Here is a 108,183-nt window from a genome sequence, read left to right on the forward strand (position 1 = left end):
AAGAAACTTCACTCGCTCCTGGATGTGCTTCATGACGTGGAAGAAGCACATTAGGAAGCGGTACTGGGGATTGCCGCCGAAAACCGCAGCGAGAGCGTTGCATTGAGCCCTGTCGCCGTCCGCCATAGCGTAGTTGACAGTTAGGTGCTTCCCAGACACCCAGACGTACAGCGCTTTCTTACTACTACGACAAGCGACAAGTACTGTCGGATGGTATTTCTACCGTTCCTTTAAATATCTAAGGGGGAACATTTGCAATTTTTTTTAATCGTATACTATAAAGCTATGGATGATCTACTTGAGGGGTTATACTATGATCCAGCCACTGGTTTCATATCGGCAAAAACCTTATTTAGGAAAGCTAAGGAAAGAGATTCATCTATCCGCTTAAAAGATGTTGAGGAGTGGTATAAGGACAAGCTCGACATCGAAAGACATGTATCGCGGAAGGATACCTACGACAAATTTAGAATCACCTCTCACGACCCGAATTCATGGCTAATGGATCTTGCGTTTTGGCACAAGAATCCAATATTAGCAGCTATCAGTATCAACTCTCGACTGTGTTTTGCGAAGATCCTCAAAAACAAAGGAGCTATCGCAGTATTAGGTGGAATCAAGCAATTTGTTAAGGAAGAGAGGGTTCATGTATTAACGTCGGAAAATGGTATGGAGTTCCTCAATCGTAAGCTTCAGGCATTCCTCAAAGAGCGAAAGATCACACACTACAATAACGATGCTGGCGATCACGCTAAAATGGGTAAGATTGAACGTTTCAATCGAACGTTGAAGATGAGATTACTTAAAATTAATCAGCCTATCACTGCGAAACTACTTAGCGACGTTGTAAGTGGATATAATATTATGCTTTGCAATGCGTTTGTCGTTTTCACCTAGTGATTTGCCCGAGTTATAATATCTGGCGCCCGATATAAAAACAGATGGTCATTAAATCCTCCAAGTTATAATCGCCACCCTCGATCTCGATCTCGATCTCGATTTACGCTATCTGTGGTCGAATTGCCGATCCAAAAACGCAATTCGGGCCGATTTATTTTAAAGCGCGATGGCTGTGTACGGATTATAATGCCGAGCTTTATATATATAAAAAATGCAATTGGACACTTACATCTGGACACTTGACGAGTGGTCGGCAGATCGCGCTGCTGATTTGTCGAAGCACCGCAGTTTTCCACTAATCTGTTGAACGTGTTTGATAGCTCGTTAGCTTCGTCTGTGAGTGCACTAGAGGCTCCTGCAACACTGGGCTTTCCGCTTCTCTGTGCCGCGAGCAGCTCCCCGCCATGTAAGACCACATGTTGATACTACGCTACCATTTTACTTTAGGAAAAGCGTTTCGTATGAACTGCTGTAGCTCCTCTAAATAAAATGTAGGGTGGGCTTTCACGTATTTTCGAACACGGGTTACCACGTCGTTCGGCCAACGCGACGAGCGGTTAGTTCGATCTCCTTCATCAACCACACCATCGGTCAAAAACAACTTGTACCAACGTTGCCGTGTTCGCACGTTAGGCCCAAATATATCGCTAACATACTGCATACAGATTCCATACACATGCATAAGAAAAACGGCTCGCCAACGGTAGTCGAGAGAGTACATGCTGCACTTTTGCAAGGAAAACCTTCACATTGAAGGTTTTCCTAGAGAGTACATGCTGCACTTTTGCAAGGAAAACCTTCACATTGAACAAGTGCAGCATGTACTCTCTCGACTACCGTTGGCGAGCCGTTTTTCTTATGCATGTGTATGGAATATGTATGCAGTATGTTAGCGGTATATTTGGGCCTAACGTGCGAACACGGCAACGTTGGTACAAGTTGTTTTTGACCGATGGTGTGGTTGATGAAGGAGATCGAACTAACCGCTCGTCGCGTTGGCCGAACGACGTGGTAACCCGTGTTCGAAAATACGTGAAAGCCCACCCTACATTTTATTTAGAGGAGCTACAGCAGTTCATACGAAACGCTTTTCCTAAAGTAAAATGGTAGCGTAGTATCAACATGTGGTCTTACATGGCGGGGAGCTGCTCGCGGCACAGAGAAGCGGAAAGCCCAGTGTTGCAGGAGCCTCTAGCGCACTCACAGACGAAGCTAACGAGCTATCAAACACGTTCAACAGATTAGGATTAGACCGGCGAAACACTAGGTGCCAGGATGGTAGCGTAGTATCGACATGCGGTCTTACATGGCGGAGTGCAGCTCGCGCGACAGACAAGCGGAAAGCCCAGCGATACAGGAGCCGCTAGTGCACTCACAGACGAAGCTAACGAGCCGTTAAACACGTCCAACAGAGCCGTACCGGAGCAGCAGTAGCCGGCGACGTTACCTCGGTGTCCTGAGAACCAACGATGCACCCGTTATGTTAAGTAGGAAGAGGTGGTGCGACTTACCTACGCCTGGAGGTCGATTTACTACCGTCTCGCATTTTTATGTCTTCGAATTATTCTATCTCAGAGATCGATCTAAGCCCTAAATCCGAGCGAAAAAATATCTGCAAACCACAATAACACTTGGCATAGTTCTATCAAAACGACCCCAAATCAAGCCAAAGGCTCAACCATAGAAAAAGATCTTGATCATAATCGTGAGTTAATTGAAAAGGTAGAAGGAAATCTACCAATCAAATCTACAGTACTCTATCGTCTATCTAAAGGTGTATTTGATAAGGAAAACGCGCGATGGAGCAATACTATCTATGAGATCGTTGGTATCGATGGATATCGTGTTCAGATTCGATCCAAAAATGGACATACCCTCTATAAGAGTCCCAACGATATCAAACTATTCAATTCAAAACCTACTGACGCACCATTCGAAAATGGACAGATCTATGAAGCTGAGCGACTATTGAAGCATAAAAAATGCGATCTGGCAAGCTCAAGTACTTAGGCAAGTGGACGGGATATGATGAACCTACCTGGGAGAGCCAAGACAACCTTAGATTGATCAATAAGAATCGGAGGAGTAAACTGGAACAAACTTACTTCTCAGAGAGTAATCGAAGCTAAATCAGGCATCATCGCCTGTCTTAGTTTAGGTATTTCAATACTATGATATGGCCCCCAGCCTCTGCCCATGCTCGCGCCTTGATTAATAGGCTTATGCTCATTTTTTCTTATTTATAAGCTTCTCAGTCTCTTCAGAAACCTCGCTATTGTCATATACATGAGAGGCTGACGGATCGTAGTCAATATACACTATGTCCATTTTTCTTGACTATACTATATACATACATAATATCACGATTATATCAAGCTATCTAAGCTCTCCTCTATACCTTGCAACGCTAGCACCCTTTGCAATAAACCACGCTCTAGAGAGTCTCTCCCTTGCGGATATTGCTGACAGCATAGTAAGGATCATAAAATAACCATGTATCGCAAGGAACTACAGAAAATGCATCAACGGATGCGGTTCTACAGCGATAAGCTAAATCAGATGAATTTGATGCTAAACGATGTCTATCGACTTGACTATATCAAATATCACCTACAGCAACTCGACCCTAATTGACCTTGTCGATTCATTTGCTGTGATCCGAAGTTCAAAAAGGAAGTCGAAGACTTGTTCGGACTACCTATCGTTGAGTGTCAAGCCGCTTACATATCATTGCTACAGAGGCGCAATGCGACCGTTCATAAATTCACAATGCGACTATGGGACTCACCGGACGATGAGCCTTATGGTTCCGCAGTTGGCGGAGTCGCGAGGCGACCCCACCTTCCTGATATACCGGATTCCCTCCAATCTACGTTATAAGTCAAAATGCCGGAAATAAATATCAATTATCACATATAGCAATCGACAATGTTCCCCAATTTCACATCTCTTGCACAGCGTGAGCAAAAGCGTATCGATCTACTCGAACGAACCAAGCTTCGCGTCAGACAGAAAGATGAAGCTCGCCGCATGTATGTGGAAGCATCATGGGCATCGGACGCAAGCAAAACCATCTCACTTGGCAAGCGGGCCACTCAGGACTCGAATGATCAAGCTGGAGATGGTGATTTAAAAAGCCTTCAGTAGCAACTGAAAATCAAGATGATTCACTAAAATCCTCCCAGAAAATACCTGAGTTATCATCGGTTGGAATCAATACTGATCTACTGAAAGTGCCTATTATGGTTGATGCTGAAACTACTGCCAGACCAGACATGGCTGAAGCTGAAGTAGTTGGTAAGCCATCTGTAGCACACATGGGTTCTACAGCTAAGCCAATGTGATGGATAGATCGGCCGGTGTTCAACCTGATACCGCTGATGCATGGATCGAGACCTCAGAAACCGCGGTCATTCGAGATCATGAAGATCACGTTGCATCAAGAAATTGGATTAAAGTATTCTACAAAGCTAATCCAAACTGGGGGACCATTGCAATCAACCCAGTTAAGAAGGATGGTAAAGACGATAGAAAACGTGTCATTCGGGAAAATGGATCTCTTCGATCGGTAAAGAGTGGCAAAACATTTAAAAGTTATGGCTCAGTCGATTGGGTACCTACCGAGGCTAAAATACGAGATATTCTCTACGATGTGAAAGCAATTCGATTGATGACATTGGTGCCATGCGCGCTGAAGATAAGAGAACGCTCGAAGAGCGTTCGATCGGCCAACAACGTCGGCTTCTCCAACCGCGATCAGATAGAAAGAGAAGGGGCGAAGAGGATATTGAAGATCTCGATAAAGCGCTAAAAGATCCACGGCTTACATTGAAATATTTAAATAAATCGACTTCGACAAAACTCGATGATGATGAGGCTAAATACAAGCTGACATGGTTTATCATTGAGAATAAAGCTATGTTAGAGGCTAACAACCTACAAAAACGCATAACTCCTATTCTTAGAAATGGTAAGGTGTATTTGGGTGGATATCTATGGATTGACAGCCAATTTAGGATCTACGTGTTTGGTATAGATTCTAACAAGCATCACGCCGCAGTGCAAAAAAATGTAAATTGGTCTGCTACGCTCGAACGGTTCTTGACCATTGTCAAGAAGAAAGGACTTAGCTTAGTATCAAATACTGAGATAGCTAACTAGAAATTTGTTAAACCTTATGAATTATCAGATGATCTCATCGATGAACGACCAGGTGTTAAAACCGGTAAAGATGAATACATGGACAAAGAGCTTGCTATCCCAGAACTTGAAGCTAAAACCATGCTCACGGATTATTACAGAAAGCTTGCTGATAATCAAGTGAAGATAATAGTAAGATTACGCCCGATTGTTAATTCGGGTAAAAGTTTGAAGATCCACCCGACTTACTACCTAGGTGAGCCAACTCATAACAAAACCCCTATATTTTAGAAACGCTCAGCACAAGCCTGTGAAAGGCGACGCAATGTCGCATTTGATGAAAAATATTCGATGGATGGACACATTCCAATCCTTACTAACTGAGCTAGAAGGCTGTGGGAAATATGTTGATGATACCGGAAATCGAAATATAGAAGAAAAAAAAACTCAATGATAATCTAAAGTTGCTACGAGAAGCCATCTTCAGCAACGCTGCTGATATCAAAACACCACTTGGATATGAAGCTTATGGCGATGAGACCCTTCGAGACCTACACGATGACGCAGAATCTGCTTTTCAAGAATACGGAGAAGCTCAAAGCCGCTTGGAGAAGAATATACACGATTTTAAGAAGTCGGAATCAAAGGCTGATAAGACGCAGTAAGAGCGTTAAGGGCAGCGGTAAGAGCTACCAAAGCAGCATATTCAATCAAATTACGTGCTTACCAATCTAAGCTTCAGCGGCAGCGAGAAAGTGATAAAATTGGCAATAATGGTACGTTAATGTCAGCTTCAGCACTTGCTAAGGTTGAACGGGCAAATGGGCTGAAAGGTCGCGGACTACAAGGGGCAGGTGTCGTGCCATTGGAAGGTGTTGAGCGTAAAGGTAGGACTTACAACCTGAATGACATTCAAGGCAAAGCGACTCCATCAGCATATGTTTATCGCAAGCTGGTTCTAAATTTATCAGATTGCCAGATCTTGACAAGAGGACGCTGACCATCGTTCAGCCAAATCGCAGAAAGGTGGGTCCGATGCGTGAGATCAGTGATTCTCTACAGACCATGATAAAGGATCTGGTATTTAGAAACGATATCAGTCAGGAGAAGTATGATCATCTATCTATTGATGATAAGAAGCTATTTAAAAAGATACTTGAGATGACCCATCTTCAATACAATTTTGATCAGCATCTTGAGGACCCGCTCGAGTCGCTTCGGATGGAATACGATAAGCTCAAGGGAGAACTGATGCTTGGCAATACAAATCCATCGATTCTAAAGCAACTCAAGGTAGTTTGTGTGGATATGTACAGCAATCGATTGATTTCTGATTCTGAATTCAAATCGATTATCACGCGACTACTATAGCTATGTTAGTACTCGACCCACGAAATATTTCCAAGAGCGGAGGGCTCTATAATCTAAATGCTGATCAAAATCTTGCTGAGCTGAAGGCTATCATGAAGGATCTGCTCGTCAAGGAGGTTCCATCAAGCGATCGACCTGCCGTGTGGGCATCTGACAAGCCATATTCGGCGAAGAAAGTTGCATCCAATCAAACTGATGCTACTGGCGACGAATGGGAGAAGTCAGAATCTAAGGTTGGATCAGGCGTTTGGGCTTACAAAAAAAAGAAGCGATCGGTCAAGACCTTTGCACTATGAAGTCATTGAAGCAACTTGTTTTTGGCGCGGGCTAACGCCCCGTCCGGAGCGACATCGTCAGCTCTTTTAACTCATCAAGACGTGCATACACATCGTCTCGATCCGCTTTGAGAATCTCCAACGCAGCCTGCTATCTCAAAACCAGCTTATGAAGGAGACAGGAGACCTAGCCATAGTCAACAGTCATCTGAAGACCTTCCAGATCAACTGTTTCATCCTCGACGTGTAAATCTGGATTTGTAAAATAGTTGATACAATGGTAGAGGCCTGCCTTCAGCATTTCCTGAGCACAGTATCCGAGGTGCATAGGAGTGTCCTCCGAGTCGTTTTTGTATTTAAACATACAAGGCTCAATTTTCAGAGACCATCGCACACAGAGTCCTCCACCGGTTCAAAACAATGTTTTAGACGTCGATCACTATATGTATAATAAGCAGTAGAACTAAGCATTGAACCAGCACAAGCGATAGCTATTGGAACAGAGCTTATAGGACCAACTGTCGAGACAATACCTCCAGATTGCTTGAAGTACGCTACATCAGTTGCCCCAGCGTCTATAGTGGTTGAAACTGTTATTCCTACGTACAATCTATATAGAGGCGTCGTAGTACCTATACCTACTCTTCCAGCGTTTGTTCCTCCCAGAATTGTCATTCTGGTACTATCCGATGTACCAAATCGGAGATCACAATTTGACATCGTTCCGATGAACATCGCATTTGTAGAAGTTGAATTAGCACCAGTCGACATCTGAATGCAGCCCCTTACAGGCGTTGCATTGGATCCATAGTAGTCTGAGCAGATCGTGTATGTTCCATCAAGCCAATTAACACCATCTCCAGTGATGGTTTGCCACGCTGTCTGAGAAGCAGCCGGAGTGTTGATGAGAACACCTGGTACCCTTGAAATAAATTTGCATAACAGTCTCCCCCAATGCCAACGCCTCCTCCAATAATTCCGGTTCCTGTCTGCTGCGATGTAGCTGCTATAGCCGAACTCATATAAAAACTTCCATTAGCAATCCAAAGCGCATGCTAGTTCGTCAAAGTCATAATAGTGCCAGCACTCGGGGAATTATCGATGTAGACGGTCGCAGCACGAGTGGTTGTTACACTAATATGCGATACAGCTAATTGTGGGCGAGCAAATGAAATAATTACAGCACTGGCAGCAGTTCCACCATTAGCAGTACTTGTATCGGTATAGGTTGTAGCCAATGAATTATGCTGAATTCTTGATGTTGTCCAGGATGGTGCTGAAACTGCAGTTCCACCGATCGTCATATTCTTTGCAATTCCAACTCCCCCAGAGATAACTAAAGCGCCAGTAGTCGCTGATGTAGATAGAGTTGTATCAGCTAAGAGAGTTGTACCAGAATTGATCCAAAGTGCGTATTTATTCGTAAACGATAGATTGGTACCTCCAGAGGGAGGAGCATCGATATAAACAGTACTTCCAGTAGTTACGGTAACCCCGGTATTACTTGCGGTCATTGCCTCCATACAATGATGATACGACAGCACTTGCAGCAGTGCCAGAAACAGCAGTACTTGTATTTGTATAAATATTTGAAGAAGAATTAAAGGCAATACCATTGGTTAGTCATGATGCTGCTGAAATAGTAGATGATCCAACTCCACCAAGTGTGATATTTTTGCTAATGCCCAGTCCGCCACTAAGTATCAGACTACCAGTAGTGCATGATGTACTGGTAGTCGTATCTCCAATCAGTGCTGGTCCAGAATTAATCCAGAGTGAATAGGAAGTACCTATTACAGCAGAAGCTCCACCTCTGGGTGAATTATCAATGTACAAGGTCGCAGTGGCAGAAATAGTAGTTGATGAGGTTCCAGCAATAGTTGGTTGGGCAAAACTATGGACTACTGAAGTCGCAAAAGTACCACTTGAATTGATGGTATATGTCGTGGCTATTGAATTTAATTGAATACCACTTAGGCCCCAGTTGGTGTATGTACCTCCAGTTCCACCAAATGTAATATCCTTACCAATTCCAATACCTCCAGAGACAACTAAAGCACCAGTACATGCTGATGTAGATAGAGTTGTATTGGTTAATGAAACTACGCCTGAAGCGCTAATACTAGTAGCACCTGATATTCCACCTGAAAGTGATAGAGATGATAGCGTACCAATGGATGTGACATTAGGTTGAGATGCCGTGCTTAAAGTACCACTGATATTGCCACTCACGGTAAGACCCGTTAAAGTACCAAGCGATGTAATATTAGGCTGAGATGATGTACTCAGAGTACCACTAATGTTTCCACTCACCGTAAGACCGGTTAGCGTACCAATGGAAGTGATATTAGGCTGAGATGATGTACTCAGAGTAGCATTAATGTTTCCACTCACCGTAAGACCCGTTATAGTACCTAGCGACGTGATATTAGGCTGGGCTGCGGTTTGGATGATTCCAGTAAGGCTTGCGGATGATAGCGAATTGATACCAGTGATATTGCCCAATGCATCAAGTACCAGTAATTTCGATAAAGCTGCAGTGCCAGGTGTAATACCGATGACGTAGCTTGGCGCCGATGACACTGCTGCACCGTTAACAGTTAGACTTGAGCAACTTAGTGCTCCTAATCCGCTGAGTGATCCATCTGGAGCAACGACAAGAGCTACACCAGGAGTAGCTGTTCCAGCTGTTATGCCCGTAATGTAGCTCAGTCGATAATCATTAATACCGAGATATAGTGTTTGGGCGTAGGCACATGTCAAGTATCCCGTCTGATCAAGCGAGAGGTAGAATGCTGGATTATAGCACGAAGAAAGGAAAGTAGGCTTAGGATAACTAAATCCACTCATTTTCTGTGGCCTCTTATATAAGTCAATTGATTTTTAGTCATGAGCTCTATTCCCGACTATGGTGGATCACTCCCAAAGAAGTACAAATCCGAGTCAGTCGGTGATATCAAGGAACTTGGTATCAAAAAGCTATTTAGGATGGTCATCCTTGGTCCGTCGTTCTCAGGTAAGAACAACCTGTGCTACCATATTCTCAAACACGCACCACATGTCTTCAGCCACCTCCACATCATCGCTAGAAATCCACATCAAGAGCTCTATGACTACCTCCGCGACAAGCTTGAAGGATTCATCACGTTTCATGAGACTCCTCCTCAAGTAGATGCTATTAGAATCACTCCTGGAAACAAACCTGAGCTTGTGATCATCGATGATTATTCGAATGATAAGTCCCTTCAGAAGAATGTGTTCAGCCATTATTTCACAAGGGGTCGCAAACATAAACTATCGACTATCTTCCTGAGCCGTAGCTGGTTTGCTACAGATAAGATGATAAGACTCAATACTGAGTATGTGGCGATCCTTCGCGCGAATTCACGTCGCGATCTAAAGCTACTAATAACTGATTTTAATACTCCTGGTCTCACGGAGGAAGGCATTCTGCATTATTATAATCGAGCTGTCGGGCGCGGAAAGGGCCTCTGAAAAGACTCTGTAAAGGGTCAAATCAGGTATAATTTTGATCCGCCAATTAAAATTGGCGAAAACTATTAGTCGTATTATATAACAAATATGAGTAGTTTCGTCAAGATTGATAATACTAACTTAGTCCAAAACGGCTTGAATAATACCTGGCGATATCAATTTCCAGGCTCAGCTTGTAATTTCCAAGATGTCGAGGCTTCGATTCAATCGATTTCACTGTACAACTCCGAGTTCAACATCGATTCAGGGCAATACGCTAACACCTGTTTCGCGATTGAAGTGCCTACTGCTGCTACCACTTCTACTATTAGTGTCAATCTCCAAGACGGATACTACTTGTATTCCGATATCAACCGCAGTATAAAAACGGCGCTGGTCGCAGCTGGGGCGTATCTGATTGATAGTGATGGAAACAATGTTTTCTACATTCAGATCGAAGAGAATTCAACCTATTATGCGTGCCAGCTTGATTGCTCAGCTACGCCCACATCGCTTCCAACTGGATACACGCGACCAGCAACGGGTCTGTATTCGACAACGGGAACTGGTCTCCCGACGACGACACGAGTTCCGCGTTTGATCATCAATAATGCCAATTTTGGTTCGATTCTTGGCTTTACAACAGGAACATATCCAAGTGCATCTCAGACGACTTCTACGAGTCTTCTGAGCAATACCATTTCAGTTATCAGCCCTTCTACGAGCTACATAGTTCGGTGCGATCTTATCAGGAATGACTTCATAATTTCGGGAGATACGATGGCCTATTTTGAAAAAGGAAATGCTGGTATAGGTCAGCAGATTCAGTACTTCCCATCGCATGAAACTTGGTGCCAGACGCATGACAGCCCTCGGGTGAGCATTACCCTCTCGATATAGAACCAGAACAATCAACAAGTGAAATTTCGTGATAACAGCGTTAATATCATGCTTCTACTGCGTAAGAAACGAAGCTAAAAAAATAAGTTTTTTTCTTCTTAGTACGATCACATAGTGAAAGATCCCCCGGTCTTGTTTTTACGCATAGAACGAAGCTTAGCCATATGAGCCTTAGCTTCAGGGGAACCCTTCGAAAACTTGGCTTTTCGCTTAGGTGCTAGACCTACTCCAAAGCGATGCTTGATACCCTTGCGGACACTGCTGATGAGCTCGTGATGTTCAGGCTTGGTTGCCTTAGAGTGTAGGAAACGCTCGCCCTCATCGATGACGTCAGTGATGATCCCCTTTGTCTTAGCATATCGGAGGGCATTGCCCGCATGTCGCTTGACATCTGCGAAACTAACGCGACCTCCTTCCTCATCACTATCATAATTGTCTACACCGATTTCGGTAAGAGACTTTAGACCTGCTCTAACAGGCACAGAAGCTTCAGGAGCACCAACTGCGGTAGCAAGAGCTGGAATGGCAGCATCAACAGCCTTACTTAGTAGTCCTGAGTCTTTGGCGAATTTGAAACCAGACTTGATTCCCGACCAAATCTTACTCCAGATAGAGCCTCCCCGAGCCTCCTTGTACCCTTTCTTAATTTCATGCTTCGTGATGTGAAGCCGGACGCCACGACCGCCCTTTTTGGCTTTTAACGCCTTCTCATGAGATTCAGGGTGCAAGTGTAATTTGGCACCTGTTCCAGCCAGCTCGGCTGTTGTAAGCGATAGCTTGCCAGATTTGACAGCTTTACGTAGCTTATGTGCGGGACACCGCTTGAGATGATAAGTTCACGGTACATGATCGTAGTATATTTAACTCAGAATTTTAAAGCACAACGATATTTAAATTATAAAATCGTTTGAAGATATCCATGTGATTGTGCTGCTTTGCATATCACCAAAGGATACACCATATGCCGCAATAAGAACCATGAGCGGATTGGGTTTGAATTTCGCTATATTTGCTGATACTATAGCTTGTTGGTGGGCCTTCTCCCATTGAGTCGTAGCATTCATGATCATGGACCGCTGTCCAATGCCCTACATGCTGGTTTGGCTTGCGTAGTAAAATCAGAAATGATCCTTTCCTTGGGAGAGCCGATTTGATCTCATTCGACTCATAGATGTGATCAAGATGGATATCCAGCTGCTTCGCTAAAGATATTAAATCGTGATCAGAGGAGACTGGCTTGACTAAGTTCATTTAATTATTTTTCGTAGATCCTATGTCGAGAGCTATATAAGTGCTCTCAACAAGTATGTCGGAAACTCAACTCGCCGATCAATTTCTATATCAGTCTTCGCTGAAGAGCGACCCGGCCGTCAAGGTCAGTTCACGCAAGCGCATTCCGTATGTGATTGATCTAAATCAGGGTTCATACGCGAATGGCGTTATTACAATCGATGCTACTGCTCAGCTCAATGGGGCGGAGGGTTTCGCATGCCTCCGCGATGCGTACGTTGTAATCCCGTGCAAAGTTAGCATGAAGAACACCCGCGCAAGTACTACACTTGCATCTGTAGCCAACCGTCTATCTGTTGGTCTTAAATGTGATGTTTGGAATGTTATCGATGGTATGTCTCTCGAGCTCAATGGTAAGTTTGTCATTAGCATGAGTGAGTACAAATTATTTGCTAACAACCCTACGAGCTCAGGCGGAGACTTCGCTCGACTATGTAAATAAGCATGGTGCAGAAGATTTCCTTTTCCCTGATAGCTCGGTGTCGTTGTTATTCACATCTGGTGCCAGTGGTCTCTATGGTGATGGCTACAGCGCTACTGCTGCGGATATTACTCCAGCTCTTGGGACGGCTTCTACCGGTGCTGCTTCGTACCCTGTAAATGATGGATTCGTCAAGCCTCTGCTAAGCAACCCTCCAGTAGCTGGTGGTCCGAACACGAACGGATGGGCTACTATCGCATCGGGTGCTGCTAATACGATCGCTAACCAGTTTGGACGTGGTGCTTTTGTACCTGGTTCAACTGCTGCAGGTGCTGTTGCAGAAACATGGAACTATATGCTTAAGATCAAACTCGTCGATCTTCACCCGATTTTCAAGGAGTTGGACCTCATGGCTAACCCCCAGATCAGGCTTCGTTTCCGAGTGAATCAGGGTGCATCCGTCATCACACTTGGTGCGACTAAGTCAATGACTCTATCATCAACTACAATTGTTTCGGGTCAGAGCTGTCCTATTATGGTAGCATCTGCTGCTGGCTCTGCTCCGAACTCAGGTGTGTTTAATGCTACGACCGCAGGCCAAACCTCGGTTGCGTGGGGGGGGGGGCAATTACATACTCCCTGGTGCCTACTATTGATTCTACACACTTCCCATTCACGACTACCCGTCTCTATGTTCCGTTCCTTGATTTTGAGAACCCCAAGCTATCATCAGTAAGCCTAACAAGACTATCAGATATATGGACTACTACGCGCAGTGGTTTTACCAGCGAGCTGGCACTGGTGTATCTTCTGCTCAGCTAAATACTGCGTTTGACCTACAGCTGTCGGCAAGCCTGAAAAAAGCTAAGGTAGTTGCTCTACTTCCATTCGCAGAGACCTCTTCAGGCAACTTCAATGTCTCTATCATTCAGCAATTCCAAAGTTGCTTCGATAGCGCTCCTTGGACCGTCCAGCCTAGTTCGTCGATTCGTAGTTTCAATGTACGTATTGGTAGTCAGCAAGTGTTTGATATCAGCTATGACTATGATTTCCAAGATTTCATTAATGAGTTCTCTAAGGTCGGCTCGATCAATGGTGACCAAACAAAGGAGTTATCGAACGGCCTTATTGACTACCAAACCTGGCAGCAGACTAACCGTGTCCTCGTAGCCGATGTGTCACGTTTGACCGAGAAGGATGTTCTTCAGAGTATCCAGGTAATGGGGACGAACACCTCGACACAAGGCTGCAACATGTTGGTTCTTGTTGGATTCGAGAACGAGATGACGTTTACTAGACTCACAGGTGAGATTTTAGAATATACTGCTAACTAAGTTCACGTTTGTAGGATCGAACGATTATATAATCGCCTTTCGTTAACATAATTCTATCATCATTAGTCTTGACTAATAGGAGCGTCTTACCTATACCGCAAGTTATCTGCTTCACTATCACATCAATCTCTACCCCGGATACGCGTAGGTGTAAGGCTCCTCTCCCTGTGAAACCATTTATAGTTATGCCAACTGTCGATTTGCTCTTCCTCAGGTCGTAAATGCTCATCGTTGTAATTAATTAATATATTTTTGAAAATTCCCTGATGCTACCTATATAGATAGACCCGATAATAATTATGAGTTTCGAACTAACTTTTGGCAAACACAAGACTAAGACTATTCAGGAAGTTCATGCAAATGATCCAAGCTACTACCGCTGGCTATTGAATCAACAGATTCTGCTTGAATCCAATCCTGATATCGCCGAGTTCCTCAAGATCAACTACGGCAATGACGATGGTTCATTCTTGATGACGTTTGGAAAGTACAAAAATAAGACTATCAAACAGATTCAAGCCCTTGATTCCAACTACATCGAATGGTTGAAGAAGAATGAATTTATTCGCGAGAAGAAGCCTAAGTTGTTAGCTGCTCTAAATGAGATATAAGCTAATGATATTTTTTTTTACCTAAAACGTATTTCGATTATTTGGACTTAAAAAAAATAATTCTTAACCTTGTGAAAATCTTTGATGTTTCCTAGAGCGATTATGCAATGATCGGTTTGAATGACGATATGATACTCCACATTCACACTCAATACGCTCCGCTCTGCGTGCATTAATCTCTTCCATTGTCCTGATGGCTGCTTGCTTATTAATAACTCCTTGGGTTGAATCAATAGCAAGTTGTTCAAAAGGCAAAAGACTTTTCGATCTGGTATTTCATGCTCACTAATTAATGATATCGCGAAATTCTCAATACCATGCTCTCGAAAATGATAGCAAATAGCTGCTTTGCACATATCTACACCATCCACCCAACGTTTAAATTTACATTTGTGCTCAGAGAATCGTTGCCATAATGGTTTTACCGTACTACCAATATAACCTATTGAATCGTTGGCGTTGGAGATCTTGTATAATATACAAGATCTCCAACGCCAACGATTCAATTATCATACGATCCACCATAATCATGAAAGGATACATATTATGTATCCTTTCATGATTATGGTGGATCGTATGATATTATTATTTATACTTTATATTTTATCGATCAGGATGGATCGTTCTTTATATTTGAAAAACTGGCGGCCATTTGTTCGTGATCTAAGACAATATTTAGGAGTATTGTAGCGTCTGAAAAATTAGAGAGTGCTCCTTTGCATCAGAAGGTATCGAGAGGTCTTGCCCATTTTGTTTACTAGTTTTGGTATTCGACGGTTATATTACCTGTAGGTGGTAATGTATTCGTTGAAAAAAAACTGGCGGTCATTTGTGGTCCGGAATTACTACTGGCTCGACTCCGTAGCCCCGCGCCGCCCAGCGCAGCACTTGCGATCGCACGGCTCCGAGCCCAGCGGGATTGACAGGTCAGGCCGGTTCGGGTCAGTGAGTATCGGCCGAGGTCCATCCTGACCTGTCACCGCTTCTGTAGTCGCTCGAAGGAGTCCCGTTGCACCTTGTGAGGGTCGACCTCCATCCCCTTCCTCGGTGGAGAGGAACACTTCACTCACAGTAGGGGTGTCAGTGAAGTGCTCGTTTCTTTCATCAAGTAATACATTGTTACTTTGTTCACGTAGTCGTCACTCGAAATGTCGGTGCTTGGGTACAGTACGGACCCGATCCAGGGGACCCACTCCAAAACCCAGCGCACGGCCTTTTAGTCTCCAGTAGCAGCAGCCACCGTTCGTTGGAGCCGTCTCGTTTGGGTCTGAACTTGAACGCTTGTCACTCTGAGCGGAACGCTTCCTAGCAGACCAGTTTCTTCACGCAGTAAGTGTAGCCGTCCACGCTGATCCTCAGGTTGACTTCTCAGGCCTTGTTGCGCCGACGAAGCCGAACTGGATAGACGTCACGGGCCTTGCTTGACCACAGGAAATCGCTATTCTACAGAGACGCCTCTCGCGGCAGCCTTCAAGCCTCTCGAGCTCACTCCACTCAAGCCCTTCTCCAGCTCACGCGTACCCTGCTTCTCCACCAAATGTTGAGCACCCTCCCGCCAAGGATCGGGCACGCGTGGGCTGTTCGGGGAGTACTGTAAAGAGTGGTTGGAGCTCAGAGGGGCCTTTCTCGGTAGGTGCAGGAAGGAGGCGGCGCTAAACGAAATGTAAAACGGTACTTTGTTAGACTTCGTTCTTAGCGGGAAAATATTTGAGTGACAAGCAACTGCGGGCACACACTCCGCAAGTATGTTTCTGCAGCCATAGCGACCTAGCTCGGAGCCAAGTCTCTGTCGCGCACCCTCCCGCCAATAAGCATGACTCCTCCTCCATTCTACTCACCGGGGCACCCTGACGTGCCATCCTTCCTTGTTGCGACACCTCCTCCATCCTGGCTCCGAGAAAGCACCGTAGCACGTCCTGACATCCGTCCTCAACGCCACCATGCTAGCCCTGGAAGCTCCCGTCGTCGTCGTCGAGCCCAACTGAAATCTGGGTCTCGCGTCATCTTCCAAGCGACTCCTCACAAAGTGGTACGTTGTGCCACTCGAGTGTATCCATTCATAGTTGTAGCCATCGGTCGAGCGAGAATCACCCCAGGCGGTCTCGGCGCGGGTCTTTCAGAGTCCAGGCCCAGCGAAGACCCTCATGGAATGTCACCCAGATTCCCGGGTACGGGACATATGGTAATACCCAATCTCTAGCGGTAGGTCCGCCACGAGTGCCAGCAGCTATGGCTACCCCACGAACGCTCCCGTCGCTGCTGGTGCCTTCTTCATGGGCGTTGTCCCCTAGTCCGTACCACCGAGTCAGCGGAATTGTGCCTTCTTCCGCCCAACGCTTCCCGCAAGTGGTGGTGACGCCGGTTTCTAGTGTATCAGTCTCCCCAACCAGGTCGGCGGTCCCCGTGCTCCCACCGATAGTGTCATTTGGGCTGTGGAGGTCCCTGACGCCCATATCGTCGCCTAACAGCAGCAAAAAGTGACAGTGGGGTTGCCCGGGCGAGATGAATCGCCTGCTGGCCGTTTAATGAATCAATGGAATTTGAACGTTGTTAACTCAATACTCAATAGGCACTGCAAAGTGAATTATGGCTGTCGGCAAGTAGAATGATACTATCCGTGCGTTGTAGTCATTCAAGCCCCAACGGCGCTGATTGAGGCGCGAGATAAGCAGCTGGCCGCATCTTGGTGACCATTTTTACCGGCTACGGCTACGAGCTTCTCGAAGTCTTCTTCTCCATGTTGGTCAGAGTACCTTGTCAACTAGGAGAGTTACTACGCCTAGAGATCCATTCGCACACGCAAGTTGGAGCGCCGTGGTGCCGCTTGTTCCCCGTTGATCGATTTGAGCCCCATTCTTGAAAAGCACACCCTCGACTGCAGCACTCATTAACGGAGTCCAACCCTGGTTATTTGACAGATCTACAGATGCACTATTTCCAATCAGCAAGTGCACCACAGAAGTATGCCCATTCTAAGTCGCGCGTTTCAAGGGGGTATCTCCGAATTGGTTTCCCAAATCGATAGTTGCGTCATGAGTGAGGAGCAAATACACCACATCAATATAACCAGTTCACGTGCTATTAGGAGAGGAGTGGCTCCATTTGGTAGTTGCTGGTCAACGCTTGCACCACTGTCCAACAGTACGGATGCCACATCCGTAAATCTAGCGCCGGGGGCAACCATTACCGCTGTCCAACCGTCCTGGTTGCTCGAAAAAATGAGTGCACATCTCAGAGAAATCCATGCACTCTCTTGGCAAATCTTGGAAATTTTGTACAGTATAACTAACGGATTTCGCCGATTACAAACCCTTCACAAAATAGAAACCCGGTCACGTTTTGAAAATTGGATCAGAAAATAATATATATATAAACCCGGTGGAACAGTTGGTACCGGTATCGAACGAATGGCAGAGATGAGAGCTTTTGTTTTTCAGCCACCATTGCACCGGACCAGTGGCATGCGCGTTACTGAGTGAGGAGCTCAATGACGCACTTGACGGCGTCGAAGTAGTTGTCGAGTAAGGAGAATATGTATTTCATTTATAACGTGATGTAATACAGAACAGGCTTTGATGTACCCTTTTTCGGATGATCGCAGGAGATCGTTAAACACTGTGCTCGAAGAGATACCATACACGATATTTGGAGTATTGTAGCACACTCAATATTGCGAAATAGTACTTTCTAATCCGATACATTTGTAGCGGAGGATTTCCCCTGCAATTGTTATAGAGTGAATCTGAAAAAGTAATCTTTGTCGAGTAGGAGTTATTTCTCTACGAGTGCCTCTCACCAAGGCAATTCTGCATTTTTAGTAACCCTACACAGTTCAGAAGTCCCCTCCCAACTGTGATTGCTTTTTGATGGCAAAACTAAATAGTGGCCTGGGTACTATTCGGTGAAATCCGTTATTAGTGACAGGTTGCCTCTGTTTGAAGTCGAAATTGATTGAATTTTTGAATATTTCGCGCATCGCAGCTGTAGCTGTCGATGCCATTCCCCCGGTACATTCTCGTTCCTGACCTCGGCCGCGTAATGGTTTCAAAGTTGCGATAAGAAGGCGAGATGAGGTATAGTGGCTCAATTCCCGAGGAGCAGACAACGTATCCAAGTCGTCGTCAGTTTTTATTCAACGGGTAGCGCCACTCCCAACGAGTAGTATTGCTGCCCAAAGAGCAGTGGCTCCATTTGGTTCTTGTAGGTCAATGGTTGCCTTGTTCTTCATCCTGTAGGACCGAAACAATATCAACATAACTCTTATTTGACGCTTTCTTGAGTGCACTCTCGCCAGCATTGTTGACAACATCAATCCTTGCACCCCTCTCAAGCAACAAGCGGACCACGTCCGTAAAGCCGCTTTTGGCAGCCATCAGCAATGCATTGTCGCCATCACCATCGGTCGATTCGACAGCTGCGTCATGACCAAGTAGAAGCAGAGCCATATCAGGAGAATCGGCCTCGCTGGCTAACAGCAAAGCTGTTGCACCGTTCGGACCCTGCTGATCAATGTTTGCCCCCTGTGCTAGCAGCAGTCGTACGGTCTCCGCGTGACCGTTTTCCGACGCTGTGATGAGCGCAGTCCAGCCCTCATTATTTACCAAGTCCACAGCCGCTCCTTGCTCCAACAGAATCTTCACAACCTCTGTTTTACCATTTTGGGCACCAGCAATCAACGGCGTATCCCCATCCTCGTACGCGCCATTAAGTGCCGCTCCATGTTTCAGGAGAAACTTCACGACGTCGACGTTGTCGTTCTCAGAGGCGATGTGGAGAGCAGAGTAGCCGTTCGGAAGGCGATCATTGACGCTTGCTCCGCGTTCACAAAGCACAGAGACGACGCCGACGTGACCTTCACGCGAGGATCTCAAAAGCAGGGATAAACCGCCATTGTCCACCGCGCTAAAAGATGCTCCACATTCTAGTAGCACCTTCACTGCTCTATCGTGTCCATTGTTTGCAGCAATCATTAGTGGAGTATCGCCGTCTGCATCCACGAAATCGATCGCCGCGCTGTGATCAAGGAGTAGATGGATAATATCCACATTGCCATTCATACCTGCGAGTGAAAGGGCAGTCCAGCCTCTGTCATTAGTTGCGTCGATCGAAGCTCCATTCTCCAGCAGTAGCTTCGCGATGGCAGGATGCTCCGTATCGGCTGCATTTATCAGAGGAGTGTCACCATCTTCCCCTGCGTGATCAACTACAGCGCCATATTCAACGAGCAATCTGGCCGAGTCGAAATGCCCATTCATCGAAGTAATATTGAGCGCAGCGGAACCGTTCGAGCATCGAATATTCGTGTCTGCTCCATTTTCAAGGAGAATTAAGACCACGTCGTCGTAGTCGTCAGCGGCAGCGCTCATGAGTGCGGTCCAGCCCTCACTGTCACTTAAATTGAGTGATGCACCACGCCCGATAAGCAACCTCACGATATCGCTGTAACCATCTACTACAACTAACAGAGTATCCGGTGTGTTTGTCTGGTGTCCGTCGTATTCCGCCCTTGGGGCATCAGCCTGCCATAGAGCATCGACCTATCGCCCTGCATTAGCGCATTAGTAGCCTGCCCTATGGCATCTCACCATCATCCCGACTGGCTTATCTTTGCCCGAAATTACAACGCATAGCCATGCGTAATAATTATAACGCGCTGTGATTGGCCGATTTTGCCTCAGCTTTCACATTTCCATTTTTGAATTCCGCGCGCGGCGGAGCGAGGAAGCGCTCGGACGTCGGGCGCCGCTGCGAGCCCCACAGGACCCGAGCGCCGCACAGGGACTAAGGTACGCTTAGCTACATAGTTTCCAAACTGTAATAGAAGTGTCGGTTTCGGGAGTTCCGCCTGTTGGGATAACTGGTACCTTCAGGGCAGTCGAGGTATTATAGTGTGGGATTAAGGGCGGCCTGGTGCCTACTCCGGTGGGGCCACGGGGGAGTTGCAGTGGGTTCCACGACACGGCCATGTAGTCGAGACTCCCCCGTTGGTGCACAGATGCCAGGCAGGTCGTCCCGAATCTGCAACATTGCTCTCTTGCTTGCATCCCGGGTTTAATTACCTTGGAGAATGGCATTTGGGTACTGCAGCTCTCCACTATACTGACCATTACTTTCTCTAAAGTGGGTAGCAATACCCATTTTAAGATGATAAGAAAGACTGCAGCTGGCACCCGCCGCCGACGTAGGAATTCGCGTGCCCTTGCCGCAGCGACCGCTCTTGGGAGCCGCGACCTGAGGTGCCCACGTCCGCCCGCCAGCGGCGTGGGAAATCTCATACCAATCCGGGGTAAATGGGGCAGATCTCGGCGAAGCCGGGTGACCTGCCTCATCTCCGGGCCAGTGGTCGTGTATGGGACCGGCGCTTTAGGTGGATGCACCTTTTTGCGCTTCTGTGTCCGCGGCGGGGCGCGTGTATAGGACCCAGGAAATGGCGACGGTGTTCTTAGACTTTATGTCTAACGCGTCATGTAACTCTGTTGTGTGTACGCAGGCCAAAATGGCTCGAACGAAAAGGAAATGGACGCGCGAGGAGATCGAGCAGGCCTTGCGGGACAACGAGCGTATCAACGCAACCCCGGCTGCTCCAGAGGAGCCTGCCGCTAAAAGGCGCCGCCAAGCGCGTCGGAGGGCTAAACGATACAACTTAAACAAGGAATTTCAATCGCTTATCGTGACAGACACGGCCGCTACTGTCACGGCTGTCGAGAGTCACGTTGCGAATAAGAACCGGAAACACGTCTGTTGAGCCTCCACCAATCCACAGAGAAGAAGCTCCGGTCCAGGCAGCGGCGCCTGTTGATTCTACAGTTGTAGCGGCCGATGTCAGCACAACGGAGCAAGTTCCCGGCCCGACCCCGGCGGAGGCAGCGCGTAGGAGGCGCGCAGCAATGACGGCGTCTCAAACAGAACGACGCCGCGCGCGAGACAGAGAGAGAGCCCGGGCCAGAAGGGCGAACATGACGGGATCCCAGCGCGAGCGTCAGAGACGTAGAGATGCAGAGCGCCAACGGGCACGAAGGGCTTTACGAACAGAGCCCGAACGACAGCGCTCGCGAGCTGCAGTGTCAGCTAGACGGGCGGACCAGCCGGAGCATGAACGACGGACTGAGCTGGAGGTTGACCGACTTCGCCACGGACAACTGCGACTTCAGGAACCTCCGGAAGACCGGGAGGTACGCCTCGAGCGCGAGCGAGTTCGCCAAGAAGATCGTCGGGCTGCGCTAAGCCATGAAGTGATTGAAGCGGAGAGGTCCGCCCGCCGGGAGCATCAAGCAATGGTTCGCGATGCTCAAGAGGAGGAGGAGAGAGAGGAGCGGCGACAACAGGAGCGTATACGGCGCAGCACCCTTCGCAGAGGTCATGCACTCGCGAACCAGGAGGAGTTCAGAGTCTCTATGCTCAGCGGCGACAACATCGTCAATGGGCGCCACAGACTGCCTCCGACTATGGTTTGCCCTCATTGCAACGCGTGGAAATGGCCTGCGGAGTCCAAGAAAGGCTGCTGTTTAGAGGGAGCGGTGCAACTACCCCCACTACCTGCTGCGCCACCGCGACTGCACCAGTTGTACACAGACGCCGAGTTTCGGCGCCGCATCCGTGCCTACAACCAAGTGTTTGCCTTCACATCGATTGGGGCTTCCTGTAGCAACCGGCACAACTTCAGGGACGTGAACCAAGACGAGAGCGTTGCGGGACAACGAGGCGTATACACGTATCGCATTCAAGGAGCCATGGGGCACTACTTGGGCTCTCTACTTCCGCGTATCGACACGTTCACAAACGAGCCCATGCCTCCCAAGTTTGCCCAGATCTACATCGTCGATCCAGACATGCAACAGCGAGCGGAGCGGAGCCGAGGTATCTTCGCTGACCTCGATTCTGGAACGCTGCTGGAGATCGAACAAATGATGGAGGAGTGCAATCCGTTCGCGCAACAGTATCTCAACTTCGCGGAGAAGCTGCGCGCCGACCAGGCGGCGGGAAAGGAGGTGGTTGATATGGTGTTCCGGCTACACGAAAAGAGGTCGAACCCACGAACCCACAACCTACCCACGGTCTCGGAAGTTGGGGCGACCCTTATAGAGGATGGCAACTTGGACAGCCCGCGCGATATCCTTCTGTGTGCAAAAGATCACTCTCTGTTGCGCCTTTTCGAGACACACTCCATGTATGACCCGTTGCAGTACCCACTACTTCTTCCGCATGGAGAACTGGGTTGGACCTACACAGACGTGTATGCGAACAACGTGGTGCGCAGAAAGAAGCGCGAAATGTCCCTCCGCGAGCACGTAGCCTACCGGTTATTCCAGAAAGTCGGTGACGAGTCGGTACTGCACCAAGGTGGACGATTATTCCAGCAGTACTGCGTAGATCAACGAGCCAAGTGCGAGCAAGAACAACTGCGTTGGGTGGCATCCCATCAAGCTGAACTACGGGCCGATCAGTATGGCGGGGTTCAAGACGCGCTTCTAAGTGAAAACACGGCGGTTCTGCGCGAGGGAGAAGCTCTACTGACAGAATACAACCGCGAAACTGGGGCGTTACAGCACCCAGATGAACCGCAGCGTCGCTCGGGACACTTTCTGGACCAAATCGGCAAGCGCATCGTTTTACCAGCTACGCATTCGGGGAGTCCGCGGGCCATGTACAAGTCTTACTAAGATTCCATGGCTATCGTGCGGGAGTACGGAAAACCGGACGTCTTCGTTACTATGACGTGCAATCCTACGTGGGACGAGATCCAGGAGAAGATACCGGAGCCAAACCAAAGCGCACAAGACCGCCCGGACATCGTAGCCCGCGTTTGGCAGCAGAAACTCGCGGCGATGCTGAAAGACTTGGATGAAGGCGTACTGGGACGTGTTCTGGCGAGGATCTACGTAGTGGAGTTCCAGAAGCGGGGCCTCCCACACGCACACATTCTTATCATTCTCGCAGAGGAAGACAAACCGCGTGCAAGACAAATCATCGACAAATTGAGCTCCGCGGAGCTTCCCGACGCCGAGATCAACCCCCAGCTGTACGAGACCATCTTCACGTGTATGATGCATGGACCATGTGGCGCGGCGAACCCCTCCAGCCCCTGCATGAAGGACGGGAAGTGCACGAAGGGATACCCGAAGCCGTTGGTAGAGGTTACCCAAGGAAACGTGAACGGCTTTCCTGTCTGCAGACGTCGCCGCCGGCCTCCAGGAGTACTCAAGTTCAAGGGAAGGGAGTACGACAACGCCACCATTAACCAGTGGGTGGTTCCATACAACCCCTACCTTTCGCAGAAGTACAACTGCCATATCAACGTGGAGGTTTGTACGGCCCTCACGGCGGTCAAATACCTGTACAAGTACGTCTACAAGGGGTCCGACAAGGCTGTAATCACTGTGGAAACGGTGGGCGGGGAGTCGAACGGTGCAAGGATGGATCCCAACGAGATTCTTCGGTACCTGAACGCAAGGTATATATCTCCGATAGAGGCATGTATGCGGCTTCTCGACTTCTCCGTTCAAGGCAAGACGCACTCCATCGTACAGCTGACTATCCACCTGGAGAACGAGCAATTCGTGACCTTCCGTTCCAGCGACAACCCGGATCGTGTTCTCACGCGCGGTCGCCATACGATGTTGACCCGCTTCTTCGAACTGTGCGCGAGCGAGGCCCCGGAGAACCAAGTAGCAAAGACCATGGTGTACCAAGACATTCCGAAGCTGTTCCGATGGGATGACAAGGCAAAGAGATGGGTTCGTCGCAAACAATACCAAGCGGCGCTTGGGCGGATGGTTCATGTGACCCCTCGGGACATGGAGCGGTTCTACATGCGTGTACTGCTATGTCACCGCAAGGGACCACAGTCTTTTGCCAAGCTTCGGACAGTGGATGGTGTTACGTATGCGTCGTACCGCCAGGCCGCACTCAAACTGGGCTACCTTGAAGACGACGCAGAATGGATTGCCTGTATGGAAGAAGCCGCAGCCTTCAAGATGCCGTACCAACTCCGCCAGCTCTTCGCGACGATCATTGTTTATTCTCAAGGTTCGGAGGTTCGCGTACTGTGGACGAGGTTCTTTCAGAAGACTTCGCGTACACTTACCGGGGCTTGGAAGGACAGGAGAAGGAAGACATGGTCAGGTTCCACACACTCAAGGACCTTAACGACCTGCTCCAGATCAGTGGCTACGTAGTGGCGGACTTTGACCTCCCTCAGCTGGATGAATACCCGCGACTGGTGCTGGATTCGCTGCTGCGGAACAACCTCATTCGACGCGAACTGGAGGGGTACCAGCACTCTACCCTTCAAGCCATTGTGGACCAAGAAAGCCAGCTGAACGACGACCAACGAGCTATTTACGACGAAATCATCCAGGCGGCCGAAGCGCCAGTTCAAGGCAACAAGCTATTCTTTATTGACGGCCCGGGAGGTACAGGAAAGTCAACTCTGCTGCGGCATATCCTGGCGAAGGTGCGACTGTCCGGGAAGATCGCGATTGCTGTGGCTTCGAGTGGAATCGCTTCGCTGTTGCTCATGGGTGGGCGCACAGCGCATTCAACGTTCAAGATACCTCTCAAGCTGAACGACAAGTCGACGTGTGCGATTTATAAACAATCGCGCCTCAAGATGTTGATCGAGCGGGCCAGTTTGGTTATTTGGGACGAAGCTCCAATGACTCACAGGCACGCCTTCGAAGCGGTCGACCGGTCTTTGCGTGACATCATGGGTAACGACCAGGAACCTTTTGGAGGGAAAGTATTTGTACTTTCGGGTGACTTCCGCCAGATTTTGCCGGTGGTAGTACGCGGCACACCTGCAGAGACCATCGACGCGTGTCTGAAGTCATCTACGCTCTGGCGACACTTCAAGTAGCTGCATCTCACGGAAAACATGCGTGTACAATCGGCAAGTAACGAAAGCACCGCCGCAGAGCTCGCGGCTTTCTCGGAGTTTCTCCTACAAGTCGGAGAGGGTAGGCACGAGGTCAATAGGTCACTGGGCAGGGACTTTGTGAAGATTCCGCGCGATATGCTGATCGACAACATCTACGAAGAAGGAGACGACATTGAAGACGAAGAAATCGCACCTGGAGCTGTTCCACGGGGTTTGAAGAACATTATTGATAAGATGTACGCCGACATCAACGATCCCGAGGTGGCTACGGACGAGTACTTCGCCAACAGGACCATCTTGACGACTACCAACGCCGTGGTGCACCGCATCAACCAAGCTGTCTCTGAACGACCCTCCGGGGAGGCCCGCGAGTATCTATCGGTGGATTCAGTGGATGACGACAACGAAGGCAACTTCTTTGAGCCGGAGGTGTTGCATTCGGTGACTATCAACGGTATTCCTCCACACAAACTTACACTGAAGGAAGGCGCTCCAATAATGATGATGAGAAACCTGAACCCCGACTTGGGCCTCTGCAACGGAACGCGACTACGGGTTGTCCAGCTCAAGCCCCACGTCATTCATGCTACCATCATGACTGGCGAACGGATTGGTCAAAACGTTCTAATTCCAAGGATCGTCTTCGTCAGCGATGGGGACGCGCGCGAGTTCCCCTTCCGCTTGCGACGTAAGCAGTTTCCAGTTGTACCAGCGTTCGCCATGACCATCAACAAAGCCCAAGGCCAAACCGTCCAGAACCTGGGTTTGTATCTGGCGACTCCCTGCTTCTCCCACGGACAGCTCCATGTGGCGCTGTCGCGGGTTACATCCAGGTCCAAGTTCAAGGCTTTGATCGAGTATCCAGAGCTGGAGGAAGACGACGGTGCATACACTGACAACATTGTGTACAGGCAGATATTCGAAGATGCTTAGGCGGAGTAGGCATTCAGCAGTACACACTTCATAATTACATAAATACATGTCTTTTTTGGAAGTGCGTTTAACTTTAGCAATGCATCCCTTTGACGAAACCATCGCCCGCCGGAGCGAAGCGGAGGCGGGCATACCCATCCCCCAACGACAAAGCGTAGTCTAAGCGAACCAACCAGCCCGCCGGAGCGATGCGGAGGCGGGCGGTCCACACTACTGTGACCAAACCCACAACCACCGCCGCGAAGCGGCGGCGATCGGCTAGTCTACTACAACTAACCGAGTATCCTGTAAGTCTGTCTGTAAATCCGTCCGTTTCCCGCCCCTTCGGCATTTGCCTGTCGTAGAGCATCATCCTACCGCCCTGCATTAACGCATTAGTAGCCTGCCCTATGGCATCCCACCATCTTCCGGACTGGCTTATTTTTGCGTGGTATCTATTCGTCCTGTGATTGGCCGATTTGGGCTCTGCGCTAAAATTTCTTTTTTGAATTCGAATTCGCGCGCGGCGAAGCGACGCCGCGCTCGGACGTCGGGCGTCGCTGCGAGCCCCACAGGACGCGAGCGCCGCACAGCGACGACGGTGCGCTGCGTGTCCGACATAGCAACCTGTATATGTGCGCGATAGCGCTATAAAGTAAATAGAGGACGACCTTCTGGGCGTGAGCTAAATACATAATATATTATTACTGCTCTGTGATAGGCCGAAACCCTCTTTGTTAGAATATATTGCTATTCGGGGCGCCACACACATTTCGCGACTCAGCGCGCGAAACACAAGACGTGCGCTGGACAGGGGTGAACCCGGACCTTCAAACGCGACTCGCAGGACCTTGAAGCACGATCGACCGCCAAGTATGCTGGACATTCAAGCACCGAACGCGATCGCGTAGTAGTGGAGCGAACTGGCACAGCGAGCGTAACGGGTTGGATCGAACGGTATGTTCAGTAGTGGAGCGAGCTGGAACAGCAAGCGTAACGGGTTAGGACGAAAGGTATGGCAAGTAGTGAAGTGAGCTGGCACAGCGAGCGTAACGAGTTGGGACGAACAGTACGGCAAGTAGTGGAGTGAGCTGGAACAGCGAGCGGAACAGGTTGCAACGAACGGTATGTTCAGTAGTGGAGCGAGCTGGAACAGCAAGCGTAACGGGTTAGGACGAAAGGTATGGCAAGTAGTGAAGTGAGCTGGCACAGCGAGCGGAACGGGTTGCGACGAACGGTATGGCAAGTAGTGGAGCAAGCTGGCACAGCGAGCGTAACGGGTTGCGAGCAACGGTATGTTCAGTAGTGGAGCGAGCTGGCACAGCGAGCGGAACGGGTTACAACGAACGGTATGCCAAGTAGCGTAACGGGTCGCGCCGAACTGTAGACCCGCCGGAACGAAGCAGAGGGGGTTATGGCAAATAGTGGAGCGAGCTGGAACAGCGAGCGTAACCGGCTGCGACTAACCACACACACACCGCCGCGAAGCGGCGGCGATCGGCTAGTTATCAGCAGCTGTAATCAATGGACTATCCCCCTCCTCGTCGATACTGTCGATCGGTACACCACGGTTAAGAAGCATCTCGGCGATATGAATATGTTCATTCTCACATGCAATGTGAAGGGCAGCGAATCCATTAGGGAGCCGTTTGGCGAAATCCGAGCTGAATCCAAAGCACAAGCCACGTCGATGAACGAAAGTTGCTTTTCCGCTGGAAGTATTTCGAAGATCAGCTGCACAAATTCAGTGTAGCCGCTGAAATATGCTACATTAAGGGGCGGCCAGTTCTGGAAATCACCACGTAAGTTGATGTCTGCTCCGTTATCTAAAAGAATCCGAACTGCTTTCAAACGCTTGTGCCAAACTGCTGTCACCAAGGCTGTACTTCCGCTGGGTAGCTGTGCATCCAGCTTTGCGTCTTGATTCACGAGGAACTGAACGATATCAGAATATCCCAACTGCGCAGCAGTGATCAACTGTGTATAACCTTCTTCATCAGCGAGTTCAAGTGAAGATCTGTGGTTTACAAGTCTGACAACAATATCGAGTTGACCGTATTCGCAGGCGATGTTCAGTGCGGTTGCTCCAGTGGGTAGCTGTAAATTCACGAAGTGATTGGCTTCCTTACTTTTCAGCGACGCCTTCACCACACTCACGTGCCCTTGTTCGGCAGCTTCCATCAACGGTGACCACCCAAAAAAGTTACCAACTCGGTGGACGCGCCATTTTCCAGAAGATACTTTACGATGTCCCTGTGACCATTAGCTGCAGCCACAAACAGTGGATATTCACCGTCGTCGTCGACAGTGTCGATGCTGGCTCCTTTATCGAAAAGAAGTTTAACAATTTCGATGTGTCCGTTTTCACACGCGACTAGGAGCTCGTTGAACCCGTTTGGAAGCTGTTTGTTCACAGAAGCCCCGCTCTCGAGTAGCACTGCTGCGATTTCTGTGTATCCTTCTTCAGCAACACTCAGCAAAGCGGTCCAACCTTTGTATTCTCTCCAGTCCAGCGCTGCAACGGATTCACATAGCAACGTAACCACCTCAGTGTGGCCATTTTCGACTGCAGTGATAAGCGCAGATGTGCGAAATGTGTTTATCGCGTCAACTTCTGCAACATTTGTGATAAGAAGGCGAGCAACTTCAAGGCTTCCATGGATGGAGGCGATGATCAAAGGTGTGTTCCCGGAGGCTCCGTGCTTATTAACGTTTGCCCCTTTCTCCAGCAACACCGTCACAACCTCTGCGTGATTGTTTTCAGTCGCGCTCATAAGTGGAGTCCACCCATTATTATTGAACAAGTCCACCGTAGCACCACGTTCCACAAGCAACCTCACCACCTCCACGTGTCCGTTTTCCGCCGCAGTAATCAGTAGACTATCACCAGTTTCATCGACAAGATCGATCATAGCTCCGTAATCGAACAGCATCTCGATGATGTTAAGGTTTCCAGCCTCGCACGCAGCAATCATTGCGGTGACCCCTTTCGGACCCGGTCTATCGACTTGTGCCCCTCGTTCTAAGAGCAGTTGAGCAACGTCATCGTAGCCCTCTTCACTCGCACGCGAAAGTGCGGACCGGTTTGGGAACTCGGTACCTCCGAATGAGGTGCCGCTGTACGTATGCAGCGCCATCAAAGATGACGCTGTGGCTGCCGAGCTGCACTTTGATGCGGAAACGCATCAAAGGCGCGATTACTACATCGGACTCTTTCATGAGCTCCGATGGTTTCAAAGCAAGAAGACCTCTTCTCGCAGCAAAGTGCCCGAATGGCAGGCACTTTGTCAAAGCTGGAACGCCTTTGTTGAGAACTTCAACAAGAGGCCGAGTGCTTACCGTGATCGGATTAAGCAAGCGCGTGATCGCTTCGAGACGTACTCGAAGCGTGGAAAGCTGGAGCAACTTCATGTTGCTGCTGAGGAGGCAAATGTGCCGTGCGCTGTGCCCGAGGGCTTTCAGTGCACGAAGTGCTTTCCAGGCGCGGTCCGCTTGAGCGACCGCGACCTGAACGGGTACACGTCGTTCCGTGTGCCCGAGAGTCTCAAAGAGCTCCGTGCTAAGTTCTTAGCACGTGAGGGTTCGGGCGCTAGCGATGACCGCAGCGCTCGTGTTACTTCCGCTGCGCCAGCGCGTACTGCTCTTCGTACGCCCTCACCATTTCCGGAACGTCCTCCAGCAAGACGTTCCGCGGCTCCCATGTATCTCGATGGGGAGGAAATCCTCTCCAACGAATACGAAAACGAGCCCCTTGAGGGTTCGTTTTCGGGATACTATGGTCAACAATCCGCTCAACAATCCAGCGGGTTGAGCCGCGGGCGTCACGGATCGGCGGTGGCGGGGGTGGGAACACGCCCCCGGTATGATCAGTCCCGGGCTGATCAGTATGCGCCTCTCCACGACCGGGTGGCCGTCGTGGAGCGTCTGCAGGGCGCTGAGTTCGCCGCCCTGAAGCAGGAGCTGGCGAACCAGAAGGCCCAAGTCGCGGCGGTCTCGCAGACCCACTCGAATATCCAGGTCGAGTTGGGGGCCCAGATGAAGGAGTTGCTCCAGTGCGTCCGCGCGCTGGAGGAGAGGCTGCTCGTCGCCGAGGCCAAGGCTTCCGCTTCTGCCTCGGCTCCTGTCGAGGCTTCGGGTCAGCCGAGCTAGATGGCTCGTGCTGCAGGTATGGATTCAGCCGTCCGACGTAAAAGGTCGGATGGAGGCGCATGCTAGACGGTATGTCTAGCGTGTATGCATTGCCGTGCCGTGCCAACACAGTGAACGGCCCGATGAAGCGCGGAGCAAGCAAGCTTGCTCCGAAGTGCGAAACGGCATGTTTAGGCAGGTTTTGAGTAGCTAACAAAACCAATGAACTAACTTTGAATTCATTTGTGTTGCCTCTGCCCACATTGTCTGCGTTCAGCTTCTGTTGATCAACAGAAGCTGCTATTGCATCTTGGACAAACCGAATTACGGCTTGTCTTTTGGTGATGAAATTGATTGCATCCGAGCTGAAGTCATTCAGCTCGTTCTCCGCTAGAGGCCCGGCCTCTGCGTGATTCTTTGCGGTGTCTGCGCCCTGCGCAGACCCGTGGTCTTTGTATTTGTTGTTTGAGGAGTCTGCGCATGGCGCAGACTCATGTGGTTTGTTCGCTGTTGCAGCTGACACTGTGCAAGTGTCAGCGGTTTTATGCGGCTGCTGTATTGCAGTCGTAGATCCTCCCCCACTTAAAGTGGGAGCCATCGCTCCGAGTAAACTCGGTAGACGTGGATGCCGCATGGCATTCACGTAGAACGGTGTATGCCCTGTCGAGGCATGCACTGAGTTGTTGATGGCAAACTCTGCCATCGATAAGCACTCGCTCCAGTATTGGAACGAGTGAGCGTAGCTCTTCAAAATGTCGACGAGCACGCGATTCACGCGCTCGGTTTGACCGTCCGTCTGCGGATGATCCGCAGTCGACATTGAAAGTTGGCTCCCAAGAAGTGTAAACACTTCTTGCCACAGGTGCGCTGTGAAGCGCGGGTCTCTGTCCGACACGATGTCGGACGGCATGCCATGGTGTTTGAACACCATGTCGACGAGCAGACGGGCCGTCTGCTTCGCGGTCACCTCTGCTGGCACCGCAGCAAGATGTACCATCTTGCTGAAACGGTCTACAAAGACCACAACACCGGTGTTCCCTCCGCTGTCCGGGGGAAGACCAAAGATGAAGTCCAAAGACATGGACTTCCAACACTCCGACGGAGTCGGTAGTGATTGCAGTGGAGCCTGCGCGAATGGCGCAGGCTTTACGCGTTAGCATACCTCGCAAGCACGGATGTACTTGCGCACCCACTCTATACTGGTGGTGCCAGTAGAAGTCGCGCGTGAGAAGGACGTATGTCTTCTCACGTCCGAGATGTCCCGCAGTCGGGGCATCGTGATACTCGTACATGATCCTGAGTCGCAGGTCATGGTCATTTGGCACGACAACGCGATCCGCGTTGTCGTCGACTGCGTTGTAAAGTAGCAGTCCTTCGTGCACACGAAAGCGGTGTGCACGCGCTCGAAGGTGCTTGGGCAGCTTCTGACGGGACTTGTCAGAAGGCGCTGTGCCATAGGCCAGCAAGAGCTTCGCGTCCGCGTCGTGCGCGTACGCGGCCTTCACATCATCCAACAGAGATGATGTGGGTTTGCTCGATCGTATGGCGTCAATGGCATTGACGTCAACAGCTTCTGCATAGTCCGGCCGACGTGATAACGCGTCGGCCACCACGTTCAATCTTCCGGGTTTGTATTCGACCCGGAAGTTATACTCCGCAAAGAATGAGAGCCATCTCGCCATTCTTTGTGAAATGTGGCGACTTCACTGCGGTGCGCAGTGAAGCATGGTCGGTGTAGACCACAAATGGTCTACTCCCAAGCAAGTACACTCGGAACTTTGCGAGTGCATACTTCATGGCAAGGAGTTCCTTGTCATGCACCGGATAGTTGCGCTCAGCTGGCTTCAGCTGACGCGATTGGTAGTAGACGACACGATCACGGCCCTCGTGATCGTGCTGCGATAACGCGCATCCGATCGCGAAATCGGATGCGTCACACACTACGTGAAATGGGCGATCTTGGTCAGCCACTGCCAAGATCGGCGCCTCAGTCAAGCCCCGCTTGACTATATCGAATGCCTTTTGGCAATCGGGTGTCCAATTCCACACAGCTTCTTTCTTAAGAAGCTGTGACAGCGGGCGGATCTTGCCCGCATAGTCCTCCACGTACTTGCACAAGTACGTGGCCAAGGAACTGCCTCAGTTCCTTGACACTTGAAGGCGTTGGCCATTCGTTAATCACTCTGACCTTTTCTGGGTCAGGGCGGACACCATTCTTCCCTACGAGACACCCGAGGACGGGTATCTCGCTCGCCCCGAAGATACACTTCTTCAGGTTCGCGTAGAGCTTATGCTTTCGCATAAGCTCAAGTAGCTGCCGGAAATGCACCCTGTGCATCTCTACGTCGGTCTTCCCGTCCACAGCCCGGCTGTGGATGAATACATCATCGAAGTAGCCCGGTGCGAAGTCGCGCACCGAGCGCAACAAGTGCGTCACGCACCTGTTGAAAGTCGCAGGGGCATTCTTAAGCCCCTGTGGCATTACTAGCCATTCCCAGAGCATGCCGCTTGGCGTGCTCACTGCCGTGAGAGGGATATCGCTCTCACGCATTAGGATTTGATAAAATCCATCTCGCAAGTCGAGAGCACTGTAAACGGTGCTCCCGGCCATCGAATCGATGATAACATCTTTTCGTGGTATCGGCGTCTGTGCCGGTACCGTCGCATCGTTCAGCTTGTTGTAGGCATGAACGATGCGCCATCCGCCCTGTGGCTTCTTGACACAGAACGTCGGAGCACTGTGCGGGGACTTTGATTCCCGCACTTGTCCTGCTTTACGACGACTTTCAAAGAAGTCGTCGATCGCTTTCACTTGCTCTCGCGGCAGTGGCCACTGCCGCGTGACACAGTACTTCGTGCCCGGCACGAGATCAATCTCGTGCTGAATGCCCTTATCCTGCGGAAGCTCCGCAGGAATCTCTTCCGGGAGTACGTCTTTGTACTCCCTCAACAATTTGTAATAGGGACTCGACTTCAGCGAGTCCCAACCTTGTTCCTCGAAGCGCTCTCGCTTCGTCTTCGCACTGAGAGTGTCTTCACTCTCAGTGCTACTTCCCATGAAGAGCTGCCTCAGCTCTTCGCTCTCGCTCGCCGTTCTTTCACTGTCCGAAAGAACGCAGACTTGTTCGATGCGTCCATCGTGCAAGTCGCGCGTGAAGCGCTTCCAGCTCATGGCTGGAAGCGAAGTCAACTCCGACGCCGTCGTCGGAGGACTAGCGAGTTCCATGTCACGATACTGGAATCCAGTATCGGTGCGCGTCAAGACGCTTAGCGTCTTGACATTCGGCGTCACCGCCGCAGTCTGCCCAGCAGACTGCTCTTGTTGCGTCTCGGTCCCGGACCGAGACTTGCGCAGCGTTTTCCGCTTGCGCCGTCTTCTTGTTGTGCGGAGCCGGGCTCCGCACAGTTGTTCTTCTTGTCCAGGCCCGGCCGTGGACAGTCGTTCGCCGGCGGACCCTGTCCGCGGGCGCGCGGTATCAAGCCCGGCTTGACCGCATTTTCCTTCGTGCAGCCCGGCTGCACGGTAATGTGTCCCTTCGCCCGCAGACCCTGTCTGCGGGCGCGCGATATCAAGCCCGGCTTGATCGCATGGCGCTTCGTCGTGCAGCCCGGCTGCACGACAGCATGCAAATTGCGTCAGTGCGGTACGTTTGCAACCGTCCGCACTGTTTGCAGCGTCAACTCCCGGAGTTGACACGCCTTCGTCACCTCGACGCCATTCATTGGCGGAGCCCCTCATGACTGAGGGTGCGTCGGCTCCCGGAGCCGACGCGTCGTTGTCGACCTGACCGCTTCGGGTCAGGGACTGTCCCTTACACACTTGAACGTGGGTGTTGGTTCCCGGAACCAACATATCTTTTTCTTCTGACGTCGGCAGCATTGCCGACGTGGGTCACTTGTGCGCGCCCTCGCGCACTTCTCGGGCACTCCGGGACAGCAGCATAAAGCGCTGTCTCGACTGGTGAGCCGCGCGCACCTGCTGGTGCGCGCGCTGCGGTAACAGGGCCATCGCTCTCTGTTCCGCTGTCGCGTCCGAAGCGCACGAGCGTGCGCTTCTTCCAGTCTATCACCGGGTCATGCCGTGCAAGCCACGGCATGCCCATTACCACGTCGAACTTATCGTCCAGGTCCAGGACGATAAAGTGTTCGACAAACACTCGTTGTTTGTACGAGAAGCGCACGTTCACGACGCGCTTCTCGGTCTTCACGATGGCACCTGTTGCCAGTCGTACCTCCAGAAGACTTCGAGGTGTATCTACCTCCTCGAAGTCAAGTCTCGACAGGCTTCGTAGTCGAACAAAGTTGTTCGACGCGCCTGAGTCTACCAATGCTCGAAGAGAGTCACTCGCTCTCTTCGAGTAAACCTTCAAGATGACTAGGTTTGGCCTGTCATCTTGTTTCTTGCAGTGAGAGCTGGTCTCACTGGGGGCTGCAGTCCTCAGTGTCGCGTGCCCGATGTCGGCACGCGCGACTGCATTACCAGTAGGGCGCCCCGCGCCTACTGGATGTTCGCGTTTTTTGTTGGTCCGCGGCGATGCCTAGCATCGCCACGACGGCCACCTCCAGGGGGCATGGGAGCTGTACACTCCCGTGCAAAGTGACCGATCCTTCCGCAACGGAAGCATCGCACGTTACCTCCCTGCTGCTGGTAACCAGCAGTTGTTGCATTCGAGAGGTCCATTGGTTCTGGACCTCCCGGCCTCGCTACCGGGCGCGGTTGCGACCTCGGCACGTTCACGTGCAGTTTAGCCTGCCGCAGGCTAAACTCTTCTTGCATGGCAAGAGTGATTGCAGCTTCGAGAGTACTCGGGTATTCTCGGAAGAGATAGGTTTTCACAGGCCCATCTCTAAGCCCCTTCATGAACGTGACGACCTTGGTCGCCTCGTCAATCGGGTTAGTCACGATATTTGATACCAAATATCGTGCGCGCTGCGCGTAAGCATGGACGTCATGCTTACCCTGCTGAAGGTCGAGGAACTCCGCCCTCGACCGGAACTCGTTTTGCGGGGGCTCAAACGCTTGTTTGAGCTCCTCTTTGAACACTTCGTACGTGCTGAAGCACGTAGGATCGGAGAGTCGGCGTCCATACGCCCAACTCCTTGCGCGTCCGCCAAGGCAGGACATGGCGAACGCGACCTTCGACAGCGGGTCGACGATGCGTCGAGCCGCTATGGCTGTGTCGAGTTCGACAAGCCATCGGAGGAGAGGCTCGCCCTCTCTTCCCACGTAATTGCTTACGCTCAACTTTAATGGTTGAGCACGCGGTGTCGTCCCTGACGACGCCGTCACTGAGGAAGCAGCGTCACGCTGCTCCTTCATGATGAATCCCAGAGCAACACCATGTTGCTCCGTCGGCGATAGCGTACGCAGCATTGTAGCTATCGCCGCTTCTCCAATGACTGTTGACAGTCGTTGGAGGGCCTCCCACTCTGGGTCAGCCAGGTGGGGGCAGTCAGCGTGTGCAACATGCGTTGCAGGCGTGTTGGAGCTCTCCATGGGCACCTCCGTGCTCATGTGGTTCTCGGCTCCGCGTTCGTACACCGCGTACGAACGTCAAGCAGTCGGTCGTTGGACGGACTACAAAGTGCTACCAGGTGTAGTGGGTCTAACTTGACTCACTACTTTAGCTTACACGTTGCGCAACGTGTATGAGGAAGCGTAAGTACTTAGTAATTACTTAGGTTAATTATATTTGAATACACAAATATAAGTTAAGTAAGAAAGGATTCCAAGTGACTTAGATTAGGTAAAATGAGAACTGTATTGTTTGTAAATTGATCTTCCTCTAAAAGCTGCTAAAACTGTTTATCATCTATGAAAGGGTTGGCAGCGGCTGGCTGTCAGAGCCCCGCTAATATGCATGTCTCTGATTGGTAGAAAGATGCTGCTTTCTACCAATAGGATCTTTTGGGTATGTGTGGACCACTCACTGTGGTGGTCCACTTCAATGTATCCATCGGTGTGTCTTACACCAATGTGAGGAAGTATCCAAAACGTTTAACAGATAACCTATCTGTTAAATTCACAAGTGACTTGCAGCCACTTGTACGTGTAACCCCGTTACACTCCCTTTGATGATCACGCATGACATCTGAACTTGTCAACCTCCACTCACTCCTTCTTGGTCAACGCACCAATCAATAGGAGCAGATCTTGAGTACGGGAACGCGCTTCTTCGCGATCACGGCGTGCACGGTCTTCTCTTTCCAGTTTTTCCTCACGGCGGCGCGCCTCGGCTTCCGCCTTCGCTTCCAGAAGCCGAGCCTCGTTTGCCGCTTTTTCATCACGGCGACGCCGTTCCTCGTCCGCACGACGAGCCTCCGCCTTTCGATCACTCTCCTCGCGCAACAGCAAAATCGTCTTGAGGTTGCTTCCTCGCATGCTGTTGGCACTACCCTCTAAACCATCCAGCTTTGTCTTGAGAGAGGTGGTTGCCTTCATCGCGCGGATGCGCTTGGCTTTGGCGTAGCTGGCCTCGACCGTGTCCCTGTCGTCTTCGCGAGTGCGCTTTGCACCCACAGTGTCGCGGAAACTAGACAAATCCCCACCCCCAAGGCGATTCGAGGCCTTTTGAAGCTTTGGGTACTTGGTCGCTTCGAGGTCGTCGCGGTTGACGGTACCGACACCTTGCACCAATGGCAGCTGCGACGGTAACGAAGGTTCGCCACCAGTGGCGTTGGCATCCCCCTTGCGGGGTTGTGGTAAGCCTCCACAGCCAAAGCGTCGTGTAACAGGCATTGCTCGGGCAGGAGCAGGACGTGGCGTGTGGGAATCGTCATCCTGAGCTTCCGCACACATCGGCGAAGTGAGCAGGTCTTGGAACTCGCCACGGTTCAATGAACGGCTGGAAGCCGTCGACTCCTCCTCGACCGACCCGTCGGAGCCCGGTGACTGGGTGAGCCCAGATACGGTCACGGTGGCTTCATGAGGTACACGCAAACCTTCGCTGTCGACGTCCTCGTAGAAGGAGTCATCCGGATCAACGTCAAAGCAGAAGTCGGGCTGGTCGATATCGGCCTCGTCGTCCATCTCAACGACGTTGGCCTTGTCGTCGATGGCCTGCTTCGCTTGCTTGGCCTTCTTGATGTGAGCGGGCACCTCCTGGACGCCGGTCGGCTTCCGAGTGCTGTGCAGCACCTTGAACTTGCGTCGCAAGCTCTCGAAGTCTCTCTCAGGCGAACCTCTTGGGCGGTTGGCGTTGTACGACATTGCCAAGCGTTCCCACTCGTCCCTGCCCAGAGGTAGCAGCTTCTCAACGAGCATCAGGAGGTGGTCGATATCGGCCATCGTGTAGTTAGTGATTCCAGTGTGCTTCGGCATCTACAAACTCTCACATCAATACAATATCAACCACGTTGCATATGTGCATGTACGGCCGTCTTGAGTCAGTGTACCGGGTGTTCAGGTTGGAGGCGAATGGTGGAGAAGCGCGTGAAGGGGCGAAGTGCTTGGAGCGTAGTAAAAGGAAAAGTGAGAGCCGACGACAGCTTCGCCCCGCCAGCGCTTTGACTGGAGTGCTGTCTTCTCCACCACCCATGCACGTAGAGGCTTGAGATGTAAGCTAGCTTCACTGAGGTGCGCGCGAAATCTGCGCGCGCAAATAGCAAGTCATCATGCGTGAAATCTTCGAAGCTTCGATGGGCCCATCAACACGTTGTTGGCGCGAAGGTTGGCGCGAAAATTGCCGCGACAGTACTTTGCTCTTCCAGCTCCTTTGTAATTCTAACTACATTGCACCATTCTGGCAATGCATTGCAATAACCATCAACCAACAGACCGCTAACCGTTAATCACAAAGCAATTGTTCATTTGTGCACAATACACGCACCTACGCAAATACCAACATTGCCGCCTTGTTCGCTCTTTCACCTTGCTCTCTCCTTCATCACTCTCGCTACTCCATCTTGTTTGCTGCTCACGCTTTCGCCTTCTCATGGATCTTGCGCATCTTGAATGTCCCGTTGGCGCATCCACTCAGTCCGCACCGACATACAAACCACAAGTCACCGCCATAGTCGACAGTCACCTCCTCGCCGCAGTGAATATCTTGCATCGTTGCCACGACGACGGTGGCACGGCGGCCGTTGGCTACTTCGACGAACTTCGCCACTGTTTGGCAAGAGTGGTTCACAAATCTCATGAGCCCTCCCATGTTCTCGGCGTTGATCGCCACGCATACTGGAGACGTGGGCCGCTCTGGACGCTGCCTCATCACCAGGCGGTAGCCGCTATTACGAGGTCTGCTGGCACGTGAAACACTAACGTGCTCCATCTCGCCGAGGAATTGCCCCAGCACTTCGCCAGCTTCGATGTTTTCGGCTGCGACAACGCCCAGCATTCTAGTGCGCACGTTCCTCCCCAAATAGACCTTGTGTGATTCGGTCAGCGCATTGCCGCAGAGGCCCTCATACGGGCAACAGTTGATGTTGCAGTACAGGTGCAGAAGCGAGTTGCGGCAAGAGCCCACGCGGCAAGCTGACGGACAGTCACACCACCCATAGGGAGGCACCGTCGGGAAGACCGTCGCGAGCGGGTTGAATTGCTCACGCAGGTGGATCACGTGGTGCGGCCACTGGGCTGGTATAAACTGGTCACGTGGTCGCGGCGCTTGCAGTCGAGCCCGAGCTGCCACCTCCATATTGACCCGCATTACCCCGCGTGGGTTGATGGCCGGACGGTCATCACGATGGGGCACCGATCGTCGGTGAGAGTAAGGCGCGGCAGCGTCCCGACGTCTGCGCCGACCTTCTTGGCGGGGCTGAAGCGCTTTGCGCGTTCTCGGGCGCGCAGAAAATTTCGGCGGCCTCTCCACCAGCGCTGGCGACGACGTGGTGGGGCTGGAGCATGAGCGAGTTGTCGTCTCCGGACTTGGTGGCGGGTTGGTCGCTGCCTTGGACAGGGGGCGGCTTCTCTCAGGTGTCTGCCACGGAGGGGTTGCCGTGCCAGTAGCACTGGCGGAGTCGCTGACACCATCGTCACGGTGCTTGCTGCCGTCGTCGTACTGTTGACAGGACTGGGTGTTCGGAGGCGTGTTTTCGTCCTCGCTGGGCGTGTCGTTGATGCACCGAAGCCTCCAGTGAACTGCAGAGTGCATCAGGCGCACCATTGTTACTGCATACAAACAGCTGGTGAGTCCTCTCAAAGAGCAGCACATTCAGTTCTTCAGCTGCACACACCTTCTTGAAGTGGAGCTTGCTGTCGTCTCCGCACCGTCGGAAGTAGATTCGAAAATGAGCGTCGCTTTGCTCTGGCGGAAGATATATGCACAGCGATATACACGCAGAGTGAAGGATGCAAGCGTAGGAGTGATGATCAGCATAAAGTATACAAACACCAAGACAAAACTTTTATGATGGCTACACGCATAGAACTAGGGATAGGGCAGTTTATTGAGACGATATCTGCGTCTCACGAGATTTATGCGCGAATATGCTGCTGCATATCTGCTGCAGGTATGACAGGCGTTTAATGTATTTATGGAAGGCGTCCACTGAAGTACGCTGCATTAAGCGGCGGCCAATTCTGGAAGTCTCCACATACATCGAGATCCGCCCCATTGTCCAAAAGAATCCGCACCACGGCCACGCGCTTGTGCCACACAGCAGTGAGCAGAGCAGTACCCCCACTGGGCAACCGGCCGTTCACATTAGCGCCTCGATTCACTAAAAGCTGGACGATGTCGGAGTATCCCAGTTGCGCTGCCGTGGTGAGCGGCGTACAGCCGTCGGTGTCGGCCAATTCGAGGTCAGCTCCGGCGTTCACAAGCGCGACAACGACATCCATGTGTCCACGTTCGCACGCGATGTTAAGAGCGGTTGTGCCACTAGGCAGCTGCATATTGACGATCTCGGCAGCGGTCGCGCTCTTGAGGAACGCCTTCACCACAGCTCGATACCCCAGCTCCGCAGCCTTCGTCGCCGCTGTCCAGCCTGCCTCGTCCGCAGCGACAGCCGACGCTCCGCGCTTCATCAGCAGCTTCACCACGTCAGCATGTCCAGTCTTCGCTGCCACAAACAGCGCCGTCAGCGCAGCGTCGCCGCTGCCATCCACCAGCTTCACAGTCTGCAGGTGGCCAGAAATGGCTGCGAGCTGCAACGCGCTGCGCTTGCGGACGGCGGCCATTGCGGTGTCTGGGAGCGGCTTGAGGAGCGGGAGGGTGGAACGTGACGCTGCGGTGATGGAGGCGTGCGGGCGTCTGGCGGCGGTCAGCGGGGCGGAGGAGCGCTGCAGGGAGGAGGGAGTGCGCAATGGAGGAGAGAGTGATGATCACGAGAGGGTGGGTGGGTCGATTTTCAGAGGGATAAAAAAACAGATGGGTTTTAATGTGGGTTTTATTTGATGATGATGGGTGGATGACTTCACTGTGCGAGGTGAAACACGGTAATATGGAGTTATATTATACAGATCATCACCAAGAGCAGAAACAAACACAACCCCGTGAACCAAATTACAACTGCAAGGCCATAAAGGCGTCTTCCAGCTTGCTGGCTTGCGCGGGGTGTGCGGAGGCCAAGCTGATTCGCGGCGCCTTTCGTTGCATTGATGTTGGGTTTTCCAGAGTGGCAGTAACTTGCGTGACTTGAGGGTCCTTCGGCAGTTTCTTGAAAGAGTTGGTGCATTGCGGAACAGGTTTCTTGCTGAGGTAAAACGTTTGTGGTTGTATTGCGTCCGCGCTTTAGTTTCATTGCAGAACAACGTGTTACGAATGAAAGATTTCATCGTATGTTGGAGTTTTCTGTCATCAAACTTCGCGTTCCATTAACTCATCGCATCCGTCGCAAACGGTTACTTGTTTGGGGTCCCATTTTCAAGAACAAATCGTTTTCAAGTCTACGTTGTCATGGTCCTTGAGCGCAAGTCTGTTTTTCGGTGCATGTTAGTGATGCATACGACTGCGCATATTCGTTGTGCAACGAAAAACAATCGTACTTGTTTTTATAGGAGTATGCAATGTTATCTCAAACTACCGGTAAGGTCTGACTGATATCAGGCTATCGAGGAAATGGGTTCATTCGATCTTGGAATCATAGCCAAATGCAACTTTTTTGGACCTCTCACTCGCAAACCATAGCACTTTTACGCCATAACGACCCTCCTCGATCGAAGCCTCAGTTTTCTGTGAACTGGGACGCACGCATAAGCTTCATTTGGTGGTTCGTCTTTGTCGATGATCACTTCGCGGCTTTTAAGCAGCGTGGAGACTTTTTGTCATTTCGTTGTAATACCTCATCGCTCTATTAGATCAGCGAGACCTACTTATGATCTGTAAAGCTACAAACGGATCCATGACACTTTCTCCGCCAACAACCTCATCTACCGTCGAAACATGCCAAGAAGCCTAACTCGAACGCATGACAACCACTTCGTCTTGGGCTGCTCTCGTAGAACCGTGACAACCTCCTTGTGGCCTTTTTCGTCGGCACTCTTGAGCGCAGTTAGGCCAGCTTTGTTTACCAGCTTCGTAGATGCTCCGCGTTCTATCAGCAATTTCACCACAGCTGTGTGGCCATTCTCAGCGGCACATTTCAGCGCGCTGTTGCCTTCGACATCAACCAAATTGATCAGCGCACCATGGTTAAGAAGAAGCCGAGCCACTTCGACCTTTCCATTCATGCATGCAACATGAAGAGCAGTCAGCCCGCGACCGATCTGCTTATTGACCGATGCACCATTGCTTAGAAGCACCGATACAACATCTGTGTGGCCGTATTCCGAAGCGCTCATTAGCGGAGTCCAATCATCGTTCTTGGTCAAGTCAACCGAAGCGCCTTGATCCAACAATAATTTAACCACAGCGATGTTCCCATTCCACGCAGCCGATCGAAGCGGCGTGTAGTTATCGTTGTCAAGGAAGTCAATGGACGCGCCATGCCTCAAAAGCAGTTTGATAACATCTAGGCGTCCATCGGCACATTCGATCCGAAGAGCAGTGGCTCCATCTTCGATGCGTTGTTTGTCAATAGATGCTCCACGTGCTAGTAAGACCTCCATCACGTCCGTGTAGCCGTTATCGGCTGCAATAATTAAGGGGGTCAAGCCATCTTCATCTGACAAATCAACTAAGGCCCCATTGTCGAGAAGTAGCATTACCACGTCAAGGTGCTGAAATTCACATGCCACCTGAAGAGCGGTCGTTCCGTCTTTTGACGCCGCATTGATGCTCGCTCCCTTCGACAATAGCAACGCTACCACATCGGTATGGCCGTACTCACAGGCGCTCATAAGCGAGGTCCATCCCTCATCGTCAGCCAGGTTGATATCGTTGTTGGGTTTATCGAGCATCCTCCCCACAACTCTGAGATCTCCGCGTTCGCACGCAATTCTTAGAGCGGTATCTCCATTGCGATGTTTTTGGTCAACACTAACGGCTTTATGGGGGGCCTGTGGAGTAGCCTCCTTGGCCTTGGCAGCAAAAACAAGTTCCACAAACGAAAAAGCCTTCTCGGCGGGGACTCGCTCAAAGATCAACTGCACCAATTCGCTGTAGCCGCTGAAGTATGCCACATTCAATGGGGGCCAGTTCTGGAAGTCCCCGCACAAATTGATGTCGGCGCCATTGTCCAGCAGAATTCGCACGACCTCCAGCCGTTTGTACCAAACAGCGGTAAGTAGAGCCGTACTTCCGCTTGGCAACTGCGCGTTCATGCTAGCGCCTCTATTCACCAGTAGCTGCACAATGCTGGAGTGGCCAAGCTGGGAGGCAGTAATAAGAGGCGTGTAGCCGTCCTCGTCAGCTAGTTCTAGACTAGCGCCATGGTTCACGAGCGTGACTACAACATCCAGGCGACCGTGTTCGCATGCGATGTTCAACGCAGTGGCTCCGTTTGATCGTTGCTTGTCAATTGCAGCACCGTCCTCCAGCAATATGGCCACCACGGCAGGATGGCCCCACTCTGCTGCTCGCATGAGTGGCGACCACAGTTTTTCGTTAGTCAAGTCAATGGACGCGTCGTGGCTTATCAGCACCTTCACGACTTCTGAATATCCGTACTGTGCTGCTAGAATAAGTGGAGTATCGCCGTCTTCGTCCGCCAAGTTAATCGACGCTCCATTATCGACCAGTAACTTCACCGCTTCAAGTTGTCCTTCGATACACGCGACGTGGAGCACGGTCCTCTCGTCCGGGTTCTTCTTGTCAATTACAGCCCCCTTACCCAAAAGTGCCGCCACCACGTTGGTGTGACCATCTTCGGCTGCCATTATCAGCGGCGTATCGCCTTCTTCGTCGGAGAGTTCAACGGAAGCTCCGAATTCCACCAGCACCGTCACAACATCCAGCAGTCCTTGTTCGCACGCAAAGTGAAGAGCAGTATACCCATCCGGAGTCTGTATGTCTACGGAAGCACCGTTCTCAACTAGGACCTTGACGGTCTCTACGTGACCGTTGTCAGCCGCCATCATCAGTGCCGTCCAACCATCGTCACTCACCAAGTCGATTGACGCTCCATTGTCCAGCAACAGCTTCACCACCTCGCCATATCCATTTTCAGCTGCACTGATCAAAGGTGTGATACCGTCTTCATCTGCCGAATCAACTGGCACCCCTTGTTTCAAAATCACTTGGACGATAGTCGCGTGACCGTTTTTGCAGGCAGATAGCAAGCTCAAACTGGTACCCGCGACTGGTCTATGAACCTTCATTTCATTGTTCTCCTTTACTGGTACACCTGTCTCCACTCGATCACTGGCCTGAACCACCATTTTCTTCAGATCCACCTCACAAAATCCCCCACCAGCTTCACTCCTCCGACGCAAATTGAAGAATGGCGGCCAGTGTTGGCGAGCGCTGCAATATGCGCACATCGCTAGCACCTTGTACCCACCAATCACAGCGGCAGAGGCAAGTAGGACGAACTAGTGGCCATACTCAAGCACATACCTAATGCACTAGCTCGATATGGGCTTCAAGTACACAACTTCGACAAGTACAAGTGTCTGTGCTTGCTCCACTCGCAACACAACATGAGGATGGAGTGAGGTCCATCAGCCAAAGCAGAGGTGGCGCCATTCGGTGCGGGTAACGGCGTAAATGCCTGGTAGCCGCATAGACACCCGAGATGTCACCATCAATGTACTTCAAAGTCGCCATGCCTCTGGTTCCCACTACGTGTCAATGAACAATCATGTATGGAGTCCAAAGCGTCAAAACCAGAGGTTTTAAAACTCACACTGGCTGCGTCGCAGAGGTAAAACCTGCCTCGAGTATTCGCCCTCAAAGGGCTGCAGCACCTTTCGAATTATGCATATCCATACTCGGTCCAGAAAAACCGCTGTAGTCATAATCTTGATATAAATCGCTAATGAGAGAATTACATGCCAATAATTTCAACTTGCGCATATCGCAGCAGGTGACTCGATACACGCTCAATATCCTAAAGAGAGTAGTGGATCTGGCACTCACGCGAAATATCATCAATACCATCGAAGAATCTCATAGAAACACCTTCACAATTTTGAAGTTTACCGTTCTCTTGGGCAATTCAAAGTGTAGATCCCATTTCAAACCTCGGTTTCGTGGCATATGTCGTCGGTCACTCCAATAAAAACTCTCCAGAAATTGGTCGTGCGCGTTTACTACACACCTCGTTCAATCCATATCCACAGCAGCGTCAATATGATAACAGTATAATCTCGTTCTGTAGCTCCATTAATTTCAGTAACAACCTTAGCGACGCTCGTTGAGTATGGCAACACTGATACCGTTCCCAAATGCGCTGATGAGATTCTTTCAGTCAACTCTTACGGCGGCGCATGACCATGACGATGGGGCCTGAAACAGGTCTACTCGCCCTTGGCCACATGCAGTTTGGCAAGTCGGAGCCGTGGTCTTCGGGCATTGATGCAGATGAGTACAGTTGTGGAGAGAGGTTCAATGGTGCGTAGCTCCGTCGACGGTCCTGGATCAGAGCTCCTGGTGCCAAAGGATGGCTACACCCTGCAGGTTAGGAAATGAGGCGATCGATCCTCTTGATGATAAGAAAGGCGTTAGCGCTTAAAATCCAAACTCAGGGCCAACCCACCCGAACCCAACGACCTGGACCTTCGTCCATCACCGTCTTGCTCTTTGCTTCTCGTAGCAGTTGGCAGGCTTAGCTAGCCCGGGTTCGAGTGTTGGTACCTCGCTACCGCCAGCAGAAACTATTCACCTTGCAGTCCGAACAGGTGTCCGAACTGACCATTTCGACTCTTCTGTTGTGGTAACCGCAGGCAGCATGAGAAAAAGTATACGCATGCATGGCTAAGAAGGTCGACAAATAACCGCCGAGCCGATACATCCGCATATTACATCCTTCACTGACAAGAAGAAGCTTCAACGCAGCAGACAGAGTGACCGACAAATTTCCACCGTCATTTCTGCGAACAGTCCGGGATGAATTGGATGTGAAGCATTGTTCTTCATCCTGGCGAAGGATCTCAATGGGTTAAGAAATGAGCCTGGCGTACGTGACCACAAGCCTCAGGCAATAGATCTCACAATCGCTTTTGCCACGATAAACCGAGGACCACCAACCGATTCAGAACCATGGCGACCAACGCCATGAGCAAGACGATGACGAGGTTTTGGATGGAGTCCAAAATCTCCGAGGACAGTCGGTGGCACTCCAAGCACAAGGGCGACTTCCGCACCGAGGACCAACTGGCCGACCACTTCGTGGGCAAGTTGCGAGACCAATGCCGGCACGAGAAGAGTGAGGTGGCCATTATGGTCCGCTTCACTCGCATGCTGAAGGAGCAGCTGGAGTCGTACGAGAGTCAAACCAATCTACTTCTCAAGTTGGCCGACACGGGCAGAGTGGCGGTGCTGCTGCACAAGCACATCGACATTGCCCTGGATACGCTGGACATTATGGAGCCTGCGAAGCGAGAGAAGTGGCACGATCAACTTCTACGAGAACGTCGAAAACGACTGAAAGTGTTTAAAAAGTTTGTGAAGGAAGACGAGAAGGTGAAAGCTGCGCTTGGTGACAATAACCAGCAGCTCGAGATCGTGACGCTACTTCGCTACTGCGTTGAGAAGTACGGATTAGTGAAGGCCGCTGATGAAAACGAGCAATATCGCGACAAGTTGATGGAAGCGGAGCTAGACACCATCGCAGCGGTGTACGAATTAGTTGTCCAGAAGGCTGGTATTGTGTCGAGCAAGCTGCCGGACTGGTTCGTCACGTCAGAGCACCAGTGGGCCTGGGTGAACAAGGCCAAGCTCGAAGACAGCAAGGAAACTTGGGACAGCAGGGCACGAGAGAAGTTTATCGATGAAAACCTGGGTGAAGAAGTTCATGGAGAAGTGTGTGAGGAAGTGTGTGTTCGGCTGGCGTCCATTTGGACAGAGCTTAATCACCCGCATCTACGCAAATTCTACGGTGCGTCCTACGTCGGCAAGCCGTTTGTTATCCACGAAAGCTGCTTTACGCCTACCTACGAAAAGGATTTGTGGCGCTATGTGTCGAATTGCGCTCTGGGACTTCAATATGTTCATGACCGTGGGCTAGTGTACTACGACCTATCGCCGTCGATAGTCCTCTCCAGTTATTCGGAACGACGAGGGGTTGTGGATGGGTTTGGGCTGGTCCAAAGACACAAAGCCAACCAATTGCACCCAAGTGATTCAGAGTCCCCCATGACTCAAGAAGTCCTCAGGTTCGGTATTTCAGTGTTTTTTCTGCTAGCTAGCGCTCGCAATTCGAACTTACCATCGGACGAACGCGACAAGACTTTTGATACATGGAAATACAAGTCTACAATGCAGCTTCCTGACGCTCGACCAAGGTTTATTAATGAGGAAGAATGGGAGATATTACAGGGTCTTTGCGCCTCGAATCCCACGGAGAGGCTTGGGCTGGTTAACGCCGAGTTTAAAATGAGGTCGCTGGCACCACAAGATACGAAATCGGCGGACACAAAAGTCGACCAATCTTGCGAGAAACGCATCGATCTGAGCGAGTACATGTATCCTTCATCTTGGAAGACCCTGGCTGAAATGCTAGATGAAAGCGAGCAGGCGTGCGGAAGAATTGACGACCCGCGTGAACGTTCGATGGACCAACGCGTACTCATTCGTTTTCAGGGAATGTACAAGCAGCTTCAAATGTCTTCGGAGCTGCTCATGGAGAAAGACTTGGAAGCCTTTTGTGCCTTGCTTTGGCGTTTTCAGAAGCACGTCGAGGCCGATGACTTGGATAGCAGCGCTGCACATCCCGTATCGCAAACGATGGCCAATATGAGATCCCGTTATCACCACCAGATTGATCAACTAATACGAAGTTCTCCGCTTCTTCAGCAGAGTCGAAATGACTCGTGTCATCAGTGGCACCCTACCTGGGAGCAAGACCAAGAAAACCAGTACGCCTTGTTTCGGTCGTGCTCGGACAACCCAACACGATTTCTCGAGGAAGTCAGTAAAGATCAGTGGCCAGATGCACTGGCATTTATGCGTTTTGAGGTGCACCACCGTGCTGGAGCGTACTCACCCGAAACTGTGAACAAAATGAATTTGGTTCTCCAGGAAGCTGCAAGTCGTGCGGAAGAAATACCAGAGCTACAACACGCTGATCTTGGCCAACCTTTCCCCAAATGGTTTGTGATGAACTATCAGATTGAGCTGGGAAAACACATCAGCACAGGAGGTTTCGGCTCTGTGTATCGCGGCAAATGGTTCGGAACCGACGTCGTGGTCAAGTTATTAAACGCAGAGAAAATCACCGATAAAATTCGCGAGGGTTTTCGTCGAGAAGCAGACTTGTGGTTCACTTTGAATCACTCCAACCTAATTAAGTTGTATGGTGCGTGCTACGAGGGAAAACAACCCTTCTTCGTTTGCGAACGCGCGACGGAGACGCTCGTTGAGTACTTAGCGCCAAGAAAAGGGAGGCGTCACGAAACCTGGTTTCGTTTGCTTCAAGCAGCTCTAGGAATTCAGCATCTTCACGATAACGGCATCGTCCACGGCGATCTGAAAGGAAACAATATCCTCGTTTGCGATGGAGGGGCCACAAAACTTGCTGATTTCGGGTTGAGTATTCTCGCCACTCCCTCAGCTAAGTCGGAAGAAATCATGACGACTGGTGCTGTGCGATGGAAAGCGCCCGAGTGCTTGAAGGACGAACGTCCTTCTTTTGCCTCGGATATCTACGCTTTTGGATTGTGCATCATCGAGGCTGTGACGGGTGAATATCCTTGGGTGGGGATAGTAGAGGAAGACTCAGTGGTAGAACAAAACGTGAAGGACGGTAAAATGCATCCCCGGCCACCTGGGTTCGAAGATAACGAATGGAAGTTGGTTGAGCAAATGTGCCGCTCGAGTCCACAGGAGCGCATAGGTATTGGTGCTGTCATCAAGATTCTGGAAGACATTGGCGTGATAAAGTTGATGACAACCGCGGGAATGATTGGCCCGACAACAGTCGATCGGAAAACGCTCACATAAGCGGCAGGCAATAGACATCGAGCAGCCAGATGCCGCCAATATGGACTGAATGTTGATGTCTAATACATGTACTAACTACATTTTCTGTAAAACACTTGAAAAAAACTGTTTTGCACGGTATTATATTGCAATACGACACCCTCCAATGATAAATAGCTCTTCGTTCGAGCACTTCAACTTGCACATCGGCTGCATTCGTCTACAGGTATGGTCTCCTTTCTAAAAGTCGAGCGGGATCATATCCTGACCGTCATCCGACCGAGTGAAAATGGATTCACGCCTGGAATCCGAGAACACAACAAAATTCGGAGCACCTTGGCCAGCTTGGGACAACGGGATCATATCGTTGCGGTCCGAGGGATCCGACGTCGCAATACCCTCGGGAACCGACGCTGGAAGGCGGTGCATCTGCTGCATCGGTCTCGAGACGGCCTCTCGGCGAGCTGTAGAAGTGATATAAATTTTGGTGCTTCCCAGACTTGATGAGGTCTGGTCTTGCTTGGCTGCTGCCGTCGATATGGTTGCTACATTCGTAGCCTGTTTCGCGCCATTGTCAGCTGCAGCCCCTGCAAGCACTGTCTTAGAAGAACGAATGCAGGAGCTGGAAAAGTTGTTAGGTTTTGCGATAGCCTCCTTTGATCCCGACAGTGGAGCGGTCGCAGCGGGGTTCCAGCCTAAAGCCGCCGTGGTTTGGCTGCGGTGGCGAAGAACATCGGCCGGCCGAAGCATGTCAGGCTGGGGCGGCATGAAACTATCGTCGCGTGTGCTGGTAGTGTTGCTGCGGTAGCGGCCATCAATGCTGCTGCTGCCTGGCCAGGGCGTGCTAATGGTCCTCCCATTGAACGAGTCCTCTTCCTCGTTGTTTGACAGCTTCTTCTGGGTTCTCAGTACAGCGTCCGCTCTCTTCTGAGGCTCATCCGGGACCTGGTTCGAGAAATGATCGTAGCTCTTGGCGGGCATTGGCGGTCGCTGCACTGGTGCAGGTTCATACAGGTCATCCGATGGTCTGGGCTTCATCGACAGACCTGCTAGGGCCAAGATGTCCGGGTCGCGAGAGAGATCACAAGCCGAGGATCCATCCGACATGGCCGAGAAATTGGTGCCGCGCGAATACTGCGACACATTGTCGTTGGTGTAGCGATCGTTCGATGATCGCGAGAACGAACTGCTCGCCGTGGACATCGAGACCATGCTGTGCTTGTCCTTGAGTCGCTGCGGCAGCTCGGGGTCCGAAACATTGCGCATGCGACGCAGCTGGTCCGGATCCGACACATTGCGGAACCGTGGCGGAGCAGGTTCGTCCACGGCCGGGAACTTGTCTTGCAGCTCTTCAGACGAAGCCGGGAACTCGTCCACCGGTTCATCCAGGCCCAAGCTACTGGCCGTGACCGTGTATGGTCCATTCTCCTCCACCAACCCTTCCGACGGAATATAAGTCGCGATAGAGCCCAGACGCCGCTCATAGATGACATCGTCGGCGCTGTCATACGAGATCGGTTCCTCATCGTCGTTGCTAGCGCTCAATCGAGTTGTAGTGGTAGGGATCACGGGGCTATCGACGCTGCAATTGCTGCGGTTATCGACGCTGTTGTTACTGGAATCCGACGTTCGTCTAGTCTTAACCACAGCAGAAGCCGTAAGACCGTGGTGCAAGTCCGCGATACAGGCATTGCATCCTCTCGCCTCTCGAAACCCTCGCGCGCCGCTGCTGTTGCGATTCGGACTCGTGCCTTCGCCCGAGGACATGTGCCAGATATCTCCAGTCTGGTTGAAATCCGCGTTCATCGGTTCGCCGCGCTGCGAAGACACTAGAGCGCCAGGTGCCAACGTACCTCCGCTGCCATCCATGACCTCGTATCCGCTCATGTTGACCATGTTGGAGCAGGCTCCACAAACCGCCTCGCCGCAGAATCGGCAGTGGTGGCACCGGCGGAACGTACGGAACATCTTGAGGCACATGAAGCAGTGGTCGCTCTGCTTCCACGTGAGCTTACTCAGGCAGTGCAGCGTGACTTCGGGCCTCAGAGCCTGCGCCAAATTGCCTACACAACTCGCTAACGCCTGCAACCAACGCTGATACTTCCTAGCATACTTCAACGTCGCCTTGGTCGGCAGCAGGGACAACAGCAGCGAGAGTCTCAGAACGTTAGGCTCTGAGGTCTCCTCGATAACGAACCCGGAGTTTCGGAAGTGCAGTCGGTCTGTGCACTGCGGGATCGGCAGCTCCGGGACGTCCTGGAAGTTGACGCTGCTGAGTACGTGGACGCCCACCAATTTGCTCTGCACCTGGAAGTTGGACGTGTTGGACCTCGCGCGCACTGTCCCCCGTCCAACCCGCTCCAAGACACCGGAATCGTGTCGTGAGAAGACGTCCTGGTACGAAACTAGCGTGAAATCTCGGTGGTTCTCTACACTTCCGAGCTTGGACTGCGCCTTGAGCGTGAGCCAGTTGACCGAGTACGCGTCGTCCTCTGAGTAGCTCCTCCGCGCACCTTCGGCACCGGCGTCCGGGTCCTCCGCGAAAGGTGGCGGGGTGGTACATGTCAACTTGTCAATCGTGACACCGTTCTGGAAATACTGGTTGAAAATCTGCCGCATCACGAGGCGGTACTCGTCCGTGGTGGACGAGTGCAGTAGGTCGAGCATTGCGGCCACACCCGTGTGCACTGTGGTGACTGCACGCACGAGGTAGTAGTCGGACGAGTGACCGGCCCCGCGGCCGAATTTCTTGGCGGTGGCGACGTTCTGCGGCAGGTTGCGCCCCGCCATCTCATAGAGCATAGCACCGTTGCGCTCGCTGGCGAACCGCCAGCCTTGCGTGGTGGTGGCCAGGATGGCCAAATCGGACGCCGCCTCACGCATGCGTTCCAGCATGAGCGTGGACGGCGCATGGCCCGTGGTCTTGGTGGCGGCCGTGCGGCTCATGTTGAGCGGGTTGCGGCTCGACTTTCGGAATGCGTTCGGGCGCGCGGGCGGGCGACTTGGTGCCGGCCTGGCGCTTAACATCGTTTGGACGGGCGGACGATCGATGGTCTCGTCACCTCTTTGCACGAGTCCCGCTCGCGGCGATGGAATGGCGCGACCGGCTCGGAACACAGTCGATCCGGTCTGCTTGTCGTCTACCGAATGGTAAACACTTAAGTACACCAAGTCGCGACTCGCTTCGACTCGCAAGTCTCCGGCCGTGACCCAATCGCGGAATGACTCGCAGGTGTCCGCATTACCTGGCACCTGCACTGCAGGACATCTGCGACCGGGGACCGAGCTGGAAGAGGAGCAATTTGCGGCTGGACGACGTGGTCTGTGGGCCACAGCGCGGCGCTGCATGGAAGATGGGGCGCGCGTACGTCAGCAGCTGGCCGTGATAGAGTGCATGCAGCAGGCGCGCGCCCCTGGTGCAGGTGTAAGGCAAATGAGCAGCATCACTTTGGGCTCATGACTGCCATCCTCAATGCGTACCGGAGACTTTGGTGTTGAGACGCAGGCGTCGAGCCCACGTCGGACCTGCGGGAATGGATGCGTACCGGTGCGAAAACTATTGTTTGCCCAGGGGCGGAGCAATTTCATTGAACGTCAACCGAACGACTCGCTTCAGACAACCGCGCGATGACTCGGCAGAACCGGGCCGCAGCGGCTTTTTCCGACGCGTGCGTGGCGCCGTAAGCTGCGGCAGTCAGGCGTTTGGCTGGGAGGCGCTGGAGCTCAACTTGCCCGTTTGCCCGCTCGCGGAGGCAGCGCAACCACCTGCTGCACTGTAAATCTCCTCTCGATGCGACGCAGCACTCGCATTGCTGGCAGCTCGAAACTGAGAATTGACTCACTCACCCACTCGCTCACTGTTATAGCAGAAAGGCTCGGGTGCGGGGCAGCTCAACTCGCCGGCGGTCTGGAGGCGAGGGCGGAAGATCACTACTCCCGTCGAAGGTTTGGGGCTTTCTTTCGAGCTTTGCCTGGTCCCCGACAAAAAGAGCAGAGACGGTCGGCGTCGCAGAGCTCCGGGATTTTGGTGGGGCGCTCGCCGTTCCAGTGGATGACTTGACTCTGGGCGACTGACTCGCTGCAGGACACCCAGAGTACTGCCGCGAATGAGAGCTTGAATTCGTCCGGGATTCGCTTCCCGTCGGATTCAGCTTTTGCTGGGCTCACTGGCTAGCGCGGCGACAAGAGGGGGATCGTGCTGAAAGGCGTTGATGCATTCCCCCCCTCGTCTCCTTTTCCTACCTCGCACGAGTGTGTCTTTGTCGCACCAGGCGAGTGTCGATGCCCTCAAAGCGGTGCACGCCAACGAGCTCTGATGGGTTTGAAGTGCAGCCACTCTCCTTCATTGAGCACGAGTGGCGATCGCAACTCCATACCAGCAAACGCTCGTGGTCAGCGATGAAGCCACCCAGGAGCGGCTTCAAGGAACTCCACACAAGCCACTACGGCAGTAGTGGCGCATGTCAACTTCACAACGACATTGTGGACAATGCGTGACTCTAGATTGTGGTCGAACATGCCAGTCTGTCTTCAGTTTCGCGCCGTCAACTAGCAATACATGTAGCGCACGTTCCGTCCTGTGTATACATACTGTATTTGCCATTTAAAACGTAGACTTTTCCCTGCTCCCCGTCGACCTCGCTTACGAGCCTTGTTGCCCCGGGGCTAATACACTCAAAAATACCGCTGCTGCAGCTAATAGTAATACTCGACGGGGCTGCCGTCGCTGGCCGAGAGGCTGATCTGCAGGAACAGGTCGCTCTTGGGCGCGCCCAGACCGCCCACCTCATCGGGCAGCACGAGCGGGTAGCTGTACATCTCGCAGTGGCGGCTGCCCGCGTAGAGCGCGAGCGGGATGATGGCCGAGCCGATGAGGTCGTCCTTGCTCAGGCGGTCGTAGTCGAAGACCTGCGCCACGAGGAACTCGTTCTCCCACTCGTCCACGCGGAACTCGAACTTCTCGGGTGGTGACCACTGCGGGTTCAGGTCGTTCATGATGCACGAGCTCTTGCGGGTCTCGCCGCCCAGCGAGAAGACCACGTACGGGTCGCTCTTGCCGCCCAGCACGTCCAGGTCGGCGGCCGCCAGGTCCTGACACTTGAACAGCACGACGCTCACCACGAACTTCTTCTTCTGCTGTTGTAGCAGCTTGCGGCCCATGCTGATACTGGGGTACGCCGGCATGGGGGGTATGATACAGTGCTTTGAGCTTCCAGCTCAGCTGAGCGAGTAAAGGAGAATGGAGCTGTCCTGCGGATGACGCAGACAGCTGTGCAGGCTGTAGAAGTCGGAATGGAGTTTTCGGTGGACTTGCTCGTGAGTAACTACACTGGTATTACACCGCTAAATAGGCGTGGGTGCCCTCCCGCACGGCTATAACAGCGCTCTATATTTCGCTTCGCAGACGAGGGCGAGCATGGTTACAGTTCATGTAACCCACAGGCAACTCGATGCATGAAACTTGTGGGGCGAGCTGGACCCAAGGGTGCGAGATCAATGGCGAAGGAGGAGGTTCCAGTACTGTGCACTAGGAGTTTTGGTCACGATACGTGCTGTTTGGGGCTTGAATAGACGAGATGCAGGGAGACGCTTCTTGTCGCAACAATGCATGGCCAGGTTGAAGTGGTGAAGCAGTCTATCGGTCGCGGTGCCGCGCTCGACTGCGTGGGCAGTGACGGGTCCACTGCGCTCATGAACGCATCGTATTTCGGCTATTTGGGTGTGGTGACAGCTCTGTCGGAAGGCGGGGCGGGCGTTGACGAAAGGGATTTCCGCGGATTAACGTCGCTAGCGGTTGCGAGTTACTGTGGACAAGTACAGGCCGTGCAGTTGCTGATCGAGCCCAGGGCGGGCGTTGACACGGCCAACGACAAGGGCTGGACGCCGCTTGTGTATGCTGCGCAAGTTGGTCTTGTAGATACGCTTGCTGCTCTTCTGGAGGGAGGGGCTAGCATCGGCAAGCAGTTTCGCAACGGGGGACATGAGTTTGAAAATGGCGTGCGGACATAATTGTCTACAGATCGTGCGGTTGCTGCTGGAGAAAGGTGCTAGCATCGATGTAGCTAAAAACGATGGTCTGGACGGCTCTAATGATTGCAGCGCAAGAAGGATACTTAAGTATTGCGTGCGAGGCTCGCACTTTGAGCACGGTGTGCTGGACATGCATGTATGCAGACCAACGTGATTGGGGTTATCGATCGATTTACAAATCGGTCGAGCCAAATCGGGGTAGAAGCGAACGAAGCGGTTTTCACAATAAGGTGCACGACATGATAAACCCAACCTTTGTTAGTAAAAACCATCCAAACCCGCCCTATAATATTATTATAGGCGGGTACTAAACTATAATATTATTATATTATAGTTTTTCTTTTACCGGATTTTACTATAGCACCTCAGTGGTTCCTAAACTGACAGACAACCACGCTGAAGGCTTCGGACGAAGGTCATGTGGGTGTGGTGGCGCTGCTCCTGAAGAAGAGGCGGGCGTCAACTGGAGCTCGCTGCTGAAAATGGCTACGTCAATGCAGTGAAGCCACTGCTCGGCAGCGAAGCATGCATTGATTTGGTAGACGAAGATGGAGAAAGTGCCTTGACAGTTACCGCTGAGAACCGACGCAGCAATACTGTGAGATTTTTGCTAGGCATTCGCTAACTTGGCTATTAATGACGAATCGACTGCGCTCATGAAAGCATGCCATAAAGTTGGTGGTGGTGAGAGGTGTACGAGGTCCGAACGGTGCCACGGAGTTTGGGTACTCCGACAGCGCATTCCTCTTATTGATCGAAGTGGTCGATAAAAGATGGCGACAACCCGCTATTGATGACAGCCCTACGTGAGCTTGCCGATGTAGTCCGCTTAATGGTTGGAATGGGTGAGCTGGTTGATACTCTGAATAACGCTGGCGAGAATGTGGTCATGAAAGCCTCGAATAGGGGCCATGGAGATGGTGTTTTGGTCCTTCTACTGTAGAGAATGGTGCTAACATCGAACTACGACGATCGAATGGTGCAACTGCTCTCAGGATCCCTGTCCTGCAGGACGGACGGATATAGACGGTTAGGCTGGAGAATATTCTCCAAAACCTATCTTAGCAATGACAGAGATATTTAAAACCCACCACGAAAGCAAAGCCTCGCATTTTGTTCGCAACGCCTTGCTGCACACACCTCAGTTGTGACTCTCATTGCCGCTGTTCTATGGAGGTGCCAGGTGAAGATGATGGCAATCCACTTATTCGTGCTGCCAGTATCGGGAACGTTGCTGCCGTCAAACTTCCGGTGAAAACCAAGGCGCTCATTAACTTGACCAACGGTGTAGGCTGGACTGCGCTCATGTTTGCTTCGCAAAATGGTCACAAGGACGTCGTAGAAATACTTGTGAAGAAGGGGGCGAATGTCAACAAACTGGGACCAAGCGGGGCCTCCGCTCTCCGCGCTGCGTGTGAATTCGGACACGCCAGTATTGTTCAACTGCTCCTTGATAAGGGTGCATTCATTGACTTAACTAACCACGCGGGATGGACGCCACTCATGACCGCTGCTCATGCGGGCCACACAGAGGTGGTAGCTGCTCTTCTGCAAAGTAATGCCAACACTTATAAACGGCTTCTTGATGGTTCCAGTGCTTTTGAACTCGCATGCCGTGGTGGACAGATCAATGTTGTCAGACTATTTGTCGAAAGCGGTGGATCCGTGGAGGACTTGTTCTATAGCGCATGCTATAATGGACTTACTGCCAACGTGAAAGTTTTGTTGGAGAATGGTGTCCCCGTGGATTTACGGGATTATTGTCGCTATACTCCGCTAATTGGTGCCTCTTCAAGTGGCCACAAGGATGTTGTGGAAGCCCTACTAGAGAATGGTGCTAGCGTTGATAGCAGCGACATGTGCGGACAAACTGCACTTTGTACTGCTTGTAAAAATGGTCATATTGACGTCGTTCGGCTATTAGTCAGTCATGGCGCATCTTGCGACAAAATTGACGAGTGGTTGGTCGACACATGTAGGGACGGACGCACAGATATGATGAAGTTACTGGTCGAATTGGGCGCTTCTGTTGACTATGAAGACAGTGAAGGCCGAACCCCTTTGATGTGGGCTTCAGCTAAGGGTTATGAAGATGCCGTATCATTTCTTCTAGGAAGAGGTGCCGATTTCGACATCGAGAGTAATGACGGATCCACGGCCATCATGTTAGCGTGTCGCCATGCACATGTCAACATATTAAGATTCTTCTCGATCATAGGACGATTACAAGCTGCAATGACGGGATTTTTAACGAGTTGATTATCATCGCAACCAAAGAGGGTGCAAATGAAATAGTTACTTTAGCTCTTGAAATGGGTGCGTCGATCAATTGCGAAGATGAGCTAGGATGGACTCCTCTAATGTGGGCCTCATCCAAGAATCATGGAGACGTTTTGTCTATTATGCTGGGAAATGGTGCCAGTGTTGATAAGCAGTGTCAAGAAGGGAATAGCGCTCTTCATATTGCTTGTCAGAAAGGGCTCTCATACATCATGAGAGTACTGGTTAACCATGGTGCCTCCATTGACCTTGTAAACAATGAGGGTGAGACCCCGTTGATACATGCAGCAGCAAATGGTCACACTGCTGAGGTCATGCTGCTTTTGGAACGAGGAGCGGTAATCGATTTTCCCGATAAACGTGGCAGGACTCCGCTATGGCGTGCATCAGGCACAGGTCAGATCGATGTGGCAAGAGTACTTCTTGAAAATGGTGCTAGCGTCGATAAAAAAGACGACGACGGACAGACAGCGCTTCATATCAGTGCTTACATTAAAATTACGAGACTGCTCATATCGAAAGGCGCATCTATTGACATGGCGGATAACGAAGGAAACACGCCACTGATCTTAACATGTGACGTTGAGATAGCGGCACTCCTACTGAAATCGGGTGCTGCGATTGACCTAGCTAACCATGCTGGGTTCACTGCACTTCATTATCATTGCTTCGATGAGATGCAACAAGATGTAATGAAGGTTCTCATCAATCATGGAGCTTGCCTAGATGCGCAGACTAAGGAGGGAAGGACAGCTCTTCATATTTGCTTCTTCTTACACTCACTCGCTAAATTTCTAATCGACAACGGCGGGTGCACAAATCTCACAGACAACAATGGTGAAACTGTGTTGAATCTTGCATCAAAACGAGGGCACGTTGGTATCGTGAGTGAACTGCTGGAAAAGGGGGCATCTTGCGAATTGGCCAATAGTCGCGGAAGAACCCCGTTGATCAGCGCAATCAAGGCAAAAAACTTTGATGTTGCGTCCATACTGATAGGACGAAGAGCCTCGGTACATGCTATCGATAATAGTGGATGGAGTCCGCTTATGTATGCAGCGAAGGCCGGATCTATTGAAATAATCGCCCTACTCCTGGAACAGGGCGCCATTATCGACCAACTGCTTTCGGGTGGAATAACACCTCTTGTCATTGCATGCCGACACCGCCACTCCAATGCAATTAAACTTCTCATAGATAATGGAGCGTCTATGGACTCGCCTGACAGCGAAGGATGGTCTCAGGTAATGTCTGCTTTACGCGACGGTCACAATGATGTCGTGGCGACACTTCTGGAAAATGGAGCCAACGTCAACCACCAACACTCCGACGGAACCGCAGCACATCATATTGCTTGTCAAATGGACCAAGCTGACATTGTACGACAACTTGTAAACCGTGGTGCAATCATTGATCTAGTTAACGACCAAAACCAAAGTCCGTTGATTTGCTCAGCTATAGACGGGAAAACAGCGATGATAAAAGTTTTGCTGGAACTAGGTGCGTCTGCGGACCTGGGAGACAACGAAGGGATGACGTCGCTGATGCATGCATCGCTCATAGGCTCTAAGAATGCGGTTGAAGTCCTACTGGAAAGTGGAGCGAGCATTCACAAGCAAAGTCGTAGCGGTGCGACTGCTCTACCCTTTGCTTGTGAACACGGACGTCTTGATGTGGCTAAGGTTCTTGTAGACAACGAAGCATCTATTGAATTTCCAGACGGAAACGGTGGTACAGCGCTGTTCAGTGCAGCCGCTAATGGCAAAATAGCAGTGGTGCAGTTGCTAATGAATCAAGGGGCCACAGTTGAGTTGGTCAACGCTTTGGGTTGGACTCCACTTATGATAGCATCGCAGAACGGCCATGCTCAGGTTGTAGCAGTTTTATTGAAGGCAGGAGCAAATGTGGACAGACAAGGGTCCACTGGGGATACTGCTCTGAATATTGCGAGCAAGCATGGTCATATTGATGTCGTGCGGCTGCTGATCCAGGGTAGGGCATCCATCGACCTTGCTAACGTTGGCGGCGATAACCCGCTTATCACTGCAGCTGAGAAAGGCCATGTTGCTGTGGTAAAGTTGCTAATTGAGCATGGTGCATTAATTGACGTGGCGAATTGTGGACGATGGACTCCACTTACTATCGCTTCGCGAAGAGGTCATGCAGGTGTAGTTGGACAGCTCTTAAAGCATGGAGCTGGTGTGGATAGACCAGGGCCAAACGGGGCCAGCGCTCTTCAAATCGCCAGTAACAATGGATACGTTGACGTTGCAAGACTGCTTCTTGCAAGTGGTGCATCCATCGACTTAGCCGACGAGGATGGTGTCAGTCCAATTAAATGCGCAGCTGATAACGGCCACGCCGATGTGGTGAAGTTACTTGCTGAGAATGGTGCAGCAGTTGCCGATCTGACGCCTACCGGGATTACTCCGGAGTCGTGAAAATAATATAGCATTTTTTATTTGACATAATCGACCCAGTCGTATTAGCTAGCGACATCAACGCAAGCGTCCAATAATATTTACTAGCAAACCTTGAACGTAATGTATGGATACAATTTTTTAAATATATATCCTACGGTACGTTGAAGTTGTGCACCATTCTTGCATTTTTGTACAAAATGGATTATAATGATTCACCTTGCAAGAATGGATCCAGGCTACACAGCGTCGTAAGCCGAAGTATCATGAATGAAAATAACGAGGGTGACCAAGAGCACATTGCTATCCAACGAGTGGGGCATTTCTAGTTCTACGGTGGCAGTTTAATCCGTGAGCGGCAGGATATAATTCAGTCTGCAGAAAAAAACTATCCCCTGCACTTCACTTAAAGAGTAGCATCGTAGAAAACTAAAACTATACAAGATAAACTTCATGCTGTAGATAAGCTCCCCAAGCATTCATTCATTCATTCACCCACTCACTCTCCATTTATCATCATATCCACTTTACCAATACAGTTCCTCCACGGGACTTCCATCCGCGTCCAACAGGCTAATCTTCAGAAACATGTCGCTCTTGGGCGACCCCAAACCGCCCACTTCGTCGGGCAGCACCAGCGGGTAGCTGCACATCTCGCAATTGCGGTTCCCTGCGTAGAGCGTCAAGGGGATGACGGCCGATCCGATGAGATCGTCCTGGCCGTGCGGGTTGTAGTCGAAGACCTGCGCGATCAGGAACTCGTTCTCCCACTCGTCCACCTGGAACTCGAACTTCTCGGCCGGAGACCAGTGCGGGTCCAGGCTGCTCTTGATGCAGGAGCTCTTCTTGATGGCGCCGTCCAGCGTGAAGACCACGTAGGCGCTGCTCTTGCCGCCCACCTCGTTCGTCGCCGCCACCAGATCCTGGCACTTGAGGAGCACCACATTCACGGAGAACTTGTTGTTCCCCATCGTCGCTACGCCGCCGCGGGTCGATCAATGCTCAGTCGATCGAGTAACTACCGGAGTGGCGACTTGCGTCCGTCCAGCAGTGTAGCATCGTCGACAGTGTCGACCACCGAGACGGCGACGTAACGGCTACTTTCGGTGGCAGCAAACGTACAACCGTCACATTGACGGTGGTGGTAGCCTGCTTTTGGACGAACACTTGTGCGATCACAAAAGTCAGCACCCGTATCACCCACCAGCTGAGTCGATAGATATCGTCAGTCGACGTACGTCTCCCTCCCCCTCTGCGATCCTCGATCGACTCGTTCTCCTTCTCGATTGCAATCATCTAGCTGCCATTTGGCCATGTCGAGCTCAGTCAATGCCAAACTCCCTCTCCACATTGGCGTCATCGTCTTCGACGGAGTCGTGCAGCAGGATTTCGTGGGGGTCACGTCATACCTGGAGCAGCTCCCGAGTGTGTGCGACCAGCCGGTCAAGTTCTCGACCATCTCGCTGACGTCGGGGCCTCTGCGCAGCCGCAACTCACTGGGATTCGGTATGCCGCTGTATGCCACGCACGGGTTCGAGGACGTGACGGAGCACATTGACATTCTCGTCATCCCCGGTGGATCCCCCGGCCGGTTGGCGATGCAGCAGCACGAAGCGTTCATGAAGTTCCTTAAAAGAGTCGCCGGTGACGCGACGTACGTGCTGACGGTGTGCACCGGTTCCGCCATTTTGGCGACGACGGGGCTGCTTGACGGCAAGTGCGCGACCACCAACAAGATGGCCTACCACGGCGTCGTGGAGGCGCACCCGACCGTGAACTGGGTGCACAAGGCACGCTGGGTGCGGGACGGCTACATCTGGACGAGCTCGGGGGTGACAGCTGGAATGGATATGGCCCACGCGTTCATGACGGCGGTGTATGGGGAGGGCGTGGCTGTTACCATGGCCCGCTACATGGAGAACGTGCCAAACACTGACGCCAACGACGACCCTTTCGCTACGGTGGGCTAGTGATGGATGAGATCGGGAGGAGGAAGGGCTAACAACCATTTTCGGAAGCTGGAGCTGTGCAAAACTCAGGTGTGCGAGTTGGACTTTGGAAGCCCTGTCTTTTCGCAATCGGTGCTACCGCTTCGTTTGGGATGTTTTGGTTGGAAAAGTTTTAACTGCACTAGTACAAGATTACAAGCATCTGTTCTAGCAAGTTTATTCCACCATGTTTTACGTTAAAGCGGTTGAAAACTCCACTGAAGTGCGTGTCTGAAACTTGCGCTCCTATTTAACCACTTCCGCCGCGGAAGTTCCGCGTGATGATGGCGGCATCATTTTTTCCATTTCCACCGGCTCGATGCAACAAACGCTAACACAGGCTATCTGTCGGGGAACTGTTTAGGTTACCAGAGTGGAGAGCAGCTTCGATGTACTTAATACCAAACACTACCGAGATCACTTCAACTGCTGATAGAATTACATATGCGTCGTACATGTATAATATGTATGAGCACAAGATGGTCGAGTCCAAGCTGCTATACATTAATCCAAAGCGGCGAGAAAAAATTCCGACGTTATTTCTCATCCGAATCAAGTCCTTCTACCTCATTGAGAAGATATCGAGGTGGTGAATTAAACAGGGTAAAAACTCATAAGAGTCAAGGCGAGTGAGAGAAACCCCAAGGCCATTAAGGGCAATTTAATCCTGCAAAAGAAGCTACAATGATATTGCATTATACATGTACTACATGTTGACGATAGGCATGGCTGCGGGCAGCTTCAGATGATTTGGTATCCGACTGGATGGACTGGATGGCCAGTGTATTGGCAGTCTAAGCTTTTTTTCAATGGCTACACTAAGCTACGTGGCCAGTTCAATCTCTTCATTTACCGATTAGCCAGGAATCGACCACAGGGGCAAAGCTACGCATGAACCAACTAACGTCAATGGTCGGGACCCCACTCACGAAAGCGGCAGACACTGAATTTGTGCAGCTTATCTACGAACAACTTCCATCAGACTACTACTGTAGTACGTCAGTGCGCAGGAATCTCCATCGCGTGCCAGTATTGGATGGAGCTACCGCTCTTGAATTGGCAGGTAGTGGTGGTCATCTGGATGTTACAACGTTTCTTGTTGAGAATAGGGCGTCGGTCAATTTACGCGATAAGGATGGTGACACCCCGCTGATTGAAGCGGCTATACCTCTGTGGCGAAGCTTCTTGTGTCCAAAGGCCTCCATCGATGTTGGAAATAACGCTGGCCAGACTCCACTCATCGCTGCATCTCAAAATGGTCAAACGGACGTGATGAACGTGCTTTCCGCGATGAAAACCAACGCTGAGTGACGAGATAAACTCTCTCCTGGTACAACTTTCATTACATACACTACAGATACATTTTTTTAGTAATAAACTATCACTGGCCTTAACGCCGCCTTCACCCGGCATTATTTGCTAATGCACACCCTTATCAGAAGTGTTCGCGTTTCTGAGTAGTCGGTGACAAGTTCATTTGAAGCTCTGCAATGCACGTGACGCACCCGCGAGTTTCTACAGCTTCCTCTCTGCTATGTTGATTCCCACCGTCGATGTCGTCTCGCTCAATGTAAGACACCTCGAAAGCTGACATATCAATGAAACCAGAGCACGAACTGCACACGGCTTCACCACAGAACCGACAATGATGACAGCGACGCAAGGTAAGCGTCCCGAACGTCTTGAAGCAGAGGAAGCAGTGATCACTCTCTACCCACTCCATCTTCGTGAGCCTTTCAATCGTCACGCCGGGTTTTTCCGCTTCCGTTAGGTTACCCAGACAGGCCGCCAGGCTCTGCAGCCACTTGACGTACTTCTTCATGAGCGAGCTCCCATGCGACTGCGCTGCTCGGATCCGCGGACTGGCCGCGACCGTCTTCAGGATGTGTTTGTTTGGCATGAGCGACAGAAAGAGGCTCACCCGAACGCTGTTGGGGTCGTTGGTGGTCTCTATCACGACGCCCGAGTTACGGAAGTGCAGTCGCTCGGTCTTGGAGGACTTGGGCAACTCGGGGATGTCCGAGAAGTTCATGCTCGAGAACGTGTGCACCCCGATGAGCGAGTGCGCGGCCGTGACGTCGTGCACCGCTCGCCGGCCGTTGCGCAGCCCGAGCCGCTCCACGGACTTGTCCGGGTGGCGCTCGAAGATGTCCTGGTAGCACATCATGGTGAAGTCGTGGCACGAGTCCACGCCGCCGAGCTTGTTGAGCGAGCGCAGCGTGAGCCAGTTGGCGGCGTAGGCGTCGTCCACCGTGTAGCTGCGCCAGTCGCCGTCGTGGTCCTGCGCCGACGCGGGCGGTGTGGTGCACGTGAGCTTGTCCAGCGTGACACCGCTCTCCAGGAGCTTCGCGAAGAGCTTCTTCGCCACGTCCTGATACTCGTCCGTGTGCGACGTCTTGAAGAAGCTCAGCAGCTCGTCCACGTCCGCGTCCAGCGTCGTGACGGCGCGCACCATGTAGAACTCGGACGGGTGGCCGCCCCCGCCGGCGCCGAAGGTCTCAACTGTGCTGATGCAGCTCGGCAGCGCGTCGCCCGTGAGCTCGTACAGGCGGCAGTGGTTGCGCTCCTCCACGAACCTCCAGCTGTCCGCGGGCGTGGCTGTGACCAGCAGCGCCATGTCCGTGGCGTCCTCGCGCACGCGGCGCAGGATGCGGGCGGCTGGTGCGTGGCCCGTGGTCTTGCACTGCGCTGTGCGGCTCATGACGGCGACTGGCGAGTCGATTGGGCAGCTGTGGCTGCTGGAAGAGCGCAATGGCCTTGGTGAGGAACACGCCGTCGACAGCGCGCACTTCGACTTGCGGTATCAGATAGCTAGTCGCGCCTGATGGGCAACTGCAGTCGCCAATGAGCGAGCGGTGATGCCGGACGACGTCACGGTGTCGCGCTGCGTTGGACGGTTGAAGTGCCACCTCGGCGGAGTCGAACGACTTGCTCGAGGGCTGCTGATGATAAGCAGATAAGCCTTATCTGCTGCAGGACAAGGGCGGTTGCCCCTTGGGTGTGTACGTGTAGTGGCGTCGTTCGTCCGCTGGCCAACTTTGAAACGCTAAACCGACAGAGCGAGGAGTGCAAATACCCTGCAGAGTCTGCAGCAGCCTGCCGGCCGGTTCGGAGCGGCTGCGGAGAACTCATCTCGCCGACGGAGAACTCGTGTCAGAAACCATTCCTCCGGTGGACAATGTTGCCGGGGTGAGCAGAGCCCGCTCGTGCAACGAGTCGTTGGGGGGTGCGAGTACCGCGGCCAACGAGGCCCTGGAGCGCTCAGCCGGACCATAAGTCCACCCTGGACTCTCTTCTCGCACTGCAAGCGCACTGTGGTTGCAACGACACTGCCAGCGAAGTCTGGCTCTGCTGCCCTCGCTGTCAGCGAGAGCGAGTCGCTGATTCGGCAGGCGCTGAACCGAATAAGATGCTTCAGGAGGCTGATCTTGCGTGAGGCGGGACCACAGTCCCAAATTGAGACTCTCAATTGGCAAGGAGCTCGGCAGGTTTGGCGCTGCGAGCCCATGGTCGAAAGCAGAGTCCGGTGTTGTCGACGAGCTCGAATCGCAGCGCAGGCAGGCCGGCTCGGTTTTATTGCCATGGTCTACCCACGGACCGTGGTGCACCCTGCACCGCTAGTGCGATTTGCATGAAGACGCTGCTATGAGTTTGAGATCTTGCAATTTGGAGTCTTTGAAAAATTCCAGTGCTGCCAGGTTGTGTTGAGGATTTTAGCTATCCTTGTTGCAGTCAGGAGCTTGACATTTGCGGCGTTATCCTGATTGAGCCCTTGCATTTGCGAACATTATCGGTGGGAAAAAAGATTTTTAGCTGCAGCATGATGCTTGCGGCGTCTAAGCGAGAATCACGGCGAGGACATCCAACACGAGAAGAAATTGGCGTGAGTCATTCCTTTATGGCCCGTGGCCGTCGTTCCTTGAAAGCACGAGCGCTTCGGCGCGATGTCCAAAACTCGGTCAAACGCGTTGAGGCCAGCATTCGGCTGCGTCATGGGCCTTCGATCTTCATATAGTCCCCCGACTCGCCGGCACCCCGGGTTCTTTTCACTGGCCCCACAACGCAAAACTACCCACTGCCTTCTCCACCGCAGAGCTGTTTCTCCATATAAAAAGCGGCCCAGCAGCTCATTTGAAGTGAGAACTCTACAGTGGGCCGTACAGTGGTGGGGTGGGGATGAGACCAAGGCAAGTCTCTGGCGATTGCGCCTGTTGTACCGTGACCGACCGCCTTCTCCTTCAGCATCGTGCGAAAGTCCATTCGCCAACTCGAAGAGCGCACCGCAAGTCGACGACCGTTAGCGGAGACTCTGGTCCGAGTGAGTTCAACTTGCCATTTCTCGAAATTCCAACCAGACCATGAGTTCGGACAAGCGGGCTGCCACCCCGTCGGCCCGAATCCTCGAGCGCGTGCGGGAGGACGCGACCGACTTGGCACTGCTGGCCACGGTCACCTCGCACGACTGGAAGCTGCTGAGCGACAAGAACGGCACGCAGATGTACGAAATGTCGGGCGAGTCCCTTTCGAGCAAAGTGAGCACGGTGCGCACCTTCGGCAAGGGAGGCGGCGGCCACCCGTCCGAGTTCTACCTCGTCCGCGCCGCGACCACCGTGCGCGCCGACGTCAACACCATGCTGGACTTGCTGCGGACCAGCACGTCCGAGGACTTCCGAGCTGTCATGAAGAAGCTCTTCGACAAACAGTTCGAGAGCGGCGCAGTCGTCGACTCTCTCAGCTGCACGACGCCACCCCCGTACGCGCCCAGTCCGGACAGCAAAGGGGGCAACGGGGGCTGGCAGTTGTTCAGCGAGGACGACGGCTACAGCGCCAATTGGATCACCTTGAGGGCCTTCACGAAACTGGGCGGTCTGGATGGCCACCGAGACTTCACCATGGTCTGCTACCAAGACGTGTTCGAACGTGCCTACATCAGTGAGAAGCTCACGCGGGTCGGTCGTCGGGCGGCACGGGACCCGCACCGACCGCAACCCGTGACGGGGTCGAGGCTTATCGGAGTGCACACGTTCTCCAGTATGAACTTCAGGGACATCCCGGAGCTGCCGAAGTCGTCCAAGACCGACCGTCTCCACTTCCGAAACTCCGGCGTCATTGTTGAAGAACTAGTCGAGGAGGACGCCAATGGCCCCACGGTTCGCGTGAGTCTGCTGCTGTCCCTGATGCCGGCGAAGTTGGTACTGAAGGAGGTCTCACAGAGTCCGCGCATGCGAGTGGCGGTGGCTGCGGGCCATGAAGTGGCCAAGAAGTACCGGAAATGGCTGCAGACTCTGGCGCTGGGTGTCAGCCACTTGGCGGAGGCCGCGAAGCCTGCTGTCACGATGCAGCACCTGAGCAAAATGACGTGGACAGAGAGTGATCAGTGCTACTTGTGTCTGAAGACGTTCCGCACGTACCGCAGACGACATCACTGCCGGTTCTGTGGTGCGGCGGTCTGTGGCTCGTGCTCGGGGTTCGTGAACATGGCGTCGTTCGAAGTCAACTACGAAGAGAGCGAGGGCGGCAACAACAGTATCACGGTTGGTCATCGCAAACTCGATCTGCGCATGGCCAGCGATGGGAGCGAGAGGAGCAACAACAACGGCTCTAACGACAACACGGAGGAGTTCATGGAGACTCGCGGGTGCAACACCTGCGTGTCCGAACTGCAGATGAACTTGACGATGCTGAGTCACGCGCGAAGCCAGCAGGATTCTAGTATCTACAGCAGCAGCAGCAGCGGGAGTCTCTCGCAACTCGTAAGCGCTCGTCTCAAGAACCGAAGCGCCGACCACGAGGATAACCAAACCTCAAGCTACAGCACCCGTTATGGTCCTCCACCACCGTATCCCGGGATGAGTAGCGACGTTGAGCGGGATCAAGTGATGCCGATGCGTACTGGAGACTATCCGTACTGCCAGCAGTACTCCGGTCAGAGAATGAGTTTCTCCACCATCAGCAGCAGCTCGTACTCGGGCCTGTCGCGCGATGAGCGTGCTCAACTAGCATTGTACTCGTCCACGAGTTCAGCAGAATTTATGGGCCAGGTACCCCAAACTTCTACTACTGTCGGCTCAAGCCCCACACCCCGCAGCTTCACGCCTTCAGACGCTTCATTGAGTGCTTTCTTGGCTCGTGACCCCGATATCCTCTCGCTAAACGGATTGACGTTATCTCCTGGAGGTACGGTGACGCCCAGAGCATCAACTGTCCTCGACGACAACGATATCGACCTCATCTACAAGCGCAACAGTAGGCCGTCGTACACGGACCATCGTGCGAGTTACGCCACTACTGCTGCTACGAACGAAGGCAGCAACCACAGCCAGTTCAACTACGCGAATATGACGCCACAGGAGGCGCAAGCCACTGAGCGTTTGATTCGAGAGGCGAGCGCACGAGGGAACACGCGCATGAATGGCCGGCCTCCACTGAATGGTAGGCGCCACCAGCCGCAGTACCAACGCGACTATGACCAAAGCCCGGTCGAGCTCGCGAAGAAAGTCTACCACGTGCCCGGAGCAGCTCCAGGGGGATTCTCCCCATCACACTCACAGAAGTCGTCATACTCGTCAGGAAGCTCCCACAGCGACTTGATCCAGTTGAATCCGCCGACCAAGACTCCTGAGGTGTCAAGTAAAAGAGACTTTGTCGTCTTCGATGACAATCGGCAGACGACAGCACTCGACCGGACAGAGAGCTCCAAGGATATGATTCCGCTCACGTTCTGAAACATGAGCTAGGCAAATGAAGCTCGCTCATACAGTACATGGATTGTGGATGCAACTCCTCGAATATGGTAGACAAAATGACCGCAAGGACCGAACGTGCGGGTCGCGAGTGACGTAGAAGAAAAAACGACGGCGTCGTAGCCAATATTTTTGAAAGTAAAAAGAGCGCAACGATTCCACGCAACACGCAGATAAGAATGTAGATGGACTCGACAGGCTGCTTCGAGCTACGGCTCAGCCTCCTCGTCATCAGCTTGGTTGCTTTGGTGATTCTTCGTGGTGTCGGCTGGGTTTTCTGCTGGTCGAACTTCATCTTGTTGCTGCGTTCCTTGGGGCTCGGTGTCGTCACTCTTGCTTGCTACCTCCTCCGCTTCTTGGCCCGCCTCCTGTCGCTGTTCTTGTTGCTGCTGCTCTTCCTGGTCGACTTGATCATGTTGTCTCATTTGCTGTTCACGCTGCACCTCCTTCTCCAGTTGCTCTTGTCGTTCTTGCAGGCGGCGCTGTTTCTTCACCCTTAGATCCCGTAGGAAGACCTCAAAGGATTCCACGTCGGGGAAACTCCGGCCGGCAAACACGGAGTTCGGGTGGGAGAACTCCTCGCCTCCAACGAAAAACGTGTAGCCTGGCTGCTGATTTTCCGCCTCTTGCTTTTCCTCAGCAGTGCCTTCCTCGTCCTCGTCCTCTTCACTAGTAGTATCTGAATAGTAGTCATCGCTATCGAGATCTTCAATATCTGCCGTCTGGATCGCAAGCCCTTCGGTGCTCAACGCAATTGTGCGGTGCAACATGTGCCGATCACACGCAACGAACAGTACCTGACAAACGCTGTCGGCGGGCAACTGCGTCACATCAACGGGGAAACAGCCTACGATCACGGAGCTTGCCTTCGGTCCATCGAGCGCTCGAATCTGCGCAGCAGCTTCTTCCTTTGTCTGCTGCGTTTGAGAATCCTGATCTGGCAATTGCTGAATCGACTGAAGAGGAGCTTCCTGGTCTAGGAACCGAGCGCTTTCATCTCGCAGTTTTGTAACGCGCGGGTCATAGTGTGGTTCCTCGCTGCGAGCGTCTCCCAGTTCGCGCCAGATAAGCTGGAAGTAGCCGTTGAGAAACATCTCAGTTTGTGGCAATCGGTAATTCACGTGCAGCGCCGCTCCACGTTCGTGCACATGGCCCATATTGCAATCCAGGTCAATCGACAAATGATCTCGTCTCGGCTCAAACGTCACGTAGAATTCCCCCACTCTGGGAGCGTCTTCTTCTTGGTTCCCCGTCGTGCCGACAGCTTCCGTCTTTGGTCCACCACGAAGCCCGCGAACCTGTTGGTCTTGAAGTACCGCTTTCCGCTCCCGCAGGTGCTGAAGAGCGAAGCAGCGCCTCGCGCGAGCCGTCGACGGCTTCATCTGGTCCTGCTCTCGGCGGAGATTGTCCTCGATCTCCGCTGCACTCATCAGCAGCTCGGGTGGCACCAAGTCCACTGGGAACAGGCCGAAGGCGTCGCGCATCTGCAGCGCGAACTGCGCTGGGTAGTGCTGCAGCACGAAGGCCACAAAGGCCAGGTTGCCTGTCGCGCAGGCCCGGTGGCAGGCCGACCAGCCCGCCGAGTTGCTCGTGGCGCTGGTATCATTGTCACTGGCATCGTTATTCTCGCTGCTCGCTTGGCTCGAGGCCGTGGAGCTCCAGGCCTCGGGGCGCGCGTGCAGCAGCAGCTCTAGGGCGATCTGCAGCTGCTGCAGGTGCTGGCCCGACTCGAGCTCCGAGGCCACGACCGTGTGCACCGCCTGCTCCAGCTGCAGCTCCCACGCCGAGTCGCGCGCCTCCGCCTCGTGGTCGTGCAGCAGTGCCTTGAGCTGCTTGATGTCGCCGTCCAGCACGCAGTCCACCAGCTCCGTCGACGTCGCGGCGCCCATGGCAGTGTCGGTCTCCCTCGAGCGTCGTGATACGGAATGGCTGATGCGCACGAAACGTCGCGGGAAAGATATGGGTACACTTGGAGATGGCTACACGTACGTGTGGTTGCAGTGCAGTGGGGTGGTCTATATTACGTCTGAGTGCTGCTTACTTGGCTTCGGCGGAGCGCTGGGCGATGGCTTTGCGTCGGCGCTGCTTCTTGGTGAGCCCGTCGTGGGGCTGGCGCATGGCATACTGGTAGAGAAGCAACAGTGTGGCCGAGCGAATGCCGGCGATACGACTGGCCGCGTGGATCGTGACGGGCTGCGCGCGCTGCAGCTTCTCGCGCTCCTCGTTCGAGATCATGGGCAGCTCCGAGTAGTCCACCCATTCGGGGATCTGCACGTGCTGCTTGTCCCGGAACACACGGATCTCCTGGTGCTGCGCGCGCAGCTGGGTCGCGTACAGGCACTCGGTCTTCATGAGCTCCTTGATCTCGTCGGGCAGAGCGTCTGCGTGCTCGTAGCCGACCTCGCGCCAGATGCGCTCAATGTCCTCGGGTGACACCGTCGAGAACGCCAAGATTTGCGCGGCGCTGCGCTTCACTCCGTCCAGACCCACCTTGACTCCGTAGCGGTTCCACTCGTGCGGGTCGCGCACAAATTCATCCAGAGCCTTGCGGGCGTACTCCATGGCCATCTCCTTGCGCTCCAGCTTCTCCATTCGCTCGCTAGGGATACCCGCGCCGTGCTCGAACGCCTTGCGAGTGAGTCGCAAATCCGCGTTATCTGCGCGGAGCAACAGACGGAACTCTGAGCGAGACGTGAACATTCGATATGGTTCTGTGGTGCCCAGAGATATCAGATCGTCAATAAGCACACCCGTGAAGGCGTCGGCGCGGTCGAGCACAATGGGCTCTCGTCCCATGGCGCTCAGGCCAGCGTTCATGCCGGCCACGACGCCCTGTGCTGCGGCTTCTTCGTACCCCGTCGTACCGTTGATCTGACCTGCCAAATACAGTCCAGGTAGTTTCTTGGTCTCGAGTGTCGGGTGAAGCGACCGCGGGTCCACGTAGTCGTACTCGACCGAGTACCCAGCACGCACGATCTCCACTTTCTCCAGGCCCTTGATGGTGCGCAGCAACTCAAGCTGGAGGTTTTCTGGTAGAGCAGTACTGATACCATTCGGGTATACAAGGTGCGTGTTCAGACCTTCGGGCTCTAGCCAAAGCTGATGCCTCGAGCGGTCAGCGAAACGAACAACCTTGGCATCGATCGACGGGCAGTAGCGCGGGCCCACGCCTTCGCCGTCCCTGCCGCCATCGTACGACGGCAGCATGTGCAAATTGTCACGCACAATGCGGTGGCTCTCTTCATTTGTGTACGTGGCGTGGCAAACCACCTGCTTGTCCGCGAGCGGTACCGGCTTGTGCTCGTTCAGGAACGAAAACGGCTTCGGTGGATCATCACTCGGCTGAATTTCGAGGCCTGTGTAGTCAATCGTGCGTGCGTCAAGGCGAGGCGGGGTTCCAGTCTTCAGTCGACCAAGCGGAAATTTGCAGCGCTCCAGCGTTTGAGCCAGTCCAACGGCCGGCGGCTCAAGTCCGTCAGAGTCGCGCATGTGTCGTCCAGCCGGGATACGAATATCGGGTCCCTGGTAAATCATTCCGCGGAGGAACGTGCCTGTCGTAATAACCACGTGCGACGCCTGAATTTCACGTCCAGAGGAGGTCACCACTCCCTTCACTCGTTCCTCGACCTCGTCTTCGCTCTGGCCTAATTTCTCTAGCATGAGGTCGTCCACTCCGTCCTCCACGAGCCACAGGTTCGGCAGATCTCGCAAAGCCTTTTGCATGCCCTGTTGATAGAGATCTCTGTCCATTTGAGCTCGTGGGCCTCTCACCGCCGGTCCTTTCGCCGAATTGAGCATCCTGAACTGGATGCCAGCAGAATCGGCCACCTGGCCCATTAGACCTCCCAGGGCGTCCACCTCGCGCACTAAAGTTCCTTTGCCCACACCACCAATGGACGGCTGCAATAGTTGGACAGGAAGGGCAAGTGAATAAGCTGGGCAAATAGCATTGGCATTTTTGCAGACACCAGGGCAATCGGCCGGAATCCACGTACGTTGCACGACATTTCGCCGACTGTCGACAACTTCTGCGTCACCAGTGCAGTTTTGGCACCTGGGTTGCATTGCAAAATTGTTGGTTGCAATAGTGATAGCGTGCGCAAGGGCGTTAGTACATCACGTAGTTGGTTTGACTATCATTGACAGAGTAACTTTTGAAGACGTTTGCGTCTCGTACCAGTTCTGGAGGCGGCGGCCGCAGCCTCGCAGCCCGCGTGGCCACCGCCGACCACGACCACATCGAAGTGAGAGGGGGCGACGGCGCTGCTGAGTGCTCGCAGCGCGGCCCGGCGCACGAGAGGCGCGACGTGCGGTCGTCGATGCGCCAGCATGACGGGTGGCTGGAAAAATGTTAAACCGCGGGTGTATGTGCGCAAATTTTGGTCCTGATAGTGAAGGCGAGTGGATAGTTTAGTCTGGTCTATTTTTTGTGTAGCATAGTGAGCTCGAGTGAGGACGCATTTTGTTGAAGTGAACAGTGAGTGCCTGCATCACGTACTGTGGTAAAGCTGCGTCGTCGTCGTCAGCCTACGGTGCTCAACGCCAGCACCAGCAATGTTTCGCGGATCCAGTGGCTGGATATCGATCGCCCTATACTGACTACCTTTTCAGGGAGCCAGCATGTTATTCATATCGATGGGTGCATCTTTCGGGTCGAGCTCACCTCATTAACCATTCCACGTTTGACCCCGAACAACGTACTCCACGACTTGATCCAAGACTTGCTGGCAATGGTCTCCACCTACGTGTGGGTCATCATCGGGGCTGGCGTGCTGTTTGTGGCGTACGTTGCCTTCACGTTTATCAAGATGTACCTCGACGACCGAGAGCGGAGACGGCGTGAGGCGGAGGGTGGCGGCCCCTACAGCAGCAGTAGCGACAACGAGAACGGCTACATCGGACTCGACGCCTTTCGTGACAGCCAAGGCAACGACGCCGGCGGACTTGAATCCGTTCGGGAAGGTGTCGACAGAGGAGGCATCAACAGCGCGGCTGCCTCCGCCTAGACGGCCAGCAACAGAGGCAGAGAACATTATCCGAGAAGAATTTGCTGACTTGCAAATACAATTGAATAGTTCTATCCTATCGGGGTCTATGATGTTTGTGCTAGTCGTACAGATCGGGGCGTGTTGTTCGGTGGCCGTCTCTCTTGTGTCCCCACTCGAGACTAACCGAGTCGGTCTCAGTATCTTGAATCTGCGGTGACGCGTGCGCTGGTCTCCGATGTGATCTCCACCGCGACAGCCACCATCACAGCGACTGCTATGACGAGCCCCACCGTCGTCTCCACGCCGCCGCTCCACAATACCGCCGACTCGTGCTCGTCATCGTCGATGGTCTGCTCCTCGTCGCGTTGCGCGTCGTGCCATCGGACACTGCTGCTGGTGTCCACGGGTCTCCAGCCGCTGACCCAGCAGAAGGCCACCACTGCGACGTTCACGCTGAAACCGAGCGCGAGCTCCACACTCCAGCTCTCCATTGCGCCGCTCCTCGCTCAATGCAGCAGCAAGCGCGAAGGAGGTGAGGCGAGAGAGAGCGAAACCGTTCGAACGCAAGGCAACCGTTGGCACTGCACACCCATTTGGATACACCCAAGGCTTCGCCATAAGAAAAGGTGGTGCTCCATCAAGCTCAATGCCTGCTGGAAGATTGCAACGCTGTTAAACGATTCCACGCTTGAAGACGAACGCGCGGTAAGGCTGGGCATTTGTTCATTATTGACTTGGGTTCAGTATACAAGGATGGTGTCGCGTGGCTCTGTCCGCCCAGGAGATCTGCTCATGCCCGCGCGACTCGACTCATGCTCGCCGCGGTGGTCGCGACCTCTGCGGCTACGGCCGCCGTGACTGCCACTGCGAGCACGACGCCGCCTGCCAACTGCAGGTCCTCGCCGCACAAGCCGCTGCTGAAGTGGCCCGGGAACGTCGCGTAGAGGCTCGAGGCGTGTCCGTTGCGGCTCGCGACGGCTCTCCTCGTGTCGCTGGAGAGCCGCAGCCCCGGGCTCGAAGGCGCGCCTCGCAGCCAGCACAGCAGCAGCACCGCCGCGTTGACGCCGAGGACCAGCGAGATGTCGGCCAGCCAGTCGCCCGCCATGTCGAGAGGAACTCCGATTGTGAGAAGCGGCGCGGAATACCACGCGCGACGAGCGAGCGAACGAGCGCGTGGCCATGTGGCACACGAGGCGGCGTCTGCCGGAGCTAGGCCGATGAGGATGCAAGGCGGCGCTTGCCGGTGCATTTATGAAGCCCCTGGTGGACAGGGCACACTCGCTACGACACTAGCAGCAGCAGGACTGCTCCCTGAATGCTGCTAGTCCCCACCTCCGCCATCGCCACCCGCCGCCGCCGTCTCCATCTCCGTGACCGCCTCCATGGCCTCCATGAGGTCTCCAGGTGCCGACATTGAAACCAGACTCGCCGCTAGCGCACCGTGGCGCCGTCTTCGAGCTGCTTGAGTCGTGCGTGACTCCCGCATGCAAGGCACCCCGAAGCCGAACACGAGTCTGCCGACGAAGCATTCGCCCCACAGGTCCCAGTGATCTATCATCGCTGGCTGCAGATGCTATGCAGCCGACCGAATGTCTCCACGAGTTGTTTGCAACTGCATTGCGAGCTCTCTGACAGGGGTTTATCTGGTCTAGCAGAGAAATGGGCAGCAGATTCCGTCGCAGGCAACAGTAAGAATCGTCAAGCGTGAACGCCGCTAGATACGTCATGTGTGGGGTGAGTATTACATGTGTACGACCTTCGAAGGCAAATTGTAGCTACTTGCGAGTCTGAAAGCGTGAAATGCAAGCGATGCATCGCGGACCAGTCAAGTTGACGCCCATCAAGCCCACCGCACAGCAATTGAAATGGTTGCATGAGTGCGTCTATGTTATCGGTTCTCTGGGGGCAAAAGAGATTGAAAAGGATGAAAAGAGAGTCGTCTGGATAACGATCGCAACGCCGCGCTTCATTTCTCACTCGTGCTTCGGTTTGCTGTTCGAGCCGGCCGCTGTTGTCTCTAGAGCTGGGGTCTTCTCTTCCACGTCCGAGCACTTGTCCTGGATGTCTTCCGCCAAGCCCTTGCGGATCAGTGTGTATCCCATAACGAGGAAGAGGCCGTACCAGTACACGTGCAGCACTACCAGCATGCAGAGCAGCGCGTTGCCCGGGTGCAGGAAAATCCCGACGACGTGGGGGTTGGCTTCGGGGATCACGAAGATGGCGTTGTAGATCAGGTGGAACGGATACACGTACAGCCGCGTGTAGCCCCAGGAGACCAGGAGCACGACGTACATGGCCACGATCAGCGGGGTGTTGCCCGTGTCCACCACCGACTTGATAGCGTCTGTTAGCACAAGCAAGTAAACGGAACACCGCGGAACAACGTTAGTCATCCTGAGTTTCCCACCAAAGAAATTGCAATAGGAGTCTTCTTACAGCCAGTGACGTCTCCGATATCATGTGTGAAGGTCACGAGCGCTCCCATGGCGCAGTAGTTCGCCAGGTACGACCCTCCGATGAGGATGATCGTCACCAAGTGGTGCAGCAGCATCTCGATGAAGTCGTTGCGGATGGGGGAGAACAGCAGCATGAACAGCAAGCTGTGGAAATGGTAGCCGAGCTGCACGAAGTAGTAGTACTTGAGCGCGAAGCCCGGGGCCTCGTGCAGGATCAAGTAAGCCTCTCGGATCACGCCGTTGCCTCCGAGCACGGGCGGGAACCACTTCTCGTCGCGCATGACGTAGTACCCCGCGACGGTGATGCCCGCGAACCATCTGAGCAAGGCAACAAGGAAGAGGGAAGGAGTCACAGTTTAGTCAGCGCTGCCCAATGAATCCTCCGACCTTCAGAGACGAGGCGGCTCTCACGTGAACTTGAAGAGCACGGTGGCGAAGCGCTCGACGCGGTCTGGGTGCTGCCGCTTGGCCGGGGACAGCACGCGGCGGCCGAGGGGCTTGGCCACCGCCAGGAAGGCGAAGCGCAGCGCGATGATGAGCAGCGCGAAGCCGATGCCGACGAGCCACTCGCTGATGTGCGGCATGTCGGGGTTCGTCTGGAACTCGGGGATGGCGGCGCGCATCTGCGCCACGCCGAAGAGCTCGGCCAGCACGATGGGCACGAGCGTGAGCGTGAGCGCCACCAGCACGTACTCCTTGGCGCTCAGCAGCACCTTCATCTCCGTGGCGGCCATGGCTGCTCGACGGTCGCTCGGGGCCTCTGCTCGACGATCAGGGGGCAGGATGGGATATGCCGGTGAGCAACTGCTCTTTTGTATCGGACCAAAATCATAAAATCGATGCCAGAATAGAACCCGAATGTGGTCCACACACGCTTGCAACCTATCTTGAAAATGTGTAAAGTGTACACTGTACACCAACAAGGTATAATAGTAAAACGGTAGACAGTCAATTACATAAAGTACTAGCCGAGCGCCGCCGCTTCGCGGCGGTGGGTGTGGGTTTGGTCACAGTAGTGTGGACCGCCCGCCTCCGCTTCGCTCCGGCGGGCTGGTTGGTTTGCTTAGACAACGCTTGACGTTGGGGTATGGGTATGCCCGCCTCCGCTTCGCTCCGGCGGGCGATGGTTTCGTCAAAGGAATGCATTGCTAAAGTGAAACGCACTTCCAAAACAGACATGAAATTATGTACTTATGAAGTGTGTACTGCTGATCGCCTACTCCGCCTAAGCATCTTCGAATATCTGCCTGTACACAATGTTGTCAGTGTATGCACCGTCGTCTTCCTCCAGCTCCGGATACTCGATCAAAGCCTTGAACTTGGACCTGGATGTAACTCTCGACAGCGCCACATAGAGCTGTCCGTGGGAGAAGCAGGGTGTCGCCAGATACAAACCTAGGTTCTGGACGGTTTGGCCTTGGGCTTTGTTGATGGTCATGGCGAAAGCTGGTACAACTGGAAACTGCTTGCGTCGCAAGCGGAAGGGGAACTCGCGCGCGTCCCCATCGCTGACGAAGACGATCCTTGGAATTAGAACGTTTTGGCCTATGCGCTCGCCAGTCATGATGGTAGCATGAATAACGTGAGGCTTGAGCTGGACAACCCGTAGTCGCGTTCCGTTGCAGAGGCCCAAGTCGGGGTTCAGGTTTCTCATCATCATAATTGGGGCGCCTTCCTTCAATGTAAGCTTGTGTGGAGGAATACCGTTGATAGTCACCGAATGCAACACCTCCGGCTCAAAGAAGTTGCCTTCGTTGTCGTCATCCACTGAATCCACCGATAGATACTCGCGGGCCTCCCCGGAGAGTCGTTCAGAGACGGCTTGGTTGATGCGGTGCACCACGGCGTTGGTAGTCGTCAAGATGGTCCTGTTGGCGAAGTACTCGTCCGTAGCAACCTCGGGATCGTTGATGTCGGCGTACATCTTATCAATAATGTTCTTCAAACCCCGTGGAACAGCTCCAGGTGTGATTTCTTCGTCTTCAATGTCGTCTCCTTCTTCGTAGATGTTGTCGATCAGCATATCGCGCGGAATCTTCACAAAGTCCCTGCCCAGGGACCTGTTGACCTCGTGTCTACCCTCTCCCACTTGTAGGAGAAACTCCGAGAAAGCTGCGAGCTCTGCGGCGGTGCTTTCGTTACTTGCCGATTGTACACGCATGTTTTCCGTGAGATGCAGATGCTTGAAGTGTCGCCATAGCGTAGATGACTTCAGACACGCGTCGATGGTCTCCGCTGGTGTGCCGCATACTACCACCGGCAAAATCGGTCGGAAGTCACCCGAAAGTACAAATACTTTTCCTCCAAAAGGCTCCTGGTCGTTACCCATGATGTCACGCAAAGACCTGTCGACCGCTTCGAAGGCGTGCCTGTGAGTCATCGGAGCTTCGTCCCAGATAACCAATCTGGCCCGCTCGATCAACATCTTGAGGCGCGACTGTTTATAAATCGCACACGTCGACTTGTCGTTCAGCTTGAGAGGTATCTTGAACGTTGAATGCGCTGTGCGCCCACCCATGAGCAACAGCGAAGCAATTCCACTCGAAGCCACAGCAATCGCGATCTTCCCGGACAGTCGCACCTTCGCCAGGATATGCCGCAGCAGAGTTGACTTTCCTGTACCTCCCGGGCCGTCAATAAAGAACAGCTTGTTGCCTTGAACTGGTACTTCGGCCGCCTGGATGATTTCGTCGTAAATAGCTCGTTGGCTGTCGTTCAGCTGGCTTTCTTGGTCCACAATGGCTTGAAGGGTAGAGTGCTGGTACCCCTCCAGTTCGCGTCGAATGAGGTTGTTCCGCAGCAGCGAATCCAGCACCAGCCGCGGGTAGTCATCCAGCTGAGGGAGGTCAAAGTCCGCCACTACGTAGCCATTGATCTGGAGCAGGTCGTTAAGGTCCTTGAGTGTGTGGAACCTGATCGTGGCTTCCTTCTCCTGTCCTTCCAAGTCTTCGTATATGAACGCGAAGTCTTCAGAAAGAACCTCGTAGAATCGATTCCACAGTACGCGAACCTCCGAAACTTGAGAATAAACAATGATAGTCGCGAAGAGCTGGCGGAGTTGGTACGGCATCTTGAAGGCTGCGGCTTCTTCCATACAGGCAATCCATTCTGCGTCGTCTTCAAGGTAGCCCAGTTTGAGTGCGGCTTGGCGGTACGACGCATACGTAACACCATCCACTGTCCGAAGCTTGGCAAAAGACTGTGGCCCCTTGCGGTGACATAGCAGTACACGCATGTAGAACCTCTCCATGTCCCGAGGGGTCACATGAACCATCCGCCCAAGCGCCGCTTGGTATTGTTTGCGACGAACCCATCTCTTTGCCTTGTCATCCCATCGGAATAGCTTCGGAATGTCTTGGTACACCATGGTCTTTGCCACTTGGTTCTCCGGAGCCTCGCTCGCACTCAATTCGAAGAAGCGGGTCAACATCGAGTGGCGACCGCGCGTGAGAACTCGATCCGGGTTGTCGCTGGAACGGAAGGTCACGAATTGCTCGTTCTCCAGGTGGATAGTCAGCTGTACGATGGAGTGCGTCTTGCCTTGAACGGAGAAGTCGAGAAGTCGCATACATGCCTCTATCGGAGATATATACCTTGCGTTCAGGTACCGAAGAATCTCGTTAGGATCCACCCTTGCACCGTTCGACTCCCCGCCCACCGTTTCCACAGTTATTACAGCCTTGTCGGACCCCTTGTAGACGTACTTGTATTGGTATTTGACCGCCGTGAGGGCCGTACAAACCTCCACGTTGATATGGCAGTTGTACTTCTGCGAAAGGTAGGGGTTGTACGGGACCATCCACTGGTTAATGGTGGCGTTGTCGTACTCCCTTCCCTTGAACTTGAGTACGCCTGGAGGGCGGCGGCGACGTCTGCAGACAGGAAACCCGTTCACGTTTCCTTGGGTAACCTCTACCAACGGCTTCGGGTATCCCTTCGTGCACTTTCCGTCCTTCATGCAGGGGCTGGAGGGGTTGGCCGCGCCACATGGACCATGCATCATGCAAGTGAGGATGGTCTCGTACAGCTGGGGGTTGATCTCGGCGTCCGGGAGCTCCGAAGAGCACAACTTGTCGATGATTTGTCTTGTACGCGGCTTGTCTTCGTCTGCGAGAATAATCAGAATGTGTGCGTGTGGGAGGCCCCGCTTCTGGAACTCCACCACGTAGATCCTCGCCAGAACACGTCCCAGTACGCCTTCATCCAAGTCTTTCAGCATCGCCGCGAGTTTCTGCTGCCAAACGCGGGCTACGATGTCCGGGCGGTCTTGTGCGCTTTGGTTTGGCTCTGGTATCTTCTCCTGGATCTCCTCCCACGTAGGGTTGCACGTCATAGTAACGAAGACGTCCGGTTTCCCGTACTCTCGCACGATAGCCATGGAATCTTGGTAAGACTTGTACATGGCCCGCGGACTCCCCGAATGCGTGGCTGGTAGAACGATGCGCTTACCAATTTGGTCCAGGAAGTGTCCCGAGCGACGCTGCGGTTCGTCTGGGTGTTGTAGCGCCCCAGTTTCGCGGTTGTACTCCGTCAGTAGAGCTTCGCCCTCGCGCAGAACCGCCGTGTTTTCACTTAGAAGCGCGTCTCGAACCCCGCTGTACTGATCGGCCCGTAGTTCAGCTTGATGGGATGCCACCCAACGCAGTTGCTCTTGCTCGCACTTGGCTCGTTGATCTACGCAGTACTGCTGGAATAATCGCCCACCTTGGTGCAGTACCGACTCGTCACCGACTTTCTGGAATAAGCGGTAGGCTACGTGCTCGCGGAGGGACATTTCACGCTTCTTTCTGCGCACCACGTTGTTCGCATACACATCTGTGTAGGTCCAACCCAGTTCTCCATGCGGAAGAAGTAGTGGGTACTGCAACGGGTCATACACAGAGTGTGTTTCGAAGAGGCGCAGCAGCGAGTGATCTTTAGTACGCAGAAGGATGTCGCGCGGGCTGTCCAAGTTGCCGTCCTCGATAAGAGTCGCTCCAACTTCCGAGACCGTGGGTAGGTTGTGCGTTCGCGGGTTCGACCTCTTTTCGTGTAGCCGGAACACCATATCAACCACCTCCTTTCCTGCTGCCTGGTCGGCGCGCAGCTTCTCCGCGAAGTTGATAAATTGTTGCGCGAACGGATTGGACTCCTCCATCATTTGCTCGATCTCCAGTAGCGTTCCGGGATGGAGATCAGCGAAGATACCTCGGCGTCGCTCCGCTCGCTGTTGCATGTCTGGATCGACGATGTAGATCTGGGCAAACTTGGGAGGCATGGGCTCGTTTGTGAACGTGTCGATACGCGGAAGTAGAGATCCCAGGTAGTGCCCCATGGCTCCTTGAATACGATACGTGTATACACCACGTTGTCCAGCAACGCTCTCGTCTTGGTTCACGTCCCTGAAGTTGGAGCGGTTGCTACAGGAAGCCCCAATCGACGTGAAGGCAAACACTTGGTTGTAGGCACGAATGCGGCGACGAAAATCGGCATCCGTATACAACTGGTGCAGTCGCGGAGGCGCAGCAGGTAGTGGGGGTAGTTGCACCGCTCCCTCCAAACAACAGCCTTTCTTGGATTCTGCAGGCCATTTCCACGCGTTGCAATGAGGGCAGACCGTAGTCGGAGGCAATCTGTGGCGCCCATCGACGATATTGGAACCGCTGAGCATAGAGACTCTGAAATCCTCTTGGTTTGCGAGTGCATGACCTCTGCGAAGAGTACTGCGCCGTATACGCTCCTGTTGTCGCCGCTCCTCTCTCTCCTCCTCCTCTTGAGCATCGCGAACCATTGCTTGATGTTCCCGGCGGGCGGCTCGCTCCGCTTCGACCACTTCCTGGCTCAGCGCAGCCCGACGTTCTTCCTGGCGAACGCGCTCGCGTTCCTGCCGTTCTTGACGTTCACCAGGGCCTTCTTGCTGTCGCTGTTCTGCATGTTGGAGACGGTCGGTCTCCTGCACGATCTCCCGTTGTTGCTCTGTTTGGTTAGATCTTCTATTGGCCCGTCCTAAACGGTTTTCTTCGCGCACTGAGCTCCGTTCGGCCTCGGGGACTGACGCTCGACGTGCACGCTGGAGTTCTGCAGCTCTACGTCTCTGACGCTCGCGCTGGGATCCCGTCATGTTAGCCCTTCTAACTCGGGCTCTCTCTCTCTGTCGCGGGCTCGCGTGCGTTCTTTTTGAGAAGCTGACATTGCTGCGCGCCGCCTACGCGCTGCCTCCGCCGAGGTAAGGGTGGGAACTTGCTCCCTTGTGGTGGCAACCGCTGCTGCAACTGTAGGAACAACAGGCGCCACTACCGGGACCACAGGCTGTTGTTGGAGGACTCGTGGAGGCGCAGCAGGCCTGTTCGCGACCGTGGGGCGACTCTCGACTGCCGTGACCGTTGCCGCTGTGTCTGCCACGTTAAGCGCTTGAAATTCCTTGTTTAAGTTGTGGCGCTTAGCCCTCCGACGCGCTTGGCGACGCCTTTTAGCAGCAGGCTCCTCTGGGGCAGCGGGAGTTGCGTTGATGCGCTCGTTGTCTCGCAAGGCCTGCTCGATCTCCTCGCGCGTCCTTTTCCTTTTCGTTCGACCCATTTTGGACTGCGCACACGCAATAGAGTCACATGGCGCGTTAGACATAAAGTCTAAGAACACCGTCGCCATTTCCAGGGTCCTATACACGCGCCCCGCCGCGGACACAGAAGCGCAAATAGGTGCGTCCACCTAAAGCGCCGGTCCCATACACGACCACTGGCCCGGAGATGAGGCAGGTCACCCGGCTTCGCCGAGATCTGCCCCATTTACCCCGGATTGGTATGAGATTTCCCACGCCGCTGGCGGGCGGACGTGGGCACCTCAGGGTCGCGGCTCCCATGAGCGGTCGCTGCGGCAAGGGCACGCGAAATCCTACGTCGGCGGCGGGTGCCAGCTGCAGTCTTTCTTATCATCTTAAAATGGGTATTGCTACCCACTTTAGAGAAAGTAACGGTCAGTATAGTGGAGAGCTGCAGTACCCAAATGCCATTCTCCAAGGTAATTAAACCCGGGATGCAAGCAAGAGAGCAATGTTGCAGATTCGGGACGACCTGCCTGGCATCTGTGCACCAACGGGGGAGTCTCGACTACATGGCCGTGTCGTGGAACCCACTGCAACTCCCCCGTGGCCCCACCGGAGTAGGCACCAGGCCGCCCTTAATCCCACACTATAATACCTCGACTGCCCTGAAGGTACCAGTTATCCCACCAGGCGGAACTCCCGAAACCGACACGTATATTACAGTTTGGAAACTATGTAGCTAAGCGTACCTTAGTCCCTGTGCGGCGCTCGGGTCCTGTGGGGCTCGCAGCGGCGCCCGACGTCCGAGCGCTTCCTCGCTCCGCCGCGCGCGGAATTCAAAAAGGAAATGTGAATGCTGAGGCAAATCAGCCGGCCAATCACAGCACGAATAGAAATCACGCAAAAATAAGCCAGTCCGGAAGATGGTGGGATGCCATAGGGCAGGTTACTAATGCGTTAATGCAGGGCGGTAGGACGATGCTCTACGGTAGGCTAAGGCCCAAAGACAGAGAACGGACTTACGGACAGACAAACACACAGGATACTCTGTTAGTTGTAGTAGACTAGCCGATCGCCACCGCTTCGCGGCGGTGTGCGTGTGGTTACTCATAGGCGGTTACGCTCGCTGTTCCAGCTCACTCCACTATTTGTCATAGCCCCCCTCCGCTTCGCTCCGGCGGAAGTACAGTACGTCCCAATCCGTTACGCTCGTTGTTCCAGCTCACTCCACTACTTGCCGTACTGTTCGTCCCAACTCGTTACGCTCGCTGTGCCAGCTCGCTACACTACTGAACATACCGTTCGTCTCAACCCGTTCCACTCGCTGTGCCAACTCGCTTCACTACTGGATATACCGTTTGTCACAACCCGTTACGCTCGCTGTTCCAGCTCGCTCCACTACTACGCGATCGCGTTCGGTGCTCGAATGCCCAGCATGCTTGAAGGTCCTGCGTGCTTGAAGGTCCTGTGGGAGGTGCTTGATGGTCCGGGTTCACCCCTGTCCAGCGCACGTCTTGTATTTCGCGCGTTGTATCGCGAAATGTATGTGGCACTCCGGATAGCAATATATTCTAACAGAGAGGGTTTCGGCCAATCACAGAGCAGTAATAATATATTATGTATTTATCCAGTCAACGCTCAGGCCCAGAAGGTCGTCCACTTTTGACTTTAGGGCGCATGTACAGGCTACTTTGTCGCACACACAGCGCACCGTCGTCGCTGTGCGGCGCTCGCGTCCTGTGGGGCTCGCAGCGGCGCCCGACGTCCGCGCGCTTCCTCGCTTCGCCGCGCCCGAATTCGAATTCAAAAACGGACATTTTAGCGGGGAGGCAATTTCAGCCTATCACAGCACGAATAGATATATCGCAAGGCTATTTTTGTAATATCGGGCATAGATTAGCCAGTCAAAAGGATGGTGGGATGCCATAGGGTAGGCTACTAATACACTGTCGCCAGGCGGGAAGGGCGCTCCCCCGACGATGCTCTACGGCAGGCTAAGGCCCCAAGACAGAGAACCGACACACAGCAGACAGACTGACAGGATACTCTGTTAGTTGTAGGGGACTAGTAGTATTTTTTCTCTCAAGGTTACCTCTGCACACTACACTGTAATCGACTCAAGCAAGAGGTCATGTTGGCGGACCATCAACCTGGCAGGTCAAGCCGAGTCGTGGGACGACCCTCGTCCCTGCGGCACATACCCTCGTATAGCACTTTCATCCCCTTGTTGTCGCAGTCGGCCAGGTTGAAGTAGCATCTATTCGTGTAGGTGATACCGTCACTTCCACAGACTTGGGGAAGGTTTGGATTCTCACATATAATGTTGCCAACCCCTGCGCACGAAAAACTTGCGGAGGTTCTGACGATCAGGAGCGAGGCGAGTACGGCTGCACTGGCGAATTTCATGGCTTCGGACTTCGGGCGTGAGGTTCTGGTCTGGAGGAGACGGTGTGGTGTTTGGCTGTAGTGTGTTGCTGGCAAATAGCGAATCTGAGGTAGAGCTGCTTCACTCCTGCTACTGTTTTTTTTGGTAGCATATCCATATGGTACTCACGATTCGTGGTACGCGTAATATTCCGTGCTTACAGTACATGTGTACTGACATGGATCTGCTGATTTGCTATTTGTCGTCCAAGCGTTGATCAAAAGTAATCTTGTACAAATGCAACGGTATGTGTTTATACTGGGATAGCAGTGACCCCGGAGGGAGTGCTGTGGCCAGCCCAACACACATGAGACCACGGCAAACAAAACGTTTCTTATGAACCTAAGTACGAATCGCGATTTAACCGCATGAATCGAAAGAGCTGTGTCTCGTGCTTCTTTTAAGCTATTGATCGTTAGCAAGTGTTGAGAACTCGTGGAGTTACATCTGACGAAAAAAATATCTCTACTTCCGGATCCCCGAAATCTCGGGTTTATTTCGGGCGTGTGACCTCAATATTTTCTCAATTTTATCGTATTGTATATTGTCATAAAGCTTGTGTAAAATGCCATCGAATTAAAGTTGTTTTCGCTTTCTACGAGTGTTTTAAGCTTTTAAATTTTTGATGTCCGGTTATGTACGAATTTTGATCTGTCAACTTTAAACGCGATTATCTCGAAAACTCTAAATGGTTGATAAGTAACATTTTGTTTCCCGTGGTCTCACATTAATTAGGCGTCCGGTAACTGGTTCCAGTAAAACAAAGCCGTGCTTTGCACGCGGAAGCTCTGGGTTTACAAGTCAGTTTTTCAAATGTTATATTTAAAATTTATGTGATGATTAAAGTAATTGTAGACTTCCGCTTCGCCCTGAGGCCTCATGCTGCAAATAGTCAGTATGGTAATTTCATGCTTTCGACATACCTGTGGATAGTTCGCCGTGGGCAACACCAACGTGCTCGTGGCCGTGGTGCTGCTTGTCATGATGTACCTGCCTCTCACCAAGGCGCGCTGGAACCTGGTGCTGCTCACGATGGTGCAGAACTGGGTGCTCGGGCCCTTCGTCATGTTCTTCCTCTCGTCGGCCTTCTGCATTGCCATGGTCGTGGTCTGGAACAGCCTCGCGGGCGGAGACGCTGCGTACTGCGCCGCTATGGTGGCCATGAACGGTAGCCGATTTGAAGATCAGAGTATATTCGGTTATATAACCGCTATATTCTGACCAGATGAACAGATCAAGAAAATACATCATAATTGGTCCGGAAATATGCACATTCAAAAGGAATTTAGGTCAACTAAATTTAGCTTATAGCTGGACTATTTCGTAATTTGTAACAACTAAAACTGGTAACCTTGACTTTGTTCGGACGGTTAGCATTATAGTTTGAGATTATAATTTAAAGATGAAATGTTGTGGTAGTGCATCTATATCACGCCTGGCTTGTTGCTTTTGTAGCTTGGGGTGACCGAATTGTACCTATACAGACTGTTGCGGACTTAAATCGAGGTGATTTTCGGCGTCACAAGAAACACAGGATGGGCGACATCGTTCGAAGAGGCCTCAGAGACCGTTTGCAACCGGAGCGAAGCGGAGGTCTGCAATGGTCGGCGCGTGGGCCGGAGTAGTTGCACTGCGAAGTCACAAGAAACACAGGATGGGCGACATCGTTCGAAGAGGCCTCAGAGACCGTTTGCAACCGGAGCGAAGCGGAGGTCTGCAATGGTCGGCGCGTGGGCCGGAGTAGTTGCACTGCGAAGTCACAAGAAACACAGGATGGGCGACATCGTTCGAAGAGGCCTCAGAGACCGTTTGCAACCGGAGCGAAGCGGAGGTCTGCAATGGTCGGCGCGTGGGCCGGAGTAGTTGCACTGCGAAGTAGGTGTTATCTATTTACCGACGCCTTGCCCGCCATGAGCGAAGCGAAATTGGCGGTGCAAACGAGGAGCTCAGTTGTCGAGGTCTTCCCATTGTACCCGAAAATCCTGACCGAAAGTCCGATCGGTGTACGACCTGGAAAATAGGTAACCGCGCCGTAAAGACGCATCGTAGCCCGAACTGGAGTATGATTTCCCTTGACGGGATTTGTCGCTTGAGCACGAATCTGTTCAACAGTCGTACAGTCAAATGCTTGGTCCTCCTGCGCGCGAAGCTCTCGAATGCGTTGAAGCATCAGCCACAGCGGTGAGAGTAGGTCATGTCCTGTGTGCTTTTTTGCTGCAAAGGTGAAATTGAGCTAGTTGGGAGAGAAAGCATGTGCCCGTTAGCTCCGCGTGCTATCGTTGCACCCGTTGCACCAAACTATCTTCAGGACTGTGAGCTTGACCTAAGTAATGTCTAATATTCTAGTATGCAATATTGTAGGTATTTCTGGTTGTTGCTCGGGAAGGAGTCACAGTTTAGTCAGCGCTGCCCAATGAATCCTCCGACCTTCAGAGACGAGGCGGCTCTCACGTGAACTTGAAGAGCACGGTGGCGAAGCGCTCGACGCGGTCTGGGTGCTGCCGCTTGGCCGGGGACAGCACGCGGCGGCCGAGGGGCTTGGCCACCGCCAGGAAGGCGAAGCGCAGCGCGATGATGAGCAGCGCGAAGCCGATGCCGACGAGCCACTCGCTGATGTGCGGCATGTCGGGGTTCGTCTGGAACTCGGGGATGGCGGCGCGCATCTGCGCCACGCCGAAGAGCTCGGCCAGCACGATGGGCACGAGCGTGAGCGTGAGCGCCACCAGCACGTACTCCTTGGCGCTCAGCAGCACCTTCATCTCCGTGGCGGCCATGGCTGCTCGACGGTCGCTCGGGGCCTCTGCTCGACGATCAGGGGGCAGGATGGGATATGCCGGTGAGCAACTGCTCTTTTGTATCGGACCAAAATCATAAAATCGATGCCAGAATAGAACCCGAATGTGGTCCACACACGCTTGCAACCTATCTTGAAAATGTGTAAAGTGTACACTGTACACCAACAAGGTATAATAGTAAAACGGTAGACAGTCAATTACATAAAGTACTAGTAGTACTACAGTAGTACTACTAGTAGTATTTTTTCTCTCAAGGTTACCTCTGCACACTACACTGTAATCGACTCAAGCAAGAGGTCATGCTGGCGGACCATCAACCTGACAGGTCAAGCCCGGAGTCGTTGGCGACCCCCGCCCCTGCGGCACATACCCTCGTATAGCACTTTCATCCCCTTGTTGTCGCAGTCGGCCAGGTTGAAGTAGCATCTATTCGCGTAGGTGATGCCGTCACTTCCACAGACGTTGGGGAGGTTTGGATTTTCACATTCAATGTTGCTAACCACTGCGCACGAAAAACCTGCGGAGGTTCTGACGATCAGGAGCGAGGCGAGTACGGCTGCACTGGCGAATTTCATGGCTTCGGACTTCGGGCGTGAGGTTCTGGTCTGGAGGAGACGGTGTGGTGTTTGGCTGTAGTGTGTTGCTGGCAAATGGCAAAGTGAATCTGAGGAAGAGCTGCTTCACTCCTGCTACTGGTTTTTTTTTGGTAGCATATCCATATGTAATTGGCCTTTTGCAACCAAGGTAGTATTTCCGCTGAGCGAGCTATCCTATTGGTGGATAACGGCTCTAAGCTGTGGTATCGCCCTCAAAGATGGCGGAACCCCTGCTAACTTTGAGGTATCGTTTGCAATTTCTGTTGCTCTAGGCGTTTGTATTGTCGCATGGATATGCTACCAGCTCCATACAAAAAAGACGTGGTCATTTTTCCCCTTGCTGCAAAACTGGCTTTGTGGTGTGGAGTGCAAGACGGAGAAAAATGAGGCCGAAGCGCTACAGAGCGATTTTGACGGAGTTCATGAGCTTTAACGATGCTCGTGCCTTCACTGCGGAGACCGTGTTTACGACAGAGATGCTGCTAACCATCACTCCTGAAGATGTTAGCCGGTGGATGAATTTTCGTGCGCTTGGTGAGCCATACCCTGGCGAGGACGCTAAGCCAGTGTTTGCCAGATCTTCCACTCTCGTATTCGCCAAAAAAGCTATCTCGTGCTTTATGCCTCAGATTTTATAAATCGTCGCGTGAGGTGGCGTGCCCAGAAGTGTGTCGTCGACGTTTATATTGATAACACGCAGCCTTATACGGACGCCGCAACGGCCAGCGTGCTAACAGGTCCACTGGGCCCGTGCTTTTTCGTTATCAAAGATGGCATGAGATTTGTCACCGATAACTTGCTTGTCAACCGAATCAGCAGCGTCATCAAGCAGAAAATGGGAGAAGGCGTAGCACACGAACTGAGTATAGTCTTGCTGTGGGCGTCGCTGGTGCCCGACGGCTCGTTTGACTATGCATTAGTCCCTACGGCGCTGAAACAACGCGTGATTACAGCGTATCGGGATGCTGGCGGAAACCCTGCGGTAAATCCCGTCAAACGGTTTCCCATTCAGGTCGTGGGGGAGGGTGCACAACTCCAGCTTATTGAGTTCACAGAAGACGGCCCATATTCTGATAGCAGCACACATGTAGAACACAGCAACATTCCCACCAGGATGAGCGCAGACAATACTCGAACGGAGTTCACAGCATTACACTCACAGTTATTTGGAGTGCAGCGCCAGCTCTCAAACACCATGGATGAGGTCCTTCGGCTGAGAACAGAAATGCAGCAGGAGCACCGAAGAATGATGGCTGTGATGCGACGCATCGCATTGCAGCCTGTTGTCCGAACGCTGGCAGAGGGCAGTGAAGTTTCTGACGTTGCTGCTGGTGTTGGTGCAGTTCGCAGAGTCGTGCGTCTGGCCAAGAGGCCGCGAGATTTGTTCCAGTTGTGGCACAAGTATGAGTTCGGCTTGAATGGAACCAAACCTGCAAAAGAATTCACACGAGCAGAGAGAGGAGCAAATAAGTTCGCATATTCGCGACGGAAAGCTTTCTGGGATAGTGTGGCGTACCTCGTTCGAGCGGGACTCACGAGCGACGTCGCTATCGACAGGATCTACGCAGCGTACGGACGCCAGCAGCCAGTGACAGCTATCCTGACAGCTCTTCGCCGCGACAAGAAGAATGGCGGACACCCAGCGCTCCGCGTGTAGTTTAGAGCGACTTTTTACCAATCAAAACGCAGTTGCACTGATTGTTGCACCGATGGTCGATATTTATATGGTACTCACGATTCGTGGTACGCGTAATATTCCGTGCTTATAGTACATGTGTACTGACATGGATCTGCTGATTTGCTATTTGTCGTCCAAGCGTTGATCAAAAGTAATCTTGTACAAATGCAACGGTATGTGTTTATACTGGGATAGCAGTGACCCCGGAGGGAGTGCTGTGGCCAGCCCAACACACATGAGACCACGGCAAACAAAACGTTTCTTATGAACCTAAGTACGAATCGCGATTTAACCGCATGAATCGAAAGAGCTGTGTCTCGTGCTTCTTTTAAGCTATTGATCGTTAGCAAGTGTTGAGAACTCGTGGAGTTACATCTGACGAAAAAAATATCTCTACTTCCGGATCCCCGAAATCTCGGGTTTATTTCGGGCGTGTGACCTCAATATTTTCTCAATTTTATCGTATTGTATATTGTCATAAAGCTTGTGTAAAATGCCATCGAATTAAAGTTGTTTTCGCTTTCTACGAGTGTTTTAAGCTTTTAAATTTTTGATGTCCGGTTATGTACGAATTTTGATCTGTCAACTTTAAACGCGATTATCTCGAAAACTCTAAATGGTTGATAAGTAACATTTTGTTTCCCGTGGTCTCACATTAATTAGGCGTCCGGTAACTGGTTCCAGTAAAACAAAGCCGTGCTTTGCACGCGGAAGCTCTGGGTTTACAAGTCAGTTTTTCAAATGTTATATTTAAAATTTATGTGATGATTAAAGTAATTGTAGACTTCCGCTTCGCCCTGAGGCCTCATGCTGCAAATAGTCAGTATGGTAATTTCATGCTTTCGACATACCTGTGGATAGTTCGCCGTGGGCAACACCAACGTGCTCGTGGCCGTGGTGCTGCTTGTCATGATGTACCTGCCTCTCACCAAGGCGCGCTGGAACCTGGTGCTGCTCACGATGGTGCAGAACTGGGTGCTCGGGCCCTTCGTCATGTTCTTCCTCTCGTCGGCCTTCTGCATTGCCATGGTCGTGGTCTGGAACAGCCTCGCGGGCGGAGACGCTGCGTACTGCGCCGCTATGGTGGCCATGAACGGTAGCCGATTTGAAGATCAGAGTATATTCGGTTATATAACCGCTATATTCTGACCAGATGAACAGATCAAGAAAATACATCATAATTGGTCCGGAAATATGCACATTCAAAAGGAATTTAGGTCAACTAAATTTAGCTTATAGCTGGACTATTTCGTAATTTGTAACAACTAAAACTGGTAACCTTGACTTTGTTCGGACGGTTAGCATTATAGTTTGAGATTATAATTTAAAGATGAAATGTTGTGGTAGTGCATCTATATCACGCCTGGCTTGTTGCTTTTGTAGCTTGGGGTGACCGAATTGTACCTATACAGACTGTTGCGGACTTAAATCGAGGTGATTTTCGGCGTCACAAGAAACACAGGATGGGCGACATCGTTCGAAGAGGCCTCAGAGACCGTTTGCAACCGGAGCGAAGCGGAGGTCTGCAATGGTCGGCGCGTGGGCCGGAGTAGTTGCACTGCGAAGTCACAAGAAACACAGGATGGGCGACATCGTTCGAAGAGGCCTCAGAGACCGTTTGCAACCGGAGCGAAGCGGAGGTCTGCAATGGTCGGCGCGTGGGCCGGAGTAGTTGCACTGCGAAGTAGGTGTTATCTATTTACCGACGCCTTGCCCGCCATGAGCGAAGCGAAATTGGCGGTGCAAACGAGGAGCTCAGTTGTCGAGGTCTTCCCATTGTACCCGAAAATCCTGACCGAAAGTCCGATCGGTGTACGACCTGGAAAATAGGTAACCGCGCCGTAAAGACGCATCGTAGCCCGAACTGGAGTATGATTTCCCTTGACGGGATTTGTCGCTTGAGCACGAAGCTGTTCAACAGTCGTACAGTCAAATGCTTGGTCCTCCTGCGCGCGAAGCTCTCGAATGCGTTGAAGCATCAGCCACAGCGGTGAGAGTAGGTCATGTCCTGTGTGCTTTTTGCTGCAAAGGTGAAATTGAGCTAGTTGGGAGAGAAAGCATGTGCCCGTTAGCTCCGCGTGCTATCGTTGCACCCGTTGCACCAAACTATCTTCAGGACTGTGAGCTTGACCTAAGTAATGTCTAATATTCTAGTATGCAATATTGTAGGTATTTCTGGTTGTTGCTCGGGAAGGAGTCACAGTTTAGTCAGCGCTGCCCAATGAATCCTCCGACCTTCAGAGACGAGGCGGCTCTCACGTGAACTTGAAGAGCACGGTGGCGAAGCGCTCGACGCGGTCTGGGTGCTGCCGCTTGGCCGGGGACAGCACGCGGCGGCCGAGGGGCTTGGCCACCGCCAGGAAGGCGAAGCGCAGCGCGATGATGAGCAGCGCGAAGCCGATGCCGACGAGCCACTCGCTGATGTGCGGCATGTCGGGGTTCGTCTGGAACTCGGGGATGGCGGCGCGCATCTGCGCCACGCCGAAGAGCTCGGCCAGCACGATGGGCACGAGCGTGAGCGTGAGCGCCACCAGCACGTACTCCTTGGCGCTCAGCAGCACCTTCATCTCCGTGGCGGCCATGGCTGCTCGACGGTCGCTCGGGGCCTCTGCTCGACGATCAGGGGGCAGGATGGGATATGCCGGTGAGCAACTGCTCTTTGTATCGGACCAAAATCATAAAATCGATGCCAGAATAGAACCCGAATGTGGTCCACACACGCTTGCAACCTATCTTGAAAATGTGTAAAGTGTACACTGTACACCAACAAGGTATAATAGTAAAACGGTAGACAGTCAATTACATAAAGTACTAGTAGTACTACAGTAGTACTACTAGTAGTATTTTTTCTCTCAAGGTTACCTCTGCACACTACACTGTAATCGACTCAAGCAAGAGGTCATGCTGGCGGACCATCAACCTGACAGGTCAAGCCCGGAGTCGTTGGCGACCCCCGCCCCTGCGGCACATACCCTCGTATAGCACTTTCATCCCCTTGTTGTCGCAGTCGGCCAGGTTGAAGTAGCATCTATTCGCGTAGGTGATGCCGTCACTTCCACAGACGTTGGGGAGGTTTGGATTTTCACATTCAATGTTGCTAACCACTGCGCACGAAAAACCTGCGGAGGTTCTGACGATCAGGAGCGAGGCGAGTACGGCTGCACTGGCGAATTTCATGGCTTCGGACTTCGGCCGTGTGGTTCTGGTCTGAGGAGACGGTGTGGTGTTTGGCTGTAGTGTGTTGCTGGCAAATGGCAAAGTGAATCTGAGGAAGAGCTGCTTCACTCCTGCTACTGGGTTTTTGGCACCAATATCCATATGCTTCGCACGATCCGTGATCCACGCAATATTCCGTGCTTACAGTACATGTGTACTGACATGGATCTGCTGATTTGCTATTTGTCGTCCAAGCGTTGATCAAAAGTAATCTTGTACAAATGCAACGGTATGTGTTTATACTGGGATAGCAGTGACCCCGGAGGGAGTGCTGTGGCCAGCCCAACACACATGAGACCACGGCAAACAAAACGTTTCTTATGAACCTAAGTACGAATCGCGATTTAACCGCATGAATCGAAAGAGCTGTGTCTCGTGCTTCTTTTAAGCTATTGATCGTTAGCAAGTGTTGAGAACTCGTGGAGTTACATCTGACGAAAAAAATATCTCTACTTCCGGATCCCCGAAATCTCGGGTTTATTTCGGGCGTGTGACCTCAATATTTTCTCAATTTTATCGTATTGTATATTGTCATAAAGCTTGTGTAAAATGACATCGAATTAAAGTTGTTTTCGCTTTCTACGAGTGTTTTAAGCTTTTAAATTTTTGATGTCCGGTTATGTACGAATTTTGATCTGTCAACTTTAAACGCGATTATCTCGAAAACTCTAAATGGTTGATAAGTAACATTTTGTTTCCCGTGGTCTCACATTAATTAGGCGTCCGGTAACTGGTTCCAGTAAAACTGAAGCCGGTAAACTGAAGCCAGTAACCAGTATTGAAGTTTTGAGACAACTGGTTTGCATCCATCCGGGTGGTGCCGATTGAAGTCATCAATCGCTTATTGGAGGTTGGATCGATGTGTTGGTTTGCATCCATCCAGGTGGTGCCAATTGAAGTCATCAATCGTATATTGGAGGTTGGATCGATGTGTCGGCTATCTGGATGCTGTCCAGTTTGCACCCATCCGGGTGGTGTCGATTGAAGTCATCAATCGCTTATTGGAGGTTGGATCGATGTGTCGGCTAATCTGGATGCTGTCCAACTGAAGCAACAGATCAGAGAATGCCTTCGGACTACCATATGAGCCGGCCTCTTCGTTGCTGGCGAGCACCTCACACGGAGCCTGCAAAGACTCACTACGCGCATTAGTGAACCAGTGCAGCAAGATGACTGAGCAAATAGAAACTATATAGATAAAGTAAACTCTAATCCTTGCTCTTGGACTGAGCAGCGACCGATTTAATAAGATCCAACATCAGGCCTGCTGCTGCTGCTGCTGGATGGTAGCCAGAAGTTGGGCGTGCTGATTCTGCTGGGCTTCTAGCTGGGCGCGCTGCAGTCGTTCGAGCTCCCGAACCTGCTCGTCGGCGTGCCACCGCTGTTCTGCGAGTTCTCGTTTCATCCTAATCTCCAGCATCTCTAGCCGACGCTGTCCATCCAGGTTTGCCTCTCCTGTCGCCTCCGCAACCGCGACAGCTGCGGCGACTTCGCCCACCTTGGCGACAGCAGCATCGTGCTGCGTGACGCTAGGTGGCGGAGACGGTTCACCCCTTCGCTTGCGCAGGTCCTCCTGGAACTCCTCGAACGCGGCCTGCTTTGCCTGGCTGGAGAGAAACGATCGAGGGAGGAGGCGAACGGCGGAGAGGAGTCAGAGGACGAGCTGTCGCTGATCCCGCCGTCGAAGAAGAGCACGACGTCGACTCCTAGAGCGGCTAGCAGGAAGCAGTTTGTGTCGGCGGACGACATCATATTGCTCACGCAGGTCCAGGCCACGAACCCTGGGCGTATCCGCACGTGATGGACGGATAGCAGGAGGTGTGCGACCAGCTAAGGGGACACAGCGACTTTCATCTGGACAAGACTGCAGCGGCGTGTCAGGCTCGCGCGACGCTGCTCCTGGATCACTTGAAAACGGGCAACATAGCGGCGCTGAGGAAGTCGGTCATGTCGGAGGAGTATGAGCGCAAGCGCGAACTGTTGATTGATGTAAATACTGCGAGCGAACTAGTCTGTTTCGAGTGTTTGCGGTGTGCTTCCTGGCACCAGCCCCCGCTCTTCTCGGCACCGTTGCACTCGGTTGCATCCCGTTGGTGGGCCCTTCAAAGGGCTGGAAGGCGAACTACGCCTTCTGGATACGAACGTTTTGGCAGCTCTTCTTCGTCTCAATCGGTGGGGTGCTGCAAATGAAGCCGATGCTAACACCCGGCGCGATCGCGACTATGGGGGCCGTCGTGATTGCGTCGGCGTCCTCGGCCTCCTTCGTCGCTTTTGAATTGCTTCTCGCGAGCTCGTGGGGCTTCCCGATCCCCTTCAGCAGTGATGGCCAAAAATGTATTGCGGGTATTGGCATTTTGCAATACCAGTAGAAATACTTTATTGCAAGCGCTCTGGGGTATTGCAATACGTATTGCAGCGCCGCCGGATATTGCAGTACTTATTTTCAAGCGATTCCGGGATCCCTTTTCAAGGTGATATCCAAAGGTCCCGCTGATTTACGCATCGAGCGCTTCTGGCGCGAACTGCGAGGCGTGTGGTCACGAGAGCTCGGCCTCCAAATTTGGGCGCGGACTCGTTAGCCGGCATGGTATCCCAGGCGATGAAGGGGGGCAACGGCAGCAGCGACGCTAGTGTTGAGGGGTAGTATTGCAATAGTATTGCAAACAAACCAGGTATTGCAGTACTTACTGCAGGACCGGAGAGTAGTTGCAATAGATATTGCGTGCTTTTTACTTTTTTACAATGCCCAGCAATGTATTTTTGGTCATCACTGCCCTTCAGCATTGTATCCACCGTGGGGGTTTACATTTCGCTGTTTGTTTTTCACAGCTTAGTGATCGGGCCTCGGCGTTTGACTGCCTACAGCAGCAGTTGAGCGCTGATCTACCCGAAGTTTAACGTGCTCTTCACTCGAGTTTCAGGGCTTCAGCGAACGATGTTAGTTTGCACTTTGCCAGTCATTAACTTCATGATCAGATTCATCCTTGCTCGAGTTTCAGCAGATCTGGACGAGTGCGTGGCGACGATCATCGTGTGCTCGGTCGAAGTCTTCAACGCCCTCTACATGTCGATTTGCATGCAAGTCGCGACGTCTCCACTCACAATTCCTCTTATTTTTGCGGCTCGCATTGCCCCCATTGGATTTGCCGTTCGAACGATCTACCTGCAGACTAACGTGGACATTCAGTCATACGAAGGCGTAGTAATCGGCTGGGCGAGTTACCACAAAGGCTAAGAGCTGTCTTTTACGACAGTCGAGCACGTGGTTCCAGGATGGAGATGATTCGAATTGGTGCGACCATACCTCTGCCAGTCTCCAAAGAAAGCCGAGAGCTCTTTGAAGACCTCCATTCTATCAGAAACAGCCCCAGAAGATCCACAAGATTACGATGAGTTACTCGTGAGAGTACAGCCAAACCGCTCGGCGCGACGGAAATGAACAGCTCGGAGGAAAGAAAAACAGACGCCTATCAAACTTCTTCAATCGATTACAGCCTTGATAGCTCGCTGAATCAGGCCTGCTTATCGACTGTCTATGCATTTAATGACACTATGCCGCATCGATACCAAATACACCGTCGCATTTCGCTTCAACCGGGGTTCTTTAGTTATCCCAGCCTCTCGTTAATACCGACATGCATCTGCAAAATTTGCTATTTGTCGTCCAAACATTGAGCAACCGACAAATACAACGGTACACTGTAGCTGTCTAGCTAAATATTGTATTACGAACCCGATTGTAACAGGAAACAAGTACACCACATTCAAAACAACGCGCTTCACTCCACCCCATCTCGAAAGACGCCGAGCAAGAAAATACTACGTAAGGTAGTAGAAGAAGAAATTATTTGTTCCAGCATCCTTCTCCTTCCTGTCTTGAATGAGAGATGGTGCTGGTTCTGCTGGTATATTCAGACTGATGAACCTCGCTGCTGGAAAGCATCTTACTTGCAATACAAGGAAGATATAGTAAAACGGTAGACAGCCAATTACATCAAGTACTAGTAGTACTACTGTAGTATTACCAGTAGTATTTTTTCTCGCAAGGTTATTTCTACACACTACACTGTAATCGACTCAAGCAAGAGGTCACGTTGGCGGACCATCAACCTGACAGGTCAAGCCCGGAGTCGTTGGCGACCCTCGCCCCTGCGGCACATGCCCTCGTGCAGCACTTTCATCCCCTTGTTGTCGCAGTCGGCCAGGTTGAAGTAGCATCTATTCGCGTAGGTGATACCGTCACTTCCACAGACTTGGGGAAGGTTTGGATTTTCACATTCAATGTTGCCAACCCCTGCGCACGAAAAACTGGCGGAGGTTCTGACGATCAGGAGCGAGGCGAGTACGGCTGCACTGGCGAATTTCATGGCTTCGGACTTCGGCCGTGTGGTTCAGGTCTGGAGGAGACGGTGTGGTGTTTGGCTGTAGTGTGTTGCTGGCAAATGGCAAAGTGAATCTGAGGAAGAGCTGCTTCACTCCTGCCAAGTTTTTTTTTTTTTTGGTACCTTACCCATGCGGTACTCACGATTCGTGGCACACGTAATATACGGTACTGACATGCATCTGCATGATTTGTGTTCATCGCACATGAATACGGTAATTGGCTGCAAACAACACTCGACGATCTATTTGGTTGGTAACAATTAGGCCAAAACAAGTAAATGATCTAAAAGTTTCGCCGAGACGCGTCTGTGTAAGGACAACCTAAATAGTGGCCTCTGTTTGCGAGACGTGGTCCTGTCAACTTCTGTAACTTTGTTTGCGGTAAGGTGGGCATCAACATCAACGTAGGGCAAGGACCAGCCACGGCCCATGAGCCATGCAGCACGATGTGTACTGGTGTGACAGCACCTTCATCCAGTGCCTGCTCGACGCCTCTGCGTAGGATGCTGGTGGCATCTGTATATGTATCGGACCAAAAAGTGCGAAGACCAAAATGTTGAACAGATGTGATCCACATATGGTTTCCATTGGTCTAAATAGTGGCCCCTGATTGCGGTAATGCCCCTCCGGACGACAAAGTTTGCGGTAATGCAAGCGTCCACGTCAACACTGGGCAACCATCCACGCGACAACAATACATACATGTATACAAGTACACGTACAATGGGCTCCGTTCATTTATGCGAAAAAACGCAGTCTCAGTCGTCCTTGGATTTGATGGTGGCGCTGGCTTCCTCGGTCTCCTCCTCCTCCTCCTCCTCCTCGGGGCCCTCTACCTTGTGCTGGATGTCCTCGGCCACGCCCTTGTTCACAAGCGCGTAGCCCATCACCAGGAACAGGAAGTACCAGTACACGTGCAGCACCATGAGCATGCACAGCATAGCATTCATCGGGTGCACGAACGAGCCGACGATGTCCGGGTGCTTCTGCGGCAGCTCGAGCATCGAGCTGTAGATGAGGTGGCACGGGAACACGAACAGCCGCGTGTACGCCCACGACGCTAGCAGCACCAGGTACATGAGCACCACGAGCGGCGTGTTGCCGGTGTCCACAATCGACTTGATGCCGTCTATAGTCAAGCAAATTCACAAATTAATTAGCCCACGGTAGCACCAGTCAAACAACCCTTCGCACAAAGTGCACGTACATCCTGTGACGTCGCCAATGTCATGCGTGAATACCACGAGCGCGCCAAACGCCGTGTAGTTGGCCAGGTACGAGCCGCCGATCAGGATGATGGTAGCCACGTGGTGCAACAGCATCTCGATAAAGTCGTTGCGGATCGGCGAGAAGAAGACCATGAACAGCAAGCTATGCAGGTGGTATCCGAGCTGCACCATGAAGTAGTACTTGAGCGCGCTGGACGGCGCATCGGACAGCACGTCGAACGTCTTCACCACTTGGCCCTTGCCGCCCAGCGACGGCGGGAACCACGGTTCGTGCTGCATCACCTTGAATCCCACGACGGTGATGAACACAAAGTACCTGTTCCAACCCCAAGCACCAAAAAATCAATACACCCAGCCATCCCCGCTCTGTTAACACCACTGCAATATTCTGCACTCACAGGAGCTTGAACAGCACCGTCGTGAACCGGTGCACGCGGTCCTCGATCACGCGCTTCTTGGGCGAGAGCACGACGCGCGCAAGCGGCGCGAAGGCCCACCCGGAGACGAAGCGCACGCCGATGAGCAGCAGCGACACGGCGCCGCCGATCAGCAGGTCCGGGATCTGCGGCATGCCCGGCGTGCCGTCGTGGAAGGCGCGGTTGTTGCTGCGCGTGTTGGACACGCCGAAGAGCTCCAGCAGCAGGATGGGCACCAGCGTCAGCGTCATGGCCACCAGCACGTACTCCTTGGCGCTGAGCGCGACCTTCATCTCCGTCGACATGGCTGCAGCGCAGGTGGGGGGAGAGGAGGGGGAGGGGGGCGGCGGATCCGCAGACGTCTCTATGCTGTGCTCCGCGCGCTGCCTGCCGGCGAGTGGCGCCGATGGTATCAGAGGCAATGATGCCAGCGCCATCCCTAGTCCTCCACGCAGCGGCAATGTATCCATCCCCGGCTATGTGTCGTCGATGTGGCCCACACGATCCGTGTGTGGTATACACATGATCCGTGTGTTATACACAGTGTGTATGTGTGTGTATTACACACAATGTGTACCGAAACACCGGTACCATCTCGGAGGACCCGCCCGTTCAATGACGATCAGGCAGTTGCATGTCAACGTCGACGAAGTCACTTCGTCTGTCACTGCACCGCAAGTCAGTTCAGGTCAGTCGTCATTCTGCCAGCGGCTGCATCCGCCTCCATGACCCTCACGGAGCTGCCCGAGGTCGTCGCCGCGCTGCAGGCGAGTCAAAGAGCGCACGCCGGCCGCAAGCGCCCAAGAAGTTCCGGCGGCCTGGGCGACGGCAAGGATAAGAGACCCAACGCTGCCCCGCGTCCTCGCTGTGAGGACGTCCCGATTGCGCCCATCCGAGTGGACAAGGACCTCCTGGTGCAGGTGGTGCGCATTAAGGTGCAAACGCTGATCCGCCACGCCAAGCTGCGCGAGCAGGGCGTGGAGCAGCAGCCGGGCAAGACGCACGACCCGCAGTGCACGGCCGAGCGTCTCGAGCGACTCGTGCCGGTGATCGAGCAGCGGTGGCTGCAGGACCTCATGAAGGGCGACGAGCCCAGATACGGCTTCGACGACGTCGTCAAGGTCTTCCAGGACATCGTCCATAGCGACACGAGCGACTCGGACACCGGAGATGCTGCTGGTCAATAGAAGCTCTAGATTGCGACTTGACAGTGGACCCGACCTGCCCAGTAATCTTGAACAAAAATTAAAAGGTGATCACCTGTCCGCATTGTTAGTCAGACGAGTAGTTTTCCAACGTGTAGCTTGAGCTGCAAATGGGTGCACCAAAGCTTGTTTATCTAGGCCTTGATGGCTACAACGGGACGGTGGCGATCACGACGCCCAGTGTGACGCACGCAGCGTTATGCGCTCTAGCACACCGAGTGCGGGAGCTCCTCGCCCGTGACTCCGGCCAGCACGTTGTCCACGGCGATCTGCGCCATCACCTGGCGGGTCTTGATCGAGGCCGAGCCCACGTGCGGCAGCACGATGCAGTTCTCGAGCGAGAACAGTGCGTGCGACGGAGGCAGCGGCTCCGGGGTGGTCGCATCCAAGCCGGCAGCCGCGATCTGCTTGCGCTTGAGAGCCTCCACGAGCGCGTCTTGGTCCACCAACTCGCCCCGGCCAGTGTTGATCAAGACGGCGTTAGGCTTCATGAGAGCGAGCTCCTTGGCGCCGATGCAGCCGCGGCTCGCCTCGTTCAGGGGCTGGTGGAGACTCACAATGTCACTTTCACGCAGCAGCGTCTCCATGTCCACGTATTCGACAGATCCCGGCTCTCCACCAAGCGCTTTGACGCTTTCGGGCTTTTCGCGAGGCCCCGTGTACAGGATCTTGCAGTTGAAGCCGCTCTTCAGCATGCGAGCGTACGTCATGCCGATTCGACCAAGACCAACAACACCAACGGTGCTACCCGTCACGTCCGAGCCGCAGTACTGGAACGGCTGCCAGACCCCCCACTCTCCGTTCTTGGCACTGGCAGCACATTCGAGGATCCGGCGTTTAGCTGCAAATGTGAGCGCCACTGCCGTCTCGGCCACTGCCACGTCCAGCACGCCAGGCGTGTGCCCCACGTGAATCTTGCGCGCACGGCAGGCCTCGACATCGATGTGGTTGTAACCCACAGAAGTGGTCGAGACCACGCGCAGCGAGGGCCCCGCCGCGTCCAGGAGCTCCTCGTCGATCGTGTCCGTGTACAGGCAGAAGATGCCCGAGCAGCCCTTCACGCGCTGGAGCAGCTCCTCGCGCGAGATGCACGTGTCTTCAGAAGCGAACGCATCGATTTCGACGGCGGCGGCAGAGTTCGCAATGCGCTGACGCAGCAAATCTACAGTTGGGGTCACCGTGAAAGCTGTCAGTGCGCGTGCACTTCGTCTAATTAGCTACAGCACCTCAGCGCTACCTCACCGATTGCGTATGGCCAATTGCGCGTGAAGAAAATCTTGCGGGGGGCGTTCGACGTCATGGGCGATGGGGGAGCTTGGGGCTCCGGCAGGCAGCGATCGAAATGTGCTCGATGCTTGTCAAATGATCCTCAAATCCCTATTTCTGCCAATCCTCAGACGGCGGCACTCAGAGCCCCACGTTCAACCGTCATGAGCTCCGCTGCGCCTCGCAAGGTCTTTTTCTCCCGGAATGTGCCGTATGCCATCGGTGAGACTCGATGGGTCCACTGTCTATGGACAATAGCTCCACCACCTAAACGTTCTACTTGTTCCCTGACTTGTAGAGCAATTCCGGCAACGTCTCACCAAAGCGGGGGCGAACTCCATCGCAGTGGAGACCTTTGCCTCGGAAGAGAGCTGCATCTCCCGGGAGGAGCTGCTGCAGCGAGTGAAAGGCTGCTCGGGGCTGTTTTGCCTGCTGACGGACAAAGTGGACGCGGAGGTGCTGGATGCCGCGGGGCCGACGCTGCAGGTCGTGTCCACCATGTCGGTGGGCTACAACCACATCGACGTGGAGGCCTGTCGCGCGCGCAATGTGAGAGTGGGGTACACCCCCGGAGTGCTGGACGTCTCGACCGCCGAGACGGCAGTGGCGCTCACATTCGCAGCTAAACGCCGGATCCTCGAGTGCGCTGCCAGCGCCAAGAACGGAGAGTGGGGAGTCTGGCAGCCGTTCCAGTACTGCGGCTCGGACGTGACGGGTAGCACCGTTGGTGTTGTTGGTCTTGGTCGAATCGGCATGACGTACGCTCGCATGCTGAAGAGCGGCTTCAACTGCAAGATCCTGTACACGGGGCCTCGCGAAAAGCCCGAAAGCGTCAATGCGCTTGGTGGAGAGCCGGGGTCTGTCAAATACGTGGACATGGAGACGCTGCTGCGTGAAAGTGACATTGTGAGTCTCCACCAGCCCCTGACCGATGCTACTCGCGGCAGTATTGGCGCCAAGGAACTGCAGCTCATGAAATCTAGCGCTGTGCTGATCAACACTGGAAGAGGCGAGTTGGTGGACCAGGACGCGCTTGTGGACGCTCTGAAGACCAAGGCGATCGCAGCTGCTGGCTTGGACGTGACAACCCCGGAGCCGCTATCGCCTACTCATCCCCTCTTTTCCCTTGAGAACTGTGTCGTGATGCCTCACATCGGCTCAGCCACTGTGAAAACTCGCCAAGCCATGGCTGATATCGCGGTCGCTAACCTCGCTGCTGGTGTTGTGGACGAAAAGCTTCCGCATGAAGTGTGCTAGTGGACGATCATCTCACTCCAGCTACGTTGCAAACGCCCGACATGCATAACATGGAATTGTTTTAGCCATGCTTAGTCGACAAATGATAGTTCTCAAGACTGTGAGAACTAAAAGCCGGAGATAATGGTAAGGTCGCTGATTCACGTTCAAACATTGCCTTCGCTCATTATTCTAGTTGACCATACCTTCTACCTGTACCTCACTAGATGAACCACGACCAAACACAAATGCACACGCACCTACTGTGGAGCGCTACCAGCAAAGTTGCCAACCGAGCCCGTAAATCCCCCCACGGAGCCACCGAATCCTCCCATGGAGCCACCGAAGTTGCCACTGCCACCCGCACCACCACCACCGATGACAGAGTCGCTCGTGGCCACGCCACCGTTCGCGGTCAGAGTAGCCGCTGTCTCGACCTCCTGGTTCGCTGACATGTTCACCGCTACCGAGATCCACGTGAACAGACCGTCCGCCACCGAGTCACCAAGTAGAGCGTACTCCACGATCGGGTCGTATCCGTCCACCGCGGCCGCCTGGAGCCACATGTCGTCCTCGTTGAGCGTGATCTCCTGCGTGTTGGTGACGTACGTGTCTTGTTCGTTCACGGCCGTGATGAGGTCCTGGTCGAAGAAGAACTGGCCGACATGAGCGATGGAGCTGCCGGAGTACGTTCCATTGGCCAGCACCGTGCCGTTGTAGTTCCCGATCATATGCAGGTGCGTGGCGCGCTCGACGTAGTGGCCGGGGAATATCGTCAGCATCTGAGCCACACCGTCGCTGTCCGTCGCCGCGATGCCGCGGCAGAAGGTGGCGTTGATGTTGGACGCATCGCTGCTGTCTCCGTTGCCGTCGGCCACCACGCCAGAGTAGACGCCCGTCGCGTTCGCGTGCCAGAAGTCCACGTACATGTCGGTCACGGGCTCGCACGTGCTCACGTCGATCACTTGCAGGTCGACGTACATGTCGATGCCCGGCTGGTCTTCACGCATGTCCGAGCGGATGTACTCACCGGAGACGTAGTACGGGCCGTACGTGACTTCGGGCTCCAGCACACACGAAACTTCGTCGCCGAACAGGACGCTGGACGAGGTGTCGGCCGTGACACCCGTGAGGCTGGACTCGTGGTCCGTGGCCACCACCGTATCTACATCGAGGCGGCGCTGACGGCGCTCACGACGCAGATACTCGACGGCTTGGGCGCGGCGGGCTACGGCGCGCTCCTGGAGCTTGCGCATGGTCTCGGTGTCGACACACTCGCCGAGTGCGTGCTTGGCGTTGGCGACGAAGAGTTTGCGCTGGTCGTTGGAGAGCGTGCTGTGGGTGGCCATTTGGCGGGCCGATGCGTTGTCGAGGAGAGCGATCGCGGCGATGGCGGCGGCGACGAGGATGGAGAGCGTCTTCACCATGGTTTATGCTGGTCTTGCTCACGCTGGCGGTTGTTGTGATGAGTATGAGGGATGGAATGCAAATTGCAAAGTGAGTTATGGGGCCGCTGGTGACCGATGCAGTAGCTTAATACTGAAGGTGTGGGTCGTAATTTCCTCTCCGGGTCTTTGCTGGCGGGGATCATGGACTGATGTTGCTCTGTTTAACAGATACTACTACGTAGTACTAGGAGGTGGGTGGATCCCCGGAATTTGTGAACCTCGCTTGCAACTGGACAAGTCCTAAATAGACGCAGTCAACACGACGATAGTACCAGCACTACTGGCGTACGTGCAGCTCACTAACCAGCGGTTGAAGTGGACAACGCAGCACAGTAGTCGCAGCATCACTTGAGATCCACGACTCATGTCCCTCGTTCTGGTGATCACGACACGATTTGTAAGATCGGGAGGGCTATCTTGCAGCTGCAGCGACTAGAGAATTCACCAACATCCCGGAGTGCAAGTGCAGCGAGTGTACACGGGCGAAACATGATGAAAGTGCACAGTACATGTAGTCGAGCTTGACTATCGAACTTCCAGTTCTCTCTTGGGGTTGGTCTTTGAGTATGTATAGTTGTGTCGTCGGATCTTGCGATGCGGCCATCACGCAGTATTATGCAGGGTTGCAGAATACTTACTGAACGTTTAACATATCCTCCATCGTTGTGCAAACGCACGCAATCAGGCTGTACCGAAGTGCGGAGATCGTTCAAGCGGCTCCAGCAGTGCTGTGTTAGTGGCAAGGAGCGCTCTACGGACCACAGTCCACGTCAAACTAAAGCTAGCCCAACCGTTGGTATCTCAGGCAGCACCGAACACATGATATGCTGTGCGAACTGTGGATTAATTCGCAAGTGGGCGAAAGTCATTGTGACTATACCCAACTTTGACTTGCTTCCCACCTGCAAGTCCAGATACCGGACTTCGTTTTGAGTCTCACAGGAAGCTCGTGGCGTATGCTTACAGTCTCACCAGACCAGACTCGATAGGTTGGGCACGAAACTCGAATACACCACCGTTTCCAATAGCATCCACCTGTCTCGAATCACAACACCTAGCACGATTCCGGGGGTGGTGCTGCGAATATCTTCCCCGATTATACGATATTGGCGGATTAACTGATGACGTTGACTCAGTAAGAAACTCATAACTCTTTCGCTATCTCCAGCTTTGAAAACCTCATCGAGCCATCATGGCTGCCTCGCACAATCTACCAAGACGATCACCTTGGCATAGCCGGCTACCGCTCATCTAACCGTGAATAATCACCGATGCCGCCACACCTTCACAATTCAATTCGCCAGCTTCGGCACCAACGTCCTCAACTCGGCCTTCCTTAACACGAGCAAGACCAGCATAAACCATGGTGAAGACGCTCTCCATCCTCGTCGCCGCCGCCATCGCCGCGATCGCTCTCCTCGACAACGCATCGGCCCGCCAAATGGCCACCCACAGCACGCTCTCCAACGACCAGCGCAAACTCTTCGTCGCCAACGCCAAGCACGCACTCGGCGAGTGTGTCGACACCGAGACCATGCGCAAGCTCCAGGAGCGCGCCGTAGCCCGCCGCGCCCAAGCCGTCGAGTATCTGCGTCGTGAGCGCCGTCAGCGCCGCCTCGATGTAGATACGGTGGTGGCCACGGACCACGAGTCCAGCCTCACGGGTGTCACGGCCGACACCTCGTCCAGCGTCCTGTTCGGCGACGAAGTTTCGTGTGTGCTGGAGCCCGAAGTCACGTACGGCCCGTACTACGTCTCCGGTGAGTACATCCGCTCGGACATGCGTGAAGACCAGCCGGGCATCGACATGTACGTCGACCTGCAAGTGATCGACGTGAGCACGTGCGAGCCCGTGACCGACATGTACGTGGACTTCTGGCACGCGAACGCGACGGGCGTCTACTCTGGCGTGGTGGCCGACGGCAACGGAGACAGCAGCGATGCGTCCAACATCAACGCCACCTTCTGCCGCGGCATCGCGGCGACGGACAGCGACGGTGTGGCTCAGATGCTGACGATATTCCCCGGCCACTACGTCGAGCGCGCCACGCACCTGCATATGATCGGGAACTACAACGGCACGGTGCTGGCCAATGGAACGTACTCCAGCAGCTCCATCGCTCATGTCGGCCAGTTCTTCTTCGACCAGGACCTCATCACGGCCGTGAACGAACAAGACACGTACGACACCAACACGCAGGAGATCACGCTCAACGAGGACGACATGTGGCTCCAGGCGGCCGCGGTGGACGGATACGACCCGATCGTGGAGTACGCTCTACTTGGTGACTCGGTGGCGGACGGTCTGTTCACGTGGATCTCGGTAGCGGTGAACATGTCAGCGAACCAGGAGGTCGAGACAGCGGCTACTCTGACCGCGAACGGTGGCGTGGCCACGAGCGACTCTGTCATCGGTGGTGGTGGTGCGGGTGGCAGTGGCAATTTCGGTGGCTCCATGGGAAGATTCGGCGGCTCTATGGGCAATTTTGGGGGATCGGTTAATGGCTTTAGCGGATCTGTTGGAGGAACGACCCCCGCTAATGCTGCTGCGATTGAGTCGGCCTCTATTGGTGGTGATGTTGATTAGTCCATATCGTGTGGTGTCTGAAAGTAACTGTAGGACGCCGTTGCTTGTCCGTCAAATACCTTTGCCTTTTCCAGTTTTTGCCGATCACTTGCTGCCTATCACTTGCCTCGATTATGCCCCAAGTTGAAGTGATCTGTATTGTGTACCACCATTGGTGTTTCACATCAGCAAAATGCGGACACGTCAACAAAAGCGAAAGTTGTTCGACAGACAAGTCGTTTACAATGTTACTGTAGAGCGTACCTGGCGTTTTGCAACCGCAACGCACAAAGCAAAATGGGACTACAGAAAAATGGTTTTACTATCCGGTAGTACCGTACATGAGGCTTACCATGTTGTGGCGGACTTGTGTTCATTGAGCATTGAGAATGCAAAACACTCGGCGACAGTAAACACAACTGCAGATCGCCGCTCTATTTCTTCTTGCCATTTCGATCTAAAAGCTCGCAAAGCGACTGAAGGTGCGAACTACTTACATGTACCGGCTTTCCATGGTAGAACACGCTTACATTTCAGTCACGAAGCCTTCGTCCTTTCAGTGAAGGAACGACACGTGTGACCAAAATGCCCTGCCTAGGCTGGAGAACAGTCGCTACGCGCTCCGGGGAGTCCTGCGGTAGCGTCAGATTCGAAGTTGCGGGGTGTTCAGGAATCACTCCTTTGAGACAGGGGGGAGCCACAAGTGCTATCACGCCACATGTGACTCGTATGTCGAGCGCAATGTACGACGCGAAAGCTTCAGTATCCACTTTAAAAGTGTCCGGGCTCAAGAGCTCAAGAGCTGACCTGCCACACCGTGTGACTCAGGTCCATTCGTCAGTCTGAACTTACTGTTTCTGTCAGCCTTAGCTGTAGGCCGTCAGTTTCGAAGTGAGGGGGACTGCAGTGGCGGTGCCACGCGTCCTCCTCCTCCTCTTACATCCCTCGGCAGGTTGTGTGTGGTGCACACAAGTAGGTGACCTGTACTTTTCCTATTGGCTAATTTAATAGTATATTAAGACCCAATTAGAGTGCATCATATCTTCCTATCATAACGACATCATAACACTCCCACTAAAAGTTCTGGCACATCTCAGATCGCATCTTGTGTTCACCACACGGATTTCCATCCTTTCTTAAGACGGCTGTTAGCCGATCCTTTGTTTACCTAAGATTACTTAATTTACTTGATTTCTTAGGTCACATGGCATTACAGCGTCCTCTTTCATACTTTTTATTTACAGATTTCCCGAATTTATTAGGACG

At 52.9% G+C, this 108,183-nt stretch overlaps 24 protein-coding genes across 26 annotated transcripts; 7 read left to right on the forward strand and 17 right to left on the reverse strand.

Moving 5' to 3' along the window:
* Nucleotides 1–16,327: 16,327 nt before the first annotated feature.
* IUM83_02219 (uncharacterized protein) lies at nucleotides 16,328–40,755 on the reverse strand (the record flags this gene model as incomplete). Its single annotated transcript, XM_067926120.1, has 3 exons — nucleotides 16,328–16,368; nucleotides 16,555–16,603; nucleotides 40,174–40,755. 3 exons carry the CDS (start codon nucleotides 40,753–40,755, stop codon nucleotides 16,328–16,330), a joined length of 672 nt encoding a protein of 223 aa, XP_067800790.1.
* Nucleotides 40,756–41,946: 1,191 nt separating this feature from the next.
* Nucleotides 41,947–44,334, reverse strand: IUM83_02220 (uncharacterized protein; the record flags this gene model as incomplete). Its single annotated transcript, XM_067926121.1, has 1 exon — nucleotides 41,947–44,334. One exon carries the CDS (start codon nucleotides 44,332–44,334, stop codon nucleotides 41,947–41,949), a length of 2,388 nt encoding a protein of 795 aa, XP_067800903.1.
* A 1,822-nt stretch (nucleotides 44,335–46,156) lies between these two features.
* Nucleotides 46,157–49,057, forward strand: IUM83_02221 (TKL protein kinase; the record flags this gene model as incomplete). The annotated part of the gene is made up of 2 exons (XM_067926122.1): nucleotides 46,157–46,994; nucleotides 48,669–49,057. The coding sequence occupies 2 exons, from the start codon at nucleotides 46,157–46,159 to the stop codon at nucleotides 49,055–49,057; spliced, it is 1,227 nt and encodes a 408-aa protein (XP_067800904.1).
* Nucleotides 49,058–49,276: 219 nt separating this feature from the next.
* Nucleotides 49,277–51,982, reverse strand: IUM83_02222 (Phosphatidylinositol-4-phosphate 5-kinase; the record flags this gene model as incomplete). Its single annotated transcript, XM_067926123.1, has 1 exon — nucleotides 49,277–51,982. One exon carries the CDS (start codon nucleotides 51,980–51,982, stop codon nucleotides 49,277–49,279), a length of 2,706 nt encoding a protein of 901 aa, XP_067800905.1.
* Nucleotides 51,983–53,731: 1,749 nt separating this feature from the next.
* On the reverse strand, nucleotides 53,732–54,196 carry IUM83_02223 (Extended synaptotagmin-3; the record flags this gene model as incomplete). Its single annotated transcript, XM_067926124.1, has 1 exon — nucleotides 53,732–54,196. One exon carries the CDS (start codon nucleotides 54,194–54,196, stop codon nucleotides 53,732–53,734), a length of 465 nt encoding a protein of 154 aa, XP_067800943.1.
* Nucleotides 54,197–54,640: 444 nt separating this feature from the next.
* Nucleotides 54,641–55,045, forward strand: IUM83_02224 (ankyrin repeat-containing protein; the record flags this gene model as incomplete). Its single annotated transcript, XM_067926125.1, has 1 exon — nucleotides 54,641–55,045. The coding sequence occupies one exon, from the start codon at nucleotides 54,641–54,643 to the stop codon at nucleotides 55,043–55,045; it is 405 nt and encodes a 134-aa protein (XP_067800906.1).
* A 5,248-nt stretch (nucleotides 55,046–60,293) lies between these two features.
* IUM83_02225 (Extended synaptotagmin-3) lies at nucleotides 60,294–60,737 on the reverse strand (the record flags this gene model as incomplete). Its single annotated transcript, XM_067926126.1, has 1 exon — nucleotides 60,294–60,737. One exon carries the CDS (start codon nucleotides 60,735–60,737, stop codon nucleotides 60,294–60,296), a length of 444 nt encoding a protein of 147 aa, XP_067800849.1.
* A 342-nt stretch (nucleotides 60,738–61,079) lies between these two features.
* IUM83_02226 (ThiJ/PfpI family protein) lies at nucleotides 61,080–61,736 on the forward strand (the record flags this gene model as incomplete). The annotated part of the gene is made up of 2 exons (XM_067926127.1): nucleotides 61,080–61,433; nucleotides 61,527–61,736. The coding sequence occupies 2 exons, from the start codon at nucleotides 61,080–61,082 to the stop codon at nucleotides 61,734–61,736; spliced, it is 564 nt and encodes a 187-aa protein (XP_067800819.1).
* Nucleotides 61,737–63,189: 1,453 nt separating this feature from the next.
* On the reverse strand, nucleotides 63,190–64,455 carry IUM83_02227 (1-phosphatidylinositol 3-phosphate 5-kinase FAB1; the record flags this gene model as incomplete). Its single annotated transcript, XM_067926128.1, has 1 exon — nucleotides 63,190–64,455. The coding sequence occupies one exon, from the start codon at nucleotides 64,453–64,455 to the stop codon at nucleotides 63,190–63,192; it is 1,266 nt and encodes a 421-aa protein (XP_067800907.1).
* Nucleotides 64,456–66,112: 1,657 nt separating this feature from the next.
* IUM83_02228 (1-phosphatidylinositol 3-phosphate 5-kinase FAB1) lies at nucleotides 66,113–68,479 on the forward strand (the record flags this gene model as incomplete). The annotated part of the gene is made up of 1 exon (XM_067926129.1): nucleotides 66,113–68,479. The coding sequence occupies one exon, from the start codon at nucleotides 66,113–66,115 to the stop codon at nucleotides 68,477–68,479; it is 2,367 nt and encodes a 788-aa protein (XP_067800852.1).
* A 227-nt stretch (nucleotides 68,480–68,706) lies between these two features.
* IUM83_02229 (trna uridine 5-carboxymethylaminomethyl modification enzyme) lies at nucleotides 68,707–70,386 on the reverse strand (the record flags this gene model as incomplete). The annotated part of the gene is made up of 1 exon (XM_067926130.1): nucleotides 68,707–70,386. The coding sequence occupies one exon, from the start codon at nucleotides 70,384–70,386 to the stop codon at nucleotides 68,707–68,709; it is 1,680 nt and encodes a 559-aa protein (XP_067800853.1).
* Nucleotides 70,387–70,534: 148 nt separating this feature from the next.
* Nucleotides 70,535–72,828, reverse strand: IUM83_02230 (tRNA uridine 5-carboxymethylaminomethyl modification enzyme GidA; the record flags this gene model as incomplete). Its single annotated transcript, XM_067926131.1, has 3 exons — nucleotides 70,535–72,397; nucleotides 72,493–72,551; nucleotides 72,675–72,828. 3 exons carry the CDS (start codon nucleotides 72,826–72,828, stop codon nucleotides 70,535–70,537), a joined length of 2,076 nt encoding a protein of 691 aa, XP_067800824.1.
* A 399-nt stretch (nucleotides 72,829–73,227) lies between these two features.
* IUM83_02231 (ATP-binding Cassette (ABC) Superfamily) lies at nucleotides 73,228–73,503 on the forward strand (the record flags this gene model as incomplete). The annotated part of the gene is made up of 1 exon (XM_067926132.1): nucleotides 73,228–73,503. One exon carries the CDS (start codon nucleotides 73,228–73,230, stop codon nucleotides 73,501–73,503), a length of 276 nt encoding a protein of 91 aa, XP_067800647.1.
* A 176-nt stretch (nucleotides 73,504–73,679) lies between these two features.
* Nucleotides 73,680–73,976, reverse strand: IUM83_02232 (uncharacterized protein; the record flags this gene model as incomplete). Its single annotated transcript, XM_067926133.1, has 1 exon — nucleotides 73,680–73,976. One exon carries the CDS (start codon nucleotides 73,974–73,976, stop codon nucleotides 73,680–73,682), a length of 297 nt encoding a protein of 98 aa, XP_067800646.1.
* A 299-nt stretch (nucleotides 73,977–74,275) lies between these two features.
* Nucleotides 74,276–74,590, reverse strand: IUM83_02233 (uncharacterized protein; the record flags this gene model as incomplete). Its single annotated transcript, XM_067926134.1, has 1 exon — nucleotides 74,276–74,590. The coding sequence occupies one exon, from the start codon at nucleotides 74,588–74,590 to the stop codon at nucleotides 74,276–74,278; it is 315 nt and encodes a 104-aa protein (XP_067800645.1).
* Nucleotides 74,591–75,458: 868 nt separating this feature from the next.
* On the reverse strand, nucleotides 75,459–76,675 carry IUM83_02234 (LAG1 longevity assurance; the record flags this gene model as incomplete). 3 transcript variants are annotated; one of them, XM_067926137.1, is made up of 3 exons in its annotated part: nucleotides 75,459–75,829; nucleotides 75,922–76,259; nucleotides 76,353–76,675. In XM_067926137.1, the coding sequence occupies 3 exons, from the start codon at nucleotides 76,673–76,675 to the stop codon at nucleotides 75,459–75,461; spliced, it is 1,032 nt and encodes a 343-aa protein (XP_067800575.1). The 3 variants fall into 3 exon arrangements, with proteins under 3 accessions (XP_067800575.1, XP_067800576.1, XP_067800577.1); XM_067926136.1 differs by having other exon boundaries at nucleotides 75,459–75,818; nucleotides 75,905–76,259; XM_067926135.1 differs by having other exon boundaries at nucleotides 75,459–75,818; nucleotides 75,893–76,259.
* A 10,655-nt stretch (nucleotides 76,676–87,330) lies between these two features.
* IUM83_02235 (LAG1 longevity assurance) lies at nucleotides 87,331–87,657 on the reverse strand (the record flags this gene model as incomplete). The annotated part of the gene is made up of 1 exon (XM_067926138.1): nucleotides 87,331–87,657. The coding sequence occupies one exon, from the start codon at nucleotides 87,655–87,657 to the stop codon at nucleotides 87,331–87,333; it is 327 nt and encodes a 108-aa protein (XP_067800648.1).
* Nucleotides 87,658–92,207: 4,550 nt separating this feature from the next.
* On the reverse strand, nucleotides 92,208–92,534 carry IUM83_02236 (LAG1 longevity assurance; the record flags this gene model as incomplete). Its single annotated transcript, XM_067926139.1, has 1 exon — nucleotides 92,208–92,534. One exon carries the CDS (start codon nucleotides 92,532–92,534, stop codon nucleotides 92,208–92,210), a length of 327 nt encoding a protein of 108 aa, XP_067800826.1.
* A 1,892-nt stretch (nucleotides 92,535–94,426) lies between these two features.
* On the reverse strand, nucleotides 94,427–94,920 carry IUM83_02237 (ARS-binding protein 1; the record flags this gene model as incomplete). Its single annotated transcript, XM_067926140.1, has 2 exons — nucleotides 94,427–94,775; nucleotides 94,829–94,920. The coding sequence occupies 2 exons, from the start codon at nucleotides 94,918–94,920 to the stop codon at nucleotides 94,427–94,429; spliced, it is 441 nt and encodes a 146-aa protein (XP_067800825.1).
* Nucleotides 94,921–98,309: 3,389 nt separating this feature from the next.
* IUM83_02238 (LAG1 longevity assurance) lies at nucleotides 98,310–99,501 on the reverse strand (the record flags this gene model as incomplete). The annotated part of the gene is made up of 3 exons (XM_067926141.1): nucleotides 98,310–98,680; nucleotides 98,759–99,096; nucleotides 99,179–99,501. The coding sequence occupies 3 exons, from the start codon at nucleotides 99,499–99,501 to the stop codon at nucleotides 98,310–98,312; spliced, it is 1,032 nt and encodes a 343-aa protein (XP_067800589.1).
* Nucleotides 99,502–99,921: 420 nt separating this feature from the next.
* On the forward strand, nucleotides 99,922–100,383 carry IUM83_02239 (Sulfatase protein; the record flags this gene model as incomplete). Its single annotated transcript, XM_067926142.1, has 1 exon — nucleotides 99,922–100,383. One exon carries the CDS (start codon nucleotides 99,922–99,924, stop codon nucleotides 100,381–100,383), a length of 462 nt encoding a protein of 153 aa, XP_067800649.1.
* Nucleotides 100,384–100,607: 224 nt separating this feature from the next.
* IUM83_02240 (Glyoxylate reductase/hydroxypyruvate reductase) lies at nucleotides 100,608–101,701 on the reverse strand (the record flags this gene model as incomplete). Its single annotated transcript, XM_067926143.1, has 2 exons — nucleotides 100,608–101,563; nucleotides 101,644–101,701. 2 exons carry the CDS (start codon nucleotides 101,699–101,701, stop codon nucleotides 100,608–100,610), a joined length of 1,014 nt encoding a protein of 337 aa, XP_067800775.1.
* A 130-nt stretch (nucleotides 101,702–101,831) lies between these two features.
* Nucleotides 101,832–102,924, forward strand: IUM83_02241 (Glyoxylate reductase/hydroxypyruvate reductase; the record flags this gene model as incomplete). The annotated part of the gene is made up of 2 exons (XM_067926144.1): nucleotides 101,832–101,889; nucleotides 101,966–102,924. The coding sequence occupies 2 exons, from the start codon at nucleotides 101,832–101,834 to the stop codon at nucleotides 102,922–102,924; spliced, it is 1,017 nt and encodes a 338-aa protein (XP_067800776.1).
* A 239-nt stretch (nucleotides 102,925–103,163) lies between these two features.
* Nucleotides 103,164–104,252, reverse strand: IUM83_02242 (uncharacterized protein; the record flags this gene model as incomplete). The annotated part of the gene is made up of 1 exon (XM_067926145.1): nucleotides 103,164–104,252. One exon carries the CDS (start codon nucleotides 104,250–104,252, stop codon nucleotides 103,164–103,166), a length of 1,089 nt encoding a protein of 362 aa, XP_067800774.1.
* Nucleotides 104,253–108,183: the final 3,931 nt, after the last annotated feature.

The sequence above is a fragment of the Phytophthora cinnamomi genome, assembly GCF_018691715.1.
Source record: "Phytophthora cinnamomi strain GKB4 chromosome Unknown Contig0, whole genome shotgun sequence".
Lineage (NCBI taxonomy): Eukaryota > Oomycota > Peronosporomycetes > Peronosporales > Peronosporaceae > Phytophthora > Phytophthora cinnamomi.